This window comes from Poecilia reticulata, linkage group LG8 (assembly GCF_000633615.1).
Source record: "Poecilia reticulata strain Guanapo linkage group LG8, Guppy_female_1.0+MT, whole genome shotgun sequence".
NCBI lineage: Eukaryota > Metazoa > Chordata > Actinopteri > Cyprinodontiformes > Poeciliidae > Poecilia > Poecilia reticulata.
Window position 1 is genome coordinate 7466223 of NC_024338.1, and position 143229 is coordinate 7609451.

The 143229-nt window shown below is 40.4% G+C and overlaps 8 protein-coding genes across 21 annotated transcripts in view; 4 read left to right on the forward strand and 4 right to left on the reverse strand.

Annotated features, from left to right (window-relative positions):
* Positions 1-813: 813 nt before the first annotated feature.
* On the reverse strand, positions 814-2830 carry bglap (bone gamma-carboxyglutamate (gla) protein). The gene is made up of 4 exons (XM_008415479.2): positions 2692-2830; positions 2562-2612; positions 1236-1320; positions 814-1104 (listed from the first exon to the last, which is right to left on the reverse strand). Exons 1-4 carry the CDS (start codon positions 2744-2746, stop codon positions 1002-1004), a joined length of 294 nt encoding a protein of 97 aa, XP_008413701.1. The 5' UTR covers positions 2747-2830; the 3' UTR covers positions 814-1001.
* A 3443-nt stretch (positions 2831-6273) lies between these two features.
* Positions 6274-10595, reverse strand: mgp (matrix Gla protein). Of its 4 annotated transcripts, XM_008415481.2 has the most exons (6): positions 10491-10561; positions 10222-10320; positions 7575-7659; positions 7440-7469; positions 6870-6963; positions 6274-6747 (listed from the first exon to the last, which is right to left on the reverse strand). In XM_008415481.2, the coding sequence occupies exons 3-6, from the start codon at positions 7633-7635 to the stop codon at positions 6582-6584; spliced, it is 351 nt and encodes a 116-aa protein (XP_008413703.1). In that variant the 5' UTR covers positions 7636-7659; positions 10222-10320; positions 10491-10561; the 3' UTR covers positions 6274-6581. The 4 variants fall into 4 exon arrangements, with proteins under 4 accessions (XP_008413703.1, XP_008413702.1, XP_017161556.1 ...); XM_008415480.1 differs by lacking the exon at positions 10222-10320 and having other exon boundaries at positions 10491-10595; XM_017306067.1 differs by lacking the exon at positions 10222-10320 and having other exon boundaries at positions 7575-7662; positions 10491-10583.
* A 24947-nt stretch (positions 10596-35542) lies between these two features.
* pde6hb (phosphodiesterase 6H, cGMP-specific, cone, gamma, paralog b) lies at positions 35543-37612 on the forward strand. The gene is made up of 3 exons (XM_008415484.1): positions 35543-35648; positions 36446-36590; positions 36694-37612. The coding sequence occupies exons 2-3, from the start codon at positions 36448-36450 to the stop codon at positions 36809-36811; spliced, it is 261 nt and encodes an 86-aa protein (XP_008413706.1). The 5' UTR covers positions 35543-35648; positions 36446-36447; the 3' UTR covers positions 36812-37612.
* Positions 37613-39950: 2338 nt separating this feature from the next.
* On the forward strand, positions 39951-47163 carry LOC103468413 (retinoic acid-induced protein 3). Of its 3 annotated transcripts, XM_017306274.1 has the most exons (5): positions 39951-40184; positions 40303-40387; positions 41755-42945; positions 46132-46187; positions 46305-47163. In XM_017306274.1, the coding sequence occupies exons 3-5, from the start codon at positions 41838-41840 to the stop codon at positions 46392-46394; spliced, it is 1254 nt and encodes a 417-aa protein (XP_017161763.1). In that variant the 5' UTR covers positions 39951-40184; positions 40303-40387; positions 41755-41837; the 3' UTR covers positions 46395-47163. The 3 variants fall into 3 exon arrangements, with proteins under 3 accessions (XP_017161763.1, XP_017161762.1, XP_008413707.1); XM_017306273.1 differs by lacking the exon at positions 39951-40184 and having other exon boundaries at positions 40191-40387; XM_008415485.2 differs by lacking the exons at positions 39951-40184; positions 40303-40387 and having other exon boundaries at positions 40404-42945.
* A 2276-nt stretch (positions 47164-49439) lies between these two features.
* Positions 49440-114409, reverse strand: LOC103468414 (RNA binding protein fox-1 homolog 2-like). 5 transcript variants are annotated; one of them, XM_008415488.2, is made up of 13 exons: positions 113323-114406; positions 98286-98336; positions 78502-78699; positions 73896-74063; positions 73445-73498; positions 72569-72661; positions 60109-60196; positions 59028-59084; positions 58783-58936; positions 56193-56235; positions 53602-53705; positions 53417-53492; positions 49440-52562 (listed from the first exon to the last, which is right to left on the reverse strand). In XM_008415488.2, the coding sequence occupies exons 1-13, from the start codon at positions 113566-113568 to the stop codon at positions 52518-52520; spliced, it is 1377 nt and encodes a 458-aa protein (XP_008413710.1). In that variant the 5' UTR covers positions 113569-114406; the 3' UTR covers positions 49440-52517. The 5 variants fall into 5 exon arrangements, with proteins under 5 accessions (XP_008413710.1, XP_008413708.1, XP_008413712.1 ...); XM_008415486.2 differs by lacking the exon at positions 56193-56235 and adding an exon at positions 56729-56771 and having other exon boundaries at positions 113323-114405; XM_008415490.2 differs by lacking the exons at positions 56193-56235; positions 98286-98336; positions 113323-114406 and adding exons at positions 56729-56771; positions 91760-92686.
* Positions 114410-122867: 8458 nt separating this feature from the next.
* On the forward strand, positions 122868-130237 carry LOC103468415 (CD9 antigen-like). Of its 2 annotated transcripts, none has more exons than XM_008415494.2 (9): positions 122868-122958; positions 123152-123304; positions 124302-124407; positions 124493-124590; positions 125527-125601; positions 125678-125779; positions 125892-125987; positions 127411-127494; positions 129440-130237. In XM_008415494.2, the coding sequence occupies exons 2-9, from the start codon at positions 123239-123241 to the stop codon at positions 129527-129529; spliced, it is 717 nt and encodes a 238-aa protein (XP_008413716.1). In that variant the 5' UTR covers positions 122868-122958; positions 123152-123238; the 3' UTR covers positions 129530-130237. The 2 variants fall into 2 exon arrangements, with proteins under 2 accessions (XP_008413716.1, XP_008413715.1); XM_008415493.2 differs by having other exon boundaries at positions 127761-129533.
* Positions 130238-132055: 1818 nt separating this feature from the next.
* On the forward strand, positions 132056-139538 carry LOC103468418 (CD9 antigen-like). The gene is made up of 8 exons (XM_008415498.2): positions 132056-132573; positions 133671-133794; positions 133886-133983; positions 135911-135985; positions 136076-136177; positions 136509-136604; positions 137535-137621; positions 137814-139538. The coding sequence occupies exons 1-8, from the start codon at positions 132472-132474 to the stop codon at positions 137880-137882; spliced, it is 753 nt and encodes a 250-aa protein (XP_008413720.1). The 5' UTR covers positions 132056-132471; the 3' UTR covers positions 137883-139538.
* The window catches only part of LOC103468416 (uncharacterized), an 18486-nt gene continuing 11847 nt past the window's right edge, over positions 136591-143229 (reverse strand). For 3 of the 4 annotated variants that reach the window (XM_017306069.1, XM_008415496.2, XM_008415495.2), the window contains exons 9-13: positions 142865-142965; positions 141882-142062; positions 141630-141777; positions 140545-140614; positions 136591-136679 (exon numbers count right to left, since the gene is read on the reverse strand). In XM_017306069.1, the coding sequence (XP_017161558.1) occupies positions 136621-136679; positions 140545-140614; positions 141630-141777; positions 141882-142062; positions 142865-142965 (559 nt within the window). In that variant the 3' untranslated portion in view covers positions 136591-136620. Of the gene's footprint in view, positions 136680-139636; positions 139869-140544; positions 140615-141629; positions 141778-141881; positions 142063-142864; positions 142966-143229 lie in introns of those variants that run through there. The other variant, XM_008415497.2, reaches the window with a different exon arrangement.

A 143229-nucleotide genomic window follows, 5' to 3' on the forward strand; every position in this document is an offset into this window, starting at 1 on the left:
ATAATGCCATCACATGTTAAAATGTCTGCCAGGCCTGACGGAGTCGATGAAAGACAAGTCACTGAAATACACCTAAATACATCTGGAGCCCATTATACTGTCCCAATATGTCCTAGCTGATGTACTGGATCTCAGTGTTGTATTGTGGATTGCTTTTGCATTTACAGATGCTTTTTTCTTGAGTTTTAGTGAAATGGTTTAAAATATAAGTCTAGATTTAAAGAACTTGTAGGCTAATCACGCACTCAGACTTTAATCATGTCATCTATTTTGAGTGAAAAGCCTCCCCCCCGCAGAGGCCAACCCGTTTCAAAGCAGCGTGTTGCACGATGGTCTTGTACTGCATTCAGCAACTCGGAGTGGCTTTAAAAAGCACCGTGATGGATAAAATAAAACTAGTATAGTCTACTTATTGCGACGATGAATTATCCTTCCTCTGAAGCACAAGCAATTTATGGTTTCTAAACATAATGAAACAAAACTACTTCTTTTAAGCCATCTTGAATATAAACACCTGGAAAACTCAGATGTTTGGTTTGAGACAATAAAACATTTTCTTAAGCATGTTTTGAGTACGTGGATTTTTTACATTTCAAGATTACAAAACCATTATGATTGCCTCTATTGTGATCAGTCAAAGCTCTAGCGAGTGGTTAAAATGATTATGATTAAATGTTCTAATCGATTGTTGGCACTAATGGCCGCCTCTCGGCCTCTAATGGTTGGCGACTGGCATAAGGATGGATGGATAGATCTGTTGAACAATAGAGACACCGAGTGGCCAAAATGTGTAAAACGGGTGTGATGGAGCAGTTCAGTTTAAAGAATCTTTTTTATTTTATTTTATCACACTAATCTACTGGCAGAAAGCAATTCCATCTTTGCAAGCTTATTCCATTATCACACATTTAGCACCATTAAGTCCAGCCACATGAAATAAAAAAGAAAACAGCTTAAACATGAGATGTGGACCGTTATGCTGAACAGCCAGATCGCTGCTTCTAATAGGGGATTGGTCCGTAGTAGGCAGTGTAGGCGGCGATGATCCCGTTGGTGTCCATCATGTGTTCACAAGCCATGTTGGCCTCACACACTTCCTTCAGACTGCGGAGAACGGGAGAGAAGCCAGAGAGTCAGCCTCTGAAACCAATCTGACTAGAATCTCACAAAGTTGGATAAACATGAAAAATACAGAGCAGAGTTTGCCAGGCGATGAGACAGCAGAGCAGAAATACCTCTCCAGCTGAGCCAGGGACAGCTGTCCAGCAGCTCTCTTCTGCCTCACCACGGCGGAGGCCTCGTCCTTCTCCACAAACAGTCCTGCAGGACACACGTTTAACGTTTTGCTGCGTTAATGCAACGTGACGGACGGCACCGTGGGTTATTCACATTCCTTGAGGTTTTCTATATTATGTCACATTACAACCACAACCTTTAATGTATTTTATTGGGATTTCACATGAAGGAGCGACACAAAGCTGTACATGATTATGAACTAGAAGATAAACGTGCATTTTTATTTTTATTTTTACAAATTTCCAAATAAAAATGTGAACGCGTGGAATCTATTGATCCAACCAATAGTCATGTTTCCGACAAATCCACAAAGCTCTATTAAATAAGACAGACACTGTTTGTATAGAAGACACAAGAAGTACAAAATATTTTTGTGCTAAATTGGCCTAGTCAAAGTTCAGACATAAATCTAGCTGATAATCTTTGAAGTAAAACTCAAAAGCTGACATTTGCAGATTCAGTTTGATTCAGTTTGTGAAACCATAGAAACAAGAACGATCAAAACCTCATTAAAATAAACAGAGTACGACTAAAACAGTTGAGATTTTGAAGTTGTAGCCTGAATGTGGGTGGAAAAGAATTCAAGGGGTGTGAATACTTTTGTAAAACGAGAAAAGCAAGTCAAGATGTTTACTAGAATGAAAAGCATCGAGTTTAGATCTGTTGCACCAGTCAAATCCCAACCTGCCCAAACTGAGGAGGCACTTCTAATTACTCTTATTTCATATTTTTATATTCAAGTAAAATCTGTATTATCTTAATGAAATAAAATTTCAACATGTTGGCAGCAACAGAATAAATACATAATGAATGAATTCATTGTTTTTGTGTCGACTGAGATGCTGCATGTAGATATTCTAACGTGTCTGAATTTCACTTTGGTTTATACGGCAAATATCTCAGTAAACTTGACATCAAACAAAACTAACTTACAAGAAACTTTTCAGAAAGATGTAGGCTAATAGTTTAATATGTAATTCCTTAATATTGATGAAAAACTACTAGTTCCACTGGCAGATTACTTCACGTATGAAAAGACATTTTTCCCATGTTGCACTAGAAACTAGACAAAATTATTTGGTAAGACTTTTGTTTGTTTGTTTGTTTTTGCAGTGCAGGCTTTTAGGCTCAACTATAATCTTTACACCTTAGATTTTGGTTTTACTGCTTTCTAAATGAATTAATAAACCAATCAAATGACAAATAGTGGTACATATTGAATGTTTTGATTATTTAAAGTGGATTATAACTATCATATTTCATACCTTCCTCCAGAGCCGGGGCGTCTGCAGCAGGCTGGGGGTCGGGGGCAGCATCTGTAATAAAAAAAAAGAAGAAGTAACAATTAGAGATATGCTTTAGTGATGTGTCATGTTTCTTATTATATAAACTTACCTGAAGTCACGTAGACTGCCAGGGAGCAGAGAACCAGAACGATGAAGGTTTTCATCTTCAGCTTCTTTCCTTCTATCTGCAGTTTCAGGTCTAAGTCAGCTCCCTTCCCCTGTCCGTCTGTCTGTCCGTCTGTCTGTTCTTTTCCTTCCCAAAAATCCTTTTACTTAAAGTCAGTTTATAGATGTGTCCCTCGTCGTGATTGGTTGGGGAAACGTGTATCTCACACACCCACATTGATGGAAAAGATGTGCAGCTTTTCCAGGAAAAGAAACAAAGAGAATAGATTTTTATGTTGCCATTTTGTGGCAAACAGCAAATACTAGTGCAGCACAGGCCAGGAGATGAACGGGGCTCAGGCTGTGCCTGAAGGCTCACCTCAAATAAAAACACGTTCAAAGGAAACTAAGACAACAAAGCAAACAATGACTAAACTCTTCACACCAACAGCAGGTGCAGGTTTCCATCAATCTTGGGGTAAATATGTGAGAGGTTTGAAATGTTCCCATCCCAGCAGCGTCACATTTCCTCCAGCATACATTTTTAAAACTTTATTTTTATTTTATTTTTTTACAGTTAACTGTTAGAGTCCAGATTTTTATTTAAATTGTCTTGGTATTTCAAATAGTCATAACAGCACTAACTCTCAGGTTTCTTGTGCCTTTGGAAGAGACTCAGACCCACAGCATCACAGTTTCTCCACTGTACCTTACAATAGATGCAAAGTGCTTTTTCCACATGTTTATGTTTGCTGTGGTAGAGACTTCGCATGCTTTTCAAACAACACATTGATTTCCAAGTGGCAAAGGACTGGTCGTCCATTTTGGCCCTAGAAAATGACATCTGATCCACATTTGGCCAAACTGTGAGTGACTGGAGACGTCCACATTTGTCAGGGCCCTCATTCTATGCAGTACATAGTATTGGATTTGACCCAAAATAAGGACTGCGTCATTGTAGACTATGGTAGAAGGTCCAAAGAGCCGCTTACGGAGCGCTGCTCTATCAGATCCTCTGGTCTTGTGTTTCATTGTCACCTCATTTCCTGACTGGTTGGTCTGACTGCGGTCAAAACATCAGAGGTTCAGAGGTGGCGTCCACCACATGACCTTTCAGTAAAACACTGGCTATATGCTGCTACTTTCTGTATCTTTGTATTTGGAACTGCCTTCAGCCAGTGTTGATTATGCTAAAACCTCAACAGTTCAGAATTCGGTAATAGGAATAAAGATGATCAAAGACCTAATTGTAGAGATCTAATGTCACGTTTTCACATAAGCTCCTACAGAATGGTATAAAGATGAATGTGTCTGTATTTATTCAAGGGGTTTACATATGTATGTGATTTTTTATTTTTTTGTTACATGTTTTCTTTATTTTTTATTAAAACCATTATGACTCGCATCATTAAGTGCTATCTGGCAGTCATGAAGATTAAGGGTGGGATTGTTAGTGGAGTCATGGTGTGATGTGGGAAAACAATGTTTTACAAGGTAATGTTTCACTTTTGTGCTAAAACAATAAAAATGGTCTTACAGAAAAAATATTTATTTCACCATGGTGTCAAATTAACACACACCTGCCTCAATAGAATGCCATGTTTTCTTGTTTTTCCCATTTTGAGGACTTTAAGAAACATTATTAACACTTTATTTGAAGGGCTGTGCATAAGACTGACATGACACTGTCAGAAACACGACATAACACACGTTATAAACATGAAGGAGTCTTTATGACTGTTGTCATGAAGTGTCATTTGGTAAATAATGACACTTTTAATGCAAAGTTGTACTTAAAGTTGCATTAAAAGCCAAATAAAATAGTCACCTTTGCATTATTCTGTAAAAAATGACACTTTTAATGGAAGTTTCAATAAAACTTTGCATTAAACGTGTCATTATTTACTGAATGACACTTCATAACAGTGTCATGCCAGTCTTATGCACGCCCCGTCAAATAAAGTGTTACCCAACCATCTGTGTCATGTCACCTGTATGATGATGCAGAAATAAAAATTCTGACCAGTTCATATTATTCTTTTTCTCAATTTCATAGCGACAGCTTTACTGAAGTTGAAACCAGACTGCAGACACCACAGCGCTGCTGTTAGGACTTCGGACTGAGCGACAAGGATTTGTCACATTTTACTGAACCTTTTTAAAACATCTGTGGCGGCTGGCGCCCCGGACAGGCCACAGCCTTCCAGCGGCCGCAGGCTTTTTAGGCCCAGGCCGCTCAGGCCAGATGGCAGCAAGAACCAGGCATTACAATCTGAAGAAGGCAAACCTGCCGTCTCTAATGATGTGACATGGTTTTAATCTGAGGGCTCGCGGTTTTATTGCAAACCGCGGCAACTCACCACAAAGAGAAGACAACCTTTATAAGGCGGAGCCTTTTTGTTTGAGGAGTTATAGGAGGGATAAATTTGGCAAAGATATTTATAAAGATATATAAAGATATTTATTGAAACTGGAGCATGTTTTGAAAACTCTAAAACTGGCTGCGTTATGAATGTTATTATTAAAACTGCAGGTTTATACGAGGACAATATTTCTTTGAAAGTTTTAAATATGACAATGTTTTAATTTGTTTCGTTCCTTCGTCTTTGTTTCGTGAACTCTCATGTTATTAAGTCCTGACAGACAGCGAAGGGTGTAATTTCTCTGTCTGCGTTTGCTTTTTGGATCTGACCTCCAAACAGCTTCCATTGTGCCTATTTGTGGCCGCATGACCACAAAACATCCAGTGAAACTCCCTTTCTGGGTTTGTGGGCGGCACAGACTCAAACGTCTTCCCAGCATGCAGCAGGGCAGACAGACGCACCGATCTGTCCTCAATTATAGAGATTCCACTAGAAACTACAGAGTTTTTTGTTTTTTTTTGTAGATCGTAGAATATATTCTCAAGAATACTGTTCTAAGAAATTGAAATGCCTATAGAGGGCTACATGTGGGGAACATCAAGGCTCTATTATCAAGCCACTTTTATTTAATGTCTATTTGCTTCATCCTCAGTTAAAGAACATATTACAACCTGTTTGTGCTGATGGCACACAGACATTTCCATGTCCCCAAATGACCACAGACCCTTTCAGTCCCTGAGTCTCTGTTAATTAGTATCACATGGACTAGAATTTCTGCCAGTTCAATGCAGAAAAGAGAGAAATCCTGTTTATAGTCCAAAGAATATAAGGCCAGATACAATGACGTTAAAAACTACAGAGCTTACCAGACACATGGGTCTGATTATGGACTCAGAAATGCATACTGCCAGGCTGTTATTGACTTTAAAACAAAGCCAGGATTTAGGATTTCCTGGAAAAACTGGATATAGAAAACTGAATCTTGTTTTAACTTTCAGGATTTCAGGTTTTAGTTTGAAAACATGTGGTTGCAATAAGTAGCAAGTGATGTTTGTGTCTCATCAAATATTAATGTTTCAAAACAATCTGTTTAAAATAATCATTGCATGGATTCATCTCTGCATTAGAAGCTCTTTGGGGCCCCCTGCTGGCCTTAAGCAGTAGCTCACTTTGCTTATTCCATCAGCCATACTCTCTTCCTAAAAATACCTTCCAACACAGGGTTCAAGAAATAAGTTTTATTTTTATTTCTTTCAACAACAAAAAAAAAAAAGATAGATGGATGGATGGATAATATAACAGACATTTCATTCTGGCATGTCCAGCAAAAAAATAAGACACTAAAATAAGATTACATGTGGAATCAGGTGTTAATATCTGTAAGCATAAGAATAGGATTCAAGCCACACTGGACTCCTGCATTATCCAGGTTTCTCTCTCCTGGCAAAACTGAGAAAAATATATAAATTATACAACAGATGTGGAGTGAAGGAACAGGTGGGGATCAGGGTGCCGCCCTAACACTCAAGTTTTAGAACCGACGAGTCCCCGTTGGTCTGAAGCGCTGCTGCTGCTGGGGTGGATTTCGGCCTCCGAAGTATCTCTGGTAGGCGTGTTGGACGCCGTAGCGGTAGGCGTAGAAGCGGCAGGGCGAGTAGTCCTCACAGGTCTCTGCACGGATCTCTGCTGGAGACTTCCTGTTCCGGGAGGATTTGGAAGAGAAGCATTACTCCATTCATTCACCCATAATATGTTTGCATTTTAATCTGTCCAAGTTAAAGTTAATGTTACAAGGTGTGTTTGCATGGCTGTGCTTTACCTCGAGAAGTACTGGTTGTAGCGGTTTGCTCTGGGTGTGATACGTCTGTTCCCCTGGATGAAGGAGTTGGCTCGATTTGGAGGCACAAATAAATCTGGAAAAACAAAACTTCCCTAAACAGCAGTCCTGCTACAAGCACATACAGTAAGTCATGTAAGCTGAAAAGATTTTCTATGGGTAGTGGTGGTTTTTGAAATGGGCCATTTGGGTAGCTGCCAAGAAGAGCACAAGCAATTTGGGGTGGATGATATGGACTTGGTTTCATTGGGATCTTTTGGTACTAAGGTGAAAACAATAAAAGTTACTTCCTTTTTGGGCACACCACAATAATTGCCCCACAAACACTTTTTTTTAACTTTACATGATTTGTGTGGAACTGCACGAGGATGTAGATCCTGTCTTGCATTTTATTTGTTTGGGAGCAGCAGAAGGTGGAGCGCACCCAGAGCACCATTCATGCAAGAACCACCACTGTGGTTAGTTAAAGGAAATCAGCTTTTAATACAGTCTGGGTTAGAAACGCATGCATGTTTTTCCAGGCACAGGTTGTTTTTTTTTACACTTAATCACCTTCATGGGATTCATTGCTTTCATTAGAATCTAAGGGAAAAACATGAAGTTGGTTAATCATGAGTGCTGAACATAAATTGAGGAAGTTTATGCGTTGAGTTTATGTACTGTTTGCATGTTGGGGGCATTGTATACCATAGCAGACACAGAGGGAGACCACAGCGCAGAGGGCCAAGAACTGAAGGAGGCTCCTCATCTTGGAGGTGTTGGACTTTCCTTACTGCTGACACAGGAGAGAGGTCATGTCAGAAAGCAAGAGAGACCATGAGAAAATGGGTTTTGTCTTAAAAAAAGAAATACAGGCACAGATAGGAAAAAATAACCTACTTATAATAGCAATAGTAAAATGGTTGTAAAAGTTCAATGCATTGTCTTTACTAAATGGTCCTTGTAGGGTCACAAGCGAACTGGTGCCTATTCCCAGTGGTCAACAGATGAGAGTTGGGGTACACCATGAACAGGTCGCTGGTCCATCACAGGTTGTGACAATAATGGGCTCAACATACTAGAAGCAACGAACGACAGCAACAAGTGACAGTCCTCCGCCATTCTGGGTGAACTCAAAACGCGATAGCAATGGCAATGATAAAAGTTGAACACTGTTCAATTTCCTTGTTTGCTTCACTGGTCTGCTGTTTGAGCTCGAAATTTCACACACACAAACTTCGCCGGCTGCTCAACTGGAGGAGGGTAAGCGACTGTCGCCTCATCGTTCCATAGGAAATGAAAAATTATTTGTCCTTCTCACTCATTTAAAACGTGGAGGACTGTGGCAAATGATACAAGTTTTATGTGTGTGGGGTCGGTTGGGCCCCATTTGTAGACACAAGGGTTAAAATCACCTGCAGGTGAGCTAATTTCCAGACCATGTCATCACTATGAAGTTTTGTCCTTCCTGAGTCTGGTTTAGCAAGCAGTGAATGTCAAATTTTACTCAGAGGTGTAAAGGGTTGAACAGTTTACAGTACAGCCCCCTGAGGTTTCCGTCCAGCAATGACCTAAATTTTCAACTTGTACATATAAAATGTAAAAACACATCATTTATACTCCTGATGGTTTATAACTAGTTAACTATTTGGATAGGGACCACAACCACCCACAAATGGCTGAAATCCGCAATAACTTACATATTTTAATAGTTATAACACAAAATTTACCTTAATATGAATCAATACACAGTGGAAACGCTCTTGGCATTACTGCAGAATCCAGTATCCACAGTCTTCCTTATCTCGGCTCCAATTCAGTGGCAAAGGAAATCAATGCCACTCATGGATTGGCTGCTTTCCAAGAGTCAGCCAATAATGTGCCAAGTAGCATTTCACTTAGGTATTTTAGCTTTCCAACCTCCATATTCTTTTGAATATCTATGAAAAAAATGGGTGAATTTTTTGTAAATAAGTTAGTCACATTCTACCAAAAAATCTCCAAAATACTGTAGGTGATAATGTGAATACTGAACCGTCACCATCTCCTTTAGAACATGGTACAAGTTTAAAGGACAAAATATGCATGACAATTAGCTTGAATTACTAACTGCAGTTGCAATGGTCACTGAGGATATCAATGACTGGATCCATCTGCTGCTTGAACTTGATACTGGAACATTGGCAGGTTGGGTCTGATCTCATTCCTAGATCCAAATTCCAACTTTTAAGGTCGACTAACAGCAACATCAGTAGCCAGCAGCACTTCACCTTGGTTCCTCATGGTCTGCATCATTATAGTTTAATTGTTCTACTTGCGTTCTGTCCCAGGTGTTCGCCACATCACCCAATGACTGCTGGAGATGAGCACCAAACCCCCCAGAGGCCCTGCAAAGGTAAGCAGGTGTTGACAATGGATGGATTTGATATTCTACCATCAGGAAGCCCTTACGCCGCCAGTGATACTTATTTATTTTTAGGACCACAAGTTTATGGCATAATTTATGAGACATATTGGTGTGGAATGTTTGAATAAAGGCAACACAAGACTGTGTATATCTATTTGGCCTGAAGAGAAAGTCTGAACTAAACACAAGACCGATCCCAGAAATGTGTTTTAGCTCCAGTTTGAAGGAAAGAGCCATCAGAGAATAGTTGTGGCTAAGGAGAGCGGGGCAGCAGCCAACTCCTCGAGTCCAAGCTCATTTTGCTCAGCAGAGTGTAACCATAAACTCTTCTTTATAGCTCACTGCACACACGAACACCCACAGAGAATATGTCTCCATGCAAATAGACAATTCCAGGAATGAGTGATTCAGCATAAAGCATTCAACACCTGTATAAATACTCACACCAGGTGGCTGAACACATGAATGTGCAGAAAGGCACACATGAACTGCGTTTGCATGTCCAGACTGCTGACAAGGTTCTTCTGCTTGTGTGATTTGGAAGAAACTCTGTCTCTCCAGCCAGACTTCTCTTGCCATCAATAGCTGCTTTCATTATACATGAACTCACACATCAAAGCCATCGGTCTGCACACAGGCAAGCAGACTGTACACAACTGCACACACTGCATCTGTGCCTAAGGCATTTTCGGTTCAAAACTCACACGGTAGGTACAGAGAGCAGGCCCAGAGTTAAAGAGAAGTCTTCAAGAACTGGAGATACTGAGTCATGTCTGTGCGTGTGTGTGTGTGTGTGTGTGTGTGTGTGTGTGTGTGTGTGTGTGTGTGTGTGTGNGTGTGTGTGTGTGTGTGTGTGTGTGTGTGTGTGTGTGTGTGTGTGTGTGTGTGTGCATGTTCACAAAGTTTTATGCTGTTCTGATTCTCAGGGAAGGTTTCCAGTGTTCTTGCCTGTTGTCAGAATGTGCTCATCTCATTGGAAAAAGGTAATGATGTGGTGGTAGTTCATACAAAAAGTCAGCGCGAAGCAACTTCTAATGATCCTGTTAACTAAAACAAGAAGAATAAGCTGCAAAGATTACTTGGCGTTATTTTAAAAAGATTTGCAAAACAAAAAAAAAACCTTTACAAAAAAGATATCAGATGGTAAAAGATTACTTTCAGTCAAGCAAAGGGGAAATAAAGTCTTAGCAGTACAGACGATGCAATAAAGTACTTACTGTGTGATCTGAATGAAGGAAGACGTTTTGGAAATGACCCCCAGTATTTACTCCTGTGAAATATTTCCTAATTCCCTACAGCAAAGCCTTTATACTCCTCACATCCCACCCACCCTTTCATTTTCTACCTACGGACTCCCTCCCCTCTACCGCCTTCTCGCCCTCCTTCCCTCTCATACTATCAGCCCTCTTTTCCAACATTTAATCAGACCGGAGTATTAGCTCACGTCTCTCCAACTCCCACGCCCAGCAACCAGCAGGACAGCACATTGCTTTAGCTGATGGAGCAGCCAGGAGAAATTGAGAAAAGCAAGTTGGGGATAAACATAGATGGGGGGGGATAAAGGGGACGGTGAGTGAAGGATGGCAGAGGGCCATCTATCCTGCTTCGTAGCAGGCACATGATAATATTCACTCCTGTTTGCCACCATGAAGAAAAAACATCCATGTGGACACAATATGTGTCCTTAGTTTGACTGAATGTGTCTGAGACTACTGCTAGCTAATAGTCTCGACCTCGCTCCGGATGGACATTTAGTAACAGTTGATGCTGATATTTATTTAGCCATTATTGAAGCCTAATTGTATCACCTTCCCCTCTGCAGAAAGTTGAATACCTTTGTGATCGTAGACGCTATACAGGTTCAAAATGGTCCGACTACTTGCGATTCAAGAATCTTTCTGCTTTTCCCTTCAGAGGTTGTCTCCATGTACATGTGTCTCCATGTAGCCCTACGCTTGAATTCTGCAATTCAAGAATCTAGAGGAAGGAAAACCATAGAAACAGTCAAAACTCCCCCAATATTAAGGAGAACTGAAGCACTTTCCTGGAGCAAGGCCTGGGGGATGAGCTCATGGAGTGAAGTTTTGGCTCTTGAGGCATCACAATGACCAAGCCAAAAAAAAATCTTCAAAAGTCCAAGTCAAAAGCGAGCCTGGGCATGCCAATACCTGACTTTATAGGGTCCAGTGACATGGAACAAAACCAAGTTTCAAGTACTGCAGTGTTTTGTTCTTGAATGATTGAAGAACAGAGACAGAAACAGATTGTTGGATCATGACCCAGAAGTCCTCTATGCTATCTGTGCACCTACTGTGTCAATTATATGTGGGCTAAACTATCAGAGTCATTTATCACTTAGCAAGAATAGCACAAGGGCAGTGGTGAGTAGACCCAGAACAATTCCCTAACTTCTGCCTTTCTCTTACCTCATTCGAAGGATTTCTGTAATCTTGAGCTACATCTGTAATTATGCTGGCATAGACTTAGGACAACCTGACCAATTCCCCTCACTTTATTTTTCTACTACTCTTAAAATTACATTATCATACCTGTTAACTTTATGTTTTCTCTCAGTGTTCTCCATTGAAGCTACATCTGGTAGCATTCTGTTGGCTTTGTTGGAGGAGGGAACTGGCTGAGATGATGCTGCCAACAGTTACATTTTGTCCCTCTCTTGCTATCAACTTTTTCTTTTTATTAACATAGAAAAACCTCCATCAGTTCTTCGGTTTCTTTTTCGTTTGTCTTCTCAAATCCCCAGTAGGTTGTGGTGGACGGTCGTTCGTACTGAACCAGGTTCTGGTTCTGCTGGAGATTTCTTCCTGTTAAAATTAAGTGTTTCCTCTCAACTCTCGCTACATGCATGCTCGGTTTGAGGGATTGCTGTGAATTCAAAGACACAATGCAGGTGATTGCTTCACGCTCATTAAGGAGGAGTGAATACTGTAAATCAATGACTTGTATGAATCTAAAAAGTTTCTAAGGAAACCCAGCAAACTAATTTGAACAATGAACTGAGCTTAATGTGTTGTTTGATAACTAGGATCAATTATAGATGAAGAGTCTACTCCAACTGCTTTATCACATTAGATGGACCGATCAAACAATTGAAGATGAATGGTTCAGGGTTTTCTGGGCATTTCTCATTAAGAGGAGTCTCAGATTACCATAGATGGTAGACTGTCCTCTAGTCTGTGGATAATTTGGGGTGCAGGATTGGGCTGAACACCCTTCTGGAACCGTTCCCCCCATGTGTCAATCTCAGAAGAATGGGATGTGATAACCATTCTCAGCTTTATGCTGAGCATCACAACACAAATACAAGCTCAATTTTTATGAAGTGAGCCTGGGGAAGGGAAGCGTGGAGTGTAAATACTGCATCATACTGAGAAGCTATACATAAGGTTAGCCCACTGGATTTTACGGCTGAATTTTGAGAAGATGGAGAAACGGCCTGTTAGACTAATGATCTCCAACTCCAGTCCAGAAGGGCCGGTGTTCTGCAACTTTTAGATGTCTCTCCGCTCCACAACACCTGGCTCCAATATCAGCTCATTAGCAGAGCTGTGTGGGGTTTGACTGCATGCCAGTAAAGCAGTTTAACCATTTCATTCAACTTTCCTAAAATGTGGACACCGCCATAAATACCTACAAATAACAAGCGAGATGAAAGTAAAAAAAATTTACAAATGAATTTCAATGCACTTTTTTATTTTTGTATTATGCCTAAAAGTTGAACAAGTTCTTGTATTGTAGGAACTTGTCACATCTCATTTAAAGTTATTCTTTCATAAACCTATAATGGGGGACTGGAGTCGCAATGTTCGTCTTTTGTGAGACTTTTGAGTAGCCCAACAGTATCGTTTTCCTGTGACCACACATCTCTACAGTACGAAATAAAAATGCCTGTACTTTGGTTCCGATGGTTAGCAGAGTTGCCTCAAAGAAAAGTTTGGCAGTTCAGATCTCAGTTGAGGTTTTGCATGTCCCCCCCCCCCCAAGCATGTGTGGCCTTTTTTAAAGTACTCTGGCTTCCAGCTATAATGCAAAAGTATGTATATTTGGTTAATTATGTGTGACTGCAAGGGTTTGTGGTATCTCTGTGGGTCCTTGGATATTTCATAGTGAAAAGGTTTGTATCAGTCAACATAAGCTAAGAGAAAGACCATAAATGGACACTTCAGTGGTTGTGAATATTCTGAGGTCAGAAGTACCAATATGTGGGAATAGAGACTTTCCAACAAATTTTTGCTATTTCAAAAACCAAAAACCAGTCAGAATCACTTTGCTAGGCTTATTTTTGATAGCACTCACATTTTCTGGGGACTGGAAAACCCAGACTTTAGACCATTAGACACACTCAGCAAAACAAGCAGCATCTAATATTTTGGGATCTTTACATAAATCCATAAAGGAATTCAGACCTACATTACAGCAACATACAACATGCTACAATATTCAAAACTCTTACTGTGAGATTGTGAAAATGTGCCTGGAAAATACCTAATACTGCACCTTTAAGAAAAAACAAGACTTTTGCTAAATATGTTGCATTTTTGTTGAACTTTTCTAGTGATCACTCCAAGGGCCTTATACTACAGCCCAGAGGTCACGCTAGATTTGATTTTGCTATCTGTCATTTTGACTGAGAGCATTTTAAAAAGTATTAAAGTACTATTATTCCCTGTCAAATTATAACCATACTGACATGAGTTATTCATTGTTTATGTGGTTTAGTTAATATTCACCTATTGAACCGTGAATCCAGATCCCATCACACATAAAGCAGATGAAAGTATCTCACTTTTTCTCACCAGTGACAGAAACCATGTGGCCCCAATAACTTATAATAAATGAAATTAAATGACTCCACTTAAATTACAAGTATTTCACCTGCTGGGGTCTGAACGTACAGCCTGATAAATTCCTCTTGGTCCACATCTGCAGAGAAATCTGCACTAGTTCATCAGTCAGTTGGATCTGTCTGATCCAAACTTATCAGTTGAACTCTGCGAGTTTTTCCCCCCTGTTCGTGGTGCGGCTGTGCGTTTTTATGAGGATTTGTTTTGTGTGGTTTCACTTCTCCGGAACGGACAGATGCTACATCTGTCGCGCTCCTCCTAGGCGTCTTGCTAAGACCGTGGGACTGTAACGTCTTCCAGGTCCATTTGTTAAAACTGCAGATTTGTTCATTCTTCGCAGCGGCGGAGCCAAGTCCGCATTGGTTGTGCAGCACTGCGCTTGTTACGATCTAATTAACTTCTGCACCGTTATTTATTTCTTCAAGATAAACTGCCGGCTGCTCTGTTTAGACTATAAATGTATTAACACAACGTTACATTCTCTTTAGTTTTCTCTGTTCTGTACTGGGGACTTGAATTAAAAACCATTTCAACCAAAGGTTTTGAATGCGTTTCTGAACCAGACTCTCCRAAGCCTCCTGTCCATAACTCTTCAACACGCTGTCAGCTCCCGGTCAGAAAGACGCTTTTAGTTCAGTGTCCATGACATGATATTCAGAAAAGATTTTTGTTATTGATTGATAATAACAAAAATTATCTGCGTTGTAGTCTGTATGTAAAGCCTATAATGTCTGCGCATGTGCACCAGTCAAGGATGTTAATTATCACCTGTCAAAATTAAGAAGGGGCTTAAAAAAAAAACGGTCATTAAAACCATCCATCCATTCTTGCACCCTTGTCCCTTGGTGGGGTCGAGAGGGTTGCTGGTGCCCATCTCCAGCTAACGTTCCGGGCGAGAGGCGGGGTTCACCCTGGACAGGTCRCCAGTCTGTCGCAGGGCAACACAGAGACACACAACCATGCACACACACACTCACACCTAGGGGCAATTTGGAGGGGCCAATAAACCTGGCAGTCATGTTTTTTTTTTGTACTGTGGGAGGAAACTGGAGTACCTGGAGAAAACCCACGCATGCACAGGGAGAACATGCAAACTCCATGCAGAAAGACCGGGACCGGGAATCGAACCCAGAACCTTCTTGCTGCAAGGCAACAGCTCTACCAACCACTGTGCAGCCGGTCATTAAAACCTTATTATTCAAATACGGAATATATTCCGTTAACGCTTGCGGTTAAGTGCCTTACTCAGAGGAAAAGCAACCTGACAAGCGGAAGCTGGAATCAAACCAACGGCCTTCCATTTGCAAGATTGAACCCACTCAGCCTGATCTTTATCTGCAAACCTTCACCACGCTAACTGTACTGCGATGGTAGACAAGACAACATCTCTGTGGAGCATATCTGAGTTATGTAACACCACATCGCAGCTGCCTCAGTCACAGAGCTCCATGAATAGTTATGTGAGACCCAAACCTCGCCAAGCGCAAACAAACTGAATAGGTGATTCCTGTGCCAGGAAACCAAAAAATCCAGACAGAAAGATAAACACCGAGACAGTCTGCAATAGGAAGATAAACTCTCACCATCTGATAAAAACGGGACAAGAGAGGTAAAGCAAAAATGATGAAAATAAAGAGGAGGGGCAGATAGTACAGAAAGAAAGTTTTTCCACCCGTGTTTCTTGGATGGATCATTGTGGGGTGTAACTGTGGAACATATGAGTTAAAATGTCATTATTTCACAAAATTGTCCAAAAACAGAACAAGGAAATAAAATGAATGAGAGATGTAATTGTGCAAATTTCAGGCTATTTGCAGAGTTAACGAAGAGTTTAGTTCTAAGATTTGGGGTGAGATGAAGGCAAACTAAGCGAAGCACAAGTGATTGCATGAAAAACAGGAGCACAATAGTACATTTGTACTCATATCCCTTCAAGATCCTCGCAACACATTCCTCCACTTTTCATTTCCCTTCAAATTATTGCAGTATTTCTGCTTTTCCCACTCCTTCTCGTGCACCTGGAGTCGTGTTTTGACCAGTCACCTCCTCAGTCAACCGCGCCAGGGGCCGAGATGGAAGATAAACGAGGAACAGAGAGGATGTGGTAAACAGGACGAGAGTCAGCCGGGCGGGACGGCACACGACGGCTGCCTTTAATAACGCTCCTGCGCGGCACATCCTCAAACTGGGAGCGACCAGAAGCTATCAGAACCAGATCGGTACGCAGCGAGAGGTAAACACATGCCGAGGCCATGTGGAGGAAATTTACAAACTCTGTCACATGTGATAGTGACAGACACGTCTGTTCATGAAGTCCTGGAAAAGAGATGGAGGAAGGCGTGTAAAAGGAAAGAATGAGCCTTTGGAAGCAGAAAAAACTGCCTGGAAAAAAAATATKAAGGAGTGACTTTTGACTTCATTATGAGGCCATTACCACAAATGTGTAAACTATCCATGTAATGTCTGCAAAAACACCTTTTCAGAACTGTTTGGGCAGGCTTGTGTTCCCCGCAACGGGCGACCGTGTGTACCTCAGGTTGCTTTGTGCCTGTGTCGGTCTGAGCGGACACAACACAGACTGACACACACCAATTTGAAAACAACTCTCAAAAAAACAAAAAAAAACATGTTCTCTATTGACTTTTTTCTTTGCTATTTTTAAGCCTTATGTTTTAACTATCTTTGCTGTGATTGACACAACACGAGGGAAACATCGTGGTGTGTGTGTGACTCAGAGGCCGTGAAAACACGACGTGATGTAACGGCGCTGCTCTGCCCTGTCTGGGGGATGCTGGGGGACTGGGCCGGAGGAGATGAACAGACATTACTCAGTCAACCCTCTTAGATGCAGCTGTCATCTTGTGGTTGTGAGTTTTGTCATGTGAATGTCAACAAAACCTGATATAGATTTATGGATGTAGCAAAGCACTGCTGGGCTCTCGGACCTCTTGTGATGTTTTCATAATATAGTACCATGCATTAGTTTTCCCACTCTTTTAATTTCTTTCTTGGACTTTGTCACATGATGACCACAAACTTCGGCGTTTTATGAGACAGATGTAAACAAAGTATTGCATAGCTTTGAAGAGGAAGGAAGACGGTATGTTCACCCATTGCTTTCGTCTCAGTCAAGGTTTGGCTGCTGGGTGCCAAGAGGGTACCAAAGACACCCCTCCACCCACTCATGATCCATGGCGGGAGGTGGACTGTTGCATAAAGAGCTTTGCTTTTGGCCCATGTCTTTCCTCAACATGACAAAGTGGAAGATAATCTACACAAGGTCCCAATACAACCATCCATCTCCTCCTTTGTTCTGCCATCACTTAACAACAGGCCAAGACACTGAAATCCTCCGCTTGAGGCAAACAATGATCACTGATCTGTAGAACATTAGATTCTCATCCCTTCTAGAGATCAGATTAATCCTCTATTGGACCAGTTCGAGGTCATCTACTGTTGGCATGTTCCTCCCATGCCAACATGACCACGTCATTTTTAAAATTCAAAGGTAAAACCTTTGAATTTTACCAATTGAACCAGACTCCCTTGTCTCCATTACTGCACCTTGAGTTTGTGTCCATGAAGACAACAAACAGGACTAGAGACAAAGGATGCTCTGTGGGATTCCAAGATGCAATGCGAACAACTCTTGCCTTGGGTTTGTTCTGAAAACCCCATAATGCGTCATGTTCGCATAGTACTCTCCACAAACTACGTCTAGCTATGTTGTTTGATATTTTTTACACCCCTAAAAATTCGGTGTAACCACTGGCCCTTAGAATTCATCTAATTAATATGAAACAAATAGAGAGGAAACAACAAACACTCTTTGTAAACCAGGATAGATTTCTGATGTTAAAACCAGCCCTGGACATCCCAATATCTGGGTAGAAAAGTATTGGTGGCAGAATCATCAGCATTGGCATGGAAGCTGTGATGATGATTAGAGTTAAATACCCGGTAGTTTTGAAAGAAAACCAGGGAGAGAACTAAAACATGCATGATGCCGACCCTCGACGACCGACTTTGGGAACCACTGGCCTACAGAAAACTTGAGAAAGGTTTGAGGTTTAAGAACGACGCCTCTGCTTGTGCTAAACTGCTAGAGATATGGCAAAAGACTTGGAGCTGACATTGCAGCAAAACGCGGTTCCACAAAGTACTGACTTTTGTGATCTGTAAAATGTTTTGAAATTTCATTAACTTAGTTTTTAGTTGAATACAGACGAGGGTTGAAGGGGTATGAAAACATTTGCCAGGCCCTGTAGTTTACTGAATCAGGCGTAAAATTCCCTACTTACAAGTACTTTTCCCAAACCCATTTGGGCGTCAAGCCTCCACTCTACCTGCATGTGCCTATACTGAAAGCAAATGGTCATTAATGAAACACTTTCCAGGAGGGGCTAACTAAATTTGTTTCTTGTGGTGACGCTGCAAAGCTTTGGTATCATTCGCTGCTCCAAAATAACTCTTGTTTACTTATAATCTCACTGATAAATCTTTAAACTGTCAAGCTAAGTGGTGATTAGGACAGAAGCGAGAACTCCATGAACACTTTTAAATGGCTTGTGTCATTTTACTTCTTTCGCTCCATGTCTTGTAATCTCCCAAACGAGCCGCTATGGTAGCTTTTCCATGTCTCGGAAATCAAAATTTAACCGCAGAGGCCTTGATATCATCTAAAAATGTCCAAGATTTGATTGAAGAGGTGGTTAGCGTTGCTAATTCAGTTGTTATTTTAAAAAGGCAAAGCTCAACTGTTTACGTTGCATTAACACAACCAAACAGAGGTTTTTGTCGGGCTTCTCATGTGGATCCGGCTGCATCTATACTTAAGTTTCTGTTTTTGTTGCTGAAAAGCTATCAACTTTAATTTCTCATGGGAACATCAACCTTTTTTTGTTTTGTTTTATTTCATGTGCTGTTTGCTTAAATCACCCCCACCCTCCTGCTCCTCCCATGCCAGATACAACAAACAGGCCTCCAAAGAGTTTTACTTGCACTCTTACAAAAATCCAATGAATCAGATAACCATCAAAAGCTGGCAACATAAGTAATGCCAGACACTGCATGTGTTTATGAAAAGCCGAATAAAAGGAAAAGTATGTGGTGAAAATGTTACCATGCATGGCAACAAGAACATCTAAGTGCAACAATATGCTCCACATCTGGGCGTCAGAATTGTTTATACAACTTCCCCCTTCTGTTTTTCCCACTTTTTTTTCCCTTCTACCCTTAAAAAGCTTGATTGGTAGTTCCCTCCCCCTCCCCCCCATCTTCCACTTTATCCCTCGATTTTCTATATTTTTTAAAATTACACCCTAATGCAGTCTAGAAAAGTCTATGTCTAGACTTTATTCAACATGTCCTCCCATCATTTCTTCTTTATGTCCTTTTCTTCATTGTGCCCTTCCATGAATTTTCCTTTGTTTTTCCTGATTATCATCTTCATAAGTTGCTACCTTGCTTCGTTCCCTCAGTCATTCCTTTTGTCCTACCTTTTCTCTTGCTCGTCTTCCTTCCGTCTTATTTTTCCCTTTTTACTTTGTGCATTTCCTTTCATCCCTTCCTTGTCTGTCCTTCTGTCCTTTTTACCTTTTTTGCATCCCTCCATCTTAGTGTCCTACCTTATGTTCTTGTGCTCCATCTTCCATTCTTCCTTGTGTTTTCTTGTTCGTTTTTACTGCCTTCCTTTTTACTTTTGTCCTGCCACCTTATCTTCCCTGAATGTCCCTTCTCTCCACCCTTGTGGCCTTCAGTCCTTCACTTCCTTGAGTTCTTTCATTTGTTTTGCCATTGTTCCTTAATTCAAAGAAAATTACCTGCTTCCTTTTCATCCTTCCTTCTTTTGTCCTCACCCTCTTCTTTGCTTGTCCTCTTTTTTCATGTGTTCCTTCCTTCCTTGTGTCCTACCTCCCTCCACCTTACCTCCCTTTTCTCACTGTTTAAATACCTACCATAATTTCATAGTGAGCCATTCAGTATTTTAGAAGCTGAAATGAATGCATCGCTGTAAGACCAGGTTTATATCCACTCTCTTTGATTTCCTCCAACTTTTTTGGAACCCAAATTCCAAAGTCTTAAATTCTGTCACTTTTTAACAGGCCAAACTTAAACTTTACAATTGCACAACAAGTTGTCCAAAACAAATAAAAAAAAACATCTACTGTAATGCAATAAACTATGCTGTGTGCTTCTAAAGGGGCCCTATAAACTGGGTCGGAATGCTTTGGTCGACTCACTTCATCTGTCTGCTTTGCCAGCCGTCACTCCGTCTTTTCCTCCCGCTGTCTGAAGCTGTCAGAATTGCTTGGCATAATGACATGTTTGCACAAACACAACGCAGTAGCAGCAAACTGGCCTGTGACATCCACTGGGCACCGAGTGATGAAGAGGCTGCTGACAGCCCTGCAGACGCTTTCCGACCCACATTCCTTCACTTGTCAGTCAGGAACACATCAGATAAAACGTTGCTATCAGTGGTGTGTTGCACAAGCTGCCGGGCTACAACTCCAACCTCCATTACATGTATTATTAGGATTCTGTGTGGCAAAGTGGATAAGTGTGAGTACAAAGAAAATAAGTTTTATTCATTAAACTACTCGTCAGGTAAGATTTTTTTATTTTTTATCTTTGGAAAGTAGGTGATAAATAACCAGACAACATGACGGGTTAAATGTAGAAAGCAATGCTACCACAGAGCAGATTTCTGTGAAATGACTGACATTTGGGTAAATACATTAAGAGCCCAAATCACGACAGGAAAGCCTCTGTCGTCTGCATATCACGTCTGTAGTTTATGCAAGAAAAACCACTGACTTTATTCATAGCGGACTCTGGTATGCATGAAGTGTGTATAATGCAGAGCTGTGGTCAGACACACCAGGCCTGTCCTCTTTAACCCTTTTAGCAGGGGTTACGAAAAAATGAAAATAAAAACAGAAGCAGAACATTTTGCGTCTGAAAGGACAGGATCTACTTTGCGAGCCTGACATGCCCCCTGCTGGACTGAAGCCGTAATTGTGACTGGAAACGTCAGGAATCCGAATGACTCTCTTAACTACATCACTAGCACTGTAGAAACAGGAGAAAACCATTTATTATAAACGGGCTGACATTCTGGTTTGATGGTAGTACAGTAAGTGATTATTTATGACTCACAGGATCTTTATTAGGGCTTCCTCTGCTCTTGCTACATCTCGGTTCCTGATAGGTTCGTTCCCACACGTTGCCATACGAGTGTTTATCTCAGCAAAAGCCTCCGCAGAGGCCGTACTTCAAAGTCTTTCCCCGTCTCTGGACTTTCACGCTGTCGGGCTAAATGAGAGTCTCGCTGCTAGCTCGTCTCCCCGGAGCTTTCCTGACCTCTGCCTGACTGCCTGAGAGCTGCCGGCAGAGACCCGTAATGAGATATTAGCCCTGATGGAGGCACCTGGGGAAGGGTGGAAAGAAACACTCCATCTGTTCTCTCCTCTTTCTCTCTTCTCTTTAAGTATCACCTCAAGATTTCTCCCTCGTCTTTTTTTAAGTGTGGCAATCTCTCTTTTTTTATTCTCTTTGTTCTGTCTCATCACCCTGGGCCCATCACTTCTCTCTCTTTCTGATCCTTCATGGTGCTGCAGTCAATCTTTCCTGTGATGTGCCTCCTCTTTGCTGCAGTGTGAGTGGGTGACAGACTGAAGAGAATCTCCCACCTCTCCTTCACTTGCCTGCAGTGGGGATTTGGGCTCAGAGGAGCCTTTAAAGTTCACTGTGGCTTACAGGGAGAACAATACGCTGCAGCAGAGAGGTGGCTGCGCCATCTCAGGCACACAGATCCAGAAATATCTCCTCATGGACGGAACAATCTGAAATTGCTTTGTTGCTCCAGTAAAAATGTATAAATGCAGTTGGCATTTAATGTATTATTCACTCTGACCCTGTTTTACAGTATTTCCCCATCTGCATTAGAATATTTTGTCTTCAAGGTTGTAGAGGAAGAAGCAGGAAACACGAGCACTGTTATGAATCTAAGTGTTATACGGTCTAAGCATCTCTAAAACTTTAGCGCATTGCTTCCAGTCCGTAGTGGTCATTAGCTGTGTTTCCACTGACCATAAAATTGAGCAAATTGGAAATCCGAAAATAAATTTGCTTAAAACAAGGTAATTAAAAAAAAAATTATTTGATTAAAAGTTCTTGCGCTATGATGAGGTGATTTTTCAGCATATTGAAATTGGTGGTTTTGCAAACCTGCAATGGAAACACTTGTTTTTTTTATTATGCCGGTTTGCATGAAGCACCAACGCGCTTATTTTCTGGCACTGACCACTTTGGAGAATGTGTAGCTGACTCCACCACAGGTCATCAAAAGTTGAGTTTGTCGTTTGAACATTTTGCATCCATAGCTCTTCAGTAAAATCACCAACTACAATTTCCCCCTCAATGCTCCCATGTATAACAGACTTGTCGCTCCAACACTCGGAAAGCACCCCAAACGTCTCCTCTAATGGTTGATGACGAGTGCCGTGGATTAAATATGAATAATCTCATATCAGTGTTTACATCTGTCAGTGCCATGATTTTTAACAACTTACCATTCCAACAAACTTATTTGTGTGATTTCAGTTGCATTTCTTATTAATGGAAACACCACCATTGTAAAATTAATAGAATATCAAAAAATAGTTCTGTGTAGATTTGTAATGGAAACTCATCTGTGTGCAGTAGAGGATCTAAGCCCCCACCTTCTGTCGGTCTCCACACAGTCAAAATGCATCTAATAAAGCCTGTAAAATATTCTCAGTACCAAGCAGCAGCATCAGCTCCCCGTTGGCCGAACAGGCATGAAAACTTCTAAACACCTTCTAATGAATCCCTGGGCAACTGCCCATATAAAGTCTAAGAAAGGCACAGAGGCTGAATCAATAGTGCATGTGGATAGTGAAGGAGTGTAGGTGGTCTGATCCAACAAATAAGCCACTGAAGCTAAAACTGCTGAAGAACCTAATGCTGGTTCCAATGCTACACAGCGTTACAGCTTGGTGTGTCGTCACAGACCAGTAAGGAGGCCTGTCTGTCAGAGGGATGCCACAAAGCAAGAATGGTTCAGGAATACTTTTAGAAGCAAAACATCCAGTTTGAGGGGTTGACTCGGTCTCCAAGTCCAACATCAGTGTCTGACCTTGAGAATGTGTTTATTAACCAATTTCTAAACCTTGTGGAAAGCCTTAAAGAAGCCCTGAAGCTGTTATCTCTGTAAAGGGTGGCAGACATTATATGAGCATAATCAGCAATCAAATATGTTAAGGGCAACATGGTGAATTGGGGTGTGTAACAACTGAAGAATACTTTAGGTAATAGATTATTACTATTACTTGCATAAACTGAGCAGCTTAATGGAGCAGATTATTACTATTACTTGCATAAACTGAGCAGCTTAATGGAGCATTCATACTTTAGTTGCTTTCTTTAACTTTCCCAAGTGAAATGCTGACACTTCTAGAGTCCRTATTGAGTTTTGGAGACATTATTAAGATGTGCTTTCTGGGTTTGTCTCTTGCTGTTTAAAAATGCCCAGTGTGTCCCGAGTTTATTATCTCACAGCTGCTGAAAACCTACAGGATCCATAATGTGGCTTCTTCAACCCCCTCTGCTCAGGTTTTAATAACAGCCAGAAAGCTTCCTTCCCTGCATCACAACATTATAGACTCTGTTAAAGTATTTATGAGCACATTACTGCACTGCGAGCTGGAAATGGAGTATTTAGGTAGCCGGGGGCGAATCGGGCAGTGGGGGTGAATAATGGAACACAACAGATTGGGAATTTATGGGCTACAACCGAAGACACCACCATAGCAAAACAAAACACACTCTTTACTCTCATTCATTAGCAGTAAGGGGAGTTATACGGCAGCCAAACGTGAGCATGTGGTTTGCGGTGGAGGGGGAAAGTGGAGGGAGACCCACACACTAAAGCATGCTGAACTGATTGCTCCCATTAAGGATTTTAACATTAAGGAAACAGGAATGTTGAATTTATTAAAACGTGGCTATCATTAACGTGTTTCCCTTGATGGATCCCTCCATTTTATTCCCGATCCGGCAACAACTGCATTATTTACAAGGTCTGCAGGCAGGAGGAAACGTGTATGATGTATATTTAAAGGAAGGTGCAGAAAATCTGGAGAAAAATTCCATATGTTAGTTTCCATAAACGCACATCTGGCTCCATCTATCAGCACCATTGGGTTAGCTTTCAGGATGATGCATTTCTAGTGCTCTGGGAGTAACTGTCTGACCAAAGCACATGCTGTCCCTCTCCAGAGATGCTGAACGTCTTTATGCAAAAGTTTTACCTCTTGACAAGTTATAAAGTGATAACAACTTTATTGTGAAGGCCTCAGAGGTTTGTTAGAGAACAAAGGAAGGACCAAGGAGCACAGCAGACAGGTCAGGGAGAAAGTTGGAGACGTTTAACGCAGGATCAGGTTATCAAAGCCGCATCGTAAGATTTGAACATCTGCCAGAGTGTCGTTAAGTGAAAATGGAGAGCTGGAAAAACTGCAAACATACAATGACAGGAGAGGAGAGAGAATTGATCAACCATTAGGTCCATGGAAGAGTTTTAAAGATTCAAAGCTCAGGCGGGAGATTCTGTCTACAACTATGGATTTGCTCTCCGCAAATCTGGGCCTGATGCAAGACTGGCAAGAAGAAATGTATTGAGAGAAAGCAAGGAGAAAAATGAAGCAGAAAAAGTAACTGCAAACATTTAGCCGTCTTCACCAAGCGAACGTCAGAGACAAAATAGAGAGATTTTAGCACCTAAAGCTATGAAGACAGAGTCTGAGCCGAGCAGAAATAAATTAAAAAGGAAAGAAGTATGACCATATTATTTAAAGTTGGGATTTTTATGGATTTTCTGGTGTATGTTGTCCTGGGCGTGTTTTTTTCCCTGGAGGTTAAGTGAACAGGAGAAAGTAGTTCAGGCAACTGAAGGTAAACCCAACACCACCAGTGAAACATGCATGAATAAAATAAAGTTTACAGAATGGATAAAAGCATCTAATGTGTTCCAATCAAAGACTAGACCAAAACCCAAATGAGAATTTGTTGCGACCCTAGAAGATGGATGTTCACAGACGCTTCCCCTTCAGTCTGTTTTTATGCTTGTGTTGCTTCAGCATCATTAGTCTCAAATAATTAACTCTGACTGCCGTTTCCAGGACTGTCAGGCCAACTGCACCGTCTTCTACCCACACAGTTAGGTCTTGTGCCATGAAAACATCAATCTCTTTGAATTAGAGACATGCAATTAGTCTCACCCCCTGAGAGGCAAACATCACAATCCGCCCAGTGTCCTCTCCTAATAAGACTTACGGCTCGGATTACATCTCCAGGTCTGGGTGTTATCCCCATCCGTTTCATATCTGCTGCAACCTGCTTTCTCCTCTGCTTCTGCACCTTTTTGCAGCTCCAAATGTTGCTTGCCACATCATATGTCCAGCCCAATCATTTTTGCAAAATGATTGTTTGCAAAATCATTTGATCAAGATTCATGCTTGTAACTTGTTTTAATTTATTGCTAGAAAATAAAGCAAAAATTTCCATTTTAAATAAATGTCAGCACATGGTACTTCACCTTTGGCCTCATGTTAAATAAAAAAACTTAACAAATGTGACATATTATATTGTGTCACTAAAAAAACTTAAGCCAGCTGGAAGAAAGGGAGGCAGGGCAATTAGAGCACAAAAAGGAGTGTCCACAAGAGGGCAGTGTGGAGCACAGAATCCAGATCTGGTATCAAGTTCAGATTTTATGAAAAAGCTAAAAAAAAAAAACTCAATCCATCTTAAAATATTTGTAATTTTTATGTTGAATAATTAATTTTTTTGACAGACATATGTTATTGTCTATATAACCTGGGTATGTAATATCTACTCAATCATTCTGCAATTTAAATAAATCACTTTTGTTTTTCTGCTTTTTCCCTTAATATTCAGTAAATCTGATCTCATATCTGCATGTTTTTCCCCCCCATTTCCTTCTATGACACCAAAATCAGGGCAAAACTTTACAACAGCCCTAAACTCCTAATATGTGGTGCAACATTTTTCTGTTCATTCTTTTGTTTTTGATGACGGCTGCAGAGCTGCTCAGTTCTTCCCTGCTTGCCGTTTCTTTTATGTTTTTTTTTTCCTTCTTTCCCTCGGCACGGTGTTTTCACTGCGTCCCCTAAATGAAATATGGAAAACAAATGACTCCACACCCACACGCCTGCTGCAGAGCAAGTCGTTCGCTGCGCAGCCTGAGAGGAAAATAATAACAGGATTTGATGGCAGAGCAGACCTTGCTGTGACTCTGATCTGAAAAATTATTAATTTATTCAACATACATCATCTCTCCCTTTTTTTAGAGACTCAGATGTTTGGGAGGAAAGCAGGAGATTAGTAGAAAGTCTGCCAAAATATGAATCCTGTTAAAAGCAAAGAGTAGCACGGCTTGCTGAAGTATTGCTTTGAATGTTTTTTTTTTTTTTTACATTTTCTTATGTTACAAACATAAGAAAATGTTTGTTACAAACATAAGAAAATGGGGCTTTATATGGTAAAGCGAAATGAATGGAGTGTAATTGTAGAGGAGATCAATAAGGCATGCTCTTTCTTTCAAAACACTTTATCAAAACACTGAAAAGTGTGGAAGGAATCTTTATCTGGAATCACTTTAGTCAACTCGCAATAAAACCAAATTTTGCTACAATTACAGCTGCTGATTTTTAGCATATTTCTCTTATAAATTTTAACATTTTCAGTCTGTTCTTGTTTGCAAAATATCACAAGCTCAGTCAGATTGGATGGGGTCTTCAACCTTTAATCCAAAGAGACATTTTTACCCTCAGCGCAGCAAAATAGGACGCAAATGTTACACTACCTTTTTTAAAAAATACAACTTTAGATCTTTGATTAATCTCTTCTAGGAACTTTTAAAGAACCCTCATTTTATGGATACAATTTGGTTTGGGTTGATTTTTTTTTTTCCCTGAAAGAAACTTAAAAAAAATAGAAAAAAAGAAAAGCACAACCTAATAAAAAAATAGATAAAAAATATTGATGAAAAAATAAAAACCTGTGTGTTGTTATATCTATATTTAAAATCATTAGTTCTGCATCAGTTTTAGTCAAAATGAATGTTGATGCAGCCACTACCGTGCTTCACTGGTGGACTGGCCTTTCCCCCGCTTACGTGGAGGTAAAACTTTAGAAACATACGTTTGCAAGGCACCAGATAAACTTCGGAAGATAAAAGTCTATTCATTTTAGTTTGTTTATCCGTTTATAAAGATAAATGCTTTGTGGAAGAGCAACAAAAGACTTAGACTTCCAGAAACCGAGCTCAGAAGGATCCAATGACGCCACGCAGCATAAGCCTGTACAATGAGATTCAGGTCAATCTGAGCGTTAGAGGATTCTTTTCCAGAAAGCAATTGGTTCAGCACACCTACTCCTTAAGCTCTTATATAACACTGACACAAGAAGGAAAACTGGCAGCAACACTGGAGGGATGCCAAAACTTAGAAAGACTTTTCCTGCCAACCGTCGAAGGAACAAATGACTCATTTAGTGACGGAGCGAATATGAGAATATGTTTTCTCAAAAAGGAAAGAAAAACACCTCCCTGCCTCACCTGGAGAAGGTGGGGCAGGATAAACACCAGAGGTGGAGACATGCTACTCCAGATTTAAACAAGTCATCAGAAGCAAGATCAGATTTGCATTTCTTAAACTCGAACAGAGGCAAACAAATAATATCAGTGCGTTCCGTTTAAGGACACAAATTGCATTTGCCATGAGAGTCAGAGATTAAGGCTAAAACTGATGGGATTTTACACTCCAGAGATTAAATGTGCACTGGAGACAGAAAATGGAAATACATAATGCGTTTGCATATTTTAAGTACATTTCTGCAAGCTGAGCTCTGGTATTTTATTTTAAAAGGAGAAGAGGCTGAACTGAAAGTAAACAGTCTTATGCAAAAAAACTAAACTGGAAGTTTTAATATCTAAAATTGGTGCAGCAGCAACAATAAACAACTTGTCGAACCGCGTAAAACTGCTTTGTAGAGCTTAAACGATGAACGATCCAAACTATTGCAAAGGTCCTCCATCTATATCATGGTTTTTAAAATCAGTTAAGTCATTTTAAAACAGTTTTTTCTGACGCAAAAAGAGCCTTTAGAGCCTCACCTCTCTAAAATAGAAAGCCACCAGCTTATATGGATGGATGATGTCTGAAGTTACAGAAGTAACATACCTACTTTTGTAAATGGGACATGATTTATTCGGTAGACAAAACAAACCTTTCCAGAAGGAATGTAGAAACGGACGTGTGGCTTCTGAGCGATTAAAGGACAACTCTCAGTTCCTGCAACACAGTAAAGTCAACAAAAGTATCCAAAGTGAAAAAGACTACAGATATTTTATTCTGAAATCATGTAAATATGTTAAAGTATTTTAGTTTAGATTTGATCAAAATGAATCAAAGAAAAACCACAAAAACAGCTAAAGGTGAGAAGTTTGATGGAAAAAGTATCGGTTTCAGTATCGGTACAAGCGATACAGGTTGTGTATTAACTTTGTATCAGAACAAAAGATGCTGTAATGTACACCTCTGTTACTCACACTATTGAAACAACTGAATTCTCAACTCAGCAATAACTCCAACAAAATCAGCAGCCAGACCATCAAGGTGAAAATGTTTCTGTGGTTTTTACTTTGTATGTGTCAGAGCCAAATGAATGAGTGAATAGTTTTTGTTCTCTGCCAAAACTCGAGACTTTTGCAATTGTGACAAACATTTGTTAAAATCAAGCTTCTGTCATGTCGTTGCTTCATCAAACACATTATTACAAAGTCTGAAAAGGTTTAATAGAAAAGGCTGCACAAATGGGAATCATTTGACTCCAGTTTGAGAATAGAAATATTTGAATAAAAGACTTGTGAAGCGGCAGCGTGCGCGTTGTATTTCGGTCATTTACATGTCTATTCCCTCATTTTCCAAAGAGCTCCATGCAAATAACCCTGAAAACAAGGATCAGCCTGGAACTGCGCTGCAGCAAAACGGCATGCCGTGAGCGCTAATTACCGGAGCTATTTAGAGGAGAAGCAGAGCTGCTGAAAGACTGGAGAGTTCCTGGAAGACGAGAGAGACTGCTGAAGGTTGAAGAAGGATTTCTGATTACATTATGGGAAAGAAAGAACAAGTGTTTAACAACCGCTCCCGTTTCTGGCTGAAGCCTTTATCCTAGATTGAATGAATGATTGACATGTCTTTTAATTTGTGGCATTACTGAACTATTGTTTAAAGTGATTGAGCACTCATAAGAAACCACATTATAAATTATACTCCGAAATCTAATCAAGTCAGAAAATGTTTGAAAAAATATTCCAAAACGCAATAAAAGTAACATTTTAACACCACAGTAAGTAAAAAAAAAAATAAAAAAAATCACAAAGATTCAGATTAGGGGATAATGAAATAAAATTGCCTCTAAGCCAAGATGGACAGTTTTTATGACAAATAAGGAAAAATAGATGTAGCTGCATGAATTTAAAAGATTTAAAGTGGAAAATGTGAACACAACCACCATTACTTCGATCTTTTTTGGCAGGAAATGTGAAACGCTGGACACCTTGAGCTGAAGAGGAGCATTTACAGCTACTTTGGCCAACATCAGATGGACTCTGGGGAAGATCTGTCAGGAAATAGTTTTAAAGGATCTTAAGTCACCAACTGGATTGCCACTTACCGTATAATTGTGGTGTTTCCATTAAAATTTGCTTAATGGAAACACCACAATTTCAGGAAGAAAAAAAAAAGCTCACGTTTTTCAGCAAAGTTTTGGTCCTAGGAGGATTTTTAGCTGCATTTAAATAAGAGTATTTAGCAAAAATGCAATGGACATACTTTTCACAACACAACCGCATGCCTGAAAAGCACAGCGTGTTATTAACCTAAGAAAATACGCTTACTGGTACATCCACACCAAACGTGTCAAAAACGCATCTGTAATCAGACAGATGCGTTTAAATCTAATCAAAACGCATTTGGTGTGAACACATTTATAAGAATAAATGTGTTATTGGGTGAACATTTTTTATTCACATGCAATTTTAATTGCTTTTCTTATTTAATGGAAAGGCCACAATTGAGAAACTGTTTGATATTAGTGGAATATCAACAAAGAGAAAGTTACATTTGTAACTTTGTTGATATTATTGCTAATGTCTGCAATATATCTGTAGCTAATAAGGATATATTGCAGCCATAGCACTTAAAAGCCAGTCAGTTTCTATTTGCACCTTCAGATACTTTCTCAGCACTAAATCAGGACAGGATATCTATTGAAGGTCAGGTTATTTTACACTCAATGCAAATACTATGAGAAAATAAAGCAAAACTGACGAACCAAAATGATTATGCATACTTTGGTATTTTGGTACAAATACATAATTTAACCCAATAACTACACCTTACAGGGTAATAGTGGACTTACATAAATGCCATTTGATAAACCAGACCAAAACAGAGAAGCAACCTCACTCCTCAGAGTATTTAACCGTTCATTCGTTTGTCTCTTTGATTTGAATATGTGTTTTATACATATTTTAAATCCACCTACCCTGGGAGCACAGATGGAAATTAGCCAGCTGCTAAATTTGGTACAATGCATCTCTTTCTTGGTCCCTGGCAGAAAAAAGAACAAAGATATTTTAAAGCCAGCTCATTTGTAAGACCAACTATAAACGTATGACTGAACAGAAACGTGTGATAAGTTGTGCTGTTGTGTGTCATGGTCAGAGGCGAGTGCTGCTGTCTTTAGAAACGTCCCTGCTGACTTTGGAAAGTATTGCATTTTGAAAGTGGGCTGCGGTTGCGCTCCTCGAGTACGATGTACGACTTTGCTCTGGTTCACCAACATATGACTCCATACTGAGCAAACCAGACAGTCTGAGCTCTCTGCCTGCAGACATTCAGAGCAGACATGTTCCCAAAGACATGTGTGGTTGACCACACGGCTAATATTAGAGGAGGCTTTGGGTTATACAAACAGAAGCATGCATATAAATATACAAGGCTGCAAAAGTTGCAAGTTGATTGTAATATCAAGGGAATAAACATGTTTTTTAACTTTGACAGATTAATTTCTCAACATAATCATCATTTATAATGATGAGAAAATTAGGTCATTGTTTTATCACAAACATTGCCTTTTTAACTGCAGACATCAACAAATATATTCCTCTTAAGTTTAGAGATCTATATCTTCAGAAGCAAAAAAGTTTTATTTGAAATATTAAATGTTTTTTTTTTTCAAAATAATCTCATCATTTTGGAGCTTAAAAAGTAACATTAATAAAATGTTATTTATGATATCAATTAATCATATTCTGAAGTTGCATTTCAGAAGTGCTTTAAGAACTATGCAATTATGTCACTGACTAGCAGCAATATCCAGTCATTTTTGGTGTTTGATTTTTAATGGGATATTATGCTAACAGAAAACTTAACAAAATCTCTTCTTGTCAAAATTTCTAGGAAAATGTAAGATATATATATATATATATATAAACCATAACTTCTTTCATACAGGTATCTGGAGGACTGGCTTTCTTTAGTCAGAATTGATCTTTATGTCTTTTGTATGGTAAAATGACCAAATAACCTTTCTGGGGTGTTTGAGATATTTGCCTTACTTCTATGGTGGCGCTGAAGTTCAAACCATGTCAACAACTCACTAAGCACAGCGACAAATTTAAAACCACTAGTACAAATGAAAAACAGAGCAACGTTCAACAGATTAAAAACAAAATTAAAACACAGAACATTTCTAAAACCAATACAAAATACGAAAAATACAACATTAACTAACCACAAAAAGATACAACTACATTAACATATGGGAAAAGTTACAGTATATTTTTCACTGGTACAACTGTAGGGGGCTTCACTCACATTTAGACTGTTTTGATTTTAAAAATTATGTCAAATAATAATGTTTTTTGCGCTTACCTTTACTCTGTTCTCAGCTGATGTTCAGTAAATGAGCTGATCGAATCTAGCTCCTGTGTTGTCGCCATTACTCCACCACAATATATTTGTATTTGATTTGTAAAAAAAAAAATAATAATAATGTAATCATAGGAATCTGCCATTTTAAATGTTGACAAGTAGGAAAGTTAATTCAACTTGGAAGAATTTTGTCATTTCTATTTGAAACTGTGAGGTCGGTGATTTTTTTGACTAAATGCTATAATAACTTTGGTCATATTTTCAGGACTAAACCTTCTAATGTGTTAAAACAAACAAAACCCTGAATGTAGTTGAGGCTGCAGCAGCATACATTGGTTTATTCAAATCATGACATTTTTCTTTCAAAGGGTATCTATCACCACGCAGATACGTAGTCTCATGACATCCCCACACATGTGTCATCCTTAAAGTCCCCCCTGCAGGGCATGGCAGGCGTTTTAGTCGAGGCAAAATCCATGAAAATTATAAGATGCCATACTTAGCTCATATTTATGTAAATCTGACAGGTTGGATCATACGACACGCAAAGCCAAATAAGTGACAAAATCTCACACCAGGTGCAGAGTGCCAGACTTGCATAATATTGTTGCTCCTTTTCAACGTTTTAATACACTCTCTTTTCCTTAATCAAATTAGTAGGAGACGTATTAACACGTTTGCAGCAGGAGTTGCTAAAGTTGACACACTGCCCTGTTAGAAGACATGACGTCATGTGTCTTTACAGCAACTTTTAAACATGCTTGTACTACCCAGTATGTACGAAACATAAGTAATTGAACTACTAAATGGACTCAAGTTTAAAAGTCTGTCATGTTCCATAGGTTTCATGGTAAAGCTGCAAAAACAGGGGTTAAAATACCATCAATTACAAAGATACGTAGGAGTTTATCAAGAACAGTCAATGGTTTATAAGAACAGGTAAATCAATACAGTCTTTATAAGAGAGGCCAACACCTCCATGTTCAGGTGAGATGGTGATAAAGTGGCTTAGCCCTGGTCATGTCCTCCTTCAGAGTTCAGCACCAATGCCGACTCTTAGTCAGACTTCACCAGACCAGCGCAGGATATGATTAACCCCAATTCTGCTCCAGTTTACAGAAAGCAGATCAGCCCTGACATGTCATTACAGAATCCATGTTTATGTAAAACAAGTGAGAGCAAACAGATTTTTATAAAACGATCTGTATGCAATAGAGGCCATCAAAGGTCTTCATAGCAGTTGTTAAAACTTCAAATCTTGATGTATTTTATTGAGATTACGTGTGAATAACTAACACAAAGCAATGGATCATTTTGAAGTAGAAGGAAATTCATACAAGATTTCCTTGTTTTTCACAAGTAGAAATCTGAAAGTGTGCTGTGAGTTTGAATCTAGCTCTTCTGAGTCTCAGTCAAATCTTCTGCGTATATCTCTACCTGCATTGCATATCTAGAGACTGAGATGTTTGTCCTTTTTTTTTTTTTTGCACTGCTGCTAAAGTTTAAGGAGGCCATCTTTGAAAAAGGAATAAAAGTCTTGATCGGTTCTTAGTTGGATTATGACTGACCCAATTTAGCATATGAAAATATGCTTTGATCCAAGCTAACCTGTTAGGTGAATATTTGACCAGGTTTCAGGTCTTCAAGTTTTAAAGACAGAACATTGGGATCATAAGAAAATAAAGGCAAGACATAACCTAATGACACCAAGCTGTTGAGTTTTAACAGCACAAAATCAGAAATTACCTCTAAATGATAATTTTTTTTTACCCATTTAAAAAAATGCATTGTGAAAAACAGTTAGAATTTAATTACATTAAAGGGAACTAAATGAAACTAAATGAATGACTGTGTGTATTGTATCGATGTATGTTGTACTTGTGGCATCCTTTTAGTGGTTTTACCATTTATTAAAAAGGTTATGATTATCACAAAATTGTAAAAATGTAGAAAAATCAGACAGCTTCTTTTTCACTGAACATTAAGATCAGTTTTAAACTCTTCTACAGTCAATGTTATAAGCTGAACAAAAACAAATAATGTGCTTGTTCTAAATGRAAATGAGCACTTTCTTCTTTGATTTCCAATTTTGACTTCCTATGATTCACTTCCTGCTAAAGCGCCCCCTGGTGGCTGAAGAAAAATTCACAGAAAAGCCACACAGGGCTACAAGTCGTATGATTCAAAGCGTGGGAAAAAAGTAGCGGCTTATGGTCTGAAAAATACAGTAGTTTTTTTTTATTATTGAAAGTTTTTATCTTTACTGGTGTCGATTGTTTATTTTATGCTTTCACATTGAACATAATGTTGATTTGCACATACGCTGTCCATGCAATCATCTAAGGTTGGGTTATTTTACAAAGAACAATCCCTGTCTGTAAAGCTTTAAGCGATGCACCCAAAACGACTTGCAGCTAATTAATTGCAATGACAATTAATTTGCTACAAATGCACACCACACTTTTCAGATCTACATTACTGAACCCCGTATTATTTTTCTTCCACCACTGAGTTGGTTTATCACTTAAAATTCCAGTAATACAGGTAAAATACTGAAGTTTTTGGCTGTAATGTGAAAAATATCCCATTGTCAAAGTGAGTTTATGTATGTAGCTCATAAAAAAACAACAGAATTTGACCAAAGCAGCACAATTACATAAAACAATAAAGGATCAAATGAAAGAGGCATTTAACAAATAAAGTAGACAAAATACCAGATCTATTTGGGTCTCATATTCTGCTTCGGTCTAACGCCAAACATGTGGCTTCTAACTTCTGAAAGGCACTCTAGGTTAATGTGGAGTGCAATTATCAGTTTTGGTAAAACACCTAGAAATGTTTAACAAGTTATAAATCTCAGAATCCAATCACATCTGTCAATAATTGTTTCAAATCCAAACATTTAAATGTTTATCCAAAGACGAGACTTACGGAGCTATAGTTTTTTTTTTTTTAAAGATTCCTATTGAATTTTGTTTAAATTCCCAGGTTTTAATCCTGCTTTTCTCTACCTGGGTTCCACAATAAAACCCACAGCCCAGCGCCTCACATGTGTGAGCAGCGGCTCACATGGACGAGGAACGCGAGCAGTAGATTGTCTCCTCTCAGCAGCTCTAAAAGCAGGCGTGCCGAGGTTTAGACGAGTAAGCCGGATAAAAATCTTTCCAGGTTGATCTCTGACATTGTTTTCCAAGCAGCCAGCACTTCTTCTTCTCCATGCTGTGGCAGGAAGTCAGGGAGGGGCTGGGCCGGGCGAAGCCATGGAAACAAGGGCGGTGGGGGGGGGATAGAAGAAGATGCTGGGTTGCTCGAGAAATTTGGCTGACCTCTACCAGCGACCATGTGACTGATAAGCAGGGGATGTGGGGATTAGGAATGGAGGTATAAAAGCACAAAGCAGGCGATGGAGCAAAACGAAGAAGCGGTGACCAGAGGCTCCGTGGGACACCTGCAACAACAACAGGTAGGAGCAGACCGGACTGATGTTACTAGCTTTGTTTCCTCGACTGATGTAGATTTGGAAAGAAAAATGTCACAAAATTAGCAAAACAGTCGAGAGGAAAAGGCGACGGCAAAACTTTACACCAAGGAGATAGAACTAGGTTTTTTTTTTAACATTTGCTGCTTGAAAATTTTTTAAGTTTTAAACTATACTACCAGAGAACTGAAAAAGGCAGCTGGAAGCGTTTGGACTTTAAAAGGCTCAAAGTGAAGCAGATTGACTTGAGAAGCAGCAGATGGCTGATGATGTGTCCTCACATCACTGAGCCTCCTTAACGAGATCTCTGCAGTATTCTGACGGAGATTCTCCACCGCTATTTACTGATGCAGGTGGTGCTTCTGCTCGAGTTAAATAACAAGATGAAACAGGGGTGTTTTCACTCCCTACAGTCTCAGCAGTCAGATAGAAAGTATCTGAGGTACTTTGTAGGTTCTAATCATCAAACTTGATAAATAATGAAATGTCATACTAATGCCAAAGTTAGAAAACCAAAACAGGTTTTGGGTTCTGCAGGTTGGGAGGTTGAGCTTAAAGAGCTAATAAGAAGGTTTGAGGTTAAGAATGAAGGCTGCTTTCCGTTTTCACACTGAGAAGGACAATTAGTGGTCTGAGGATTGCAGTTGGATTAGAGCTAATCCATCAGGTTAGCCTAATCTGTAAAATCTGCCCTGATTGGCATTAAGAGTTTGATGGAAACAGGATTACAGCGGGACAGCAGAAGCCAGAGGCTTAAAATATCTCCCCTTTGTCTTCCTCAGAAATGAACGCCAGTCCACCAGCAGGAAGCGCCCTGTCCCCCGGTGGAGCCGCGGGCCCCACCACTCCCAAGAAGGGCCCACCCAAGTTCAAGCAGAGGCAGACTCGCACATTCAAGAGCAAGGCTCCCAAACCAGGCCAGAAGGGGTAAAAAAATAAAAAAAATCTCTAAAATTGTTTGTATTTTTTTTTCTATCTGAAAAGACACGAGAAAGCAAATCTGACGGTTTACCTTTCTTGCCTTCGGCAGTTTCGGCGACGACATCCCCGGCATGGAGGGTCTTGGCACAGACATCACAGTGGTGTGCCCATGGGAAGCCTTCGGCGACATGGAGCTCAGCGACCTGGCCAAATACGGCATCATCTAAGCCTCCTGCCTTCCTGAACCTCTCCTCCGTCCGCCCCTCTGCACCCGGCCGCCTCTCCGTCTCGGCTCGGCAGGCCGCCATAAGGCTGCCGGCCAACCCCCTAACGCCCTCTCGTCTGACTACCTCATACTTTATTCCACTAAGTGGATATTATTACTTTTATATTATTATTAATATATGATACTGTTTACAGTATATGTACTTGAAATGAGAAGACGAGAAAAAAAACCCACGAACCTTTTCCCTTCCCAACAGCCGCGTAGAGCAGTTTTCTTCTTCCGCCTCTCTTCTCTCCTCCTTCGGCCTTCCCGCGCTCTCCCTGCCCCTCCGTACCCACGGCAACGGATGCAAGCCAAACGCTAGCTCGACACTAGCCCTTATTTAATGCTTCTAGCTGTTTGTTAAAATGTAAATAACATCTCTGCTCGGCGTGAACCTTTTTACCTTCCTTTTGTACTTTCCTCCTCTTTTCTTTTGCGTCAAATGGTGTGTGAATGCCTGTGTGTGTGCGTGTGTGTGTGCGTGTGTTTATTTTGCTCCATGTGACCGATGCTACCTTCAGCACCAAGGAGAGCGTGCAACCATGCTGGAAGGGGTGAAAGTTACTACGCACTTTCACACGATCATGGAGGATGAACTCCACCTCCCTTTCTTCCTGTCGCTGTCTGAACCCAGTTCCCTCTCAGAGAAAATAAAGACAGAAGCTTTATGGTTTTTTTTCTGTGTTCGCACAATACTACAGAAAATGTACTGTGAACTGGTGTGTACTGATAGCTGCCAGTAAAGTGTATATTTTCAGCATTTGTGTCAGTCTTTGCTGTTGTTAAAGCTAATATACTGAAAACATTGGTTTGGTGGTATGCTAAACTATAAATGTTAGATTTTTCTTGGAATATAGTTACGATTGAGTCATTTCCCTTGCAAAAGAGCAAGACTTAAATGACTATTTTGTTTAGTAAGGGAAAAAAGCCATCTGAACTGACCTTATATGAAACTGTATTACTTGTACCGCCCGAACGTCCCGATACTGACATTTCAAGCAGCAGGCGCTTCTCACTAAACTGTGATTAGCCACATTTTCATTGGGTTCAATTTTACTGGAAATACTCAAACATGATTTCTACCAGACCTCAAGAATCAAATAAGAATAAAAAATGACAACATAGCATGTCTAATTACATGAAAAAAATTCAAATATTTTAAAAAGAATCAATCTAAAGAAAATCAAGAAGAGATGGCAAAAACATTTAAATCTGTCAGTCTGGAAAATCTACAGCAGGTCAATAGAGAAACCATGGAACATTGGTGAATCTTCTGAAGAATGATCAAAATATAGAAATTACTCCAAGACTGCATCAACCACTCATCCAGCAAGTCAGAGAAGAAACCCAACCATTTAAACTAATGTTTACTAAAAAACAACAAAGGTTCTTCTCACTTTTAACAAAAACATCTTAATCATCCTTTGGACTTTTGTGAAACTATTCTGTTCACCGAAAAGCCAAAAATTGACCTATATGTCTTTTGGCAAAAAACTAAAAGCATTTCACAGAAAAGAAAATCATGCCAACAGCCAAACATGGCAGTGACAGTGTGATTGAAGACTTGCAGTATTTGATGGAGCTGTGATTTCTGCTCATCAGGGGTGGTTATCCTACGGGACAATGTCAGGACATCAATTTCTGACATTAAGCCAATGAAAACTTGGGTTTTGGAGAACAGCCAGTGATCCAAACCACACCAACCTCAAAAACAAACAAAAACCTTGAAGTGATCTAATGAGTCTGGGGTCAACTCTTGTAAAAGAAAAAAAGAAAAATTTCAATGTTTGTTCAGATTGTCACCAWGTYCTGACAGTATGAGACAATCTRTGAAAAGATCAATCCCTCCTCCTCCTKGCGCTATCATTGCAGTCTGAAGAAATACACCACTCCCAACCAAAAACAACCAATCAGAGCCAGGAGAAGGGTCTTGGCACTGTCAATCAACCCAAATGTATCTGCTACTCAGTGTGATAATGGCAGAGAAACAACTTACCACCACAGAAAAACGGTTATCTGCCGTCATTGGTGGCCATACTAACGAGCCTCAGCATTCTCAATAGGCTCTGCTAGCTGTAGCGCAGCTAAGAGCACATGGAGTGTGACTGACCGTATTAAGATGTGTTTAGACTCTGATKGGTTGTCATACTATAATTATTTTCTCTAAAAGTTACATACTGTAGCTGTAGTTCAGTCAGATTGGATGAATGAAAACAACTCTGCACAGTAAAGTGAGACAAACTTTATCCACAAAGACCGATTGATATTTGTACAGTAACGCTTAATTTATGCTGTTGCTTCCAAAAGAGACTCAACCAGAGGTTCATTTCAGAACTTTAAACATAGATCCAATTCGTCTGGATTCCTCAAGTTATCTTTTTCTGTTGTTCAAATTTGTTTGATGATCTGAAACATTTAAGTGCTTTAGTGCGCATGACATAAACATCTATGGATAAATAATGCTCAATGATACTCAGAGAATTGGAGCAACATGCAGTGTTATCTGTAAATGGCTCATTTACAGAATATTAGCTGCATCTCACAACATTCTCCTGCTGCTACCAAGTGAAATCACCTGAACAGGCTGTTTTTGTAATGCACAAAATGACAGTCTTTGATCATAACAACCTGTTAGAGCGCACGTTGCCCTGCAGAAACTAGTAATTACAGCAGCCATGAGCAGGTGGATATGGCCAGCGGCACCACTCGGTTATGCTGTGGCATTTAAAGGCAGCAGAGTTTGTAAAGGATCCATGGGTTCGCGGCTAACCGCCCCAACGTCCCGATACTGACATTTCCATCAAGCAGCAGGCGCTTCCCAGCTTGCCTAACTGCTTTTCTGGCATTAGAGCTACAGGCTGACTTCAGACCGAGTTTAACACGCCCTGAACGTACGAGCGATGTGCTTGTACAGGCATGAGCTGCAGTGTTTTGCAAGGACTCAAGAGAGACAAAAGTCTAAAGGTATTCTCTGGTCTTACTGCAACTCTCCCCAAGGCTAACAAACTGATTTCCAATGTTGTTGTCGTGATTCACCGGTAGCTAAGGCAACGGCTGCATCCCGGTGACACCGGGGGGTGAGTCAGTTGGACTCACCTTAAAGCCGTTCCTCACGACTCTGTAATTTTCATCTCTCCTGAGCCCGTGTTTCAACACTCAACCCCAGACTCTCTGGTTAATCCGGATCGAGCGCCAGCGCCATCAGCAAATGGGATGCAAATTCTGATGGGAAACGGGGTTTGGATGTACGGAGGTGTGACTCCTGCAGCCAACACCACTTCCAGGCGTACGAGCCCCACCTGGACTCTGAGGGTGGGACCTGAGAGGGGCAGGTCAGAGAGGAAGGAATGAATCTGGGTGCAGGTTTCTGTTTTCTGTTGCTGCGAAGGCAAAACAATCCAGCCTTCGAGAGCATGACCTCACCACCTTCGTTTTACTTGGTGTTTGCAGAGATATGAGCACATAGGGCAAGATAAGAGCTGCATGGCTACACACTGAGGAGACTCTACACTAAAGATTTGAAGAGCTCAAAAGGGTAAGTATATTTTATTACAAATTTGTCCAGACTTAAACAGGAATCTTTTCCTACAATTTTAATAAAAACACGTCAGGAGAGCTTTAGAATTTGACCTGAGCAAGATGAAAGCATGGACCTATTGCGGCGTGCTCCGTGAACATGTTGGATTTTTTTTTTTTTTATGCAAACTAACGCATGCTTAAAACTCTGAGCTGCTTAACTATAACATTCCAACTAATCACTTTAGTAAAACTCAGGGTATCTTCAGAATTCAATCAGAAGACCGAAACAGGACAGTGTCAAGCTAAAATTTAAGATTTGGGCTGGATTAAATCTGCATAAAGGTCATTTCTGAATCTCTGACAGGCAAACAAAGACTTCACTTTACAGGCTGAAGGAAGTGGCACTCACCTATCAGGACTGCTCATCTCTGAGCTCCATTCTGACATGCACAGAATTTAAATCTCAAGCGTGACAGACCACATCAAATCAAGTTTGAAAGAGCCGCAATAAGATCTTAACAGGTGATCTTAAAAAGAGAAAAAGAGCATGAGGGGCAGGATCTGTGAATAAAACCTTCAGTTTATAATAACCAATCCTTACCATGGAATCTACTCAGTTATAAAATTCAAAATCAGTGTTAAATATCACACCCAGATTTTTGATTTCATGAAAGGTACCAGTTCCAAAGTTGACCTTCTGCAAGTATCACTATGACCAAAGATGATTAGATCAGGTTTTATTTGTCTGATACTGTGGTCATTCAGTGCTTCCAGCGTTTGATTAAATCAAGATAAGAAAGCAAGAAAAAGGGATTTTACAATTTAATTGAATCAGATTTGTTCTGAAAGAAGATATCAGTGAAATGTAGCTGAGGGGAAGCGTGTAGCGGGAGAATGGTATGGGCCCAAGAATTGAGCCTTGAGGCACTCCGGACAAAAATGGCACCTAGGATGAGACACTCACAGAGGTGCACTATTATGTAAAATCTGACATAATTCAGACATAGTTCTCCAAATTAGAGAACCAAATATTGTGGTCCACTGTGTGAACACAACTTTTGTGAAACAAAGAAGTAACAGCAGCTAAAACAACAGAATCTGTCGCTATTAAAACATATTTAGTATCTTTTGGGTTCTGTGCGTTTGAGATCTGTCGGAGGCTTTATTTTTTACTACTGTCTCAATCTTAGCTCGGTACTGCATTTGTGATCCTGCAGCTTTAGTCTGGGCTCACTCACTGCTCTGCTTTGTCCTGGCATGTTCGCACACTCCCTGTTCCTGCACTTTGACTGAGAAACCTCTTTCACCTCTGCTGTGCTGCAGACTCTGTTAAGTCATGTTTTGGTGTTGGACTCCATGGCCTGATGTGCTTTTCTGTTGCAGGAACAAACTGCCACATCGAGAGAGAGAGAGAGAGAGAGTTGATCAAGAAAGGCAGAGCCCTCCTGTGGATTACTAAAGCCATCATGGCTGTTTCTTATACGAAGCATACATCTCTCTTCCCCCTTGTCTTCCTCCTCTGTGCCCCTCTCGCATGCCAGTCCCAAAACAACACCACAATAAGCTCCACAACCACTCCCTCAAACATTACCTACCTGACTGGTGTGCGAGGCTGTGGAACCGGACTGAATCTAGAGTACAGGTACCTGTGTGACCGCCGGGCGGCATGGGGCATCGTGCTGGAGACACTAGCCTCTGCAGGCTTCCTGTTGAGTATAGGTCTCCTTCTGGGCCTGCTGCTCTGGACCTTGTGCACTTGCGTGTCTTCTCGGCACAGCCGCAGCGGCACAGTCGGGGGCTCAATACTCTCTATGTCCTTGTTCCTCCTGGCCACAGCCGGCATCTTCGCCATCACCTTCTCCTTCATCATCGGCCTCACGCCCCAGAMCTGCCCCACCAGGGTCTTCCTCTTTGGGGTGCTCTTCGCGCTGGCCTTCTCCTGCCTGCTGGCTCGTTGCCTCGCGATGCTGGGCTTCACTGCCGCTCGAGGCTGGGGGGAACCAGGCGTGGCGTTGGGGCTCTTTGCCGTGCAGGTCATCATCTCCACAGAGTGGCTCATCATCGTCCTGGTGCGGGACCAGAAACCCTGCGAGTACAGCCAGAAGGAGTTTGCCATGCTGCAGATCTACGTGCTCTGCCTCTTGCTGATCAGCCTGATCCTGTCCATGCAAATCCTGTGCCGCTCCTGCTTCACGTACAGCTACAGCTACACAGGACCCACAAACCAGCAGTGGAGGGTTCAGGCTGCGACGCTCTTCATCACCCTGCTGCTCTCCGCCTGCATCTGGGTGGTGTGGATCGCCATGCTGACTAGAGGGAACCCCGAGGTGGATCGCCGGCCGGTCTGGGACGACCCGGTGCTGAGCATCGCCTTGGTCGCAAACGGCTGGGTGTTGGTGGTCGGGCACGGCCTGTCCCAAGCCGCCTTGTTCTGCAGGGGGGAGGCCACAGCGCAGGAAGTTCCTCTAAACTTCGTAGGCTGGACCAGCCCCAGCGCCGACATTCCCGGACTGGGAAGCCAGAAGGAAGGAAAGGAAAACGGAAGCTTTGAGACCGATGGCGAGAACAGGAGAGGTGAGATGGAGACATGGTTATAGTGATTCTCAATTGTGATTCTGTTCTCTATTCAGCAATTTGATGTAGCAGAAACAAAACTCATTACATTTAATAGATTAGGAAATCTGTTAAATCTACTTGGATCCAAACTGCATTTGTTATCCTGCAGCTTTAGTCTGGGCTCACTCACCTCAGCTGTACAAAGTCCAAAGCAGCAGGCCTGGAACTTATTCATAGTCCAGCAAATCAAGTGAGATGAAAATATTTGAACTAAAAATTGCAGCCTGTCTATGTTTTTTTTATGACCAATTACATATGAATTAAATACTGGTAATAAGATAAATCACCATTTCAAAAAATCCCAGTAAGACTCACATATTTCTCTATTGTTAGTAATGTGTCTTAATTCAATGAAACAATAACATCAGTTTACTTAAAGGCTCAAACTAAAATCACAATATTATAAAATTTTTTGATGTAGTACAGAGGAGATTAAAGTATAATATCCATTTACCTATTTATTGGCATATTAAAGATAAACAAACTTATTTTAAACATGCATAAGTATTCACACCCTTCAAATTTTGTCTCATTACAATGACCAACTTCAGTGTATTTCACTGTGATACAACACAAATTATCACGTGAAAATGAAATGGAACATAACTTTGACATTGCTTAAGAATCTGAGCAGTGTGGATGTTTGACCCACTTTGATGCCCAAAATAAAATCCAGTGCAAACATAGAAAGGACTGATCACATAAAATCCCAATATTGCACATTGATTGGTGCAGATTTAAATTGAGGAAATGGTAAAAAAGTTAAAGGGTGTAAATACTTTTTAAAGGAACTTCACACAAAAACGATGAAAGAAACGTACTGAACTGAAGCAAATGCAGACGCTCCAAACATGCGATTCGACAACCTCGGAAAGGAGGGAAAAAACTCCATAAAACAGTTTGCTTGTAATTTGCTGGTATTACATACACTTTTATGTCGTAGCAACAGAATGTTTTACATTTTATATTCTTCTGTCTTGGTTAGAGAAAATGTATGGAACAACTTCCTGCTTGGATTTTCTTGTGTGAATTGAATTACAAAATCCTAGAAGTTTTTAATTTGAAGTGTTAATGTTTGACACCAAATATGAATATTTATGATGTTTTCTGACAATTTTTATATTTAATATAGCCAACTATCCAAAACTGACAATTGTGACAATACGAGTACGGAGTTTTTGGTACTGCAGTTCGCATGCTACCAAAAAGCCCTGGTTTTCTCCTGTACACCCAGCAAAGCCGGGATCTGCTAACTGGCCGTTTCCCCGTTCTCACACTCCTGATTTAAATAAGTGGGTCGTTACTTCTGTGGAAATCAATGTCAGGGTAAGGAAATAACGCATTCATTTGAATCAGTGGTGTTGAACCGTGGACACATGGAAAACGCATAGAAGGCTGGCATTGACCTCCGCTGCTGTAGATCGAAAGCTCAGGCGTTTGCCAACAAGTTTCCTTAATTCAAGATATTTTATGTTTGCCGTCTCTCTGAGTCAGAACGTAATAAGTTTACTTGCAAAGAACAAGAACAGAGTTATTTCTGGCTTGCAGGAAGTTCTCACTAGATCCTACCTCTCTAACGTACATCAGCGTAGTAACCACGCCCGCTTCAAACTTCTAACGGTAATTATGGGACACTGTATAATAAAAAAGTTCTGTCCAGATGAACTAACGAGATATTTCTCAAAATATCTTCACTAAAATGTTTAGCTGCTCCTCCAGGCCTGCATATGGTGATGGAACCAAATTGCTGAAACCCACAAAAAAATAAATAAATGTTGCATCTGACGTGGTTGAGCATTAGCTTACGTTAGACTCTCAGTGTTTCCCAACTCTTTTCCTCAAGGCAACATTGCTCTGCATGTTTCAGATGTTTCACTGCCTCAACACACCTGATTCGGATGACTGCAGACCAAGAAAAGCCTGTCAGCCATCAAGTGATATCAGGTGTACTGAAGCAGAAAAACACCTAAAACATTCAGGGAAGAGAGCTTTAATGACCGGCATTGGGAAACACATTGGGTTAGAGGTCAGGCTATGACATCACCATCATTTGCCAATAGTTGGTGTCAAATATTAGCCAACTGTGCAGAAATCAGAGGGATTAAAAGAGCTAATTAATAGATTTTCTTGGGAAAYGTCTAAAATGCAAAACAACAGTCATTAATTATATAAATGTTTTGGGGCCCAAGCACATCGCTCTGGTGAGCCCTGCTAAAATATGGCTCAGTGTAAATCCATAGCAATGGGGTTATGACCATTTATTCTCTACAATCAGGATAAAAAACTGCAGATTGGAGATGTTTACTGGTTTTTTTAAGAAACTCCACAAATATTTCCGTATGAGCTCAAAATTTTTCATATGATTTAACATATTTTACTCCGTTTACCTAAGAGTTTTCTAACAGTAAGTGGAAAATAGTCTTTATTTTCATACCACCAATCAAACCTTTCTTCTTGCCAAGCAGCTTTTTGTAGTTTCCACTGGTATTTTGATAATTTATCTCTGGTGATGAGCTCATAGTTTTGAAATTCGGAAGGCCTCATTGCCATCACCTTAATCTTTAGCTCTTTCCACAGATTCTCTCTCAAATTGTGTCCAAACTCTGGTTAGGTTGCTCCAAAATGGACAGAAGAGACTGTCCAAATTAACAGTCTCTTCTGACTGGTCAAATAAAAAGTGAATAAGTAAATAAAAAATGAATCCAGGTCCAGACCTTGTCAATACAGCTTTCAGTCTTTTTCCTTCCAGATACTGAGAGAATCTTGTCCCTGCACTGGGCTGCTGCTGTGAATGGTTATCATCCTCCTGCGAATGCAAATAGCCCTGTGGTAGCATTTATGGCATGATTATGATTTATGACATATAGAACGTATTAAATATGAAAATATCTGCCATAAAAAAAGCAAAGAGCTATTTTCTACTAGGAGATGCTAAATCTGAGTGTATGTGGGCATTAAAGGGTATGTTTTCCTTGAGGAAATAGATTTTTCTGCTGATAAAAGCTGCAAGAAACAGAGCAAATATTGAGTTTGGGCAGGTGAATGTGCCATCATTCTGCTCAGGTCGCACTGTGTATCTTTATGATGAACTGCAAACGCTGACCTGATTCTTCCCAAACTGCATCATGTCTCCTCCCCCCTCAGGCAGGAGAGCTGAGCCAGCGCTGCGATCCCCCTACGAGTCAGGCTTCTCCATGACGGTAAAAAAAAACAACATTCTCCACATTTCCACCCTGAGACTTTTTACCTCAGCAGCTCAGCAATGCAATAAACTTAATGAACACACCGCTTACCCAGAGTATCCCTGTGTCTTTCAGGAGATCGACCCCAACAAGGATTACACCATCCCTCGCCCTCAGACCACCAACTTCAATCAACCCTATGACGAATACTACGGAGAAGAATAAAAATACATCATGGCTCACCAATGTACACGCAGAAAATCCACCGCAAGACCAAAAGGTCATGGACGTTTATATGTGCAAATGTAAATATTGTTGGTGTTTTGTTTCGTAAGATGAAATGCTTCTGTAAGTGAAATGGGAATCAGACACCTGATGAGGTCGGATGGAAAGCAGAGGAAGCGAGTCTCTGTCGTTATATGTAGTCACGTTCTGTTCTGATCAGAGATGTATATAAAAGCCCCCCGAGGTGATAAAGGAGGCGTGAAACCATCACAGCGAAGGTGAAAGAGCAGGTTGTCAGAGAGGAGAAAGGCCAACGGRTGAGATGAAAACGTGAGGTGGGATCTGAGAGACGGGATGAGACAAAACGAAACGGACGACAGGACGGGACTGAGTGTGCCTTCACCGAGTTACAATCCTCTCACATGAGATTTACAGTTTTGCTGTTCTGTGGTTGTTCCTGCACAAGGTAGATTAGGTAGATGTGCACCGATTGCATTTTTAAAAAGCCTGACCTGTAGATAACAATTTTTTTTTTTTGGCTGAAAGTTGCTAAATATAGTGAGAAAGTCACTAACTTGGCAACAGTGGGGTGACTATTGTTAAGTGGTGGATGAGATCACATGTACCGTCCGTTTGCCCAAAATTAAGAAAATTGGGGCAGATTTCAGGGTGAAACCCTGAAATTAGGATTACACAGAAACATGTCTGCCGACAAGTTGCAATTTCTATAACATAAAATATTTTGTCAATAAAAAGGTATTTTACAGAGGCTCAGTTGCACTATGATCTATGCATACAGGCTCAGATGCGATCATTAAAAAAGTAATTCAGGTAATTCTATTCAAGAAGTGAAATCCATTTAATATCACTGAAATATAGGCAGATTGACATTTCAAACATTTAAGTCTTATTGGCTTACATCTAATGAACACATTTTAATTTATCAGAAAATAATAAAGCACTTAATTACAAGAGGCCAAGTGTGCAGTGCAGCTACTATATAGCAGAACAAACCTTTCAGTAAAAACCTGATCTTATGTCATTTTAATTTCTGAGAAACTTAATTTTGTTCTTTCATAGCTTTACACCACGCTCAAAAATTAACAGCAACTAACACTTGGAGGGGGGAAAAAATCGTTGTGCAATGAAACAAGTTTTACTGTTTTCTCACACTGTAGTGACACAGTTTGACCACCAGATGGCGACATACGGGCATTTCAAGGGACTACAGGGAAACAGGAACCGCTATTAGAGTTCAGTTATCGCATTACTGACAGAAAATTTCATCATAGCGACCAACTAAAGCAGCATACATGGTGATTTAAATTAAATAATCGCATTTTTCCATCCACTGAGAACCGCAGTGATTTATTCCACACCAGGGCCATCTCCTAACCTCAACAAACCCAATCCCTTGTACGGTACGCCCCACCTCTTCTTTATCAGATGCTCTTCAATCTATTCTTCCAATTACCCCAACTTCAATTACTCAGAAAAGCACGTGCCATCAAATTGGCAATTGGCCCCTCGTGCATTAGAGCAATTAGCAAGTATATGAGTTTTCCTGCCACATCCAACCCATTTACGGCCATTAGCTCCACATGCAATTAAAGCTTGTTCCAGATCGTTTCCCCCTCGGCAGCGATGAGAAAAAGTTTGGAGGTGGTTGGAGCCGCTTATCGCTCAGAGGATTTCAGTCCGGGGGAGCACAAGCGGAGAGGGGAACGCCTCTGCAAGGCGAGCCAGCCGCTGTAATCCAGTGCAATTGTGCTTCCATCAATCATCTTGGCTCGAGGAAGCTAAAGTTCCCCATTTTCTGGCTGACAACCCCAAAGTAGCACTAATTCAACATATTTTTTACTCAAGTAAAACTGAAATTACTGGAGTAAAAGTAAAGAATTCGTTAAATGTAAAAAGCTACTCAAGTAGTGCAATATTTTTAAATGACGTAATTGGGCAGACAAATATATAAAATGCAAATTTTTAAAAACAGAATGAGAAATTTGTATAAACATAAAATATAATCACGAAATAATCGCTAAAGTTGTGATACTTCATATTAATATTACCCAAGTAAAAAATTCAATGCTGTAAGACTATTCCTAAAAAGTATCCCCGCCCCCCTCACTCAAATAATTGTAGCTACTCACCTGCTTTCTGGAAAGTTCTTGGCGCAGTTAAGTTTCCTAATTAAGTCTGTTGCAGTCCCCCATAATGTTTAAACAAAACATGTTTTTTTTTCTTTAAAGATAAATTTGTGCTTCACCATGATAGAAAAGCTAGCTAGCGTTAGCCAATTCTCGTTAGCATCGAGCCAGCATAACGAAGATTCATCTGCGTGAAACTCAAAATGACAAAGGTCTAGCGAGACAAAAAATAATAAAAACTAGAAATACAAAATTAAGTCAAATAATCCTTCTGTGACAAAATATGGCATATTCAAAAACTAATCTTTTAGAAATACATTTCACATTTTGAGGTTTTAATTATAAGAATTTAAGACTTTTTAACTACATACAACCTAAATGACCTGAAATATTCCATTACAGTCTATTATGTACCGGTCTATCACATAAAATCTACAGGTGCACCGATTGCTGTGTTCTGGCCGATCATGATTTTGAAAAAGTCTGACCTAGAGTTTTTTTCCACCTCTGAAAAGCTGCTAAATATAGCAGCATAGTGGTTAAGTGGGCCACAAAGGAGTTACTATAGTTACCTGAGCATATGCAGACATAACCTGGTGGACCGTCAGTCAAATGTCTCAAGTCTTGGCAAAGCAAAAGGGGTCAGTGGTTAATTTTCAGACCTTTCCCGAGGTAGGATAAGATCGGTTTCACATGCAAGTATCGGACGATCTACCAAAATGAAGGAAATCTGTGCCGATCAATCGGTGCACCTCTAATAAAATCACAATACAGATTGAAGTGTGCAGTTGTGATGTGACGAAATGCAACAAAAACCTCGAGATGTGTGAATATTTCTGCAAGGCGACAAACCAAAACTACACGTGAGAGAAGACATGAGAGCATCCGAAGACCGGAATAAAAACCAAACAGTTTATTTATTATATACATTCAATAATAATGAAGAGAATAAACAGAAGGCAGACACAAGGCTGGCAAAAATAAAACATCATGAGAAAATACACTTATTTACTTTCACTTATTTAAAAAAAATCACTTGGATAAATGAGCTTTTAAGAGCATGTGACATAGAAAAGAAACCTTCACATGCAATTCAAACCCATTTATTAACCGCTGTACACAGACTCCCACTGGGCTGGCGGCTGGCTGGATAGGAGAACTTTTGCTTCCTTCGCATCAATCCGTTTCATCTTTTATTATTTTTTTTTTACGCTTTCCAAACACAATTTGCCCCAATTAGCAGATATGAGAACAAGCAAACACCTCATGCCCTCGAAACAAGCATCCGTCGGCTGGGGGGGGGGATCTCTCCCTCGGTGTGCCGGAATCCGACCTCAGATGAGTTGGAACCGAACTGAAGTATTCATCCAAAATGACTGGAAGTTCGCCATGACGACAGAGGCACAGGCGAGAGTTCCTCCTCACCAGATTAACGCGGAGCGCTCCTGTCGCCTCCCGTTGAGCCTTAAACACTTCACCCCGGACCTTCCCTAACATTCCCCGTCAGTCACGTCGCAGCGCATCACATCGCAAAAGCTCTCCCCACTTCCTGCGCCGTTATCACTCCCATCCTCCTCCAGCACTAGGATTTGAATTCATGCACAAATAATAAAAAAAAAAAAAACAAGATCGACACCTTTCTCTCTCGCAAGAGCATGCATAGCAACACTTCTGATAATACTTGTAAGGAACAGAAAGACAAAAAAAAAAAAAAAAAAGAGGTAATGCTCGTCAAGAAATACTCGTTGGACCAACTGCACACGGTTTTCACAATCATATGAGAAAAACAAAACACGGCACATCACGCATCGCGCTGGTACCAATCCTCCTATGGAGCACCAGCAGAGTCATATACACGTGAACATTTTGCGTTACTTTGACGCATATGCAACGTGGAAACGACGTGTAAAGTAAATGATGTACATGCGTCGAATACGCGTCAAAAAGTCACGTAAACAACAGGTATTGTTTTGACGTGCTGCTAACACATACTTTACGCGTGATATTTTGATGTGTACTCAACGTGTAAACATTGCGTACTTTATACGTTTAGGCGTCGAAGGAATGCGGGATGTTCAGATGTATACGATCCTCTGGCCCCACGCTGTCATTCTGTCAGCTGATGATTGACGGGCGCCGCTTCTCGCCTTCACCGCCACGTGCCGTTTCATCGTTCACGCAACGCGGACGGCACTGGACCCATTTCTACCTCCTCCGATTTCCTTCGTCTACACATCTAACGCTGCATTCGTGTGCCCCCCTCCAAAAAAACAAAACCAAAAAAATAAACCTCAATAAATTAAGGGTGAGAAGCAAATTCAAACCATGTTCACTGCAACCTTCAACACTTTTGTCGTTTTTGCCTTGATGACGTTTCTCCCCTACAGCTGCGACCCGCTGGGTAAATATTGCAAAAGTAAAAGCCTTTAAAAAACAACAGAAAAAAAAGACAGAAGAAATACATCAAGACCAAAAAGAAAATGTATGTGCTGTCTTTAAAAAAAAAAAAGAAAGAAATCTTTGGAACCCCAAAAAACGGAAAGGCAAATAATAGCGAGATTCATGGAGGTGTGGAAGTGGTTAGTCAGTCGTTTCCATGATGCCTTCAGAGTCACCGGAAGTAAAACCACAACATGATGAATTTTAAACTAAACTAGTTGATGAAATCCTATTTTTTTGTGTTGTTTTTCCTACTTCATTATATTACTGTGATCTCTACATGCTGCTGGATTGGAACTGCAGTGTAAAAAAAAAAAAAAAAAAAGACAAAAGAAAGAAGGAACAGAACTGAAATGTTTTCCTCGTAGCTGCTCCCGCTTTTCCTTTGAGTCCTGTCGCATCCACGTCCGTCCGAAATGCTCGTTCGCTGTAGCTGGAATGTCTTGGCGGTTTTGGGACACAAAAATGTACAGAGTCCGTTTTTTTTTCTTCTTCTTCTTCTTTTTTTGACTTTGTGGAAGAAGCAAAATAAAGTATCAAGAGCGAGGCGCCAAACTTTCGTAATGAACTGGAATCACGTCCGCTGAAGGAAATAATCATCTCTGTTCGAGTTGTAAATCAAACAACTGAGGTAATGCAGAAAAACGTATCTTTCCTTGTCACGTTCAAACGTATCGGAGGACTGATTATCTCGTCTTCTTGAGTTTTCTCGAGTATACTGAATTGAAATGACAAAGAAGGCAGTGGGATATAGTTTGAAGCAGTGGTTTCCATCATTGAAATGAAACGAAGAACAAAAGAAAATCCTATATCCTGAATCAAGTACTTGGTTTCATCCTTTTTTTTTTGTTTCTCATTATTGTTTTAACTATTAAGCCAGAAAAGATGTCTGCAGCAGATCTATGCTGTGTGTAGCTGTAAATGTAGTGTTTAAAAACAAAAAGTACCTTTGTACATTAATGCTGTGGCAGTTCAGAGTCGCAGTTCAGTCTACCACCGGGAGAGAAAAATGTTACACTTGGTGCTGAATGTAGCTGTGGGTTTAAGTGGGTCGGGTTGGGTTTTACAGGGCAGCTCGTATGGGGAGAAAAAAAAAGAAAAAAGAAGATTTGTAGTGTTTCAGAGGTCCCTCGCCGCCTGGGTCCCATAGTTTTGTTTTCCCTCTTAAAATGATCCCAAATGCTGCTGTGAAGTTCAAACCAGCAGCAGGCTCCGGCTTCATACGTGGGAGATGTTCATCATGGCAGGTTTTTTTTTAGTTTTTTTTAATGTTTTTTACCCCCCACTGGTTTCATGTCGGCGACAGAAAAAATTACAGGCAGAGTTTGGTTTTGGTGATGTGGCAACGACCACAAAATAAAAAAAAAAGAGAGAGGAAAAAACAAAACTGGAAAAAAAAAAAGTAAGAAGTGAGCTATCACTATTATAGTCTGCCTGCAGATAAAATGGAGGGGAGGCTCCTGCCAAAAACACGGAGCTTCAGAGGGAGTTTTGGAGAGAAGTGGAATTCCTTAGATGGGATTTTTTTTGTGTGGCTTTAGTAAGGAGCAAACCTACTGTATCCCGCCCGGTATAAACTAGCCTGGAAGACAGAGGACACACAAAAACAACAAAATTAGAGCCTTATAGCATAGTCTACATTTATTTGAATCTTCACAGGTTTCTGAAAATGTTCTGTTTCGATTTGTTACACTATTCTGTTAGCTTTCATTGTGATAACGGGGGATTTTATAGGTTTTAGTACAAAACCTATAAAATAAACTATACCTATTTGATATAACCTTGAGTTTTAGTTTAGTTCCAGCAGTAAAACCATCTAAATGGCCAAAACTAATTTCAAAATGGTCCTCTGTTGTTTAATTTTTGAATAACATTATGTTGCTGTTAAGAGTTTCTTGTCATTTTGCCCTTTTCCAGTTTTGGTTGTTTCGTGCCTTAAAAGGAATCGTCTGCCGCTACGGAGACGTTTCATCGAACTGATGAAGGAGCAAATTGAGGCGGGCCAGACTTCAGCTGAAACCAATAAGATTGGACGTAATATAGCAAATTAGCTTTTGTTCTTTTGAATTTTCCACTTCTGTCTGTTTCGGACCATGATGGATTTGGAAATATTGTCAGCGTTTTAGTTGTGGTGGGCACTGCTAATGCTAAAGCACTAATCAACGATCAACATTCTAGAGGATGTGCAACGAGGCTGATGTTTACAGCACAATCCTGCTAACTATGCTAATTGCTAACCTAAGAAGGTAATGGAAGAAAATCGTATGTTGTTTGCAGGACTGTTGGCTCACAGCGTGTGACAAAGAATCGCTCACAGCAGGATGGGAAACAAGAAAAAGTTCTTAAAGAGAAATCTGTATTGGCAAATCCAAACTTTACAAAAACTGGGTAAAAGAAAGTGGCAATAAATCTCTGCTTTAGAGACATGACCCTTACCATGGCTCCCACTCCGTAAGCAGCAGCAGCTGGAGTTAAAGCGTGGTACGGATCTGTGGTGTACACCCGCCCATAACTACAAAAAAACAAAAAAAACAAAGGTTAGAACGTTAATAATTTTCCATCTTCATCTGTGGATAAGCCAGTCCTTGGTCATGCAGTGCAGCCGTCAGGGCCGGCCTCACCTGTCACTGTAGGCGGCAGCTGCAGCCGTTGCTCCGGTTACGGCAGCAGGCTGGGCGTAGCGATATGCGGCAGCGGCGGCGGCAGCAGCAGCAGGATAGCCTCCCTGGAGACACACACACATACACACACACAACTAACTGGCATGACTCCGAGGAGGAAGCGGCTACTGTGAACAGATGATATCATTTGAAAAAAGAAAAAAAAAAAACGAATTTTATCACATGAAAGCCTCACTGTATCCTAAAAATAACTATATACATCAAAACTTAGGAAAAAAAAAAGCACAATGTGTCAGTGTGAGACAGAGGGAGAGACAGAGGTCACTGGAGTGTCAGGATTACTGTATTACCACTGAAGGGAAGGAGGGAAAAAGGTGGAAGACAGAATGTTCTGCTCAGGGAACAAAGCAAAACTCTGAGCGGAGGAGACAGAGGACTCAAATGATGAAGAGAAAAATAGCCTAATGGTGGCTAAACATTACGCTGATGATGATCAGATTCATGTTACAAACGGTGTTCTGTCAGAGGGATTGAGGACAAATAAAGAGATAAAAGAAAAGATGGAAAACAAAGTGAGAACACACTCACACAGGCCCAGACAGACAACAAAACCATCCCTCTGCACCGAGACTCCATGCATGACCCAGAATTACAATTCAGAGTTTAACAAGAAAAAAAAAACAACACCCCCACTGCATTTGAACCTGAGGTGAATGTGAGAAAGGAAACACCAGATCGCTCTCTGAGGCTCCTGTAGGACAAAAAGCAGCAGCAGCAGCAGCAGCAAGAGGAGGAGGAGGAAGAGGAGGCGGGGTTATTAATGGGAGGGAGCGGGGCTCTCAAGGTGGGTGGAGGGAGCAGGAGGAAGGGGGTGGCAGCGACGTAGTAGGCCCGCATGCAGCAGCTGATCAGCGCATGCTTGGCTTATTATCCTGGAAAGGGTCAATTCAGGAAGAACGCATGCTCTCCGCTTCAACCTGGAGGCAGAAGGCTTACAGAGAATCTCGCTAGCTAATGTCGCTAAACCAAACCACAGATCTCTAAATGGACAGACATCACTGGTTAAGTGGGGAAAAAAAAGAAAAAAAGATGGCTGAGCTGTGTTTGTAACACAGCTATAATTGTATTGGGGGAATAAAAAAAACGGTGAACAGTTCTCGGTCACAGTTGTAGCACAGAGGCTGCAGGTCTGGATGCAGCATGAAACGGACCGCCGATATTCACGGGCGCTAGGAAAACCCACCAGGAGTTAAATTAAGAAGATACTTGAGACTCAACTCTAAAAAAATGCTTGTATTTTAATAGTTAAAACAACAGATGTGTATTATTGTGCATTAATGCGCAAACGGAAGCCGTCTTAGCACCGCCGCAGAAGCTAATATCTACAGTTTTTCCTTATTTCCGCTGTTGGGGGTTCAGCCAATCAGCGTCCAGGAAAATAAGTGCAGCTCCTGGATTGGCTGCTTTACAATTTCTGTGTCAAGTAGCGTTATCGCAGATTTTAGATACAGACCAATATAGTCCGATAATCATATTTCATCTGATATCGGACTGATTTCCGATAGATATCGGATCGGGACGCTCCTGGCTCAAAGGTGTTGAAATGCTTTAGAAGAAAACTGAATCGCTCCGCATGGTGGAGCCCAACGGCTGAGTTTAGATCATTTTGTCGCTGCTTCGTGACAAAAATTTCGTGTCAACAGTTCAGCTTCGGTTCGACCCGTTAGTGCCAGGTCAGGCGTGTCCAAAGTGTGGCCCAGGGATCATTTGTGGCCCTTGAAGTTACTTTGTTTGATCTCTTTATCACAAGTCAAGAACAGTAAAAATTTGGCCAATGAAATGAAAAGGCTGATGCAAAAAATTTGGAAATTGCCTGTTTTTCTTTTAATAATGCAACAGCTGAAAGCCCTTTAATATTTTGGATCTTTAATGCTATACTGCTTTCCTAAAAAATTTATTAATTGTTGAGCAATTAGATCTAAAAAAATAAATAAAATGAAATAAGTTGCCAGTTTGGACACCACTGTGCTAGATGCACTCAGTAGGGCCGCCAATAATCGTGCAACAGGTAATTTTGTGTTTTTTTTTTTGTTTTTTGTTTACTTTTACCGCTGATTAAAAGGAACTCAAAAATATTAGCAGTAAAATTTATTTTACAAAAACTGAGACCAGCACAGTAACTCTAATGCAAGTATAAAAAACCTCCAACAGTAAATGAAGGATAAAAATAAAATTTTTGCCAACGGGAAGATCGAATAATTTTAATTTTATTTCCTGAACAGCCAACACGTTCTCTTTTGAACAGCTTATGACAAAAACTTTAAGCAACATATATATATATACATATATATTTTAGTAGTAATAGTTTAGTGAACAAACAAAAAAGTTCCCCTTTTTCCACAACTGAAAAGATTCAGTGAGTTAGTAGAAGAAAAAAAAAAGAAAAAAAAGGAAAAACTCCAAAGCATTTTTCTCAACAACTAGAAGACGACGACATGTTCCAGATCAGATCAGAGGATGATTCTTAAGATCAGAGGAGGTAGTAAAGTCAAACAATGCACACTGGAGGTTCGATGGTGAGGTGACCCTACCTGAGGCAATCTGGGACTAAGGACTGAGTCCTGTAACACTAGTCTATAGAGAGAACAGAAACAGCCGTTGTCAACCTGGATACACACACACTCACACACACTTACACACACTTACACACGCTCTCAAACACTGATGCGCACTGCAGCATCCGCCCACAAAGCAGCCTTTGTAGTGGTGTTTCAGATCCTCCATACTATGATCTCTTATTTTCTCATAATCAGCTCATGTTATTTTTAAACCCAGACAGATCAGTGTGTGTGTGTGTGCGTGTGTGTGTGCGCGTGTGKGTGTCACCATTCTTTTTTTTTTTACTACAGACAACAAAAGCCCTCCAGCATGAAGTATCTTGCAAATTATTGATGCGTTTGAGCAGTTTCACCATCATACAGGCAGCTCTGTGCGGCGCATGACTGAATGCACATGCAGAATCACCCCAAGAGGGAAAAGGAAAAAAAAACAAAAATAACAGAGCAGAAAGAAGGCTGTGAAGGCAGGGACAGAGATGATGTGTCATTTCGGAAGTGAGTTTACTTACATATAAGTCTGCAGCTCCGTAAAACCCATCCTGATACACCACGCTGAGAGCAGGGGGAACGAGGAGGGGGGCGGACATGGCAGATGTACAGAGAGGACGAGGGAAGCGGAGTGGGAAGGTACAGGAGGGGAAGGTGTGGTGGAGTGGAGGGAGGGGTGCAAACGGAGTGGTGCACAGTCCCCAAAAAAACCCCAAGGTGGATGAGGATCACAACACAGCATAAACAAAGAGAGGGAACAGAGAGGAGAAAAAACAGAGAAAAAAAAAGTGTTATTTCACACCCATGCAGCATGCAGAGGAAATACAACTTCCACTTGAGCTCCACGAGTGCAGCTGGAAAAATTTACGTTTCAGTGCCGGGGCAGGGCCGGTCCAAACAGTTTTAGGGCCCTGAGCGGGTTTTCATTTGAGAGCCCCATCAATAACAACATGTCAACACCAAATGATTTATTATTAGCTTCTCTGATACCTGTTATCATTAGCATGATTTGTAATTATCTTACATAATGCCAGTGTTACCATGGCTATTAAAGCTGCAGTATGTAGCTTTTATAAATATATATATATATATATATATTTTTTTTTTCATATTTGTTAAAGTTATATCATAATGATCAGACAGACTATCTGAAAAAAAAACTCCTCTACCTTCTCCCAGTGCTCCCAGTACTAACTGCAGAAACAACCAATCAGAGCCAGGAGGAGGGGCTTAGCGCTTCCAATCACGTTTGTGCTCAAGTCGAGCCAAAGTTTATTTGTAAAGCACATTTGCAACTTCCTCAGCTGACCAAAGTGCTTCACAACAAACGTCACGGGTAGATAAATGATAAAACAGAAAACATATATATATATATCCTTTTTTTCACAGATTATCTGTCTCATGTGATACCGACACAATATGACAGTTTTAATGAGTATGGAAAAAACATGCTTGTGTAAAAGTTTCATACTGCAGCTTTAATTTTAACCATGCAGGAGTAACAACCACAAAAAAATTGGCTTTTGAGATGCAGAGTAGTATTAAAGCATTCCATACTATTTTATTTTTAAAGTAACTTCAGCCCATAAACACCAAATTTACAGTAAGTTAACAAGTTTGATATATCATTTTTTCCCAACAGTAGCAGCAGCAGCCAACAACAGAGAAGAGATTAATATGTATATTTTTGTGTACCAACTATATAACAATACAGACATTTTGTCCATATAGTTGACAATATTGAACTATATTGATATAGTTCAATATTATTTTAAATATATGTATTTATTCATGCTGGATTGGTGTTATTTTGGCCCCTGCGGTAGTGCGGGGGCTTAACTCGCATCTGCCTTGGGCCTGCTCTGCTCCCGGGCCAATAAGTCAAGTTTAATTAACTAAAACGTGACTGTAAAGTGCGACTGTTCCCCTGCTAGGAGAAATGCAATAAACGGCCTCTCTGATTGGGCCGTTTCATAGTGAGTGACGCCTGGAGGTGGAGCCAGTTTGGAGAGGGTATTTCCTGCATCCTCCAATTTCCATCTTCCCGAGCCGAGTTTAATCATATCACAGCAAGTAACAGCTAGGCCGTAAATCATTCAAATCTGCTTTGATTGCAGTGGAAATGCAGCAGCGGACCCCCCTCCTCCCCCCCCCCGATTAGCCCCGTCATCACAGCACAACGACATGCATGGTACACAGAGAACAGACCGAGGCAAAACTGGTTCGTCTGCAGCTAAACCTGTGTACAAGGTGACTGTGTTTTGCATCTTGTGTGCGCTTATGCAAATCTGCTGACGGAGGGCGTCTGTTTATTCAAATCAACCCTCAGTGGTGCAATCCAATCAGAGCGCAGCGCTGCGTTGCGACTGCTTGTGAGCAGACTGAAAAGAAGCGGAGAGTGACGGCTGACTGAGTGTTTGAGTCAGACGGAGACCTGGGCGAGCAGATTCGTTCAAGCACCACACAAAGCCGACCAGATTTAAAAACTGACTAAGATTTAATTCCAGATGTCCCGTGTTGCTGCACATATGAAGTCAACAGCTGCTGTTGACAAAAACAGGCAGACTTTCATTACCCAGGGTAGGCAGGGATGGCGGGCTGAGGCACGGCCGCCCTGACGGCACTGTAAACGGGCCGGCCTCGGCCTCTGAGGTGGGCACCACGGAACGCCGCCGCCGCCGTCGTGGCTGCCGCCGCCGCCGCTGCGGTTGGGTAGGGAAACCCAGGGACTGGAAGGATATAACATGGGTTTGTTGAGGACTCTGGTGATGAAGGTGAGAATGTCGCTGCGATCACTTGGCAGACGGAGGACGCCCTTACCTGCGTAGATTTCTGGGCCGTACACCGCTCCCACCATGGGACTTAACTTCCACCCTGCTGATTGGTTACAGAGACGGGCAAAAGGCAAGCAATAAAACAAGCACTTTTAAAAACTTTTACCTTTACGTTCAACATATAGAAAATGTTACAATCTGCCTAAGTACTCCAATGCACCACTTTCACTTTGTACAGTTTTATTTGCTTGGTGTTTATTACTGCAAACAGTGATTCACCAAGGCTCTATTCCAGCTGTGGCCAGCATACTCCCAAACATTAACATAGCAGATGTTACTAGCATTGTGACTAATGTAGCAACAGGTGGTAACTACTAAATTCCAACTCAGTAAAACCTGTTGACAGATGTTAGCCAATAGGCGATTAGTAGCAAGTTCGCTAATGCTAGCTAGCATACTATCTGCGTTCAACACAAAATACAGTGCTAGCTGTTATAAAAATGATGTTAGTTGCATGTTAGGAAATGATAGTATGCTAAATTATAGTGTTTAGCTTGTTAGCTAGAAAATTACCAATTTTCGGCTGCTAAATTCCAGCACAGTAGAGAACATTAGCTACTGTTAGCTAACATGCTATTAGAAATATGTTCTATATTGTGATTTAACCAGTTAATTCTGCTTTTTTCTTCCATGCTGGTCTGCTGACTCTTCAGTTTTAAAGATACCTCTAAAAAAAATAATAATCGACTACAGTCGGTTGGTGTGCTTTATTTCAGTTTCACCACCACTTTTCTCTACATTTTTCTGTTCTTATATTTTTTTTACAACTTTGCACTCTTTTTACCAAAGACTTCTGCTTTCAGTTCAGCTGCTTTACCAGTTCGTTTTAGCATCATAGCATCATTTTCTGAAGAAATTTCTTTAATATATAGTTTATGATGATGCGATAGTTTTATTCTATGAGAGCTTAAACTACTGCACACATTGTTTTAATATGATAGTATATGTACGAGCGTAATTAAACATTTTGAAGGAAGCAGAGAGGACAAAGTGGGAATTTCAGTTCTCCTGCCTCTCCCTTTGGGTTTTTTAGGTTCGGTGTTAGCGTGCGTCACTGCGGTTGTTACCATAGGGCAGCGTGCTGAGAGCCTCTCCATTAGGGTAAGGGCTGACGATTTTCTTGTTAGTCATCACCCTGGCGGTGGCATTATTCACCTGGGGGGGCGGAGGAGCAGACAGTCAAGCGCACAGACAACAGAGGAAGAGAAAATTAGCACACAAACTCAAAATTTAGGCCAAGGCTGATGTGTAGCTTGCTTTTAACACTGTGAAGATAATTAACGTGCATATTGCTGATTATGATGCCTCCCTCTGACAATTTTATTTGGTGTGCCATTAAAAATGATTATATAGAACATTTAGAGCGCTGGTTGATTTCCTTGTGTAAACATCTACTTTTCATGTTTAGCGATTTCAGTCTGAAGTTTGTTTTGAACCTTAATGATGCCATGAGGGACGTTTCTAAGGAAAACATTACAATATTTCTACTTAAACGGGAGGAATGTCACAAATTGAGCTATATAGAAACACATTTTTTTTAGTGACTGGGCTATTTGGAAATCTGATGGTTTTTGCCATCAGTGAAATCATCAAACTTATAACGGTTCAAGCTAGCAGCAATAATTTTCTCTGTAGAAGTTTTACTGATGGAAGAAAACTCAGTTAGATATGCGTGAAATCAGAGTAATCTGTAAAATCATAAGAATATTCTAGAAAAGAAGCTGTACTTAATACAACTCTGCATTATGACTGCTAGAAAAAAGAGAGCATGACTTTCAACAGAAAGGCTAAACATTTTATAGCTTATTTTCTATTAATCTTTTGAGTTTTTAGCTTCTGTCTGCCATGGACAATTCTGGTTCTGCAAAAGTTTGTAATTTTGAAAAAACTAATAGTTAAAAAAATCTCTGTAAGAAATTAACAGAGGCTGAGGTGTACACATAGCAATGCTAACCATGCTACTAGTTCTATATCCTAAAAAAAAAAAAAAAAGCTAAAGAATCTGTGGGTCATTTTCTTCATTGTTTCTTCCTCTAATTTGTAATTTTTTTAATGAAAATTTGGAATTTGTTAATTTATCATGACTAGAAAGGCTAGAAAAATTAGCTGCTAGTTATGGTTCTTAAATACAAGCTAGCTAAAATTTGTGTAAACAGGTCAAAACATAAAAATTGTAAACTGGGAATAGATCACAAATTTTTGATTGGTACATCGGTACAGCATCACCTTCCAAAAATAACGGCCCAAGTCATTTTTTGACCCAAAAGAAAATTGGCAAAAAAATGACTTGGGCCTTTTTTTTTTTTTTTTTTAGGAAGGTGACGATATAACACACAGAGAGCTGTAGAAAGTAATAAGCCAGTAATACTCTATTCTCTAATATTTTAGATCCTAAACAGGACCTCATTGTTATCTAGTCTTCAGCATCAGTAATAAAAATAAATAAACTCTGCTTTATTACAGAATGAGAGCATTAGCAGTCAGGGGTTTGGTCCATAACCAATAAAAAAATCTTTAAAATTTGCCCACATAGCAACATTAAAAGGTCGAGTTAAACACCGACAAAGGCACTAAAAGTGAAGCMTTGTGTTTAAGACAACAGCAGATTAGGTCTGCTGTTTGGCTGGCTTAGCGTCAGACTTATAAGATCGCGCTTAAATTGTCAAAAGAAACTTGAAACAAGAGTAAATATCTAGATTTCTGAGATCATGTCTGAGCAGGATGTTAGGAGTTATGATCTACCTCTGCAGACATTAAAACGTCACGGATGTGCAGTTAAACTACACATCACCAGAGGCGACTTGACTCTGTGTCTGTTTGTGGGTAAAAGTGKATGGAGGTTGTTAAGGTGGTTTTCAGTCATGCAACAAGAAGCAAGCTGTGCAGTGAAGTTTCTGTCGGTGGTTCTGAAGGGATGTGTGAGGGCGCGCAGCAAAGGAAACCCAGCTGTTTATTTTTCAGCATGCGCAGACTAACAAAATGGGGCTCTCATCGAAGCTGTGTGTATGTCCTGTGCATGCTTCCTGCTTTTTTTCCTTTTAAGGTTTTCTATCAAAGATGGCTGATAATCTCCTTTCTGAGCTTCAAAGGCTCACACTTTGGTTCCCTTGATGTTTCCTCGTCTCCCCTTTGATGGGCTTTWAGAGAGGGAGACTGTGGTTCTCCGTAATACGCCGTCCTGTCTGAGCACGCTGCCCAAGTTGCACGTTTTGACTGTTTGGGAAGCCAAAGATTAACGACCTTTTGGCAGAACTCACAGAGAGGGTGTGCTAGCATGCGGCAAATGGAGGAGAGAGACGGGGTCGAGGAATGAGCGCGTTTGAGCACGCACACCCACACACACCACTCTCCCATTTAGAGGGGGAACCATTAAAGCCTCGGCTGCTGTTCGCATTGCCTCGCCTGGTGAGTCACGTTCTTTTTCTGCAGAGCTTCATTCAAATGGAAATGAGGTTTACCTCATTTTTCCCTCATCGCAGATGTCAAGGTCAGGGGCGAATGACTCAATTAGCCTAGCTAGCCTGCCTCACACAGCTGTCCAGATGTTGCAGAATGGAAACGTTGTGAGAGAGGAATCAAGAAATCCCTTCAAATGGAGGAGGAGCGTTTTCTATATGTGATCAGCTACCAGTTCACTTTAGTGGATGTAAATGGTGGGTCTGTATACGGCGCCTTGCAAAAGTATTTACACCCAATGAACTTTTTACTCATTTTGTGACATTGCGACAAGTACTATTTGTAATGTTTTTTATCTGGATTTTATGTGGCAGACCAACATAACAAAGAAAAACAAAAATGATGAATGGATATTAAAATATTTGAACAAAACTAATCTGGAAAGTGTCGTGTACATTTGTATTCAGTCCATTTAAGGTGATACTCCTGAATAAAATCCACAGCAGCCAATTGTATGGAGCTAAATAGGAGCAATAAAGTTTGCTAAAACATTTGTTTTTTAAAGTAAACTAAAAAAGTTGATTTAAAACACACACAAAAAACAAACTAAAGAGAAAAAAATCGGAAACTGAAAAAAAACAACTTTGAATCTGAAAAGTAGACTTAAACTTATTTTTCAATTTCAATTTTTTTTTCATTTTCAAAGCTTTTTTCCCCAACTTGAACTTTGTTTTACAGTTTCAATGTCTTATTTTTTTAACCAATTTTATGGCACTAATTTAGCTCCGTACAATGGCTTTAAGACATCGCCTACTTTGCACACAGAGTCCACGTTTGTGCTTTAATTTTAGAGTAGATGCAGCTGTTGTTCAGCTAAAACTGACAAGACGGGCTTTATACTTTATTGAAATTGACTAAATGATGCTGTAGCTCCTACTGCACAGATTTCTTCAAAGAGCTGTAGAAGCTGATGGCCATGGGCGGGAATTGTCCTTTTTTTTCAGCTTGTTGAGCTTTTTTTAAGTCACTGGATCTGATGCCGTTGGTCTAGGAGAGACTGCAGTTTTCTGTTGGATCACCGATGTTTCAGGTCTAATGAAAACAACTAAAAACGATCAAATATACGTTGAAAACAACGTATAGTTTTCACATCATGATCTTGCGCTACTTTGGTAGTTGGTCCATCACATAAAATACCAGTGAAATGTATTGAAGTTTGTGGTTGAAGCAAAATCCAGTGACGTATGAATACTGTCCCAAGGCACTGCATATGTACACAGTGATAAGTGCATTTAGGTCATGCATAACCAATGAAATGGGACATGAACACATGCAAATCAACAGAGACCAATATGGAAGGCAAACTGTTAATGATTTTGAAAACATTCATCCTTTCTCATCCCACTTTTGCCCTCCCAGTCCAGCCTGGCCGATAACTCCGGACAAATAAACCCAAACTAAACAAAAAAATAAAACAAAAACCCAAATCACATTTCCATATGAAACCAAACTTGTGGGGTTTACGTACCTAAAAGAATAAATGCAGTTTTAAATGAAATACAAAAAGAGAGGGAGAGAAAGAGGGGGGTGCAAAAAACATTTGTTTGACAAAATTAATAATCATCTAAACAAAAAAATTACACACAGCCATATACGGGCGCATCACATGACCCAGAGTGAGTTACAAACTAAATCAACCAAAAAATAAAAATAATAATTCTTAGCCAATCAGCAAGCTTCGGATGCAGAATAGAGACCAATCAAAACAATCGGAGCACTCCCACGTCAAACACATAAGAGACAAAGATGAGACGGGAACGTTAGGGGTGAGGGATGCAGGTGAGAGGTAAAGAGACAGAGCCAGTCCGTATTCAGAAACAGGGAAACATAAAGATGGAAAAAAAGAGGGAAAATAAGTTTACACAAGCAACACAAGAAAAAAAAAAATCAATAAATTACTGTTGAAAACGTATATATACCAAAGTGCATCATTCAAATAAAGCAATTACATTTGGTGACCATTCTCCTGAAAAAATCTCATCATATGTGGTGGGTTGAGAAACAGAGCACCAAAGGATGGAGGGAACAGAGAGACAGCGAGATACAGAGGGAGAGATAAAGGTAGCAGAGGAAGAAAGAAGCAGACAGAAAGAGAAAGAGAGGAAGAGAGAGCAATTCTCATTCCCAAAAAAAGGAGGAAAGTAAAAAAAAACAAACAAACATGAGACACTTTGCCAGGCATTAAAATTTCGTGTCACAAACTTAGGACCAGTACACTGTAACTACTACTACGACTACTAATACACAGACAATCCACTACAAGAAAACCAAACCAAAAAGAAAAGAAAATGGCAGCAGAAAGACCCAAAACAGCAAAGGTAAACCCCATATCGGTTTAGAGATGCATATGGTTAGAAAAAAACAAAAACAAAAAGCTAGCTTGATCAGGTGAGTGACCAGAAGTCAGTTGCACCAGCTCTTCATTCTCTGAATATTTTTGAAGTTTAATAATCTGAGTTGCTTTAAATTAGTCCATGTTGGATAAAACAAGAGGCATGACGACATTTTGTGGCACCACATGAAAAACAAAAACCCAAGTAAAATCTGCTTTGTGATACGCTGTAAAATTATTGTCACAACGTGACTTGATCTAGTAAAGTTGTTGTAAGCTAACATAATGAGCCCTAGATATAAAGAACACTAAGCTGCAAAAGTGCTAAAGAAGCTTTGACCACTTTAAATTATTTGTGTGGAAGCATTTTCAGTGGCAGGTGCAAAAAGGAAACAATGACATACAATGTAAATGATTTTTAAGCGATGCGAGAATACAGCATCTGGCTAGTGCTAAAGTAGGAAAGCACCAAAACAAACACCGTCAGTGCTAAGCTAAGGGGGGCTCAGAGTCTGAACTTAAATTCAGTTTGGTACTTGGTATAAAATAAAAACAATACAAAAAGAAAAACATGAACACCCTGCTAAGCGCAGAGAGAATAGCACATCTGGCTAACTATTAGCCGCTAATGATGCCAAAGTTAGCCTGGGTGCTTAACCAGAGGGCTATTTAAGAAGTTTTTTCACAAGTCTGAACAGCTTTTGACCATATTTACTTAAAATGTTCAAATATGTAATAGACAATTTTACACTTCACAAACTTTCGCTATATATAACTCTACACTTTCTGAAAAAAACAAAAAAAACAAAAAAAAAACCTTCTATTAATGCTCATTTTGCATTAGAACTAATTCAGAACAAGACAACCAAATATTTTTACATTTACAGACGAGGCAAACATGGACACAAATATCTTCTGGGATATTATTTACAGATTTTGAACACAAAACTCGGTTTGTCATCTGTAAAAGTGCTTTTTTTCGGTGCATAAAAAACGGTGGAAATTGTTAAGTCCAAGAAAAATACAATTACAGCTAAGTGTATCATTTTTGGCTTAATGCTATTTAAAGCAATAAAAGGTCATTTACATTTCGTCTGAAAGTTATGACTAAGTTTGACAATCAATATTCAAAAATATTTGGTGTAACTAAGCTAACTGTGAAAACAACTTTGCATTTGATAAAACTGCTGCAGCTTGTTGAGTGTATTTAACTAAAGATCCTCTTGGTTCTGCTGTCAGGCAAAACAGTAGATGACTGCGAAATAAGTGGAAGAACAACTGGTAAATTAACCTTTAGTGGAGCAACCAAGTAAAAAAACAAAAACAAAAAAACTGGCAAACGGTATGAACAAATTTATGAAAAACTGGTGCAACTCAGATTTAGAGATTTCTAATTTAAATGTTCATATAAAGTGAAATTAAAATGATTAAAATTTACAGTGCCTCGCAAAAGTAGTCAGAACAAATGAAATATTCCACAAGATGTAACTTTAAAAACACTTTTTTGGCCTCAATTTGCTGTCTATCCTGTCAACATTTTGCCATCATGTCTTTGCCACATATTGTTTGTTTCATAATTTCACTCATTTTCCGACTACTCCACATAAAATCTAATAAGAGCACAATAAAGCCTGCGATTCTCATGCAGAAAAAGAAAAAGTTCAAGAAGTTTGAATTCTTTTACCAGGCACTGTAGCTATTCAAAATGTTCCTCTCGTTGAGATCATGTTGTACAAATTTATAAACTCCTATAAATTTTTTATTTTTTTTTAAGTCAGGCAGGGGCGTCACGGCCTCGTCTGCCAACGCGGTGCACCAAGCGCCGCGTCTGGCCTCACGTTAGGACATCAATCATACGCCTGCGTGAAATCCTTTCCTTTATCAGCAGAATCTCAAAGTCTCAATGGCTCCAACTGCTAAACGTTTGAAATATCTTTGCCTAAAGCAAACAGGCCAGTTAAAAATAAAGAAAGAAAAAAGGAAAGAAAAAAAGGAAATGAGAACAGCCTTATTTGCCCTGCAGATTTGCATTCGCGGAAAGAAACTGTGGGCAGCAACAGGGAGCAAAGCTTCACATCCTTTCTGATGGGGTTTCATTATACGAGAAGATGAATGCTGCACATATCGAGTCCAATGGAGAATTAATGTGTCATTGCATAGAAGGAGGTGATTACATTCAGTCATTCCCAGTGAGGTGTTAATGACGTAGTGTGAACAGGGTATTACACTTAGTTAAACATGTCATGTCCACCTGTCTGTGCGTATATATATATAGATATGTGTTGCGTTTACTCTTAAAGGGGCCAGACACAATAAAAAAAATCAAAAATAAAAAAAATAAATCACACGTGGAGATGTCATGGCGCTCGCTCTGACTGCACTAGCCTGGAAAGAATACTGTCAAATGCCTTCTTTTCAAGGGATCAGTTCAGTGATAGATGTTTGTACACAACTTACCGTTGCCGAGGAAACAGCGAGTGGTTACCGTGGAGACTGACAACAACACACAGAAGTCGTCAGGGAAACAGAAAAAATATAATAAATAAAGGAACAAATCATCCTAGGAATAAAAGAAACCTAGTTGTCCCCCTGATTGCCAACATTTGAAAAATAAAAAAAACAAACAAAAAATTTAAAAGAAAACCTGACTGCAGCAGTGTCAGCTTAGAGCAGACTGAGGGAGAGGAGAGAGGAGAGAAAAGGAAGAGAGGGGTGCGGGGGATGCTAACTCTCAACGCTCAAACCACCAGTTTGACCAGTAGCAGATCTGGTTCACTGGAGAGGGTGATTAAAACAAACATCGTCCACCACAAAACAAGAACAGCAAAATGAGTTTGTTGCTATCGGTTATAAGCGAGAGCACTTTTAGTAAGATGAGGAAACGATTCTCATTCTAGCAGTGAAGTTACAGCATGAAGGAGAAAGTGTGTGTTGGGACACTGGGCTAAATTTACCATCTTTTACCAGTCACCATGAAGGCAGTCACTACAGTAAAAAAAAAAAAAAAAAAAAAAAAAAAAAAGAAGCTTAAAATAAAATATGAGAGTTTGGCAAAGATGAGGAGAAAATAAATTTAAAAAGCTACATGTTAACGTCAGATAAAATGAAAATAAAAAAAGACAAACATGACTGGCAAGAAGATCACAGAGGTTTGTGTGAGAAAGAATGAGTCAAAACAGAGAAAAAAAGAGAGGGTTGAAGAGGACAAAGGTCGCACTCTTTTTTCAAACTTTTCTACAATTTTACACATGTACAAAGAACACAAAAATAAGTTCACACTTCAGTCATTTATCATTCCAGAAGGGGGAAAAAAAAGGTCATGCAGGAACAAAAATTTTGATTGGTCAGATTCATCTGCCAAAACAGAACAAAAGCAAGAGGTGCAGCGTACGAAAACGCTCAGTCAAATTTAATTCAAATTTAACTTAATGCGTCCCGTTCAGGAGTCTGGAATGCTTTGGGTTGGACCGAGTCCGCAGGGTCAGGCATGCACAATCGCTTCCCATCCACTTCCACCACAAACATCCATGCAGTGAGGACTGACTGTTCGTATTCACTGATGCCCCACAGCACAACCATCAGCCTGCATGCAGAGCTGCAACACTACCTGTGCACACACAGAACTCAGCCTTCCACCTTTTACTGCTGCGATATACGACTAAAACTCTGCGCTGCGGAGAAAGCGTCACTTTCCTCAACGCTCCGACAACAGCAGATCGCCCACAAACGACTCGGCTCGGAACAGGAGCCGGTCTTCAGGGTCAACAGGGACGTTCTCTCCTCTGGTAGTTAAGTTTTTTCCTCCCTCAACATTCCCGATATGAAACTGCTATTTTGGTAGCTTAACGTCTCATAAGTGGTACAAAAAAAAAGTTCAACTGCAATAACATTAAACTGATTGATACCTAGTACATGTACTCACTGCACTGATTGCAGTTTTCAGGCCGATCAGCGATCTTAAAAAAAAAAAAGCCTCAACAACTCAGTTTTTATTTGTTTTTGTCTGAAAAGTTGCTAAATAAAGCAATGAAATCAATAAGTTGGCATCCGTGGGGTGGCTACTGTTAAAGCACATGTAGATGTGATTTGGTGGCTGGTTTTCAGATCTTTGCAGAACTCCCAAAATTAAGGAAATCGGAGCTGATTTATTGCTGCACCCATAATGCAGACAGAAAACACTAATGCAACACCACTTAGTAAAATATCTAGGTTTCCTTGAGCAAAAACGAATTKTTTAAATGACCCTGCTGGACTCTCTACAGCTAGCCCACCTGGGAAAATAATAATAATAATGATAATAATGATGCTGAATGCTGGGGTCCCTCAAGGCTGTGTGATCGGTCCACTGCTGATCAAATTATCATACAAAACTGCAGGTCCACGTTTGATGAAAACCTGACTGTCAAATCAGTGGATGATACCATAGAAGTGGAGGAACTGATTAATCAACGTCCAGACATGAAGTCAAACAGTTTCTGAACTGCTGCCACCAGACAGACTGGCACTAAAATGATTCCTTTTATATCCTTGCAACCTTTGTTATACATTTTATCCAATTTGTGTTTTCTTCTATTTTATACATTTCCGCTCCAAATTGTTCAAGATGTCAGAGAAACTCAAACGCATTTGTCTACCATTAGCCACATGAGTAAATAATCTGAATTGATCATCTCACCAAGGTTATTTTCTCTACTACAACACAAATGGTTCAGTAAAGCCCATGCCTAGAGACGATGGTTTGAGAGGAAAATTTGAAGAAATTATAATATTCATAATTATCTTAGACAAGAAAAGTAATGCGACTATCAGTGGCTTATCCTTAGGCATCCACATGATAACAGAAACAGCCATGGATGGGATGAGAGAAATGAACCGTGTTTGAGAGAGCATCCTATGAGACACTCCATCATGCTTTGTCTATATATATATATATATTATAAATATAATTTATGATAAATATGATGTGATGTGATGACAGGAAAGCAGGTAGTGAACTGTAGTTGGGCCACTTACATGGACACATTGGAAGCATACAGGAAACTGACTTCTTCAAAGCGCAGAGTTTTACCCAAGACAGAGAAAAGTACGTTATAACTTTGAACACAGCAAATCAATGTCTACTCTYGTTTTCGTCTAGGCTACAGTACATGCACAACATGGGAAGCCACGACAAAAGAGCTTAGGCAACTCCCACTGACATGCACCGAGTGATCGCGTGGAGCATTCCTTTCTAAACCATCAGGTTTGCTCAGCCTCTCTAAAAGGCTCTGAGGCCATCTGGAGGCAGCTGTGGTCATGCTGACTAAACAAAGAAACTGATAATGACGCCTCATTACTAAAACTAATCCGCCAGAACAAAACAAACATGCAAGGAAAACATCAGCGTCGACGCTACAGGCTCCATTAGCGCACGGCTATCCATGTTAAAACATGAACCATGCACACCAAGGCCTCTTCAGCTAACCGCATGCCAGTGGACAGGGAGGACACAGAAATGGCAAAAGGCCACATGAAGGTATCAGCATACAGTGTCTTGCAAAAGGAGTTGTACTGATTTAGCTTTGCAAACTTTTTTTTTTCTTACATCTACAAATTTGAAGAGATCTGATTTAAAGTGACTATTAACAGGCACTTGATGTCATGTCAGCTCTAAATAGTTTCAATTATACTGAAAACTATTAAATGGAAAAATATAGAAAATGTTGGTTTAGAATTTTTTTTGTTTTCATAAAAAAAATGTATTAGAAAACTTTTTTTAAAGAAAAATGTAATGACATTTTTCATTTTTCTTTGTTCTAAAAACCAAATGAGAAAGAAGTTATTTTTTTTAAGGTGTACACCAATTGATCGGCTGACCAATCAGGCCTGAATCCCCAAATTTTGGACCGATATTTACACAGGAAATCCATCTCATCCACTAATCTCAGTAACCTCCACAACAGTTTGAAAATCAACTGCTGTTCCCTATTTAGCAACTTTTCAGGCAAAAAGCATGAAGAAAAAAAATTGGTATCGGCATAAAATCTGAAAACTACAATCGGTGCAGTCTTAATTTTTTGCCATATTTTATAGCAGTTATTTGTAAAATTTGCAAGGTACCCTTTGTTTTTTTGTTTTTTTAAATCAAGTCATAATTTTTTACAACTCAAAACAAAGATTACATCAAAGGGTTCTTTGGACTGAATTAAACCTGCTGAGGTCTTGCAATAATTTGGTTGACATGAAATCTGAATAAAACAGAGTGAATAGATCCAAGTCCTATTGCAAGACACCGTAACTTGAGGTCTGCATTTCAGAGCTTCTGAACTGCAAGACAAACATTCCACTCGTTCCGTCCAAAACGCGCTTCAACAAAACTCTGAAATCGTGACCAACTCCAAGCAAGAAGAACAGAAAACATCCTCAGTCTCTCTTCTCTCTCTCATGCTGCCGATCGCCCGGCAACGCTACAGACCATCACCACGGGACGCATGCGACGAGACGACTGAAACACAAACACACACACACACACTCTCTTTTCTTTAATTTTTTGCAGATTTCATGCAGAACCCCACGGGTCAAACAAAGACACTCTGAACATGGGTGAGACTGATGCAGGATGAACTGGCTCCGGTGGCATCCGCTCTGCTTGCTGATTGGCTGAAGGTGGAGGAGAGGGTGCGGGGAGGATGAAGGGAGGGAGGGAATCATGTTGCACCGCAGGATGCAGGTGGCTGCCTCTCTTTCTCAACTGTACTGCAGCAGGAGTTTAAAAAAAAAAAAAAAAAGAAGCATCCAGCCTCATCCATCATGCAGGAAGTGAGTCGCACACGCCCAAAAAGGAGAGTGGGGTGTGGAGGGGGATGGGGGGAATCCCCGTTGTAAGCCCATGCAGAAATCCCAGCTTAAAGTGGTGGATCAAGTAAGATGGGCTGGAAAAAATCCCCTCATTAGAAAACCAAAATCTGCATTCAAACACTCAGCACATGCTTCAGTAGAACAGAAAATGTGTGATTGTATCCAAACAAACCTAAAAAAATAAATAAATAAACAACACACACATTATAACCATTGGAAAAGAATCCAGCGTTGCGTAACAGTGACCATGCGAACGCCAGCATGCTGCTGCTGCAATTACCCATTAGCACCAGAAAGAAAGAGAGAGGAAAAGAGAGAGAGAGAGAGAGAAAGAGAGAGGAAAAGAGAGAGAGAGAGAGAGAGAGAGAGAGGTGAACCCAATGCCACGGAGGAGAAACAAAAGAGCATCCGACTGCAAACTGCCATGCATCATACTTTCACTTTCACCGGGCTCCTCTCTCATGCCCTCCGGTGGTGGCAGCTACACAAACATCATTCCAGCTGCTGCGTGGAAAATCGGTACATCGGCGTGGCTAACGAGGGGAGCGTCGTCGGGGAAACGAAGCCAAGAGGGCCGACAGGTTGGCGTGAAAACAAGGCATGCTTTTGCTCTCGTTCTTGCAACAACCCCTCCCAAAAAAAATAATCCCAGCACATTTAAAAAAAACAAAACAAACAAAAAAAGAAGGTGAGGTCTCTTTGGATTTTAAACAAACAGGAAACAGATTGCAGAGGACTGGGGGAAGAGGGATACCAGTGGGCTGCATCAGAGCATATCACATAAGGGATGATGGGATGGAGACGGATAGGCAGAACTGATGGAGGAGCGGAGAGAGAAGATGAAGGAGAGAGAGAGAGAGAGAGAGAGAGAGAGAGAGAGAGAGAGAGAGGGGGGAAATTACCTCGATTTTACGGCCCTCCACCAGCGTGCCGTGGAGCTTTTCTCTGGCTTTCTCCGCGTCTGCGCTGTTTTCAAATGTCACGAAGCCGAAACCCTGCGGCACACAGCAAGGTTAGAGAGGAAGAGGAGGAGGGGAGAGGAAGGGCGACGGCAGAACGGACCGGGTCCGTTTCTCAATGCTAAAAATATGAGCCAAAACTGTCAACGAAAGAGTACCAACACAATCGTCTCCAATTTAAGTTAAGAATCAATTTGAAAAAATATTCTGAATGCCATCTCAATACCGCTACGCTATCGCCTGTGGTTATGACTGCTGCTTGTGCAACTTTTACTTGTACACGTTTTCCCTCCACCAAATTTTCCTTCGTCATTAGCAATGCCTTCTTAAATCTGCCAACTCGGCAGATTTCCCCATGACTGTGTAGGCCGCAACTTAATATTTTCCTCTCTGAAATGGATTACTGAAAAACAACATCTGTAGTTTGGAAATATAGATGTAGATGCTCCAGAAAGCACAAACAGAAAGAAGCAGCTTTCTTTCATCTTTGCACATGTACACAGAGGGACTTTTTAACCAGAGTTCAAAGGTCAGGCAAAGAAACTATGCCTCGATGCGTCTCATTATTCTTGCAGCAGCAGAGTTTATCGCCGCCGTTCTGTTTTAAATAAAAGCAGGCGGATGATGCAACACATTTTATTAATTTTTTTTGAGTGTGAATACTGCTGAAGTGTGTTTTTTTATTTTTTAATCATACAGTGAGAATCTGGGGAGAAAATCTAATCTGTCAATCAGAGCTCCGACTGCTTTATGGCATCGTGTTCACATCAGAACTGATCTCACCCAGACAAAGACAGATCAGAAAAAGAAACGACTCACCTTTGACCCTCTCTCATTGAAAATAATCTCTACATCCAGAATCTTCCCAAATTGCTGCAAAAAAAAAACACCAGAAGGCAGAATTCAGTAAATATATATCCGAATAATTGAGCATAATTACACAGTAAAGTCTTTTTGAAGCCTGTTTGGAGGAAGGAGGCTTTCAGCAAACGCACACTAGGGGTCACTGTTACACCAAAGACAATTTTCAGCATTAAACTATGTTTATCTGTTGCTCTGTCCCATTTCCCTCCCCATGTTTTGCGACTCACACTAACACACTGACACAGTTAGAAGTTTGGCCCCCTGAACGCATTAGCAGGACCCCCGCGGTCACCTTCCCCTGTGTCCCACTTTCACTCCCTCGCCCGCTCAGAAAGCAGTCATTTCGCCTGAGCGCTCCACCACGCGTCTAGACTGATTTATTGATCCTGCCCGGAGCGGTCCGTACCCCAAACATCTGCCTGAGGTCCGGGTCCCGGAAGCGAAAGGGGATGTTGGAGACGTGGAGGCGCTTGGGGGTCCCCTTGGCCTCCGCGGAGTCTCCTGTTGAGCCGCCCGCGCCTCCTGCAGAACACTGCGCACCCGCCTCGCCCTGAGACGTCTCCTCCGTCTTTCCCTGAGGAGAAATGAGACAGCATTTGTTTTTAAATTGAGATTTAACACCGAAGATTGACAGAAAGCAGAGAATAAAAGTGAAGTAGAAGGAAACTTTTACACAAACATCTGGAAATCCATTCCAAAATAGCTCAAATTCAAGCAGACTGGATGGACGGCGTCTGCAAACTCCAAAATGTTCTATACCATAATCAAAAAAACAAATGAACATACAATTTAAAACTAGATCCCGCTGGTGTTGAAAGCCAAGTAAAATAAATGGGTTTTAAGACGAGCTTTAAAAGTGGACAGTGAAGGGGTCTCTCTGACCTGCAAAGGCAAGTCGTTCCATAACTTAGGGCCCATGACAGAGAAAGCCCTGTCCCCTCTGAGCTTCCTCCTGGATCTCGGTACCTCCAAGAGCAGCTGATCTGCTGACCTGAGAGGCCGATAAGGTATGTAGGGGTGAAGAAGCTCAGAGAGGTAAGCCGAGGCAAGATTATGCAGTGATTTAAAAACAAACATAAGAATTTTAAAATGAATTCTAAAATATACAGGCAGCCAGTGAAGTGAGGCCAGGACAGGGGTCACATGCTCCCTCTTTCGAGTTCCTGTCAAAAGTCGTGCAGCAGCATTCTGTACAAGCTGCAGACGAGAGAGCAGCGACTGACTGACTCCCAGATAAAGTGTGTTGCCGTAATCCAACCGAGTCGAAATAAAAGCATGGATCACCGTTTCAAAATGCTGCCTGGAAAGAAAAGATTTCACTGACGCCAATCGCCTTAAATGATAAAAGCTGGACTTAACCACGACTCTGATTTGGCTGTCCAGTGTCATTTTACAGCACAATCAAGTAACTTGTTTTAAAAATGCTGTGTTTATCAAAAATGACTTTAAAAGAAATTTGACTTCCTAATTTAACACCTTGAAATTGGGCATCTGTCTTTTTAAAATATCCTGCCCTTTCTGAAACTCCGCTTTCAGGAACTCATCACAACATGGCTCCCCTATTAACCCTTTAACATTTTTACCAGCATTTCACTGAGAAGCAGCTCCTCTATAATGAGCTCAGCTGATGCACAGTTCCACCAGGTGTTTGCTGATTGCTGCTGGCTAGTCTGAAGGAGCTGAGCGGTGGAGTCGTGGAAGCTCAAAAGCTTGGAAAGTGCTGTTCTTGGGGAGGAGCCTCGTCCTTGAAGGCGGAGCTAAGTCCACCCAGGTGTTTTGCACAGCTGAATGGTTGCCACGGGAGATTGAAGGATTTCTCAAACATGCATAAAAGAATCAAAGCAACACTCCAGGTATGTTTTTGATGAGGTAATTACAACATGATGCAAGCTCAGAAAAGTCAATTTTATGCAACCCTGCCCTTTTAAGCACCTTTTTTTCTTTTTTTTTTTTACTGGATTGAGGCTAAGGTCTTTGTCAGCCTCTAACAGGCATTTTACATTCTAAATAATCTTTTAATTTTACTAACTCATTTCTTCTGACTTGAATCTGATCAGAGAAGCTAAATTAGTTAAATATTAGGGTGATGTTGAGGAGGCTTTCCAACACTGGGCTTGGAGTTCGTCACCAAAAAGACGCTCAGCAGTTATCAGAAAGGTCTGAGTCCCAAAATGCCGTTAAAGTATAAATCAATTCCAGCATGCCATTCTTATAAAGATGCCAATTAAAACCTAATTTTTATCCCCACAAAACAAATCCCCCTTTTTATATTCTTCCATTACAAATTGAGAAACCCATCTCATTTCCTATCATTAAATTTTATAGATGAATGAGGAATAGTTTTTAATATAAATCTGCCAGAACCATCAATGCAATGACAGCTTTCCATGTTGGGCGAAACACAAACATTTTGTTCTCGCCTGAACAAAGAACCTTCTACCACATGTTTCTCATATCCACTACATGCCTGGTGGTGAAAATAAGCAGGACTTTCTTTCATTGATGGCCTTTCTTTATGGCACTTGTCTCTAAAAGGAAAGATAATTAGTCGCCGTGTCGACAGTGAATCTCAGCAGCTCCTCCAGAGTTACCATTAGCCCGATACTTGCTGTCCTCACCCAGCTGACAGGGCCAGAATCTTTCCTTTGTGTCTTCAGTTCAGTTCATGATGATATTTGGAACAGGGCTGCACCGATTGTCTTCTGGCCGTTCAATCAGTTGATAACAGTGGGGTGACTATTGTTCGGGTTTGTCATGACAGAGCAAAAGGAAGATGGTGGTTGATTTTCAGACCTTTGCGGCGGGAGGTAATATTGGTGAAAAACGTAGGTTTCTCATTTAAATATCGGAAATTCACAGATCAATCAGTGCATCCCTTAAAAAAAGAGCTGTTTATTTCCCTTTCAGTTTTTAGAACATAGGGAAAGACTAGGAAAAAAAAAAAAAAAGAAAAATGTCAAAACTAACCTTTTCCATGCCTTTCTATTTAACAATTGTGTTCAGTTCTTCAACTAAGTTGTGACTAATCGATCGGCCGATTCATCGGTGCACATCTAGTCTCTGTAATGTTCTCTAACAAACCTCTGATGCCTACAGATATATTTATACTCAGAATGTATTCAAATAAAGTAACTACTTTATTGATCACAAAGGGAAATTGGACGCAGGTCGATTTTATTACCTACATTAGGTGACTTCTGAAAGCAACTGATTTAATTTAGGGGTAACAGAGTAAAAGAGGTTGAATATGAATGCTTAAATTCTCTATATAAGAATTTTAATGTAAAAAAAAAAAAAGATGTGGAAACCTTTATAAATTAAATACATGCTGGAGGTTTTCTGACGGTAGTTCAGACGTTGTGGAAAACCTCAGCAGAGTTCTGCATCTCGCTGGAGATCTCGTTTGACATGTCAAGAAACTGATAATCTTCACACCGTTGAGCATGAAAGCAACGTTTATTTATATAGCAAACAATTCTGACACTGAAGCGCAGCACAAACCGGAGCTGCTTTAGATCTTTATCTGTGTGTGTGTGTGTGTGTGTGTGTTTGTGAATGTACAGGGTGAAAAGCAGTGTGCTGTGCTCCATAAACAAATTTCACCGAGCTCAAATTTAATAAATAAATAAATACAATAAAGGTAGCAAATGAATGCTGACATCATGCAAACTGTCCATCTCGCAAATTAAAAGTGGAAGACTAATTAAAAATAGAAATAATAATAATAATAATAATAATCACTTGAGGAAAATGGTTCAGATTCCTCCTGAGAAGCAGCACAATTCTGAGTTTTTTGTTGATGTCGGCATGTTAATATGATGCTGAAACTCTGCTGATGTAAGCTGAACCTGCTTCACCATGTTACTGTCATCTGCTGTTAGCTTCCTAATAGCTCATTTGTATCATTAAAGCTAAACTCATCTCTGGATGATGGGAAGGGTTATTAGATTTTACCTTCTTTGGCAATAAAAATAAAACCCCCACTGCAGGTCGCTGTAAGTAATTCAACTGTAAAGCCATAAAATTACATTTTCATTCATTTAACCTACGCAGATATCGGAAAAAGTGACGAGCCCTGAGCAAACGATCACTTATCCACTGGTGAAACACGGTGGTGGCAGCATCATACTGTGGGGAATGCTGGAAGAGAGGAGGTTCATGTTCCAGCAGACCTATATCCAGCCAGAGCGCCAACAGATCGAAGTGTATTCATGCGCTGGAAAGGCCCAGTCAAAGTCTAGATTTAAATCCAGCAGTTTAAAAATCAAATATCCTTCCAGTCAAATACTTTGGATGATAATGTGACAAAACGCACTAAGGCATATTAAAGTACTTACAAAATAATAATAATAAAAAAAAATCAAATATTATGAAAAAGTCCTGAATTTTTTTGTCACTCATCTAACAACTAAATTATTTTAGAATGATTATTCTGACGATTAATCGACTAATCGGATGAAGAAATTGGCAAATTTGACAAATTTTTCATTTAGTTACTGTAGTCTTTTCCAGACAATATTAGAAATGCATCAAAAGATGAGCAATCTATTCCTTTTTTAAATAAGAAAATAAACAATTTGTTGCCTAAAATGCAAAAACAGCATTTCTTTAGTGAATTTGAACTCTGTGAAGCTAAAACAGTGCTACTTGAGGAGTTCTGTGTAAAACATATTTACAGAGAAAAGTGCATTTATCTTAAATGCAAAATGTATATGTACATATATTTGTTTTGGATTAATTCATGCTCCGATTATGTTTTGTCAGCATACTCCAGTTAGTGATTAGTAGATTACTATATTAGTTGACGATTATTTTAATAACCGATTAATCATGATTCATTCGATTAATCGTCTCCGCCCTAATCTATATAATATACGAGTTTCAGTGTCTCAAATGAGTGACAAAAGGTATTCAACTCATTCAAGGTGATATTAGTTTTGGGGGATGTTCTTGTCAGATTATGAAAACATTTGCTGTCAAATCTCACATATTATTAACAGAGAAGTTCTTACATTGTTGTTGTTGGCTGTAGTCGTGGCTCCGTTAGCACCCGCTCCGACCTCCACTGCACTTTGGCCCGCGGTGGCAAACATGGCCCCCGGACCGAACTCTGTCCCCGGTAGGCCGTTTTGAGGAGGGGGAGGAGGGGGAAAGGTCGTAAAGGGCGGGGCTACTAAACCCTCCTGTCCTCCGGTTGAGTCCTGGGAGCCCTGTAGGATCGGGGATGAGGGTGGTGGGGTGGGGGGTGGGAGGGATTGAGAGAAATTAACAATTATTCTCCGTTTACAGAGTGTAGGCAAAACGAGGAGGGGTAAAAATTCTTGGCATCAAATTTCACACTCGCTCTCCGTCCCTTCCATTTATTCCCTGTCAATAATCCCCTCCCCCACCCTGTCTGTACACCTCCATATCTCTGACAGGCATGTGTTTTCAGTCAGCCAACCATGAAATATTTACAGCAAACCCATCTATTATTAAGAGTCACAAAATTTGATACAGTTTGAAATACAAAGATGTTATCGGGTGGATGAAGGTGAGGAGGGGAATAAAAAATATATAGTAAAATACAGTGACGCGCCAACTGTGGCACGTTCAAAGCCGCTGCTATGCTCTTGTTTCTGCGTTTTCCCGCTTGACTTTTAAAGCAGAAAATAACACAGCGGGCTAAATATACATGTATCCTGTCAGCAGAGCTGCATCTGTATCTGCAGCTGGATGAGCTGCAGATTACAGCAAAACCAATTTGCCAGCGTGTTTCTGGTATTTTTCATGTGTGGTGACTCTGCACTGCTGCTAGACGAAATCATTTTTCACACCCAAGGGCATCTCAGACTGAGCTGTGTAAGAAAAAGCTTTACAGTAAAGAAAGCAAAAGAAATGTTAATAGAGAACAAAAAAAGAGGGAGAAGGGCGTTTTTAACCAGAAAAACCAAAAAGATAAAAAAAATGTTCTTAATAGTCAAGAGTCAACTTCGTGTTATACAATTGATAAAGAGCAACTTTAGGAGCCAACTGCTTTCACTGTAGCAAGATATGAATTATGAACAGAATTTAAGACTTGAATCATAATAGAAATGTGCAAAAATAAAATTGCATATAAAATGTACAAGTAGGAGAGCCAGTAGCAAACACTAACATTGTCCAGCCAGCTGGTGATCAATTTGCATTTACCCACTGTAGATGTAAAATAGCTAGCTAGCAAGCTAGCTAATCTAGCTTGCTAGCTAGCAAGAATATATTAGCAGCTGGTTACAGGTAGCAACAATTGCTGTGAGCCACAGAACGCAGAACATATGTCTGAGCGCGACTCAAACTTTTGTGCAACATTAAAGTCCCGTGAGAAAAATGAAAACCGCATAGAATATACGGGATTAAATTTAAGACCTGTGATTAACACATTTCTTCTTCTTCAACGTTTATTTAGATCTGCCGCTCTCCTCCTTAAGTGACATTGGGACCCCACAAGTTTTATACTCTGTTTGAGGTCTGGCGGGGTCACAATCGCCCCGGTGCGCTTTTGCGAGGTTTAGATTATTTTTTTAAATGTTTTTTGGGAAATGAGAGAGGGGAAAGACATGTGGCAAAGGTTATCGGGCCGTGTTGAACCTGTGACAGGAAAAGTCAAGGACTAAGTCCTTGGGGTTATGCTTTACCCCTGCGCCACTACAGCATCCTCCAAGATTTTTTTTTTTTTTGTGTGTGTGTGTGTGGTTTTGGGTACTGACGGTCTGACAAACAACTGCTCTTTTCCCCATGCTCCTCCTACGCGTTGCGCTAAGATTGCACCAGGATAAAACTCCTTTAGATCAAGAATCTCTTTTACAAGAGTGTCTGACATTGCATTTAAGGGCAACTTATTTTCTGTCATGAATTTAAGACATTTAGGGCTTTAGGTTTAGATGCATGAATTTAAGACTTTTTACTGTCCATATTCCTCAAAGAGCGTGTTTATATCGCACTCTACATTATAAATAGAATCTTCGCTAACTAATCATAATAGTATATATAATGAATCTATTTCAGGTTCGTTCCCGATGATCCCATGGTAATGTCATTTGAACCAGCGATTGGTCCTCTACCATGAGTTGTATCTGGGCTGGTTGAAGCCCGGAGACACTCCGTCTCCAGACAGCCTTTTTAATTAGCCAGAGTAACTAAGATGCCGCAAAGCGACTGGGCTCTCCCTCTAATCCTATAGCCTGACAGCTCGCCGCTCTGCTGCAGTGATGGGCGCTCTGGCAGTAAACAGGCAGCCGAGGCTAAAAGGCCCATCTGCAGCACAGACGGCTTCTGGGGCCTGAGCCCGACAGATAGGGGATGTCGCACAATCCGACGAGCGAGAGATAGGAAGCGCTGGGGGAAAACCCGTGCTGCTGCATCTTATTGTACGTGTTTATTGTCACCAACTGATGAAAACGGAAACAATAAATCTGTTCAAAGAGATAAATGCAAAAGTAACTCGCTGGCCAGGCTGTGATTCCCTGGATGAGAGCACTTGTTAAGGCATGCGAGCTCGTGAGCGTGCGGTAGCCTGTATGAAGCGACGCAAGTATGAAGGCACGGCCTAGCTCGGGGCTTCATTTCATACAGCACACAAAGTGCTGGGCAGAAGGGAGGTAAACAGGATGAATGAAATATTGAGTGGCGATAAAAAAAGAAAAGAGAAGAGGCTGAGTGCAGGGAGAGAAGACTTTATTGACCGCGATGCTGCAATCTAGACTCTGATTATCTACTTGTATCCTGAGGCTGATTTAGTAGCGTGGGGTTCATTTTCTACACCGCCTTAGAGAAGTATTAACACCCTTTGAACTTTTTCTTTGCATTTTCTTCCTTTAAATGTACTTGGATGGAATTTTATGCCACGATTAAAAAGTAAAACAGTTCACATTAAGTCCAACTGGATGGACAATGCCTCAAGTGGTGGGCACTCGTCTGCTAATGCGGAGCCAATTTTCCGTTTTGTGATTTTGCTAACTTAAAAACATTTAGAGCACTTAGATTCCCTTAAATGAATTTTTCCTGAATACATTTTTTCCAGATAAGTTTTGGTTATCGACCGCTAAGAATTCTTCCAGTAGATAGATGTTTGTATTCATGCTCTTATTTTGAAGAGAGAGAAGTCTGTTCCGTTTTCTCTCTTTTTTCACCAATAACTTCACACCAAAAAAAACTTAGAGATCAACATGTAAACATAAGTGCAGTATCTAGGGGCATTATAGAACATGTGAATTATTTCAAAATTAAATTGGTCCTTGAGGGTTATAGGCTTTCAAGGGCAGACATAATTTGATTTGAAGTTAGCGCTTTAGCGTTAGCTCAGTTGGTGTAGCATGTTGGAGGAATTAAAGGTTATGATTCGTGCTATTGCTAAGTTAACAGTGCCCACCACTAATGACGTCAATTCCTACTATTTTGTTTAAGACAAGCGTAGAAAATCCGTTAAAAGAAAGTGAGATTTTTTTGAGAGTTTTGGAAGACTTATTTTAAAACAAATACACAATACTAGAGGACTAAACTAACATATGAGAGCTGTGGAGCTAGAGATGAGATCTCTCCTTGGTGTTTTGCTCTTTATGGAGGAACAGATTAAATCACAGTGAGCTGATATTAGCTGCCTAAAAAGCTTTGCTAGGAAACAGTTCCATCTTTATTGCAGTAATGAGCTGTGCTCCTTTAGTTTCCATGCCGTGACTTTCCAAACTGTGTTGCTACTGGCCAACAGAAATCATACTGATTGTATTGCGGTGGCCAGGAACACTCCGTTCCCTCTAAATCCTCTAGAATCTTAAAAAAAAAAAAAAAAAAAAAGACTTTAGCCGTAGAATTTATTTGACTGAATATTTTAGAGAGTTTAAAACTCTCTAAAATAGAGAGTTTTAGAGAGTATGTCGTCGTACTTATAACTAACCCAAACATAGTCGACACATTCTCCCACATGAGGTGCGGATCTCGGCGGCTCCTCCAGAGTTAGCTGGAGTTTCAATTGCATATCCTTTTACCAAACAGGCAACAGGGATGGGAATTTATCGTTTATCGTGATAAATTCCGTATCGTGATAAGAACTTTGATTTATTGTTGCCTCAATAAATTCCAATGAATTACTTTTTTTWATTTTTTTTTAAATGGTCTGTTTCGTCAAGATTCGTTTTTTTGTTTTTTACGTTTTTCCACAATGTTTGTTCAATGAGAGCATGTGCAGGCCAGTGGTACAAATCAAATTTTTTTATGTGACTGGAGTATTAAAGATGCAAATGGGAATGTTGAGCTGCATTTGTGTTTGTGGGACTAGTATCCAGTCACAGCTACTACCTAAAAGAAAATGGGCGATATGAACTTAAGAGAAACTAAAGACGGCTGAATACAAATGCATAAAAATGTATATTCTTGTTTTCACTTCATAATTATAGTTATACAAAACTTTGTGTTGGTTTAATTTTATAAATTTCCGGGGAAATATAACACCAGAAATCTCTGAAGGCACTGAATTGCTGATCCACACGTGTTTTTTTAATGCAAAAATATCTTAATGCCTCTACACCCAAAAATACAAAATAGGAAACTTTATTGTTCACTAATAGAAGTCTAAATAGCCTAATGGTGTAATAATAATAATAATAATAATAATAATAATGAGACAAACTGAAATCAGCACAAGAGTTGCTGACTAAGGAGCTGCTCACTTCCACATGGCACGATCATATAGTCTAGCAGAGAGAGGGAGAAAATGGAAAAAAGGAAAACAAAAGTATAATGGGAATAATAAAAGTGAGGCCTAAGAGTGGGGCCATATAGGAAATGATGAGGAATTCCTTTTTGGAGTTATAGCTGGCCTGAAAACATCAAGAACACACACTCAAAAAAAAAATTTCCGCTGTGAATTCTGACACTCTGAGATGTGATTTAAACAGACGGCACGAAAATCAAGCTGAGCCGATGCGACAGAGAAGATCACGTTATCAGGCGAAAGGTTATATTCTGGCAACATGACACGACGGTAACAAAAAGTAAAAAAAAAAAAACAAAACTGAAGGAAAAGCACATTCATTAAAGCACTCCACTCATGCACACACAGAAATGCGCAGCAGCTGAGCTACCTGTGACACCATATGGCTTTCTGTACACACAGAGCGAGGCGATACGGGGGGAAGGGAGAGCTTTCTCGCCTCCAACTCCAGCCTCCAACTCCAGCTTCCTAAAGCGAAGACAGAACTGACAGCCACGTAGTGAAGCTGCTGAAGCTCATCAATCACAGTAATACATGATAATTAGACTAGTGGAACCGACTGCCGTCTGCAGAGAGAGAGAGCCGCTCTACTTATAGGTTGAAGTCCTGCGAATCGTCTCGTTTCTTTCTCTGCGGTTCCAGTAAGTGGTGTTTACCTTCATCTCCCATCTTCCTAACAAAGCCCCCCAAATCTCCCCCATCCCAACCACCTCGACTCCCTTTGCTTGATGAAACCCAGGCGGTAATTTCTCCTGTAAACCACCAGCAGACACCATTACAGCTTACAGCTCCGTCTGCGTCGCCATGTCCATCAAAGGACAGGCCACAGCCTATTTCCTTATATGGTCGTGTATGTGTGGGCCTCTCGCCCCACCATTCGTTCCATTCAAAACCAACCAATTTATTAATCAGATACGCCTTTAAGTATTTGGAAAAACCATTCATACCCTCTGAAGTTTGTCGTGATTGAACCACAAACCTTAGTGTATTGGGACAGAGCAGCATCATGGAGTGATTATTTGTCAAAAGGAAGGAAAATATGATTTTTTTTTTTTTAAAACGGCCTTTCACTTAAAATAAATAAAGAAATAAAAATCTGACAAGTCTGGTGTGCGTTTACATTCACCTCTGATCTAATCTGAGCAGAAAGAAAGAAAGAAAGAGAGGAAGAAAGAAAGAACGGTATAGAAAGCAAGATAAAAAGAAAAAGAGAAAATGGTCAAAGATCTCATCTTTATACAGATAGTAAATGTACGGCACTTGAAATATAATCATCCATTAAATCTGGAATCCAAGCGACTACTGCACACATCGATGCTGCAACGACTAAACAACATTAATCAAATTGGAAATCTGAGGCAAAACTTGAGGTCATGTTTAAGTCTCATCTGATGGAGCCTGACATCATTTCCTGTGGAGGATAAGGAAACATTTCATTCTCTGGATGTGCAAAGCTGGTGGACAATAAAACACTGAAAAAGAGCTGCAGATTTTAAAATCTTATCTTTTCCACTTCCCAACTTTTTTTTCTTTTTATGTTAGTCTGCCATAAATCAATAAATACACTTTTGTGAGGCACTGTAAACACATTTTATGTAGTTTTACAGCAGCGCAGCACAGATGGTGTAATAAAAGATAAAATAAAACAAAACTTTCCCTACAATACACGGAACAATGAGAAGTCGAAAATGCAGAGTCAGGTTTTTGAGCCACTTTACAGTACATTTAGTCGCACACTGCGGCCCCCGCAGACCCGCATTTGTTCTCATTAGAACCGCTCATTGCAAGTCTTGTGTTCTCCTTCTGGCGACAACTAAAAACTGCCTGGGACCCTCCAGGAGTCCCGCAGATTCACATGGTCTCACACACAGGCTTCACATAGCCTCTGGGACTTTTAAAAAAAATTTTTTTTTTTTAATTTAAGATTTTGTCTGAGCTCAAAAACACGACTGAAAGAAGCGTAAAGCGTACGTGAGAATCAGAGACGTTCTGCCGTGAAACTGGAACCTCGTGACTCAAACAAACCGGCCGATGTCGCTCGGCGCCAGCAGCTTTTGTGGGCCTGCTGAGATCTGTGACACGCGGCTCATCGGTTATTGACAATTCTGATCAGCGTCAGCGTCGGCGTCGTTATCATAATCAGAGGGACGGGGCTTTTCTTTATGTCACCCTGGGCAACGAAGCCTAAAAATACAAACATGTGCCGATGTTTTAGATTATCCTGTTTCTGTCTTAAACCTATTATAGCTGAGACTTTTTGTTAAATAGAATATTAAAAAATTAGTCCAAGATATTTTAAAGTATAAATAGGAATATAAATTTAATATAAATTATTGGCAAATAAATCAAGAGTGGTAAGGCTTTATATATGAAGCCACAAGACTGTTTGGATGGATAGAAACCAGGTTGTCCAAATAAAAGAATAGGGTTAATATTAAATGATGCATCAATTAGAGATGCAGCAATAAATTGACCCCAATTCCCTTAATTTTGGCCAATACTTGTGTCTGAAACCGATCTTATACAACAATCTTATTTGCCTCTGCAAAGGTGTGAAAATGCGCTGTCATCAATATCCACTTAGCAACTTTGTAGCTGTATTTAGTGAAAAAAAGAAATGGAATAGTTTCCACTTACATGATTTATTGATTTGGCATGTCCTAAATCAATACATCGATTCATGAACGTCAATACCCATGAATGTATTGTAATTTGCATTAGTGGAAGAAATGTTTCTGTAGCGGATCGGCCACCAAATCTGGCTCCTACCCAGGGGCCCTTAACCTTGTAAACCCGACCCTGGTCGCTCCTCTACGATGTTTTAGATGTTCCAGACATGCTGCTGGGCCGTTCGGACACATCGCCGCGTTCCACATCGACGCGACACGCAGAAGGACTTTCACACCTCACCTCCGACTACACACAGCCCGAGAGCCTGAGACGGCGGGCGCTCAGAGCGGCGCAAGCGTCGGACGGCAGGGAAGCAGTTAACCCAGAGGTGGAGAGGATTCACACACCACATTAGGCCGGCGGTGCAGATGGCTCTGCTTTGACTGGGATTTCCAGGGTTAGATGGTACGAATACCATTAATCTCATCCTTCGATTCTGTCCGGTGTGATAGGTAGATGATTTGGCTCGGCATTAAGTGCTCCTGATTAAATCTCTGACTAAACTGATTTGTTACTTTGACAAATGTGCAGCACAGCTGGCTCAGAAATCTAAATCTCCACGAGAGGGGTTATTTTAATGTATTTTCTCATTTTAGAAAAAGAAAGAAAATGAGCTCAGAATGGAGGTTTTTCATCCACTTGTGATTTCTTCATTTTTTTTAAATCCAGGCACATCCACGTTTAGATGGTCGCTGCCAATATATGGACATCCAGGTTCAGCCTTCATAGCGGTGCCGTCTAATTCATGTGCTACCTGCAGTTTGTGTTTGCTGGCATCAGCCTGATATGTGCCGACAGCCGGGCAGGTAGCCATTACAGCCCAGCAGGGACGGACGGGAGCACAAAGTTACATCCACCGGCCTGGTGAGACCAGAGAATGGCCGTGCATCTTTCATGTGAACTTTCTGACCGTTTTTTGTAAACACAAACGATAAATATGTGTAAGGTAGATATTTTTACAGCGGTTAGGCTTGAAATGTCTGAATGTAGTTTCATGTCAGTGTATATTAGAAAAGACCAGCACAATGTTATCAATATTTGTCAAAAGACAGGAAGACATATGATTTTTAAACTGTTTTACAAATAAATGAAAACATCTGGTGTGCATTTAAATTAATGTCTGGTTAATATTAACTAAAAGTTAATTTAACTTACTTTCCTTTTTACATCTGAGAAAGATGGAGCGAAAGAAAGAAGACAGAAAAAGGGGAAGAAAGGAAGGATGAATGGACGGATGGACGGAGGGACGGTAGAAGGATGTGGGGAGGGACGGACGGACKGATACATGAATGACCGAATGGACAATCCTTGGACAATCAAATGAATTGGTAAAGAAGCCTGAAAACAAATATCCCTTCACTCTGTCATCTTTCCACACTAATGCAGACAGAGAAAATACTTTTTCCAGACAAAGCAGGATACCACAGTGAAGTCTGAAGGCTTCAACCTTTCTCATAAAAAGCAGTGAATCATGAAATGCTCTCTTTATTTGCCCTTTTTATTATTTTTTTCCCTCAACCCCCAGCGCAACTGGGTAAAACTGTGACTTCAATCTTCAGCAGATAAATTCACGGTTACTTCTACTCTCTAAATAACTCCGGTCGTCTCCAAACCTTCTGGAGACGGGCTGCCAAAAATAGAGGGAGAAAATTTGCAGAGGAGCGGCGTGGCTGGTGGAGTGTCACCTTCACAGTGCGTTCCCACGCGGAACTACCCCTTCTACCCCTCATTACAAGCGCCATCCTCCATTTGCCGTCATTCTTGTCGGAGATGAATAATGTGTTTAGCTTAGAGCTGCACATGCTTCCAGGGATATCGGAAAAAAAAACTGGAGAAACAAACAAGGGCAGAAGAAAATAGAGAGAAGAAAACTCTTCTGCGAGAGAGGCATTTAAATTGTGAGGATGGACCAGTATGTGTGCTGATGAATGTATAAAAACACTTACGTGGTGTGTGAGGATGAAGAGGTGTTTGTTCAATACTTACGCAACCCTCTCTCTATGTTTAGTATAGCTTTACAACTGAACGCCGATCTCCAGCCGTTCAACTGCAGGATCGACGTCAAGCTGACGAAGCGCTCCAGACTGAACAAAAGTTCCAATAAAAACACACGCCGGGTCTCGGCCAGCACTGAGGTGATGTCAGAACTCAAATCCTTTTCCCGTCGGTTAATGCAACACGAGCAACACAGCCACCCTTCAGTGTGGACGTTATTACTGTAGAAGCACTCACCGTCACCGGGACTCAGGGATGTTGGCAGTCTTTGGAAACCCTTAAGATTTAAGGTCAGATCCGAAGTCGGTGAGGTGTGGCGATTCCGGGTCACAAAAGCATTATTTGTGGGGAAAATTAAAGCACGTTACGTTTGGGCACGCAGATTAAGGTTTCGCAAATCACAACCTGAGTTGTAAAGAAACTGTAATCAGTATTTAACTTTTTGTTTGTGTCATGGTTCTATGCTACATGTGTAACTCTAACATGGTTCTGATGTCTAAAAAAAACCTTGAATATGCTCCCTTGTGGTTTTACTAATGAGTGAAAAATTTCATAAATTTTAAACCATTTGAAATATTGAATATGGGTGCAGTTTTCTGGTCGATTGCCCATCTTTCAAAAGCCAGTTCTGCCGATTACGATCCCAGCCGGTAAAGATTTCTTTTGTCTTGAACGTCGCTAAATATAGTGACAAAGCCATGAAGTTGGCAACAGTTGGGGGATTTTTGTTAATTGCACATGTGCAGACCTGACCTGGTCCGCAGATGCATGGATAAGATCGGTTACTCATTCAAATATCTGCTGACTGCGACCTAAAAATGAAGGAAATCCGGAGAACTCATAATATCAAATAATCCAGAAAAAAATTGACTGGTGTACATATTTTTAGATTCTGGACTAAAGATGATCAAATCCAGCCTAGACATATGGTAAGCTGTGGAATAATCTTGTAACTACTGCTGCTGGGAAGCTCCAAAGCAGACACCGACTTCAGCCCTGTTAGCATGCAAACTTTGGAGAGATGCCAACTAGCCACGTGAGAAACTTGAGCTCTATCTTCTTTTAAACACCACAATAAGAGTCTCAATCACACAGTTAAGCCAACAATTATTCATATTATTGACTGTTTCTCATAATTGCTGGCCCACTTTTTGCATGTTTAAACTTGAGTTTAGAAAAGTTTCATTTTTGTTAGAGGTTCTCTAGTCAAGACTGGCTGGGCCTCTTTAATATGTTACAACTTCCATCGGATGAAATGTGTGGGTAATATTAAAAGATTACTTCAAACTTAGACTTTGCCAGGGTTACAGCATGAGTGATTTTGGGTTTAACTGTCAAGCCAGTACATTTCCCTCTGGGGTTCTAGATAGCTGCTTGCCTTTCCCTCAGTAGAGGAAGACACAAGCTGACAGCTCCAAGACAACACTTTGGGAAACAAATTTAAGACGGAAGAAAAATATCCTAGTACTTTAACATGGCTAGATCTTGTCACAGCCTAAGCAAAACTCTTGTTTTACAAGCTYGCACACAGTGTGACGTCGTTTCTTTCTGTAGATTGAATTATTAATGACCAATAAAGGTAGGAAAGGCACAAAAAAAAAACTGAAATCAGCTAAATTCTGTTGGTTGGCTTAAATCACAGATCGGTGCATCTCTACAGCAAACGGATCAACACTGTAAATGTTGGAGTGAAGTTCTTTAATAGTGGTATTTTTGTGCACAGAAACCAGCGTGCCTCAGTACCTGCCTCTCTCAATCCAGTGCACAGATGAAGTTTAAGCTGGATGGACAGCTTGGATGACGACGGTAAAAAAATTTTAAAAAAATGCTGGACAAAACCTTCGTCTCTACCCGACATGATGTGGCGCACACAAACACAAGCGTGCGAAACACAACGTGACACTGTGTGCAGTCAGCATGGAGAAAGCCTGCAGTATCAAATGTAAACGTGCATGTCAACACATGCGGCTTTCAGCTGTTGCTACCTCGCATCCGCGCGCATTCCCTTCTCCTACCATCTCCATCCGATCCCAACAGCCGCCCACCCTGGGGCCCAGAGGAAACCACGAGTGGAGAGCAGGACGTGCTACAACAGGGCCAGAATGCAGCTCTGATCCTCAGGCTGTCTCTCAGCTAAAGTAGCACAGACACACCCACCATATGCTGAGAACACCCCCAGTACGCAACATCAACTGCATTACAATCTAATGTTTTGAGTCGGCTTTAGTGCAATTCAGTGTTTTCCCTCTGCCAGCTCAATGCAGGTACGCAGTTTCTGCCCTTTTTTTTTTTTTCCTCCACTGCAGTGACCCAACACGGAAATGATTTATATTACAAGAAAGTGGAAAAGACGAAACAAAAACAAGAACTTGAAACACGTAATGAACAGGACTTGGCCAATTTTCAGCTTGATCAGAGGTGAAATTCAAAAATCCAATATTTTTCCAGTCACTGAATGCACCATACCAGCTGCTCACATCACTCTTTAAGGTAGGACGCAGTTTCTGAGGCATGACGACTACTTTTAAAATAAATTATGGGGCAGTCAAAGCAGACAGCAAGAAACTTTATGTTTCAACGTGCCACAACATGTTGGGGGTTCATTCTGGTTTTCAAGAAAATGAGATTTTGAGCAGCTAGTAGGAAGTCTGAATCAACTACAAAGCTGGTCAGTTTTATCAATTCGATACGTCATAGAAGATGCTAGATTTGGAAATGTTTTTTTTTTTTGCATTTTCTAGAACAAACGCAGCAGATGGCTTCTTAAGTTCAGCTAGCTCTACTATCTCTGCCAACCGTGCATAGCTAATAAAAGCTGCTACAAACAGGTTAACAGGAAACAATTTTTTGCCGTTTTAGCAATGCTAGGTGCAGTGATGGCAGTGGATCCCCGCTTATTCGCAGTTTGGTATTCGCCAAATTTAATAGTTTCTCCAAATTATTTGCAGAAACTACAGTAGTCACAGATGTATCGTATAGCATCTCTAACATTTAAGAAAGAAATTTAAGCTTGGGAAGCTGAAATACCTAGGCCCAATGCTACATGACATGCTACTGGTTGGCATTGGCAAAGCAGCCAATTCAGGAGCGCCGTTCCTTTTCCTTAGAGCTGATCAGCTGTATCCATAAGACCAGAGATAAGGAAGACTATACATGTTAGCTTCTATGTTAGTGCTAAGATGGTTTCCACTCTGTGTATTTAAAGTATATTTTAAAAATTAAAATAAACATTTCTAAGTGTCTTTAGATGGGGGTTTTAAGTATTCCCAGGATTAAGCTATTTATGGACAGTAATGGTCCTTGATCCTTGGGATCCACTGTGACCACTAATTTATTATGCTAAAAGGTAAATTAGTCACTGTTTCACTGTGACTGATGTGACATGCCATTTGCTTCCAAAATAATGACCACTCATAAAAACCCATAAAAACATTTTGTTCTATTCGGATTTCTTCCAAAGTGATAGAAATCTGAATTAGTTCAAATCTTCCTGGGCCGGTCAAAGCTTTAACAAAAAGAAGTGTCACAGATTGGCCACAAAATTCTGAACACTGCATCCTGAACTGTAGCAAAACAAGCAAACCAATCAGCAATAATCGGTTGCAGGGTGTTATACAAGGAGAGAACAGCAGAGCTGCAGGGACAAGCCCTGCTGTTGGTCTGAAACTCTGCCAACTATCTGACAGAGGCCTCACCTGGGCCAAGACACAGCAAAGCAGAGCGGGGCAGCACCATAAACAGTACAGCCAATTACCTCAACACGAAGCCAAACCAAACTCAGAGGAAATAATCGTTAGCGTCTCCGCCGCTCTGCCTTGCATCGACGGACACGTGTGCGAGGTAGTTTACGAAAACACGCTTTGCCGAAGGAGTGAACTTACCGGGAGCAGAGCTGGGTAGTACAGCCCCATCATCGTCTGATCTACAGGAACAACCGCTGACCAGCTCTCCACTATCCCGGCGCTTCCTCCCTCTCCTTCCCTTTGTGTCTCTTCTCCTCCTCCTCCTCGTATTCCTCCACCTCTCCTGCGCCTGTGCCCCAGGACCATGAGCCGAAGATGGCTTCAGTCCACGTCTGTCTCACACGTTTAAATTCTCCCTAGTTCACTCTCCACCTCCCCTCCTCTCCCCTTCGTCTTAAACCGGCGTCCCCTCTTCCCACTTCTCCGGCGCGCAAGCTCCGTCTGCCTGTCACTCTTAACCTCTCTTCTCCTCGTCTCGGCGGCCCGGCCGCTCTGATCCCCTTGGGCCTTTCTGTCTCTCTCCTCCTGCCAGGCTGAGTCTCTTCTCTCCTCCTCTCTCTCTCTTCTCTTCGCTCCGAGGCTGTCATTCACATGCTCGCGTTACACGTCTTGCTGCTCCCCCCTTTTGCCTCCCTCTTGTTCCCGCCCCTCTTTTTAAAAACTTTCCCTCCCTTTCCGTCTCAGTGCCTCCTATCCATCAAAGCATCCATCCCTCCATGCAGCCACCTAAACCCCCCTGTCTCCGGATGGAGTCAGAACGCTGCTGTTGGTGCCTCTTCAAGCCTCTGCGGAGAGAAGAAACGGGAAAGGAAGAAGATGTCTTCCATCCACGCACTGGCTGCCTGAGAGAACAGAATGCGACCCCCACTGCATTGCAGCTAGCTTTTTTTTTGATGATTTATTTATTGCATGGCAGGCTGTCAGCTGCAAAAAAGCAGTGGTAGGTAGGCCAGAAGACTAGCTAAGCTGCGTGGGTAGGCTCCTAGATCACCATCTCTCCCTCTCTTTCTCTCTCCTGCAGCTGTCCAACTGAGCTCCAATTCCAGAACCCGGAGCTTCAAGCCAAACGTGAATCTGTATTTCGCTGCATTGCGCCTTTTTTTCACCCCCTTCTGGCTCAGTTCCGCCACTTTCCAACACTGCATTGTTAGGAGGCGCTTAATTTGCAGAGATGGGAGTGCAGTTCCTTGCGCTGCACTTTCATATGGGAGGGACTGAACTCTGCGGAGAAAGAAAAAAAAGAAAAAGAAAAGGAAAAAAAAAAAGCCCTGATGCCAAGCATTCAGGCATCTGCTGAGTCTGGCTAGAAACTGAGTCCGGAGGGATGAAAGGGAAGGGAAAGATACGTGGTGGTGGAGATGTAGAGGGGGTAATTTTTATTTATTTATTTAAAAAAAAAAAAAAGGTTAGCTGGACTAGAGTAGAGGTGCAGTGGATGCTAGAGAGAGATAACGAGATAGGGAGATAAGTGGATAAAGGGCTGGGTGGAGAAAAAGAGCGAGGGATGACGGGATTAGGGCTGTAAGTGAGGAGGATGAGAGGATGAATGGGGGGATGATCCCGGGATTAAGTCCACAGGCTGGACGCAGCAATAAACACATGCGTACAGTGTACACACAGATGTGCTTTGATTGGATTTGGGCTGGTGCACCTTGGCTGGCAAAACAAAGGCTACGGCCACCAGCCAATCAGAGCGAAGAACGCAAAAAGTTCCCCATTACAGCTTTGGACTTTGTCTCAATAGTTCAGATCCTCAAACGAATTAGGCTGCGAGACGAAAAGTCTCGCAGCCAAAGTGAAATTTTCTGATTACGATTTAATAAAAATAAAGGGAAACAAGCCATTTGGACCAACTTGGTCATCAGTTTGTGACCTTAGGCTGAAGCAGCCTTGGGTTATGCAGTCGGACAATGAACAAAAACCACACCTGAGAGTCAACCTCAACAAAAAAAAACATAGGTTTCCATGTGCCCTAGTCAAAGGCCGAGCTCAAATAAGAGTGAGACACTGTGATATGACCTTAAAGAGACTTTGCGTGCTTTAAAATCCTCCACTATGACTGACATAAAACAATTAAGCGAAGAAAAGAGGGCCAAAATTCCTCCACAGTCTAAATTATCGCAAACAGTTGATAGCAGTTGCTCTTGCAATAGTAGCACAACCAGCTATTAGGTTCAGGGAGTATTTGTTTTATTGTGTTTTGGCATTGGATCAGGTGAGTCTGGATAGCTTCGGTCCATTGAAAGCAACCATTGATTAATGTATGCAGATCATCTTTGACATTAAGATTTGTTTGATAGGTGACTGAAGCAAAAACTAGGGATTTATGATATAGCTGCATTAACATTGGTATTAGCCAAAAACAGTATGGTTTGCTTTTTTTACGCAGTGTTATTGGTCGGATAAGTAAAAGTTGGTCGATATTAATAAATTTCCATTTTGTTGCCGTTTATGTTGGGGGTTGGTCATGTGATAGAGATGCATCAAGGGATAGCGGGGTTTTAAACTGAAGCTGAGAAGTGCAGTTGTTTTCTCAATGTGTGTATATCGGCAGACATTGCTCATCGACAGCAGTATTAAATCGGTATCGGCCAAGATTTTCACATCACATAAAACCAATCTCTAAGGGGGAAAATATTTGTGCACATAAACCCTAAGATGTTTTGACCATTCTGAGGTAAAAACAATACACTTTTTGTAACAGTAATGACTTCAAATCGTAAAACATTGCAATGGGCCGCCTAAATGAATGCACCACACGCAGAGAGTCAAGCAGCAGCGAGTCTAGCAGCAGGGACCCACACGAGCTTGTCACCGTTTAACACTCTGATATTGACACAGGCAGACCTGCAGGCAGTTCAAACAAGCGTACATATTGTAGGACAGGAGCTCGACGAAGACAAATGTACTGCTGCCGCGGCGCGAGAGGCCCAATCTTCCCAAGCTAGGCTCGGCTAACTCCATTTGCATGATAACCGGCAGCCAGCGAGCTCCAGGGTAGAATTTATTAGCAGGAGTTACTTTCTAAATCATTTATAGCCCAAATCCAGAAGTGTGTGTTGGTTCTCAATGTAAAAGATGACTAACGGAGTTCTGAATGTTCTCCGGATCGGCCGGGGTCGTCAGGCTGGGCGCTTGTTTCGCAAGCTGATGAAGCTCCAGGTGCTTTGTTGGTGCGTTTTTAGCACTTTGCAACAAACCCAAAATCTGCTTTTGAGATTTTATGTGACCAATATAATGTGTTTAATTATGAAGTGGAGGGAGAATGAGTCATGGTTTTTAAGGGTTTTTGGCAAAAAAAAAAAAGTCTGGAAAAATATGGTGTGTTTTTATTCTGTCCCCCCCTCTGAGCTTGGACTGTGCAGAGCCACGTTTTGGATCTGAAAGTCTCCTGGGCTTTGGTTCGATCAGATCTACACGTCTTTAGGCTGATTTGTTTGTCTTTTTGATTGTTGGAGATTACTTGAACAGCATTTTGCCACAGAGTGACAACTGGATTTAGGTCTGGACTTTGACTGGGCCATTCTAACCCATGACTATTCTTTGATCTAACCTACTCCACTGCAGCTCTGGCTGTATGGTTAGAGTTGTCATCCTGGTTAAGGTGAACCTTCGCCCTGGTGTCAAACCTTTTCCGAATTTTCATGTATGGGTACACCAATAAATCGGCCCTGATTTCCTTAATTTTTATGAAATCGGAGCCGACACTTCGTGACTTTGTCGCTACATTTAGCAACTTTTCAGACAAAAAAAAATTGGTTTTGGTCCAAGTCGGAATCGGTAGGTTAGACTTTTTAAAGATCGGGATCGTCCAGAAAACTGCAATCAGTGCACCCTTAGTTTCATGACAGTATTGTCCTGCATTTAGCCTCAATGATACCACTTTATTATGCCATCAAAGATGGATAATAAATAGTGCATAGATAAGTTATTAATTAATCTTTAAACGCTTTATGAATCATTAATAAAGGGTGAGAAGGAGACAAAATTGACCGGTTCCTTGCCAAATAGTCAGGTAAATGTGTTCACCTACATATTTTTATCTAAAATTGTTACACTAAACATTGTAAACACAATAAGCACTTGTAAATGGAATTTGTTAAGCATTTAGTCTCTCTCTCCCCTTTAATTAATGCATAATAAACAGGTATTAATGATTTATAAAGTATTCATAGATCAGTTCTGTATATACTAAGTATTAGCCATCTGTAAGGGGAGCCTTATTGTAAAGTGGTACCGTCTCAACTGCATTCCTGTAATTCTGAAATAAAAACAAACATTCCCACAGCCTGATGCTGCCACCACCATTATTTGACCAAGGAGATAGCAAGTTCATGCCATTGGTTGGACTTGATTTTAATTAGGGAAGTCACCGTTATGGGATTTGATTTCTAAACACAAAGTCATATTTTGGTTATTAAGTGACACAATATCAAAAGATGGAACAGATCTGTAAAGTACTGTAAGATCTACTTTAAATAACTCGCTTCTGTGTCTCTTCCAGCTCTGTCTTGTCATTTTATTTTATTTTTTTTAATGCCTTTTATTCCTCCCTTTTCTCTTGTCAACTGAGCATCCTACTAAAAATAACTGAACTGTTGGTCAGCGGGGACAGGAACAAGGAATCTAAATAAAATTAGCTTCTGAACCTCAAGCTCTGTCGCATTTCAGAACTGGATTTCTAAAAACAAAAAAAAGAAAAGAAGAGGAGAGGAGAAAAGCAGAATGCTAAAGACAGAGCTGAGGTTTGGGAGGATCTTCCATCTTGTGTGGAGAGGAGGAAAGTGTGTGTGTGTGTGTGGGGGGGGGGGGGCGTACCGGCACACGGACCAATACCCCCCTCCTGTGGCACTGCCAGAGAGCTGCACATCCCAAACACAGACTGCAGACACACACACACAGACACAAGCACAAATACTCACATATTGCAGCACTCAAAACCACATTAGAATAACTAAACACGCACGCATGCACACAAGAGTCCTGAGACGGTTTGAGCCGCTGAGTGTGTGCTGCTGCTGCTGCTGGAAGGCAGATAAAATACTCGACTCCTCTTCCTCTCCTCTGCACACATAAGGCAGTGATTACCGAGAGCAATAAGTGTGGAGAGAAACAGAGAAAAAAAGGAGCGAGAGGATGAGAGAGGAGCCAAGGAGTGAAAGGATGGGAACATCCGTGTGAAAAGCCCCCCCTCCACCTACACCAGCGCGAGTACGGAGCGCGGCTCCGAGCCGGTGATGGGATAATTTCGCCCCACTTTCCGAGGGTTCGAGTGTTTGAAAGGGAAGCTTAGTCACAAGCGGCTCCGCTATCCATTCAGCGTTTGCGGCACGTTCCGAGTCGCAAACGTCGTCGCGGTAACGAGGCGCGTCTCTGATCCAGCAGGCGGGACAAACGAGTCGGGGCGACGGGGAGGAACGGAGACGTTTACCGATTTCCCAAAATCAAATTGCTAAGTGACATCAGATGAGGAAAAGAGGCAAAAGTATTCGTTCACACAGTGCTTTGAACATGTGCTTTGTCATAAAGTTTTAGATGTTAAAACTGCTTATATTATCACATGGAAATAAGATGAGGAAATAAAACATGCAGTTCATGATTTTATCCATTTCCTTGGGATTTACAAACTTGTGGCCCAAGACTCTCCATCAAAATTTCTGCTACATAACAAAATTTATGTTTCCATTATTTATGGTAATTTGTAGTAACACGGTAGCACTTGACCATCATGTGTTTTTTTCCCCCTGAAATGCTATTAGTTTTATATCAAATATAACAGGACAAACACCTTCATTTCAGTCTACGGAATATTTTCCATAAAGACCTTTTTAATGGCAGCTTGAATAAAATTTAAGACCAAAAAACTATAAATACAGGAGGATGATTGAGGGATCCTGCTGTATTACAATCAAACATAGCAAAAACTGTGAAGTTTCTGAGGTCTGTTTGTAGCGGTGTTGTGCTTCTCGCACTGCATGTGACTCTACAGTCTTAAATCCCAAAGAGCCTGGATTTTTTTTTTTTTCTGCACAAAATGCACTTAGCTTTGTGTGAGTTGTCAACAGAAGTGAGCCGGTGGCAAAAACGAACGTCATCCAGCCAATTTATGATAAATGTACACATATTCATGGTAGATGAAAAAAAGCTAGCAAGGGTATATTGCCTGACAAAGTCCCACGAGAGAAAAAAAACTAGAAGATTAAATTATCCTGCTGCAAAAAAATTTAAGATCTGTCAACTTATACTTTAAATAAATTTTAAAGGCCTTCATTTTAGAAAACATCAATTTAAGACATTTAAAGGATGAGCAATCACCCTGTTTTGCTCTCCAGGTTGGCTTATTTTTATCCAATAATAAAATTTGTTTGATGATCTGAGCTGTGAAAAAAAAAGCAAAAACTCAATAAATCTGCAAACTTACAAATGCTTTTTTTAATAGTACCCCAAGTATAAACAGAGATACATACATTTTTTTCAGCAACCTTGAGCATCCAATGACAAAGCGGTAAACGCATAACTGCAGTAGACGTGACGTCTGTTCTGCCTTTTTTTTTCTCTCCAGCTTTCAAAGCAGCCGGATGATGAAACCAACAGCGTTCAACTGAGTCAAGGATTCTCGAAGTTTATTGTTGCTGAGATTTGCAAGCAAATAATAATCTCTTACCTGACTGTGAGGTGCGTATCCATGGAAACCGGGGTTTAAAGGCTCATTGTTCTGAAAAGAGACAACAGGAGGGATGAGAGCGGCGTTAAGTTGCTAGGCTTCTACAAATAAGTGGAAAGCAACGCGATGGAGCAAAACTTGAATCGTTCTCAAAAGGTAAAAACAAATAAGGAACAAAAATGCACCGTTACATTGTTGTTACTGAAAGTTTAACATTATAGGCAATCAACATCATTAGTTTGGGGATTTTTAAGATGCATTTTAACAGCTGTTTTTCTACGGTTTTATCACCCAACAAAAAACTTAGGGGATTTTTGACCTTTATGAATGAATTTGTTGAATGTTCTCCAACTCACAAAGAGTCTCAATTATAAATCAAAGTTAAAATATACATCTTTACCTGCACATTGTCCCACTTTTTGGAGTAATCAACAACGTTCAGGGAAAACTCTGGCTCAATATCTGACCAGTTTAAATGAGGCTAACCAATTCTGATAAACAGAGTCCTTTAAAGTCAAAAATTAAACAGAGTGTACAGAGAAAAAAAAAAAAAACACTTAAACTCCAATTTTAAACAGCGTCTTTCAGTAAGGCCTTTTAATTATAATAGGACAATGATTCCAAACACACAACTTTCTGGTTTTGAACTTGGCTGTAAACATCAAATTTCTGGAAAAGTCCTGAGCTTAGTTGTGATAAAATGCACTAAATGCAGAGTCTTTGTCAGGAAACTGATTAATTTAAAAGCCAACTAGCTTGCTTTAATTTTCCAGCTAGGTAGATAGCTAGCTAGATAACTAGATAGGTACTTTATTGTCCCCAAAGGGAAGTCTATCTTGTACATCGTATGCTGTACAAAGCTACTCCCAGAATTAAACACATCACAATAAAATAATAAACAATTGCCTTATTGCTCAATAAAAACACATATTGTTAACCAGAATCGTATCAGGAGCTTGTTGACAGTTTTAAAAAAGTGTGCAGTTTCTCTGCAACTTGCTAAAGGACATTTGTCCAAATGTTACTGGAGGCCTTTGCTTATGTTTGGTTTGCATGTATTACTTTAGGAATAAACTGAAAAGTGTGCACCCAGTTCTTCTTTTCAGTAAACATCAAGCTTGGCTGTTGTAAAATTATTCCACCCTAAAAATGAACAAAAGGTTCTTTAAAACGCTAAAATTAATGTTAAGCACCATTCACACCCAAGCTGAGTAACCAGCTCTGCACACCAAGTCAACTTTCCCAAGAACTGTGATCCAGCCAACCCAACCAATAGGAAGCCACCGGCAGCACCGGGTTCCTCGACGACCCCCGCGCCCCCAACTCAGAAACCCACTGTTGTGGTTAATTGCTCTATAATTACTTTTAATTAGATTATTTCTGTCTCTCTTGCTCTTTTTATTTTCCTACTCCGTGCCGCTTCTGACCCGGCAAGAGGATCCATTGTTTGCCTCGGCGCTACAGTAGGTTTGGTGGGGGTCGGGGGTTTGGGTCTGGAACAATGGGGAAAGTTAACTAAATGCTGATGTTTTGACAGCAGTAAGATGGAGAGGGAGGGTGAGAGAAAGAGATGACTCTGGGCCTGCTGGTACGTCTCGCAGAGAAAACACGACCGCCTGGTGAGTTTCATGTCTCTGCACTCAAAAAGGAGCCGAAGCGCAAGTCTGGCTGAGCAGAAAGGAGGAGGGTGAGAGAGGAAGGCCTGGAGGGGTAACAGAAAGAAACACGTACGTGTCTGAGAATAACTATACACCCCAGTGTTGGGTAAATTTAATCAGGAAATATTAGAAATCCATGAGCTTGCAGGCTGTGCTAACCAAAAACAGAAAAAAAAGCAGATTTAGACTCCGAGGACTGTCAACAGAGTTAACCTCGACCTCAAGCCGCCCGCTGCGGGAATCGCTTCCTAATTGCTTTCAGCCAGCCAATCAAGGCCAAGTGTATGAGACGGAGGGCCATGATGACACAAAGTTTATATAAACAGACGGAGAAAAGGCTATTAATCCAGAAGAGCTCTCTGTAAAACTGGGACTGGCAGGGAGAGAGAGAGAATAATGGGAAACACAGATGTACAGACAGAGCTGTGTAAAGGAATTTGTACAGTACTAAGGCCCACCGAGTCAAAGCTTTGTAAAACCAACATTCACTCCAATTAAAGCTGAGAGTCTTCAGGGGTTTTAAAAAAAATACAAAATTTTTATCAGCTTTGAACGTGTAAAGATACAGTTTTGACCATTCTTCTTTGTAAAAATAGCTCAAGATCAGACTACATGGCGGGTGTTGCAAATCTCATGGTGTTTTCACAACCGACAGTCCGGTAAACTTGGTTCGACTGGGTCATTACAGACCTGTCGCCATAGCATCCAGGCCACTCAGGTCTTCTGGTTCATCTCCAGAACCAGAACCAAACATGGAGAAGTAGCATTCAGTTCCAGAAAACCAGAAAACTGCTGAAACATCGACATCCTTACAATCAAGGATAGGAACCCACTTGTGTAGAGATTAATTTGATTCAGAATAACTGGAACATTGATCATATATGTGATGTTCATTTGTTTGATGATTTTGATGGTGGCATTTAACAAAGTGTAACGTTTATTTCTTGTTTTATAATTGGCTACTGTGTGATATTTTATGGTGTAGAGCACTTTAAACTGCTTCGTTGCTGAGATGTGCTACACAAACAAACTTGACTTGACCAAATTTGCAACATTTGTTGCATTTTCAGCTGCTGTGGTTCGCTTTCACACCTCCCCTTTGTCAAATGCCAGATATTAGAAGTTATAGGATTTCTCTTTTGTCTTTGGCAGAAAACCACAAGCAATTTCTTCAGCTAGCGCTAGACACATGCATGATCGTTTTGGTTGCATTTACCCCAAAATGCCTTGCGCTGTAGTACGCTTCCTCTTTCTAGCGTTCACATATGCGTTCGAACTGCACCAGAGTTCACTTGAACTTAGGCTTGTAGGTGGACCAGAGTTTGCTTTTATTGGTCCGCATCAGAGTTGGATTGTGCGTTTAAAGGCCCCCAAATGACTTTCTAGGCAAACAGACTAGAATTTGATTAAAGCGGACTAAGTAGGGTTGTTGTAAATGCACCCTCAGTTTCCACTGGAGATAACTTATTGAGAGCGGCTACGTGTGTGACGTTATTGGGACAGAGTAAAAGTACCTGAACATATATTCTCTCCAGATTTTTATGTCTCCTTAGATTTCACAATTTTTGGCTATTTTCACAAAATCTCAACTAAATTCTTTGAATTCTGACAAAAAATTTTAAAAGGTTCAATTGTGCTGACTACCACAGAGCTCTGTAATGCTAATGCGCAGACCAATAAATTTGTGTCTGGACGGTGTGTGCTTACTGAAAGCCAAGGGAGAATAGAAACAAGATGGCTTTCATAAAATGAGCCAAATTTGAAGGAAATAAACGGAAAGACAAACAAAAAATAGCATTTTGTCATACGAGCTGTAAACTCAGACTGTCAGAGAAGCGGGAGTTGGGGCCCGTCCTCCCTTTTCCCCGCCTGAAACAGCTCCCTCTTTGTCTTTTCCCTCCACTTCCTGTTTCATCTGGAACCAATTTCCCCCTCGTGCCTCATCCCCAGGGGGAACACTCTCCTTTACAGGCTCGCATTGAGCCGAGGACGAACCGCTGATGACGCGAGGGGCCGAGAACCTCGGATCTACGAATCCCGAGGCACGTTTTTAGGAGACGCTCTAAAACATCTGCAGCGCTTCTTCTGTATTTACCCCCAATTAACTCCTTCCCGTTAACCAAAAGGCCCCGAATGCGTCTTCCTCGGTCGACGTGAGCGGGTTCGTTTGACGCACTGGTGATGAGAAGTGAGAGGAAACCTTGCTGCGCCGCAGAAACGCCAGTCGAAACGCCAGTCGAAACGATCCCAAACCATCAAATTGTAGAGTCTCTGGAGGCTCCACGGTGAAAAAAGGAAAGAAAAAGGCAAAAAGAAGGGAGGAGTTTATGGAGGAAAGAAAAACACAAGGAGGGAGAGAAGGAGGGGTGGATGAGTTTAGCAACATCTGGAATCAATCTGCTGGTGGAAAAGGGGGGAGTGATGGCGGGGGGAAGGACGGCTGAGAACGAAAGAAAAGAAAGGAGCTGATGAAAACAGATGAAGGAATGTGGGTGAAAAGATGGCCAAAGTAAAGAAAGGGGAGTAAAATATTACGAAAAAAAACATGAGCGAAACGGAGACAATGAGTCACAAGCAAAAAATGTCATGTGACTTATATTTTCTTAAAGGATGGGGGAAGGGGCCAGGGGTCTGTACTTGATCTTTGCCTTCTTTATTCAAACACCCACATTATGCCTTTGATTCAAAGACTTTGAAGTATATTAAATAAGCGCAGGCATTTTTTAGGATGAACCCCCACCCCCCAAACTCTTATTTCTACAAACCATATGGCTTTAAACTATTTATTTTCCCCGCAACTTTTCGAAGGCGTTGGTTTCAGACTCCGCTGGCAGAGATCAGAAAAAGGCACAGACAACCAGTCACACGCTTATGAACACGGCCGCCCACTCTCTCAGTCCCCGTCTCTTAACTCGACGCGAGGGCAAACCTGAAAGAGGGCGCCTGGCTTTATTTATTTTCTTTATCTCCCGCCAGCTATTTTAGGAGGGAGAGAACGAAAAAAAGTTGGGAGTAGCTGGAGAAAACTGCAAGGAGCGGGGTTGGACGTGGAGGCAAGAAGGGGGGAGAAAAAGGGAGCAGCGGTGGTGAAGGAAGGCGGAATGACATGAGGTCAACAGATGGTGAGAGAGGGGGAGGAGAGCAGGGCGGGAGGTGAGGGGGAAGCAGGAGGGTGTAATTAGGCAGGCTGCTGCAGGCATCCGGAGGTACCAAGCAGAACAGCCCGCGGAGCGGGACTCTGCCACCAGAGGCTGCCTTCGTGGTGCTAGGAACGACGCCGGATCTGAGGAAGCCCCACCTGCTGCCGCTAACAGATACTTAGAGAAAAGACTCGAGTTTTCACTTGAGGCCAAGCTAAAACGTGCCCACGTTCAACTGAAATGCTGTAGATGTCGTTTCATGCGTTCTGGAGTACGAAAGCGAAGGCTGGTCATGATAGTATGCAGGAGAGTTAAGGGGCAGCAACCACCGGGTGCAGGGCACAGCAACTGAGGAGGAATTTGCAAAGAAAGTTGCAAAACAAAAAAACTGATTTGAGTTAAATAATTTTTTGGTAAGCAGCGTACGCTACTGTACGGCGGCGTGCCAGGGCCACTGTAGGTAGAAAAAAGGAGAGCATTTCAGCTGAAAAATCTAAGAAAATTAATAGAAAATGTAAGGACATTTATGAGTTTGAATCGTCAAAAATTTGCTTGGGAAAAAAAACTACAAGCTATTGAGATAAATCTCAGAAATCTTCTAGTGTAAATTCAAGATTTCTTGAAATAAACTACTGTGTAGAACCTAAAATATTGTTCTGTAAGCTATGTTGGTAAATTTCCAGTGACTGACATTAATCTTAGACAGTAGCTTAGCAACAGTCTGGGTCTCTGATAACAGGACTTTGATCCACTACCAAGCTAAGAACACAAGCAACATAGCCTCAGTCGACACAATGGTGCGGGATTTCCCCCAGTATATTATAAGCCTGGCGGGCCACCAGGCTAAGCATTGTTTATTTTAGATAGAGTTTTTTTATACGCCAGTGACCATAAGAATAGATTAAGCTAGGCTTATAGTTGACACATTCAACTTGGACACAAGAGATTGTGCACCAATTGCATCATCCCTGCCCGTCTTCTTGTGGACCTCTGAATCTTTGTAACTTTTAGCATTTTTTTAACACAAAAACACGGCAGGTCTCTGGTGGACTGTCCTAGCACCCCTAACAACAGGCTTGGCAGGTTTTCTGGGGGGAAACTCTGTGGAGATAAAGAAAAACACAACTGTTGCCTTTGGAGATACTGATGAGATTACATCAGGCTAACTCAGAAGTATTTCTCTTTCACAAGCCTTCTTCAAAGTAAGCTTCAAATTGCCCGTTCTTATTCCCATCAACTGAATTTGAACAAGAATTGCTATCAAAATTACACTTCCGCTTAGATGTAACACGAAAAGTTCAATACTTGAAACCAGATGTTACAAACTACAAACAACACATTAGGGAGAGAGTTTCAGATTTTCAGCTGCGTTTTCCTTCAAAAATCTTATATGATATACTTTCCCAACTCTTAACTATTGATTTTTTAAGTTATATCTGAGATATAGATCCCACCAAGGACGCACTGCTTAGATGTCAATCATTCAACAAGAGATCTCAGTAAGACCTTCAACTGCACCTCACTACATATTAGGGCTGTTGTAAACGATTATTTTAGTAATCGAGTAATCTATAGATTTTTCTTACAATTAATCGAGTAATCGGATAAAAACAATTATGAAATAAAATATTGGTAAATCTTCCATAACACCAGTGTTACTATCGGATATCAACATCAGTCTATTTTTTCCACATTTGAGCTTCCCTACCAGTTACTTTTTTGTAGACTGGGGGAGCAATACGGTATATTTACGGCTCCTCCGTTCAGAAACTCATCTACCAGCCATATTCCGCCTCCCGTTTGTTCAGACCGGGATGATACAAGTTTATTGTGCGGTTCGTCCGTAAAGCTGCTCTTACCCTGTAAGCATCAACCCTCAGCCGCCCGCCGTGTTCAGTCTCTCCGCTCACCTGTATAAATCCTCCTCAGCTTCTTCCCGCTGTTCAACCGGCAGCTCCGGAGCAGAAAGGCTGCCGAACTCCCGGCATTGCGCCGGTCATTTTAAGGATGTTTATTGGTCCCACAAAAACGATGAAAACCCGGAATTATACGCAAATAATGTTCTGGCTGAAACACGGTGCGCTAAATGATAAAAACATAAATTAACGAAGCTTCGAGGCAGGTCAATTTTCCTCGAGGAATTTTAATAATCGAGGTACTCGAATCACTCAAGGAATCGTTTCAGCCTTACTACATATCATCAGAAACATCATCCAAAGTCAACAAGCTACAGCTGCAGGGAATCTTCCTCTACTGTAGCCATCCAGAGTAAGATTGACTCGTCATTCTTCCTAAAACAAAAGCCAAATTTTAAAGTCAGAAGAAATTAATGCAATTTTGCTTTCTGGCAAAAAAGGAAAAATCTTGTACAGTCGGTACATCCATGGAGACGATTTCATTCATCCTATGATAAACATACACCATTTCATCAATGCTAAAAGCTAGTATGAAATCAAGGCATAGCCAGGTTTTAAAAAGTTTCAGCACAAGTTACTTTTCCCGTTTGAAAGTCAAGCAATTAGGTCACGGGGTACAACTTTTTGACGTGCCAAAACAATGGCGTAAACAAGCCCAAACAAACTAGATTCTTCAAGCACTTGAGGATTATTTCCATGCCTCGGTCCGGCCTTGAGAAAACAAAATGTATTCACAGAACGAGACAGTCGGAGCCTCTCAGGTCGCTTTCTTTGAAGCTTCAGTTAATGCGTTTTCTGAGAGAGTGGGAGTCCTAGACATGACTGAACAACAGGATGTAGCTTTAGGGCACTCGCAGGATGGACTTATTGATGACTGTTTACTTCTCCGCTGCCTGTGTGGCCTGCGAAGAGCAGATCTTTTAACGTATACTGCAAACAGGTTCCTGTGGAAGCAGACTGCCTGTTTCTACAGGTAACAGACTGATTGACTAAAAATGTAGCGCGACAGAAATCCGAGCTATCGCTTTGGTTATTTGCACAAGTTTATTTCATATTCATTTATTTGTCTTTTTAATATATAAAACTGAATGAAACCCATGTCATGTCAGTCAAGTGCGAGTTTTGTTGCATAGTAACTAAAAGCAGATTTTCAGCAGAATATTTACAAATGAAGTGTCAGTCTTGTTGAGCTGTCAATGATTAGCCCATTTTGCACCATCAATAAACACTGTGCTCTCTAGTTCATGGAACAGTTTCCCACACATAACGCAGTGACCTCCCACCTCTTCTCAGCACACTTTGTCTCACCATTTGTCTCTTTTGCTCCAACAAAATAACAGGAAAAACTCTCAAGCTGTGTTTTCTAGGATAAGTTCATACATTTCTGCAGCTCATTCCAGCTGTGAGAGAGAGCAACACTTTCAGGTGCTAACAGGAAGGGTTAACGTATTACAGCATGTTTCTTCCTTATCCTTTTTTAGTCTATAATCTCAGTTATGTAACGCCATGTATTTGGAGGCTTTATGAAAAAGTCAGGGTGAACGTTTAGGTATACGTGCTCTGGTTTTAGTAATGCTAGCTGCGCTAACTGCACTAATTTACCAATATGAGACGCCCATTTTAAATGGACACTCAGAAAAAAGGTCAACTCAATTATTTTGTGTTTATAGTAAACCAAGGAATCAGGAAAAAATACCTTTTGCAGCATTTATTTATACTGGATGTGGCTCATTCCCACCGTAGCCCATATTCTGATAGACTCTAGAGGGTAGTGCAGAGCACCTACGGCAACCAGTGCAGAAAAGGCATGGGCATCAGGCATAAATCAAGCTTTGGGGACCACAAACAACTCAAATCCACAAATATTTAAGATCCCCTCTAAAATTGTGTAGAACTGCCAATTTTAATAGTTCAAATATCAAACATACCTAAAGATTACAGCTGGGCATTTATCATATTGTTTTCGCGGGGCGATAATTGCTCTGACCCACAGTTGCCAACATACAGTTAGCTAAAGAAGAAGTCATAGTCCATGTACTCACTTTCATCATCAGAACAGAACCACAAAATATGACAAAGCTTTAAGTCCAAATTAAGTTGTATTAGTACGCACAGTGGAAACCATAGATGTAAAAGTTAGCACCTATAGTCTTCCTTAGCGCTGCTCTTGGAAAACAGCCAATCAGAACCAAGGAAAAGAGATGGTATTACTGGATTGGACGACATACAAACGCCACTCAATAGCACATCAGGTAGCATTGCACCTCATTATTTCAACTTCCCAAGCAGCATTTTCTTTTTAATATTTTAGATGAGTAGAGAAATCTGTTCCACAGAAAACTATGCAAATCTGTTAATACCCAACTAGATGGGGGGTCCCTCTGTAAATAAATCATTTCAATACCCATTTCATATTTTGTTACATTATAGTTTTTACAGGGGAAACAGAACCAGCGAAAATTAGCATCCTAGCAGAGAAAAGCTTCAAAACAGCAGCAGTAATTCAGGAATCACATGAAGCTCAGATTCTGGAAAGTTTAAAGGTGCGTGGCAGCTTAAACCTTAAAGTTGCACTCTGAAGTTTTCAATGGTGTATTTGCATTTTTTTATGTACTTCTCGCAATCTCCTCTGATTAAAGGTGCTGTTGCATGACAGATTATGGATCATTCGTGACACTCGGGCTGCAAAGACAAAGCAGCGGGAGTGCATCACAGATGACCCCCATGTAAGGGAAACACTAAATTGACATTTGGCTGTGTGGGTGGGTGGAGATGGGAGCACATGTGACAGTTTGGGGGCAGCCTTGGGGAGGAGACAAGCAGGGAGTTGTGAGGCTGGAGGGGGGGAAGCTGTGACATGATGACCATAAAGGGAGGCTGAACATGCAAGTGGCACGCTAAGGAGCAGAACAGAGTGTCGTTCTACAGGAGCAAACACAGACATGCCGAGCTATTCTTGTATTCATGCAAACTCCCCCTTTTCTCCTCCCTCCTTTTTTTTTTATATCCAATTCTTCCTCCACACTTTGGCAATACAACTGCTGCACTTATGTAAACAAAGCAGCAGCAAAGTGAGCTGAACGAAGAGAGAGAGAGAGAGAGAAAGACATTATGAGTTGAGCAACTTTTGTCTGGGCGAAATTTTTTAGCTTATCGCTGCCGGTTCAAAAGTCAAGGGTGACTCCGCTGAGCAGCGGCTCAAAGTTTAACAGCAATCATTAAACGGCGGCGGGGAACCCGAAGTCGGACGGCGGCGGGACTGGAGCTGACCTCCTGCGAATCAAAGCAGCACACTTTTATGCGCACAATTAGCACAGCTCCACACCAGCAGTTCAACACGGGGGTATGTTGAGCTTATGCTCAGTGAGTGAAAGGGAAAAGCTAAAAAAAAAATTTTTAAAAATCTGCAGATTACCTTCCAACCATTTCAAATGAAGTGGACAAACCTCTATTATTTTGGAGAGTTTTAATGCTCACTAAGAAAGGAAGAAAAAGGGTCTCAAATAGGAAGTTTTAGATCTTTTTGTAAGTAGCTACCAAAACAGAGACAGTAAATTGTCAGTTTTGTTATCAATAATCTCCTTTAATTTTGATATGGATTATGCAACAGCAAATCAGATTAATGTAACACAATGAGGCACTTGGGTTATTTTTTTTTAGTGCGAGGATCATGTAACAGAAGTTAAAATTGTTATAAAAACAAAAAAAATTGCGCAATTTTTCCTCCAGTTCACACATGTAGTTCAAATACCAAGATGGCCGACTGGACGTCCAGTGCAACAATCGCTAATCGCATACTTTACTTTATTAATAAAAACGGTGGCTTCCCTTACTTTTATTGTTGTTTTTGCATTTTCTTTTTCTCGTAATACGATTTTTACTGTAAAGCACTTTGGTCACCTTAGCTGGTTGTTGCTAAGCGCTATATACAAAAATGTATAAATCAATCACATTTCTAACTGTAGGGTGTTCAAATGTCCTTTAATGATTTTTATTCACTTCAAATTTTTTTATTTTTTGCACTTTTGTCAAAAAACATCGTAGTGAAACTACTACGTATGATTTTTGTAGATTTTTCAACTGGTGGAATAAACACTAACATTGCACAACATTAAAATCTACAATGTGAAATATTGCAATCACAAAGGATCCTGTTGATGCAATTTTGAACATTTCGCCATCAGTCCGATAAGTAATACCGAGATGATATGAAGAATCTTTTTCCATCCCCATCTTATTGCTGTTTCTGTATGCGTTTCAGAGGGAGTTAGCCATGTAGCATGTGCGGTCATGTGACAGCCATAGTGATGCAGCACAGCATACTGCTTAGTTTTTAACTGAAACAAAGAAGCATATCGGCCCAAATTTTTAGATTGGTGCCTCCATAATATATTATATCACATCCAGTCATTCTATATGTGTGGTATTAAATGTCTTCCAGCTGGTCAGGCTTCTGGAGGCTATAGGTGGGGATAATATTGCCTGTTTAGGCCTGAATTACTCCAGCGTGTTGCTTCGGACTGGAGGTGAAATCATTTTCACAGGCACAATAAAGAAAAGCCTCCAAACAATAATCATGACGCAAAACCTTCACATTCAAAATTTTACATCACTTAATTTTTGTACCAAATGTTCATTATTACACCTTTAAAAAGGGCTGGATACGTTTGTAATATTTTCACAATAAATTGCCATGATTAGGCCTGTCACGATGACAAATGTTGCTGAACGATACATTGTACTGCAAGTTATTGTGATAAACGCTAATTATTGTTGTTTTATTCTCAGAGATCAATAAACTTGAAATAGTGATGAATATTTAAAACTGGAACTGGAAGACATTTTAAATATCCAAAATAAATAAAGAAAAACAACAAATAAAATGAATGAAGAAGTCTCTAAACAAAACTGTCCTTGGAAAAAAAAAAAGAAAAGGGGTAAGTTACTTATTATCATCCAGTTTTGGTAGAAGATAAAAATGGAAATCCGAGCTGGTTTTACTTTATCATGCGATTACTTGATTTATTGTTTCTGTTCTGAAAGGCCGAGCCTTGACGACGTAGCGCTAAGATAACTAAAAGCGTTCAGCTAATGGTAGGAAAGCTTCCATCCTGTGGGTCCAGAGCAGATTTTCAATGTCTGGCACTTAAACGGAGCATCTAAGCTTTCCTTTATGGTTTGAAGTTTTGCTCAAAAAGCCACTTTAAAAAAAATAAAAATCTGATGTTCCACTCTCAACATCAAAAACCTATAATATTCAGCTGCATTTTGCATTCCAGGCCCGGAGCGCGAATCCTAAACTGCATGCTGAGTAACCTTTAACATTCGCTACCTAATATTACTCCGTCCAGGCCTCCGCTTCTTGCTTTGGCCCGTCACAGCGATCAGTCTGGCTAATGCCCTCGCCTAAATAAGCTTTGATCTCGTTAGCGCGACACAAAGCCTCTTTACTGCCAGCGATAGGACAAATCGGCTCTCTGGATCGGAGAGACCGCGGCGCGCGCAGAGAGGGAGAGTTGGATGGGTGGGGGGCGGGGGGAGAACTGTAGTCCGTCCGCAGCACCGCCTCAAGGGTAAACATCAATACGGCCATCATGGAGCTGGATGGACTGACAAATGGAAAGATAATCAAAAATGGCAGGGGAGGGGAGGAGGGGATAGCTCCACCTCATTGGTGGACTGAAAGGCTGCAAATCAGGAGTCAATTAGCAATCTGGAAATAAGCCTGAAGGGGGGAAGAGAGGGGGACAAATCAGAGGACATGCAGGAGGAAGAGGGGGAAACAAATGGAGGAGGCTGCATTCTCATTTATTATTACAGGCAGACTGGAAGGTCAGCAGCCTCAGTGGGGATCYTGCGGTGATCACCCACCCCGAGCTCGTCACCTCCATCCTGACCAGGATTGTACGTCTCAAACGTTTTTTTTTYKTCTTTTTTTAATCCTCTGTAAAGTGCTTCTCATTTGTATCGCCGGTTCTCCTCCTTTCTCCAGGCCTTTATTTGGTCCACCGGTTCCCAAACACATCCCCGCGACTCTCATTTCCTCTCCATATTTGGTGCATTTCGACCGCACGCGACACTTCCCCTCTTCCTCTTCCACCTCCCCCCCTGCACCCCGCACCTCAGACTTTCATCCATTTCTGAAACTTTATCCATCTACAGATTGTTTCGTCCTTCGTCTGCGCAGGTTGTTCCATCATTCCTCCATCATTCCTGGAGCCTGTATCGTTCAGTCCTTTTTCCTTTGGTCTGCCTCAACGCGGTCGCAGTCCAATGCAACTGGAGACGCAGATTCCCGTTTCAGACCGCTACCGATTTTTTTCGCCGTCTGATCGGCCGGCACCGACTCTTTTTGTTTTATTATTCTGAACACAATAACACATGAAAGTGGAAAATAACTGAGCTTCAGGTTCAGTAATAGATACAGCAGCTGTGAATGAAATGAAAGTAAATTTTTTTAAATTAAAAAATTTGGCAAGACCTTCTTTACTAAAGTCAAGCAAGTGCATTGAAGAACATCTTATTGTTTTGTAGTTCTCAGTTTTGATTCATTTAATTACTAAGAAAAAAAATCGGATTTTTTATTTAGCCAATCACCGATCGGAGCAAAATTAGCCGATTTGTTATGTGATCAGTGCATCTCTACATTGACTTTTTATTGTATTTCGACATATTGACTCGATTTAGAAAAAACGGATGTAAAATGTTGCAGCAGCTTTCAATTAAAACAAAATAATTTAACCTTCATCCTTTTCTTCTCTTCATAAGGGAAAAAGTAAAACGAGGAGGCATTAGATGTTGAATTCATCAGGCCTTTTGTATTTAATCTCTATTCAGTTGGCTAACCTCATTTTCCTTTTGGCCGATCAGGAATCGGCCGATATTTAAATGCSAATTCAAGCCAATCTCCCAGTCATCCCGCAGTTGCCAACTTAGCAAGTCTGCTGCCACTTTTCAGACAAAGAAAAGTGTCATTTTAAAGATCGTGATCGGCCAGAAAACTGCAATCGGTCCACCACTACTTCTTCTTCATTTGTTTTTTTTTTTTTGGTATCCTGAATATTTAAAACCAGGTCTGTGGAACAGAACAGTCAAATCTCTAAAAAACAATTGTGTGACATCTACTTTTCAAAACCTACAAATATTTCCAGGCAGCCATATTTGTTAAGGCTAAGAAAGTCACAGTGTCTTTCAAACAGCTGACCAGCAGTGCGCAGCACTGTAAACTCCCCAGCTTTATCTGCACTCTCATTCAAATCCTAGCTTGCTGCTCTCGCGCCAAGGAGCTTCGCCAGCGTCTTCTTCGGATTCGCTTACGAGGAGATGACCTCTGACCCTCCACTACTCTGGGCTTCGTTCCTTCGGCTCTAAAAACACAGCACGTCCCCGTAACTACTGGATTAGAGCAAGAATGTCAGGTGTCAAAAATAAAAATAAATTAAAAAATGTAATAATACATACGCCGCGCATTAGTAATGAATAGCAACAGATCCAGATAGAGCGAGTGAGAGGCGCATCCTGAAGCCCCCCTGGCTCGCCGCAACCACAGATTATTCCAGCGAGGCGGCTGATGCTCTGCTGTCTCAGCCGTAGAGTCATGAAAGCAGGGAAGACCCGTGTTAAGGAGACGCCCCCCCCCCAGTTCCCCTACACCACCCTGGAGCCCCCTTTTGCTCCTTCAAGCCTCCAGCAAAAAGACTCTGCTCTTTGTCTTTCGCTCGGGTTGACCCCTCCCCCAATCCTGTCGGTCTCTCCCTCTCTCTTAACACCTAGCCACATTAAAGCAGGAGGTGATGGTGGGGCATTGGGGTGGGACAGGGGAGGACGAAGTGATTAATTGCATTCCTATCAGGATCATCATTCCAGGTGTTTATTTTCTGTGCAAATAGAAAAAAAAATGTATTTACAGTGCCTTGCAACATGTGACAAAGCCTTGGGTGACCGTGAGGCAGGCATGATGAATGGCTCTGATCTGTGCTGGGCTGCTGTCTGTCATAGCAATGGAGCCTGTATCATATTACCTTTGTCTGGGTTTGCTCCCTCACTGAGCTCAGGCTCAGGATCTCAACAAAGAACATCTAGCTACTGCTTGATAAAAATGTGTCGCTTTCACTCAACACTTTCATTTTGTTGAAAGTGTAATTTGTTGAAAGGGGTAATCACATTATTGATTAGACAGAAGCGGCCTTTTCGAGATATATATATTTTAGTGTTGCTCAGTAGATGCCAAGTATGAAAAATATTGCACAAGATTTAAAAAAAAAAATACATATAATAAAAAATAGCTACAGATGTGACTAACGGCTTCTTTGTGTTTACATACCTGTCCGATCTCACCGGAGCCATCTATCCTCGGTCTCTTGCATTCCGCCCCGGKCAGGTCAGTCAGGGCAGCGGCGGTCTGAGCGTCGGGCTCCGGGTCTCCGCGCTTCATCCCCCGGACAACCGCGGCTCCGGCGGCCGCGTTCGGATGCGCTCCGCCGGCCGCCGTCTCGAGGTCCCTCTCGCGCTCCATTATTCCCCGATTAACGGGCAGCATTATAGATGCAACGTCGGTCGACATTAACATTGGACGGGAGACAGTCACTGATGAAAAGTCTGCTCCTCTTTTTTTCCTCCTGCTTTCCTTCCCCTTTTATTCCTTTGTTTTCTCCTCCACAGCTTGATATTCACTAAAAGCTTCGGACGGATAATATTGAACAGATTTTCATCAATATGGAAAGCTCGCTCTGTTTATTGTCTAACTTGGCGATGGTTATTACAGACAGACCATAATGACCATATTAAAATCTTGTCCAAACAACAACAGAAAGACCAGCCTTTATCGGAGAGGGGGGGGAAAGTGAAATGACGCCAAACAGTGACCTATTTTAATAAAGATCACACGTCCGACTCTCGGGTGCCTGACAAGCTAATTAGCTAGCTACCATTAGCTAGCTCGCTAGCATTACATTCCGCTAGCTCTCCTTATAAATGTGGCTCTGAGAGCACACTGTCGCTGCCAAGAATGGAAAATGTTGGAAATTAGCTGAGCGTAATACTACTCCGTATGCGCCGCCACTCGGTCCTCTCTGCTCTCCCCCTCCGCTGGATGTGCTTCTGCATTAAACTCCTCCGTGGGTCCTACCAGCCTTCCCTTCGCCTTCGCAGCCTCCTTGTCCGTTCCCTCGCCGTGCTCTGCCGTGGATGAGTCTTGGCGTGCCGACCTGGCTGCCGACGGTACACGATTTCCTCTGGTCTGAATCCCAGGCTCGAAGTGTGGAGGGCGAGACGCGGTCCGCCGACCTGAGATCAGATTTCTCCGCTGACACCGGGATAAGAGAGCGGAGACTGTGAGGCGAGATGGGCTGGTCTGAGGTCTGCGTTTTTCCCCGAGTCTCCTTCTCCTCCTTTTTCCCTAAGCCTCCACCTCCCCTCCCACAGCTCCCCGCCGCCACCTCCTCCTCTGCTCCCTCCTCCTCCATGATTGSTATAAATTGTTATAGGGGCGAGAAAAAAAACAAAACAAAAAAAAAAACAACAACGAAGGCAGCTATGTTTTGTTTAAAAATTTTTTGACATGAAACCCACAAAACTATGTTTAAAATTGAATAAATAACACATTAAAATATATATAAAATKATATACTTTAGAATGTTTACGTGTATCTATAAATAAGCTATCATTTGATATCTACAATAATATTGCTGTGGTTGAAGTATTAGAACTACTCAGTGTAGCCACGTTTTTATTTTATGTAATAGATGCATTCATCATATTCTCCATATATATAACACGCTTTATAAATATACCTGTAATCACTTATTCCCCCCCCCCCATCTACTCAAATCAAATTTCAGACAAATCAAAAAAATCATTTTTCCCGCCTCAATCAATTTTGAACGGAATATTTAATATTTTAATATGTGCTCAAATAAAAATATCAAACATAAATACATACAGAAATTAGCTGCTGTTGTGTCTGTTTTTTTTTTTAGACAAAAATAGAAATGGTTGATATTTCATATTAATCTGACTGGTCAATGCTCTTTAAAATGTTTCATGATGATATTTTAATATGTACACAAAGTAAGTTAAAAATGTAACAAAAGTCCGTCAGATTACTGTTATTTCATGTTTATCCTACTCAAATTTAACTCAATGTAATAAATCACTTAATAATTAGTCCAGGCGTTGCTTTATTTTAATCTTTTTAATATGTTTAATTTTTGTAAGTGTATTCTAAATAAATAAATGAATCAGACAGAGCCCTGCTCTTTGCCTTCAATTGTATTATTTACTTATTTTTTTGTGTACTTAAGGTAACTTCAATCATAAATACAATAAATAAATAAGTCAGATTGATCAGTGACTTTTACTTCCACGCGGTTAGTATACATTTTATATGTTTTTTAATGTTCTTGCGCCCCCTGGTGGTCGTAAAATGACAACATACCGAAATAAATTATTTATCCGAAAGTCTGGTCATAAAGCCATTTACTCTGTCTGGGGAAAATAAAACAACTCTTACTTCTTGTTTGATCAGATTGTATGTTTTGCTAGCCTCCAAAAACATTGATTTTATTGTGTTTTAGCCACTTTGTAGCTAATTTAACTGTGTTCTTAGGATCATTGTTCATTTGAAGGACTCTCTTACTAATTTCCCAAGTAACATGAAGGCACCAACCTCTGTTCTTCCCAGTTGGGATGGTGTTCAGCAAGGAGGTTTATTAGCATCTCTTCTTTTCCTTTCTCTTTCAAATATAGTGATGGTCATTATAGCCAAACATTAACTACTGTAATTAGTTTCCTTGTGTTTATTTTTGAATAATGGCTTCTTCCTCACTGAGCGATGTTTAAGACCACAATCAGGACTTTTTCAAATGCGGATAATAACACTCCTATACCCCACTCAGTTGGTATGATCTTTTCAAGGTTTCTTGCTTTTGTTTTAGAGTTGATATTCACATTTTGTGCCAAAACACATTAATATACCCCTTACTCTTTTATGGTAAAGTAAAAATGCACAAAAACCCAAGTAAACATTCAAGCAGAATCTAAACAGAATCATGCTAGCTAAAGTTGCTAAGTTGACTATGGTAGATATTGTTAGCTTCAGGCGCAAGAGTATCTGAAATGGTTTTTAGGTCATTGAGTAAAAATCTGGCTAAATTCATTAGCTTGAACCATTAGCAACACAACTAAAGGTTGAGTTCTTCAGAATCTATATTAAAATCTATCAAATTTATGAAAGAAGTTGATCCTCTCAATCATTTTTCCTCCTGTGATGTCAGCGACCAAAGTAACAACAAAGCAAAACAAAATGGGTTCTATTTTTTTCCTATGTGCAATTTGTAAAGAACGTATTTTGTTCAATCCAGTAGTGGAAACCTATAACTCATTACCCAGCTGTGTTTTTATTACAACTGTACATTTCTTAGTGAAAAACAATGCAGTACTGTAGAGTACTTTAAAAATCCATCCATCCATCCATTTTCTTCCGCTTATCCGGGGTCGGGTCGCGGATATTAAACATATTTAAGAAAATAAAACAGATAATTGTTTTCTGTTGTATTACTGTAAATGAATCTCTGATATTCGTTGTGTTTGTCAGAAACAACGGACCAAAGGGAAATAAAAGAGAAAAAAAATCTATAAAGATACAGGAAGGTGTCTTTAAATCGGTGTTATTTTTTTTTATTGCAGACACTATATAAGCTAGAATCACTCTACAGGTCTTAATATATTTATAGTGCATTTATTATGTAAATGTGTATAAATACACCGTGTCGTAAAAGGATTTCTCACCGAATCCTTTACTTTACCTTATATGTTTTTAGTGCTTTTGCGCCCCCTAGTGGGAGGTAAAATTACAACATTCAAAAAGAAACTTCATTTTAGTTCGTTCATTGCAACTTTGTGCCATGTTTGTCTTGTCAATATGTACCTAAACGCAACATAGTTAGAAATAATGATAAACAATGATAAATAAAAATGACTAGAAGCACTGTTATGTTTGCAAATAACAAATTACCTGACTCCAAAGACAAGCTAGCAAATTATTTTCTTTCCAGAAATCACATAAGTTTCTTGACCGTTTTTGTTTTGTTTAGTTTCCATTTAAATTTGATTTAATAAAGAGCACCAGTGAGTCCTTTTACACAAGTGTGGAAACCAAACAGCTGTGTAAAGAAACACTTGGGGTTGAGGATTCAGTGACTGGATTCTGTAACAAATGGAAAATGTTGGGTGCTCTCACGAGTTCAGATGTTTCTTCAGCTACTTAAGGTCATGAACACTGGTGTGAGGAAGCACGCTGCGCAAACCTGTGTGGGGTATTATCGTCTGCGTTTATTTGTCTAGTTTCACTGGCCTTTTCTGTCAGCCAGAAGTTACATGTGGCAGGGTTAACAAATTCACCAAAAACTGGGGAAGTAATTGTTCTTTTGGAATCTCATTGTAAAAAAAAAAAAAACACTCTGAAAACTTTTATCAGTTTCAGTTTCAGCTGCATTCGAAGAAAATGTTTGAATTCAGGTTATTGTGGATATTTGTGTGGGTTGTTCCATTCTGTGTTTTATCTTCCTTCCTATAGAGGCCCCCTCCCTTTCTGTGGTGCTAATCTTTTGGAAGGGTGGGGCTGTCTCTGCTGGTCTCCCAACTGCAATTTCTTACTTTTTAAAACACAGCACATGAGGGTTGACGTTCTTATCTTTTGGATCTAAAGAGGAATGATCTGGAGTCAGCACAAATTTGAGTGTAGTGACCCCAGAGACACATAAAGACAGTTACAAAGTCGGCCTTCTGTCACCTGAAGAACATCTCCAGGATTAAAGGACTGATGTCTCAGGGAGATCTAGAGAAACTCAYCCATGTGTTTRTCTTTAGTYGCATTGATTACTGCAACAGCGTCTTCACAGGTCTGACTAATAAATCAATCCTCCAGCTGCAGCTGATCCAGAACGCTGCTGCTGGAGTTCTGACTAAAACCAGGAAGATAGAGCACATAACACCAGTTTTAAAGTCCCTACACTGGCTCCCTGTAGCTGAGGGARTACACTTTAAAATACTGTTGTTAGTTTATAAATCACTAAACATTCACCACAAAGCTGGAACAAACTTCCGGAAAACTGCAAAGCAGCCGAAACACTGAATCCCTTTACAGCAAGGCTAGAAAAAAAAGCACCTGTTTCGGGTTGCCCTTGATTAGTAGTAAGTGAAACATTGATCAACATTTTTGATGCTTACTGACAATTTTGATGGTAGTATTTAACTAAATATAATGTTTAGCTCTTCACACTACTTTTTATTAAGTAAACCAYGTTGAACTGCCTTGTTGCTCAAATGTGCTGCACAAATAGACTTCACTTGACTTGACCAGCATGACTCTCACACATCGCCAGACTGTCATAATCTACTAATCCAGCCCTTCTGTACTATTTACACTTCCACTGAGAAGATCCATCCATCCATCCATTTTCTAACGCCCTTGTCCCTCAGTGGGGTTGGGAGGGTTGCTGGTGCCCATCTCCAGCTGACGTTCCGGGCAAGAGGCGGGGTTCACCCTGGACAGGTCGCCAGTCTGTCACAGGGCAACACAGAGACACACAGGACAAACAACCATGCACACACACCTAGGGACAATTTAGACAGACCAATTAACCTAACAGTCATGTTTTTGGACTGTGGGAGGAAACTGGAGTACCCGGAGAAAACCCACGCATGCACAGGGAGAACATGCAAACTCCATGCTGAAAGACCGGGGCCGGGAATCAAACCCAGAACCTTCTTGCTGCAAGGCAACAGCTCTACCAACTGCGCCACTGTGCAGCCCACTGAGAAGATRTCACACTGAAAGTATAACTTATAGTTTTTTCCAAATGGTTACTCAAGTAAAATGTAACTATTTACTACCCAACTTTTAAAGACATAACTCAGGTTCAYCGCTTCTCCAAGGCTTTTACTCATACTCTAAGATAAACTCCTTTCCTGAAATTACCTGTCGGATTGCAGTGAGTTCAAGYGTTTTAAGTGCAAAGTTCCAGCTCTTCAACATGACAGCGTGCATACATAGAGGAAACGGAGAGGGACTTGTGCTCTCTTTTCTCTGTGACTCGCTCCATCAGYCTCCACCTCCCTCCTGCTACCTGCCCCCCGTGCCGCCCACTGAACCTGCAATGATGGATGGCAGAGGGGTCGCATAACTCCACGCTGCAGCCAGTTTTCCCTGACAAGGCCGGCGAGAGGCAGACGAGGCCATTACTCTCTCAACAGACCTCACAGGCTGAGAAATGGCATCGCTTCCGAAAAGATCCGTTATAAGGAGGAATGTCTGTTTCATTTGGTTGTGATATAAATTCACACGCTGTGTGATGCGGCGCCTTGCAAATGTGCTTTTGATGGCTGTTCTTTTTTCACATTCTGTCATATGATAACCGCTAACTTTAATGTATTTTACACAGATTATACGTGACAAATGCAACGCTGTACGGAGGATTGTAAGTGACGCAATTAAAAATAAAAGCTGATAAATATATAACTATATATTTCATATATTTCAACTTTCTCCAGCTGAACAGAAACAAAACTGAAGTTATTATCTTTGGACCTAAAGAAGAGCGAACCAGAATCAATGCAGAGCTTCAGTTATTACAACTAAAAACCAGCGATCAGCCCGAAACCTGGGAGTARTGATGGACTCTGACCTGAACCTTCAGAGCCACATTAAGACAGTCACAAAGTCGGCCTTCTATCACCTGAAGAACATCTCCAGGATTAGAGGATTCATGTCTCAGAGAAACTCATCCATGCGTTTATCTTTAGTCGCATTGATTATTGCAAAAGCGTCTTCGCAGGTCTGACTAATAAATCAATCTGCAGCTGATCCAGAATGCTGCTGCTCGCGTTCTCACTAAAACCAGGAAGATAGAGCACAYAACACCAGTTTTAAAGTCCCTACACTGGCTCCCTGTAGCTCAGAGAATAGACTTTAAAATACTGCTGTTCGTTTATAAATCACTGAACGGTTTAGCACCACAATACATTAAAGATCAGTTATTGTTGTGCCAACTGTCTAGACCCCTCAGATCTTCTGGTTCTGCTCTGCATCCCCAGAACTAGAACCAAGCGAGGAGAAGCAGCATTTAGCTTCTACGCACCACAGATTTGGAACAAACTTCCAGAAAACTGTAAAACAGCTGAAACACTGAGTGCCTTTAAATCTCAACTTAAAACCCACCTGTTTAGAGTTGCTTATGACTAAATTAGGGTTAGAGTGCGGGTTTTGATGTCTTCCATGTTTTTATCTTTACTTTTTATCTATTTATTAATTTCTTTTTATTTCTCTTTCTCACTGTTTACGTTTTAATGATGTAAAGCCCGCGGAAAACGTCCCAGTTAAACGACGTTTAACTAAAGTCCCACAGGGTTTAGAGTTCCAGTTGACGGCGTTTCAACTAAAAACCTAGAGGTTGGAGTCCTTGTCAAACTGTGTTTTTGACTAAAGTCCCAGAGGGTTAGAGTCCCAGTTAAACGACTTTTAACTGAAGTCCTAAAAGGGGTGTGGGTTTTAATGTTTTAATCTTTTTTTTTTTCAAAATCTCTTTCTCTTTCTCACTGTTTATTCACTGTCACATGCTGTTTTCAATGCCTTGCTGCTTAAATGTGCTGTACAAAGAAAAATTGATTGATTGGTTGATTCATAAAGCAGAATTGGATAGAGGAAGGAAAAAAGATGCATGGTTTTATTTTTGTTTTTATGTTTTACAAATCTAAAAAGTGCGACATGCTTTTGTGTTCCACCTCCCACCCGAGTCAATCGTTTGTGCGACAAATTTCTGCACATCTAAGTTGTTTTGTGTACTTTCTGATTTGTAAAAACAGCTCACACTCTGCCACCTTCATATTCTCAATTTTATTGAGGTCTGGACTTTGACCGGGCCATTCTAACACACCAGTAAAACTTTAACTCATGTATTGTAGCTGCGTTTGCAAATGTTTGATTATTTCCTCACTGGAAGACAAGACCTCGCCCGTGACTTCAGTCTTGCGCAGCCTCTCACTGGTTTTCTTCAGACTGCCAGTGTTTTTATCTCTGTTCGTCTTCTGATTATTGTTGAAGAAAACCCCCGCTGCACCATGATGCTGCCACCACCGTGTTCTGCAATAGGTACGGTGTGCCTAGGTCTTCAGAGTCCTGTCCAAAACTAAACAGCATGTCCATCAGCTCTGAAACAAACTCCCTGAAAACCTGAGATGTGTAGAAACTGCTGTGTTTTGAATTTGCTTTTTTTTGTTTTCAGCAGCTTTAGATAAAACAATCTGACCAATAAACATTTGTCTCTTTTTTGCCTTGTGTATGAATGGAGATATGCAAATAAGCTTGTCTTGTCTTAGGGGAATGTGCAGTGTTGTCTGACACAAACACATTTCAGGCTTTTGTCTTACCTGACCTGCACATTTATTAGGCTGCATTATGTATCGCTGAACACATCAGTGAGATTAATGTGAATTGTGGCAAACAGGCTTTGTTTCAACAATGCCTTTCATCTTGCTTCCATGAAAGGAAAGATCTGCGACGTGCGCAGCTGGTAGTTATCCTGTCGCCTGGATTCCCCCACATGAGCTCAGATTCTCCCCAGATCCCACAGAGCTACCCACAGGCCTCTTTGGCTGCTGCTGATTAATTAAAACTCAGCCGGGGGTCTGTGTCTGTTTTTTTTTGTTGTTTTTTTTTCTTCCTTGTGCGTTTCCTCTTCTTTGTGCACATAAAATCACATTTAAAATGCACTGATAGAACAAAAAGAAAAGAAACTTGAATGTTTTCTGCATAAGATAAAATGTTACATTTGATTTCCCTCGTGTTGTGGAAATCTCATGAGAACTGTTTCAGAGCTTTTATTTTATTTCATTTTTTAATGTTTCCTAAAATAAAAAAAATGAATCATGGATCACCGTTGTCAGGTGAATCAATTCCCAGTTACTTTCTGGTTATCTCTGCTCACACAAGTAATGTTAGGACGATGTAATTCACAACAAAGCTAGATAGAGGCTGATGTTTTTGAATTTTCTACACATGTGAAATGTTATTGAAAGTCAGGTTTTAAAGATTATGTTTAAGTACCGTATATTGGTCATTTACTATCTCTATGGTGCTGGGGGATTTTTTAACAGTCTGATTTGACAAAAGCTTTGTTTTTCTAGATATGACAATAGCAATACAATCAGCCGCATAAGACGGATGCCCAGTTTCTCTTCTAAGCCGATCTGTTCAGCAGACCTCTTTTTGTTTCGTTTCAGATTTTGTTACACAGGAATTTATTACAGGATCTAAGTAGTTTTGTTTTTCTTTCCTAGTTTTGATTACTTTTACTCGAAGATCAGCCTTTATTTAACCTTATCAGTGTGAGTAACTTCTCTGCTGCTTTTCCTTTATTTGAAGTAATGGCGTCAAAGTGTAATCTTGGAAAATGTCAGTAGTTGTTTGGGCTGGTTGCATGTATGAGGGGAGGAGAGAGATGGCAACGCCGTTTCCTTTTCATTTCGTTTCTTCTCTGTTGACTTTGGAGCTTAAGGGCAAAATTAAAACGTGGTTTTGTATTTTCAAGCATTTTAATTGTGATAACAACAGCGTTGTTTTGAATCAAACTGCGTCCATAGACCCCAGTAATAATTTAACACCAGCGTAGGTGAACGTCTATTGTCTTCTTGCAGTAATAACGTAAACAAAGGCGTTCTGACGCAGTCTCGTTTCCTTAAGTTTCCTTTTTCCCGTTTGATCTCTTCCTCTGTAGACAGCAGCATCCCGTCCTCCTGCTCATTGGGGCTATACTTCATCGGTCAAACCTTTCGACCAATCAGAGAACTGGAAGAAGTCGAGGGGCGGGGCTTGTCTCACGTTGAGGTAAGAAAATTTACACGCAGTTAATCGGATGCTGTAGCGAAAGGCGCGTGCTGCTTAATCAAATCACAGCTGAAAAAGGTATTTAATTCATTTGAAGCCATTTTTCTTATATCCGTGTTTGCCATTTGGGTGAATTCAGCACGAGAATTGTGTTGGTAGTTCATATTTTTCGTGTTAAATATTTGACGTTTAAAAAAAAATATTACGACGTTTGCTGACTTGCACCGATATGCACTAACGCGTTTTTTCCCTGTATGCTCCACCTGAACAGGCCCGAGCTGCTGGAAGAGCTCCACCATTCCCATTTGTTTTATCTTCAGACTTCAGAAGTGCGCAGTTTAACAGACCGCTGCTCATCATGGCTGTCGACGGATGTGGACTCGTGTGCAAATATATTCTCATCCTTTTCAACATCATCTTTGCTGTAAGTGAATTCAATTACAAAGCCACCACAATTAAGTGTTTATTCCAAAACACGACTAGCGGAAGTGGCAGCTACTCTTGTGTGCTGTTACAGTTGAGTTGATGTGTTCAGAGGTTTCGTTTCTCCAGAAATGCCGACGCTCTCCTTCAAGTATTTCCTCCAGTGTTAGAGGGCTTTTCTCCAGGCTATTTAGGCTTAATTCCCGTTTGGTTGTTTATCAGGGTTTTTACATACTTTTTTTTTCCCCGGTTGGTTTATGATTAGCCACTGCCACACCGAGAACAGGGACTTCTCTTACTGCAAGTAACACCTTTTTGTAGGAGAATAATTACGAGATGAACCAACTTCAACGTCACGGTATATTGAGCAACCTCTTGATAATGATAAATGGACGACAACACTTACCCCCTCTAATGGACTTTAAAACTACAGCGTCTCCAAATAAATGAGGAAAATGTGTGTTTTTAGTCGTTAAGAGTTACTGAATGAATAAACACAACTCAGCAAGCTTAGAAGTATAAAATAACTTTCCTGTAAACATTTTAAATTTCCTCCATTTATTGTTTATGGGACTCCAGACGGTACACATAGTGTCTTAAAGGGACACTCCGTCGTTTTGAGCTGTTAGAACCAGCCAAAATCGACTTTTCTTTTCATTTTTTTAAAACACCAAAAATACAGACATGGGCAAAATGACGTTGGTCATCGTCTGTGTTGGTTAATGTTTGGGATATCGCCCAGGCCCGTGTCACTTCCTACCAATTACTGCATCTGAGCAGTTCTCTACATTTGTGATATTGCACAGATTGATACCATACTGACAGTTTTAATTTAGATTTTGTAGGGCTCTACTTCTTGTGTATAAAGAGAAACGTCTTTGCACCTGTGGCTGCTTTTCGCTATTCTTCGTGCACCCACAGCTGTGTTTGTGCTCTGACAGTGCTGTACCTTGTAACCCAGACCTGTGATCTGGTTTTTGCTTCCTCTTTTGCGACAGGTGGTTGGGTTGGCGTTTTTGGGTCTCGGCTTATGGCTCAGATTTGGGCAAGACACCAGAGGGATCTTTGATATCGACGCGCTCAACTCCAGCGCTTTCGTCATAGGTTTGTCGCAAACACGTCGATCGGCTAACAGGCCGGTTCCAGATTCCATCTTATGGCAAACTGTTCCTGTTTTCTGCTCCGTCAGGTGTGACTGTACTGATCATTCTCGGTTCAATCATGCTGATTGTGGTGGTGTTCGGAGACTACGGCGCCTGCAATGAGAAAAAATGTGCCCTGCAAGTGGTGAGCCTATGCATACATGCACACGCACACACACACTTCTTTAAGATTTATCAGCTGAGATTTATCAGGTTGTAGCCAAACCTGTTGCAATAAGCAACTGATTGCATGATAAATTCAATTGAGCTCGCTGTTAATATCAGTTCACAAAGACATCATAATCCGTTTTATTAATGGTTGTGGTTCTGTGGTTTTATTTCTGCTTTAGATATTTTATTGGTTGCTGTGTTTTCTTTTCTGTCTTTAAAATCTCTTCCAATTCCAGTGTTAAATGTTCTTAGCAAAATTAAAGTTTGTTGTTGCTCAAGACGACAAACCTGCATTATGGTGCCATTATTAATATACTACTTGAAACAACAATATTGCAATTTATCGCAATAATACCAGGACAATACAGCAAATTGGTACATAGTTTCTGTAGTGATAACTCAGAGCTGATGGCGAAGCATCAAAACAACAGAAAATGATAATTAAAAACAGATTAAATATTTTTGTTGCTTCATTTTGTTTTACATTGTTATGCATTTGAATTTATTTGGTTTATTTTTTGTGTTATTTATTATGTTTTGACATTTTTAAAAATGCAACAGTATTTTGTAACATTTGTTTCAAAAGGGGCTATACAAATTAGGTAGTGTTTGGATTTTCGTCAGTAAATTACACTCAGGATGATCACATCTACACAAGTATATAAAAACCAAAAGTTATAATGAAATATCTGGTTTGGAGAGAGTATTTCTGGAATTCTGTCTTTCAGACATGCAGCCTTTTTGGCTCCAACTTAAAGAGAAAACAATGTTTCCAACATTATTCTGTAGCTACTTTTGAAACAATCCATAAAGCAGATTTTATTGCAAATAAACTGAACTCTTTTGATTCCCTTTTTGTTGTTTTGCTGCAGAGTGACTCACAGTAATCCATTTCTTCTTGTCCCTCCAGTTCTCCGTCCTGCTCTTCTTTCTGGCTGTGGCTGAGTTTGTCATCGGAGGACTTGCTTATTCCAACAGCGACACGGTAAAAGCCTCGGCCATCTGTCCCAAACCAAGCCGTCCTGATCGTACTCATGTGTTTTTGGGTTTTCCTCCCCCAGGTTGGACTGAAACTAGGAGAGTTTTACACAACTTTATACACCCTCTATGTGAATAGCCAAGATCCAGCAATTGGTGTCACACTCGCATTCATCCACAACTCTGTAAGTGTGCACCATTTTCTTGTTTTAATATAAAAATCTTGTGCGTTTATATGTTGACATGCATGGTCATTTTTCTGGGTGCTCCTACTGACTTCCACTTCCTGTGCTTCAGCTGCACTGCTGTGGAATGACCGGAGTGGCGCTTGTTGAGCTGGTGAAGCAGACCTGTCCTAAACCAGACGGTTTCATGGAGCACCTCGTCATGCCTGTAAGTGGCTTTCTTACTGTGGGAATCTTTTTATGATTATGATCACCCCTTGGTGAATCATAGTGCATGAATCTACTTCAAGAATTGAAGAGATTGTCGAAGGTGTACCTACACTGGAATGGTTCAGATTCAAACGTATTTGTCTGCTACCACGGCCCAGTCAAAGTCCATGTCTAAATTCTATTGAGAGTCTGTGGTGAGATCCAATCAGACTGAGCTCGAGATATTTTGTAAAGTAAAACAGGTGAATGTTTTGGTTGCTAGAAATGCAAAGCTGATAGAGGCTCAAAAGATCTGAAGCAGGAGTTGGAGTGAAAATTAGTTTTATAAAGTGTTGACTCAAAATGATTCTCTGCCCGGCGTTGGTGTGGCACGTAAAATCCCATCTGGACAAAATGTGAAAAGTTTAAATACTTTAAATACCAATACCTTCAAATTGATTTTAAAGGAGTAGCAGTCTTTTTTTGTAAGTATTTCCTGATGCAAGAAAAATGAGGAAGGAAAATTATCAGAAATAAAAATTGTCATATTTATAGTCCTTGGAAACAGGAAGTCCAGGATGACGAATGAAATTCACAGACATGCTGTTCATGTGGGGGAAAAAGAAAGAGAAAACATCTATTGGCCCTTTCACCACCACAGGAAGCGTCTTGCACAAGGACTGCATATTTTCCTCAACACTGATTGGCTGTAACTTTAAGTGTGGAGTCGAGTCAAACTGTAGATGTTAGATTCTGGGTTGTGGCCTGGGCTCTTAAAGGGCCGGTTGTACCAGAATGTGTTGAATTTGTCTTAAATTTGGTAAATTTGACTCTTTATTACGCACTGTGTAGATCAAGGACTATAATCTGACATTAAGGCTGAGGCATCCTTTTAGTACGAGTCAGGAAGTTTTTGAAAATGTTTGAGAAAAATCTGCAATACAAAAAGTGTCGGGATTTGTTGATTTAGCGTGAATTTCCACGATAATTCTCAACAAACTGGAGGGACTGATTGATATAATTTGGCAGCAAATAGATAAAAACTGCATTGATTTGACTTGTAACATTATATTTAAGCTCAATTAGTGTTTAGTCTAGAATGTTGAGGGCCACATAAAAAGCAATGGCGGGCCAGATTTAGTCCACGGGCCTCGAGTTTGACACATGTGCTTTACACTTTGCATCATAATCCCTACCAAGCTATATTTGGTATTTGAACCATTAAAATAGGCAGCTATAAATGAGCTTTTGGCCTTTCCTTCAAAGTGTTCACAGGTTTTAGCTGTTTGTAGAGGGCTCTGGTCCCTGATTCAGACCTCAGATGCTTGTAGAGGTGGAAGTCGTGGAAAACCAGTTTGCTTCCTGCTGGTGGATTCGCTCTGTAAACTCTGGGTTGGGTGTTGAATCTTCAGGCGCTCACAGCGTCTTCTGTCCTCCACCAGAACTGTCCCGCTACCATCGTCACCGTCTTCGACAGCCGGGCGCCGCTGGTGATGGGCATCTTCGTCGGAACTGGAGCTCTTCTGGTAGGAAAACTGCATATTTGTTTGCTTTGAAGCAGTCTAAAAGATGAAATGAAATTTTTCACACTAACAAAACGTCTCGTTCCATAATTCCTTCCTAATTTGCCGTTTTAGTGAAGTGTAACCTACATTATGATTATAGATATCAGGGTGCAGAACAAGTTTGTTTTGCTCACGTTTTTAAGTTTGACCATCTTTCTCTCCTCCCCCTCCCACCTTTTTGTCGTTTTATTTTATTTTCTCATTTCCTCCATCATTGCTTCCAAAAGATCGTAGCTCTGATTTGCAGCGGAGTGCTCAGTTCACAGATTCGCCAGGCCTCCTCATCTCCTCAGTACATTATCCTGAACTCCAGCACCCCCTCCCTGGCTGCCCCTCAGCCGTACCCTCAGCATGTCACCGCCTCCAACAACTCCTTCCCCAACCAGGACCCCGTCGTCTTCACGCCCCTCTCTGTGGTCAACATCCCTGTGGCTCAGGCTTAGGAGGCTTCTCGACAGATTCCATTCTCGCTGTTGTGGATTTGTGTTGTTCCACAGGGTCTTGACGTGACAAACCCTTTGCTTCACTCGGCATGATCACGCTTGAGCTTCACACTTTGTAGAAGGAAAAAAATCCCCTCCTCAGATATCTAAACCGTACTTTTGGGAAGATCATTCTCCTAGAAATTGGGACAAGCAACTGTTCTGATGCAATCGTTGGGTTTTTATTGGTCAGAAGTTTGCACACCCCCAGCACGGACATGAATTTCATGATAATTAAAACTAACGGTAACACTTTGACGTGGTGTGCACAAGACTGACAACATCTGCATTGAACATGAAGGAATCTTTATGAATGTCTGACTTTTGTCATGAAGTGTTATTCGGTAAATAATGACACTTTTAATGTAAAGTTGCTGTAAAAGTTGCATTAAAAAGTCCATAATGTCCATTAGAAGTTCCAACTTTGTATTATTTGGTAAATAATGACACTTTAATGCAAAGTTGGCACTTTTAATGGACTTTAGTGCGATGTTTAGAGCAACTGTGCATTGTCTTTATTTACCAAATGACATCAGTCAGACATTCATAAAGACTCCATGTTTATAACCGGTGTTATGTCAGCCTTATGCACACCCCGAGAAAATAAAGTGTTGCCAAACTAAATGTGTTATTTTTCAGGAATGGCTACAACATAGAACTTCTCTATTGTTTCAAAAACAATAACTGAATGAACAAGTTGTTATTTATCAGAGCTATTTCAGGGTCAAAATTACATGGACATCAACTTAAACATTGTTGGTTTTCTATTAGTCGGCAAAAGAAGGTCAACATTAAGATACTGTTGAAGGTTATGGACTAAAAAACAAATTTGTGCCAGGAAATCTAAGTCATTTCTGATTAGAAAAGTTGTCAAAATATTCAGACATTTATGGCCGTGACAATTGACTGGATGCAAACTTCTGACCAGAACCACGTTTGTCAACCACCAAGTAGAAACAAATGATTTCCGTTCCACTAATTGGAGCAACGCTCACTGTTAATTCTCCCACTCAGTCTTGTTCTCACCTTCTTTAATCTAACAGATGTTGATGTAACAGGCTTGGATTTTTGTCCATCAAATGTTTTCTTAGACAAACTCATTTTCTGACTTCACAGATGCTTTTTGTGTGTGTGTGTGTGGGGTTTGTGTGTAAATCTTCCAGGTGGCTGGTTTAAATTTGTGAAAACGTGGTAGAGGTGGGAGCGGGACATTCTGGTGTTTTCAAGCATGAATGTAGGAGCCTGGCACTAAAATCCATCCTGAACGATCAGATCTCCGTTAGCCGCTGTGAATGTACGCTGACCTCGGGACTAATCCGTTACCCGATTCGGCGTTTCGGTTGGACGTCAGTGCCAGGTGTGCGCAGGGCGTCTCTTTCCCCTTCGCTGTTCTTTACTTCCCTCCTTCTTTGTCTGCATGACAGATCACTGCCCTGGTCTGCGCCGTTGTCCTCCTGCAACAGGTCAAGAAAGTGCACCAGGACGTCACCGCTTACTATTCGTCTGTGTACTAAGTCGTCATCAGTGACCATCGCTGGAAAGTCAGCCAGCAGATCAGTGTTTACAGCCTTTTCCAATGTGTGTGTATGTACTGTACGTGTGTCAACTACTGACTGCAGTTCCAGTGGGGAGGCTGGTGAAAATGTTGTCGTATACCACTAGATGAACCAACTTCAAAAAAGAAAAAGGTACACCACTTGAGTGAAAATGATTCTGACAATGCCAAACACAACTTGATGATTAATCTGCAAACTTTAGTAGCCAAACCGCACTGAGCCTTTTTTAAGAAACAGAACCGCATGCAGCCTGGTTACGCGTTAGCTCTTTTCTGTTCTGTAATTTCAACTTGTTCTGTTCTAGTGAGATTGCTTTAGCTCGTTTGTTGTTACAACACTGGTGAACATCACTGTCAGCAATGTAAAAAAGGAGAAAAAAGGGATCATAACGATAAACTTTTAGAAGCTTTGATTGTATTTGGGTCCGATTATACATTTGAAACCTTTAAGCTCATCGTTTGTTTCTTCACGTGTCCCTCGTGTGCTATGCTCAAATATTTGTTCACTTTTTTAACATTTTTATATGTAGTTACAGATTTTAAGGTAAACAAAAACTTTTTTTTTGTTGTTTCCAACTACTTTTCATTTTGTTCTTATTGATATTTTAAGAGCCACATCTATAGCCTGGAAGTTGAGTACCAAATAATAATAAAAGACCTTACAACATTTAAATGGTGTCTTTTAAAGCTGTAATTTAAAACTGTTGCCTTGGTATAAATTACTATATTGGAAAAAAAAGGAGACAGAATTTAAGTAACATGTTTAAAAGCAGAATGCCTTATTTTTCTTCACTTTATCATGTAGTCTTGACTACTGCATTGTATTATGTTAGAGCTAAATATTCTCTTTAAGAGTTGTGGCTTTGCATGTTTCCATAAAAATAACAGAAAAAATTGCATGTGTGAATGTGTCGTCATTTCCTTTTCAATACACTGGAAACTGATCCAAGTCTGATACAGAGATACACGTCAAAGTATTTCAAAAGCTGGGAAATATATATATATATATATATATATGGCTCTGGACTATAAAAATGACAAACTTAAAATGAGGTCATGTTCATTGTACTTGGTCAGTTTTTTTTTGTTTTTTATAAAGGAATAGCCCCCTAATAAAGCTAAACTCTCATGAATCTGCAGCTCAAAGTTAGGATATGTGATAAAAATGTGGCTCAAAGTTGCTCTGAGCCACCAGTTTGTAAAGAACGGATGGTACCATGAAGCACCATCTGCTGCTTTCATCAGTGTCTCCTGAACAATCGTTTTAACCATGATAATCCCTGATCTGCATAAAATGGAAATAAATCCATTTTGTTAGTATTTTAATGTTTGAAAAGGCAATAAAACCCACGTGGTTCTTTACAGATTTATAAATTCATATTCAGTTTGTCAAAAGTTACATTAGGAACAACATCTTGACAAGATACAGCATCTGCCATGAACTTATTTTTGTTTTATTCTAGTGAGTTATGTTCCTAAAATTGGAAGACATTTGATAGCTGGCTGAAATCTGCCACATGAAACGAAGATAGAAAAATTGTAAATGAAATTCTTATATGTGAATATACATAGTTTTATATTAGTTATAGCAGACATATTAAAGTGATAGAAAACCTAATGCAGTTTCTTCCAATTAATTTAATTGCACATAATTATCACGGTACTAACCCATTGTTTAAAGACTTCATGTCCTATTTATTGTTTGTTGTGAATGATGTACACTCGCAAACTAAAGACTTTATTAGTCCAATTTTGTCGTTTATTAAACGTTCAGAAGTCACAGCGCCTGCAGCGAAAGTAAACAAAGGTAAAATAACCTGGACAGGTGATCAACTCAAAACCACTCGAACCTTTATGCTCTTTCTCTCTTTGTGGTTTAAGCACACCTCTGTTGTATCTCTGTTGTTTAAGTTGCCGTGACAACCGCCTGAGTTGCCTGGAGAAACAACTTCTACACTAAACAAAATTCATTTTAATGAACTAGAAAATGTCTGTAGAAATTTAATCGGGGCCTGTCAAACTGTGCCCGTCGGTTGGAACCCATCGTGCTGATGCTACAAATTAGCATCAATGCTTTGCAGATGTTGATGGATCTGTGTTGAATTAGTCCGATGAAACAAAACTAAATCGGTGATTTCAGGGACCATGTAGATATTTAAGCTGTGTATTTTACTTTTTTTTTTTTAATTTGCCGATGTAACCAACTGCGGGACAATTTTTTTCATTCAGTGTCTCTTATTTTCATTATATTCCTGTGAAATGATTAATGGATGTAAACTTCGCAGAGTATAAACTATGGAGTAAAATTGGTTTTACAATTATTCAATAATAAAAAAAATGTGGTCAAAACTTTTGGAATTGTAACAAATGTATTGCTTCAAACAAACAAAAAACTTCTCAATTAAAAATTAAATAGTGGTCAAAACTTTTTGAGCTGTAAAGTTTTGTTTAAAAAAGCTTTTTTTAATTATTAAAATCACTAATTTTTGCTTGAGATTATTTTTTTTTATTGTAAAGTGTGAAAAGTGTGGAGCGAAACAAATTCCACTCCATAAAAAACATTCGAATACCCTGTTAAGAGCGTGACGGCTTGACGCTCCTGCGCGCCCAATCACTTCTTGTCTGAAGCCTCCTGCTTGCGCGAGCTACACCTCCTGGCCAATGAGAGGCCCGGTGTGGGCGGAGCCTCCGTATGTTTGGGTAAAAATGAGCCAACTGTTATTAGAAAGCTCAATTTGTCGCTCCTAACAGCTGAATAAGCGGCTCTACATTAAATATTCAACTTACAGCTAAAACATTTACAGCCGTCACGTTTCAGGAGGATGAGACCAGCAGCTTAACTAGTAACTGCTTGCTTAGTTTTATTTTATTTTTATTATTTGTCCATTGAGTCTCACAGCAATGAAGTCATCGACAGAAAACAGCTTTCAAATTGACGTCCTTCTGGATAGATGCGGGGTCGCCTGCAAATACATGCTCATCGTTTTCAATATCATCTTTACGGTAAGTCTGGCTTATATGAGCATAAATAAAAGGCTCAAACGTGTGAAACATCACAGTTTGAGTTACATAGAATAAGACGGAAAAACAATCAAAAGGTGAATTCATTAATTTGATTTAAAAAAAAAAAGTAGAGTTCAGATTTATCAAATTTTAACATATTTAAATACAGGCTAAACTAATATAGTAAAATGTCAGTACTTTGTAACTTGTTTAAAAATGTGGAGTTTGTACATTATGATACATTTTTATTTTAGACATTTCACCAGTAAAGCAGAATAAAAGTAAAACTTTAATATTTTCTAAGTGCAAATGCAATATCCTATTACAAGATATACAAACTCAAAAACACCACAAGTTTGGTTACCGTGTCTGAAAAAAGCGTATGACGAAGTTTGGCTTGTATAATCGTATACATAATATGTACATAAACACATATGTATAAATTCATATGTGTATTTTATGCCCAAGCCATACACAGTGCTTTAATTCCCAGCTAAATTCATCTCCCTGTTCATTCCTGTGTTATCGCGATTCAGCACAGAGTGAAATATTTCCAGCCTTTTCTTCTTGTCATTTTGATGGCTGTGCCTTACAGGTAATTCAATGCCTCAAAAAATATTATTCAAGACTTAAACATTGATGTCTTCACCTAATCAGCTTATTCAATAGAAACACACACAGAGGTTTCCTGAGCCTGAAATGGTGAGTCTGGGTCAGCAGGCTACACAGAGCTAATTTACATCTTTTTTTAAAGCCACAGTTTTTATTACACTTAACTTCCCATTAATATGCTTGGTTGTACAACTGTGAGAGGAATCTTTCTTAGTAATGTGTGTCAGCTGTCTTGATTGCGTAGCACCATTCTGTATTTAAAATTAAATCATTTTTGGAAACAGTTTTGGGCTTCCCTGAGCTATAACTACATATTGCTTAAAATGCATCTCTCTGGATAAATATTCTATGCACATTTCTCTTTTTAAGTTGTGTTACTGACAAAATGTCAATGATCTGTTGATGGTCTAATATCTTAAAATGCACCTGAACTAACGGAGGAAGTAAAATTCAGGGATTTCAACGACGTCTTCTCTCTCTTGTAGGTTTTGGGGTTCGCCTCTCTAGTGTTTGGTCTGTGGCTGAATTTCCAAGGTAACTCCAGAGACGTGTTCAATGTAAACGATGACGACAAAAAGAGAAGCATCGACTCCAATGTCTTTCACACAGGTCAGTAAATAAATGAGTCGTAACCGTAAAGCCTCTTTGTACATTTGCATCGGACTAAATGAAAAACATTTCCTGTTTTCTACCTCACCAGTCGTCTACATCCTGGTAATCCTCGGCTCTGTAATGGTGGCTTTGGGGATTTTTGGAGAGCATTCTGCCTGCAATGACAATAAAATTGCTCTCCTAGTGGTGAGATTTCTTATTTTTATTAAAGTCAATATTCGGTCTGAAGGGTAAACTATTATTGAGTCGGGAAGCAATCTTATTTTATGCTACAAAATGAGGTTTACATTTTAAAAATATCTACTTCACTTGGGAGCCAAGTAATTAATCACCATTTCCTAGTGAAATTAAGATTTATCTTATTTAGCAATTAAATTAAGATATGAAATCTAACTACCTTAAGAGAAACCCCAAAGGAAATGAGACTGAAGTATAATTAACATTAAAAGATGTCTACAACCTGTCAAATGTTCTGTTAATGTCTGTATTTGAAATTTAAAATCAAGCATAACCTGTAATACTCAATTCCTGATGTGACCTTAAGAGGAAAGCTTGGGAAGTAAAGAAAGAACTACCTTTTAGTTTATCTACCAAGGAATAGGAGAATTAATGCAAAAATCGATTTTCTGTCATTTAGAATCAGTCTGTGGTGTTAAATTTGTCTTGGAAACTAAATTTGGAACGCTAATCCACAACTTACAAAAGTTGTTGCCTTGTCACTTTAAATAAATAGAAATAGGTTCCAGTTGGGGCTGCACAGTGGCACAGTTGGTAGAGCTGTTGCCTTGCAGCAAGAAGGTTCTGGGTTCAATTCCCATGGAGTTTGCATGTTCTCCCTGTGCATGGTGGGTTTTCTCCGGGTACTCCGGTTTCCTCCCACAGTCCAAAAACATGATGTCAGGTTAATTGGTTTCTCTAAATTCTCCCTGGGTGGGTGTGTGTGTGTGTGTGTGTGTGTGCATGGTTGTTTGTCCTGTCTGTCTCTGTGTTCCCCTGCAACAGACTGGCGACCTGTCCAGGGTGACCCCGCCTCTCGCCTGGAACGTTAGCTGGAGATGGGCACCAGCAACCCTCCTGACCCCACTAAGACAGAAGGGTGTACAGAAAATCTACACCCCTTTTTAAAATGATGGAGGTTCCAGTTGTGTTTACATTTTCAAGAAGAGATTGTTCCAAAACAAATCATATCTTTCAGGCGGGAAGCAGTTTGTGTTTAGTTGTACCAACATGCAGAGTATTTTAAGGAAAACAAAAGAACAAGTTGTTCATTCTGTTGATCCATGTTGCTTAGAGTATCTCGTTGCTCATCAGCGTCACTGAATTCAGAGGCTCTGATCGAGGCCGTTGTAGACTGAAAACTAATGAAAACTGAAATTAGGAAAACATTTTTAAGTGAATAAAAACTAATGGGTGAAAACTAAAACTGGAGTTAAATTGTGTGTTTCTAAAACAAAGGTTTATGTCAACTGTCAACAAATTACGGCACTACATAATGTGCAGGGCACTACTTATGCTAAATGGTGACAGCAAGAGTTGGGAGAAAACAAAACAGTTTTTCAACAATTGAATATCTTTGTTGAAAATGGCAATCTCCTGTTGAGTATTCGTTACTTGATTGATGTATTCATAATTCTCCACCTAAAGATTGCAAGAAAATAACAAAGCTACTACTATAAAGTAAACCTCCAAGATTATCCACTGAAATGCACAATGAAGTTGAGTGGATGATGGGAGGCAGGCCTTCTCGTCCAACATCAGTGTCTGACCTCAGAAAAGGGTTCTTGAAAGAACAGGCTGGCTGGAGAGCCATCAGTCCATCAAATCAACACATTTTCATTACGGCCTCAGACCAAAAGAGTGGATGGTTTGTCTTCTGCTCAGTCTAATGTCATGGTGGAGGCCCTCACTCCTCCACAGAAAAGTACTCAGATTTCATGTCAAGGTTGAGCTCAAACATCACAGATGATTTGACTGACTCCAACTGTTTACTAGTTTTCCAGTAAGATCTGCTGTATTGACAGCTGTTACGGCCCTGGGTTGTCAATTTTCAAACCACAATTTTCTGAGTCATCAGGCTTTAAATTGTTCATTTTATCCTTTCATTTCTCTTCAGTACTGCGTCTTCCTCTTCCTCCTGGCTGTGGCTGCAATCGCCATAGGAGCGCTCGCTTACACCAGCAAGGAYACGGTAAGCAGGAAAAGAAAGAACAGCAAACGTCTTCAGATGTTGGTAAAGATTCAATACTTCTTATTCTAATCATTGAATTGAATCGATAAGGTTGGAAGGAAGTTTGGAGAGTTGTACAGCGACGTATATAAACTCTACGAGAAGAATAAAGACGAAACGGTGGCTGCTACTCTCAAATTCGTCCATGGTTTGGTAAGCACTCACTGCATCGGTAGAAAAACCAAAACAGCCTCATTTATTTAGCATTTTCCTTTTAATAAGTTCAGTAGATCTAAACTGGTTGCATTCATCACTTAATGACCACAACCTTTGGGTTCGAGAACTCAAAGAATATATAAACTATAGAGGGAAGAAGAAGAGAAACCATCAGATTTAAGGAACATGTTCCTTTATAATTCAGGACTTACTTGTGAAAGGTCAAATACAGCAAACAAATCACCCGATAGTTGTTCAAACTTAAATTTATTGACATAGTTGAATACATTTTGATCTCTTAATGTTTTCCTCCATCTCCCCTCTACAGCTCCAGTGCTGCGGCTTGGCCGGAGTCCAACTAACCGAGTTGGTTAAGAAGACTTGCCCGAAGGCGGATGATGTAACGAAGCATGCCAATCCAGCAGTAAGTTGGTGTTTCATCAAAATACTCCGTCATGTTTGGTCCAGACTTTCATCATGAGGGCAAGTGATCCAGAGACTAAAGCAAAGAAAACCACAACTGGTTTCTACTTCTGTTTTCCACAGAAAATAAAAATACTCACTAGGTAGAAATATCACAATAAATTCAGCTGGACGATAAATTGTCACAGACGTCACTGTGGTAAATGGGAACATTGTTTTACCAAATTGGACCATTTTCAGGTGATATAGTAAAGGCGTAATAATGCAAGAAGACATTCTCAAAGTTCAATGAACATTTAACACTGGAACTGGGAGACAATTTAAATATCTAACATAAGCAGAAAACAAAATTTTTCAAACCAAAAGTTTTTGGTAGAAGACACAAAAAATAAGGATAAAATCACAAATGGAAATTGAGCTTGTTTTAATTTATGGCATTGAATCATTATGACAGGTCTACTACTGGACACCCTAAATCTTTAGTCATTTCTAGAACAGTCTATGTCAATTTCTATTCTGGGATTTTAGATTTTTAGCCAAATTACAAACTTAAATCTGATCAAGATGCTGTTTAAAGGACCAAACAGGCTGATTAACCTAACGAGGCTTAAATAAATAATTTCTGTAAATTACAGAGGGATAAAAATCGTCTCATTTTCCAAAGCAGATGAAATTTGTAGGGATGCAAATGTTTTCACAACTCTGAATAGACCCTTTAAAATATTTCATGTTTATTAGAGAAACATTTTTCCTACACCGGTGTATGTGGAAAATATTTTCCATAATCTAATTTCCGTTTCCACAACCGACCGTGGGAGGAAGTGGGGAAAAGCCTGAGGAAGACCCAAGCAGCGGCAGGGACACCTCTGAGCACCTTATCCTGGAAACTCCTAAATCAAAAACGTCAAGCGTTACATCTTCTCTTTTTCAGCGGACATGCCAACAGAGCATTGAAAGCTTCATCGACCAATGCGCACCGCTGGTGACTGGCGTCTTCGTTGGAACCGGAGCTCTTTTGGTAGGCAAATTCTGCCCGTTTATTTAGGGAAAAACATTTCACCTCAGATACAGCCATGAATAGTCGACTGTTTGACTCATGCAAAAATAAACAAGTGTGAAACTTGCATTCAAGTAATTCAGTTTGCATCGCAAGCAGACGAAATGTTCCACCGACCTCAGCGGATTGTTTTAACCCTTGTTTCCTTCACAGATCACACAAGTTGTCTGCGCCGCCCTGTTCAGTTCAAAGATTCATCGGGACTCTGAAGCTCCTCAGTAAATTATTCAGACTCTCTTCGTGTCACCCCTCTGGTGTCTGAGCTGCTAGTAGTTTTCATCTCCGATAGGTCTCCATCTCGCTGCACGATTACAGAAGCTTCCTTCAGGCCAAAGAGTTGACATGAACTTTCTTCCACCGTTTCTTGTTGCACCTGAAAGTCTGCAGTTTTCTGAACCACAAGGCTGCAGGGAAGGCGGCTTCAGGACGTGTAAATGCATCCAACAGAGAGCCACCACCTTTTAAGGCTTGTGCTACAGGAATCATGATGCCAAGACGAGAATTGTTGGAAGCAATGGTTGTGATAAGTGCCAAAGACAAAGTAGTCTCTGATTGAGAAACGCCAAGAAAAGAGACGATCTGCTGAAGTACAAAGAGAGAGTAGAGCCGGTGCAGTTTTCCTGTCTAGTCCACCAGATTTTTGGGACATCCAAGAAATGCTTAAAAATTTAGCTGTAAATAAAACGAGTGGATTAAAACCTACTCTAAGATCAACGTCTTCCAGCCAAGTCTGGCAAAGATCCATTTAGAAAACAGTGGAAGTAGTATATACCAAGAACAGAGAAGTTTAGGGTTCCCACACGTAGAAACAGAAAAGTTCGTTACTCTCCAGAGTTCTCAGTTCTTTGTGTTTATTTAAAATATAAAGTTCACCATGAAGTTATAACAAAAAGATTCAGGCAGAGTTGGAGTCGTGCTTTTCAAAGTTTGCGTTATATATCATACATTTGTATGTCATTATTGTCCACTTAGGGAAGTTTCCTTGCAGCAAGGCGAGAGAAAAGGAAAATCAACATCGGCTAAACAGTAAAAAGTTTATGTACAAATATCGATAAAAGCCTGATTACATTTTAAATCTGAATAATAGCCTGGCTAATAAGATCTTTTCCATCTGTTGGTTCTTGATTTGGGCTGCCTGAATCTCTTCCCAGATGGTAGAAGCTAAAATTCACCATGAAGTGGGAGATTTGGAGAGTAGGGCAATGTCTTCTTTCTGTAGAAATCTTTTAAAAAGGTTTCTGCTAAATCAGCTCATCTAAAGTCTGTAATTTTGTGGGCTACTTTTACAATATGCTTGAACCCGTTCTCGTCTCCGACTGAGACCGTCAAACCGGGTGAGTAAAGCGAGGACAAATCCAGAGAGCTACAGAAAACGATCAACTTGGAGTCTTCTCCAAAAACGAACCAAAAATGGCTCATAAATGTCGGCCTGAGAGCCTGAGGTTCTCCTCAACCTGTGGCTGAACAGGCAGAAATAAATTGTAATTTGAAGTAATTAGCTGATTTCAGAACATGATCTGAGCCGTTTTGCTGTATGGGTAAAGTCTGGAAATGAACGAGTATTTGTGAATAGAAAGGTTTCCGTTCTATAAATGTGCAAACAAATGTAGCGGTGTGTTCGTACTGGAACAAACCACTGTGGCATGCCGTTATTAAAATCGGGGCTGAGAACTCTTCTGTGTAAGAGTATTTTTACTTTGATCGACATCATTTTACTCCAACTTTTATTTGTTAACTATGTTGCTTTTAGTTTCTGTATGACCACCTTTGTGGGACCTGAAAGCCACATTTAAAATAAAATGTATTTTAACATGTAAATGATGGAAACAAACTACAAACGGCTGTTTTCTTCCATGTTAAAACATGTTAATTTCATCCAATTGCAAACTGAATGCTCACTTTGTAAATCACAGCCATCTAATTAGCCTAGTGTTGTAATAATGGCGGGTATTTCTATATACACACCTTGTTCCTACACTAAACTTTTTAAAGGTGCAATGGAGTCCCTAAGCTTTTCAGAAAAAGTATATTAAGTTTTATTTTTGTTTCAAGTGTAACAGGACTGTCAAGGAAAGTTGAATTATGTCCAAATTTATTCTCCCCCCCCCCTCAAAACAGACAATTTGTACATTTTTTTTGATAAAACACAGAAATAAGTCAAATGTGTAAAAGTGTCTTTATTTCATCCAGTTACATCAGTGTTGGGACCTGCAGAGATAAAATAAAGCCATGCTGAAAACAAATAAAAGGTAAAAACGGTGCAAAAATAAAAACACTTTCAAGTCTGAGCTTTTTTTCAATAGACTCGTTTGAGTAAGGAAAAAAATGCAACAGTGGTTTAAAATGTATAGAGTCGTATAGTCATCATGTATGAAGGATAAATAAACACAAGGTGCAAGGTTTTAGTTTTGACTGGGATGACGACACATGCAGACCACAATATAATAACTGACCAAGAATAAGAGCTCTGCAGGTAGAGAAGTCACAATGTGCAACAACCTCAAAGGTTGTGAGACATACTGAAGGACCAGACTACATAAAGGTCCTCAAAGTTGGAGCTAACAGTTTCCGGACTCTAAGCTGTTTTTCTTTTTGGTGAGGCAAACCAAAACATTACATAGTCATTTCTGTTTCATTCCTTGACACCAGTAGTTAAATATTGAACTGGTTAAAAAAAAAAAGTTTTTAAAATGCGCAAGCAAATTTCAGCTGGTTAAAATACCAGGAATAAAAAGAAACTAATATGTAGAAATGTTGTAATCTGCAGGGAAAAATGTGTCTTATGTTGGTTTTTTAGTGATTGGAAAGAGTGTCATTAAAATATTTGTAAGGAAAAATCTTGAAGGATCTTCATAGATTAAACCTAAAGCTCTACATCTCTTACCATTGTTGCAGCTCACACCACAGTCACCATAGACAGTTGAGCACAGTTCTGTGTGGCACAGGAAGTAAACCTGATGGAAGGAGAAAAGGTTTTTACATTACGATCATCTTCTCATGGTGCTGCAACATAATCCAAGGTCTACCTTCACACCAGAGTAAGACTTTATTCTCCCTGACCTGAACAGTTTACTGTGACTTGATTACAGCAGATTTGGAAAATGTCACCACAGCATGTTTCCCTGATCTTATCCAACAGTTTTCACTATGAACAGCAGTAGAGGATCCAGGTGACGGGGTCTTCAGGACAGAGCGCTACGTGTGACTGAGCATGCAAGCCTATGTCCATAGCAACAGTGACCAGGTTGCATCCACCGCAGGCTTGTGCATGAGGTTTACCCTACTAGAGATGCACCAGTTAGACGGATCTCATCTYAACTTTCACTGACAAATTTCTRCAAAACAAGCAGAAGTTCAAAGGGCAGCAATCTTTGGAGTCATTTTTCATTAAATAAAAATCAGTAACTTTCTCCAATAGATCCAAAGTCAGGGAGCTTTTCTCTGAAAACCTACAAACAATAAAAATCCTACAGGATCCGGTACAGATGCAGCCAGATTAAACCAAAGAAAGAGTTATGGGAACCATATCTATAATACTTATATATACATCTTATATTTATTATTGCTCATCTAAATGCTTTACATCACAATACTGACCTTTTTGTTCAGGGTCAAAACTAAACTGTAGTCAACGTAGTTTCGCAAGTTTCACCCATCTTTTTATCACTTGACTTGTGATGCGAAAAAGAAAAAAAAAAGTGTTTCATTGCAAAATAAAGCCATTTTAATTCAGCTGAAAAACCACCTCATCCTAAAACAACTGAAAAACTAGAGTTTTTTAGAAATCGATTGCAGTAAGCGAGTTTATCTTCATAATTTCAAGTAGGGCAATTCTATGGTTAATGGAAATGCAGCTCCACTCCACCACTAAAACCAGACATGACCTTCTGGTTTGTTTCCGTCTTTGCAACAAAGTCTTACTCTGGTGTGGATGAGGCCCAGAGGAAGAGGAGCTGGTTCTGTTCCTACCTCTGGGTCCTCCAGTGCAGCTGCCCCCCCAGGAGCCCTGTAGGTGTAACCCGCTGGAGGCAGGGAGGGGAAGCTGGAAACTTTAATCCTCCAGATGTGCCGAGGGTCAGGGGAAGGGAGCAGCTGCGACACACTCTGGCTACTACAGCTGAACAGAGACACTATTAGCGTTCCAGCCGAGCTCTTTATCTGCAAGGTGTCACACGAGTGCAAGCGGCCACAACCCGTTCCTGATGTGTGCAAACACCGTACCGGTGATAAAACAGCATCCAGTAGACATGTGGGGTCAAAGTGTAAGCCAGGCAGGAGTGAAGCAGGAGCAGCAGGGTGGGGTCTGCAGGCTGCAGCAGGCTGAGCTCCACATGGACAGAGTCACCCTGCAGGAGGCTGATGGGCAGCTGAGCTTTAGGGTGGAAGCTGGAGAAGGATGCATCTGTGAGACAGAGGGGAGCGGTTTAAGAGACGCACAAGGATCGCGTGTTACGTACTCGTTTCTGGTTATGATGCATTTGTCAGATTGCTCAGAAATATGAGGAAGTGCCAACAGAAAAAAAAGAATTGGCATATTGGTCACAAAAACAAAGCTGTTGGGTTCATCACTAAAGAGGGATATCATGAACTAACCAAAATCTTTTATTCAAAATAAAATACGTTACCATTTAAAGATATTGTACATGTAAAAACACTGGAAATGTTGTGTACAGCATTAAACATTTTCCTTCTGGAATTCAGACATGAAGTTAAGAGTAAATATTTACAAGGTTTGTTAACATACTAAAGAGAAAAAGTTAAATCTAGATGCGTTTCAGTTATTGGTGTGAAACTGGAATGAATTTATTTTTGGTGAGCTTAATATGGCAAATTATATAAGGCTTACACTGTCATGTAAATGTGTATTGTGCAACAAATATTTTTATATTTAAATACAATCCATGTGAATATGGATAGTAGATGCCTTTCATTATTCACTTAGTGTATGATCAGGTAGCCTATTTTTTTGTAAATTATTAGTTTGTAAAATAGATTTTTATTTTGTTTTCTTTTTGGAATTCAAATTTATTCACATAAAAAGTTAATATGAAAATCTGAAATCTACTACAGGTATTAAATTACTACCCTAATAATGTGAGAACAGCAAAAGTTTGTGTGCTTTTCATTACAAAGCAAAAACGTCAAGATGTGCATGAGCAGTAATGGGACTTTTCATGAGTCGGATGGAGAAATAGAGGCGTCACCGGTTGCTATCCTCAGAGCGACGGTGACAGCAGACGGTGGCGGCTCAGCGGAGGGCCTGATGTCACCTGGACCAGAGGGGGCGCCGCATCCAACCGTCAGCCTGCAGGAGGACAAAGTTAAACAGGGAGGAAACATCTGGCCACAGAGCCAAAGCAAAAATCACACATCATTTCCACGGCGACAGACAGATGATTTTTGTTCATTTCCCTTCACAAGCGTGAACAAAAAAAAAAATCCACTTGAATAAATTGAACATGACACTGAACTACCTAGATCTCTGCTTCACAGAGCAGTGGAGCAAGGGAAACGGTTTCAAAAGGTTACAGGAAGTGGTTATTGCACCCAGGGTACCAAGAAAGTGCAA

What these genes read in the sequence shown, in the direction of transcription:
- bglap (XM_008415479.2), bottom strand. Translation starts at nt 2,746, where the DNA reads ATGAAAACCTTCATCGTTCTGGTTCTCTGCTCCCTGGCAGTCTACGTG. An exon ending in CGCCCCGGCTCTGGAGGAAG is followed by an intron (nt 1,321 to 2,561) that starts GTATGAAATATG and finishes TGTGTCCTGCAG; the next exon opens with GACTGTTTGTGGAGAAGGAC. An exon ending in TCCCTGGCTCAGCTGGAGAG is followed by an intron (nt 1,105 to 1,235) that starts GTATTTCTGCTC and finishes CGTTCTCCGCAG; the next exon opens with TCTGAAGGAAGTGTGTGAGG.
- mgp (XM_008415480.1), bottom strand. Translation starts at nt 7,635, where the DNA reads ATGAGGAGCCTCCTTCAGTTCTTGGCCCTCTGCGCTGTGGTCTCCCTC. An exon ending in CTCCCTCTGTGTCTGCTATG is followed by an intron (nt 7,470 to 7,574) that starts GTATACAATGCC and finishes TTTTTCCCTTAG; the next exon opens with ATTCTAATGAAAGCAATGAA. An exon ending in AAGCAATGAATCCCATGAAG is followed by an intron (nt 6,964 to 7,439) that starts GTGATTAAGTGT and finishes TTGTTTTTCCAG; the next exon opens with ATTTATTTGTGCCTCCAAAT.
- pde6hb (XM_008415484.1), top strand. Translation starts at nt 36,448, where the DNA reads ATGAACGCCAGTCCACCAGCAGGAAGCGCCCTGTCCCCCGGTGGAGCC. An exon ending in CCCAAACCAGGCCAGAAGGG is followed by an intron (nt 36,591 to 36,693) that starts GTAAAAAAATAA and finishes TGCCTTCGGCAG; the next exon opens with TTTCGGCGACGACATCCCCG.
- LOC103468415 (XM_008415493.2), top strand. Translation starts at nt 123,239, where the DNA reads ATGGCTGTCGACGGATGTGGACTCGTGTGCAAATATATTCTCATCCTT. An exon ending in CTCCAGCGCTTTCGTCATAG is followed by an intron (nt 124,408 to 124,492) that starts GTTTGTCGCAAA and finishes CTGCTCCGTCAG; the next exon opens with GTGTGACTGTACTGATCATT. An exon ending in CTTATTCCAACAGCGACACG is followed by an intron (nt 125,602 to 125,677) that starts GTAAAAGCCTCG and finishes TTCCTCCCCCAG; the next exon opens with GTTGGACTGAAACTAGGAGA.